Consider the following 120,658-nt stretch of genomic DNA (forward strand, 5'->3'; position numbering starts at 1 on the left):
GAGAGTTATTCTCTTTTGGAAGACTCAGAATCATAAAATGTCAATCAATACTCTCCAAATTTACCTGTATATTATATGCAATGCCAACAGGTCGCATTGTTGTTGTGTGTGTATGCCCAACCTGAGAGGCTTGTTTTAAAATATGAAAAAACAAAGACCAAGGATAGCCAATCAGAAATGAAGAAGGAAAAAAGAGGAAGATTTTGCACTACTAAATATCAAAGACTTTTGATAAAGCAATGATAACTAGTGTGGCACTTGACATTAAGATAGACAAAATTTCTGGTAGAAAAGAATAGAAAACTCAAAAATAGACCTATTCATAACTGGAAAGTTGGTATATGACAAAGTTAGAAAGGTGGGGCTAGTCAATGAACAAAGCCGAAGGAGGAAAGTCAGTTGTAAACGTCAAAAGCAAAAATAAATATTTTTAGAAGAAAGAGTAGATTAATATATATTGCGGGGTGAAACAGGGTAAATATTTACAAATTCAAAGTTAAGAACATCTACTTCTCAAAATAGAAAATCCAAAGAAAAAGCACAAATGGAAGAGTAAATTTACAACATGTGTTACTGACAAAGAATTTGTGTCTGAAATATATAAAGAATTTGGCAAATAATTCACTAAATCAATGGGCAAAAGACACTGAATGACTATTACATACATGAGACAAAGATAGCCTTGGTAGACTGGCCCCTAACTTGTTCATTTCTTCAAAACAGGATGGGATGGATTAGCCCAAAAGCCAGTAGCACCAAACTCAAATATTTACACATCCAAGAAGGTTTTTGTAGGCGTTGTTTTTTCCGAGGGAAGGGGTCTTGCAGTGTTACCCAGGCTGGCCCTGAACTCCTGGGTTCAAGCAAACCTCTTGCCACCACCTTTCAAGTACACACCCAAGTGTTTTAAACATCACCAAAACGGATTGTTAGCTACTTGGAGATGCTTGCCTGAAGCTTATGAAACTGTGCCCACCGTCTGCTAGCCACAGATAAGATAAACACTCCAGTTATAAAGTCCAGTGACTGGCTGCTGCCTTGGGAGCTTTCTGGCCCAGAGACTTTCCAAGGCTGTGAACAACAGCACAGCAAGCTCCCTCTCCTCTGGGGGTTTCCTTGCCCTTCTTCCCTCTTGAAGTTAGTTCCTCCCTTCCCTGCATCTTCATTTGTTGTGAAGGAACTCCCTTGCATACCAACCCGTCAATGCTGGCCCAGGGAAAGCCTGTGTGGCCTATCCACATCCTGGTCTTATTTTTTTTTTTTCCTTTTTCAGCCCTAAAATACCATAAGCCCCCTAAAATTTCTCAGCAGAGGAACTAAGATGGCCAAAATATATGTAAAAGAGATGCTCAACCTCAGAGATAGGCCAATAAAGCCAGGATGAGATGCCACTTAACTCTCATCTCAACGACAAAAATCAAGAAATCTGAGATGTTCGAGAAGATATAATTGTTGGTGGTGAGGTAGGATAGAAGAAATATTTGGGCAAAAAAAAGAGACAAGAGGAAGGGAAAGTGAAGCCAGATTTAAAATTAGGTAGTCAGTGTAGTTAGGTAAATCGGGTGTAATATCGAGTGAGATCTAAAATGGAGGCCATGTTGAAAATGAATTCCCGGAAAAGTTGAGCAACTCTCGGAATGTTAATGAAGTCCAGGAAACAGCCCCCAACAGATTTGAAGATAGCCCATCCCAAAGAAATGTTAATGAACAGCCCCAGCAGATTTGAAGATAGCCCATCCCAAAGAAATGTTAATGAACAGCAGACTTGAAGATGCTGACTTGGAAGTGCCCAGATTACTTCTTTGGCCCACCAGTGTCCCAACCCTTTGGGCCTTCCCACCTACATTCCATCACTGAAAACTATAAAAAGGGGAAACAACCGCACTTCCAGGGATTCCACCTCTTGAGTCCCCTTCTTCCTCAGAGAGAAGTCTTTTCTGCTGTCCGTTAATAAACTTCTAATTTTCCACTCTGACCTTGCCTCAGCGTGCTTCTCTGGTGTTATTCTTCAACATTGGGAAGGACTCATCACCAGTCAACAGCGGTAACAAAAGGAGACTATAACTTCAATCTCAAAGACTTGTACTGAAGTTTCTCTTACTGTCTAGCCACCCCCACTTCCAAGCTGGTTCTCTCTCTCTGGCCTGTCACTTTCAAATTTCTAGGAAATCCACAAATCTTCACTTACAATCTTAGGGTCACTAGAAATTCACCCACTTATGAAAATTGTCCATGTCCTGTTAATTAGCTCACCAATATATGTATTTTTAGAACAGATTGACCAAAGAAAGATACAAAGCCCATAATATAGGGTAATTTCCCAAAGTTGATCAGATAATGGATAAGAAGACAACCTAAGGATCCTGAGAATTGCCAAACTACTCTAAACCATCGCATGATCATCAGACTGATATCATCCCCATATACCTTCCTGTGCCCACCCCTCACCAAGTTTCCTTTTAAAGACGTGCTTGAGAACCCCAACAGCATATCTCACTCATAGACCACATTGTCCCTTGAATGCCTGCTCTGCATTCCTAAATAAATCTGTGCTTCTGACATATCCTGAAATTCCTTTCTGCAAAGTTGTCAAAGACCCTGATGTCCTGAGTTGGGTCTTCCTCTGTAGGACTTCCCTGAACCCCCTTCAGTGACAGTAGGAGTGTAAAGTGATACACTTTGGATAAAAATTTTGGCACTATCATATAAAATTAAATACTGGCATACGAAAGACCTATCCTTTCTACCCCTAGGTAAATATACCCAAGAGAAATTTTTGTGCAGGGGCACCAGAAGGTAATGCTCATAACAGCACTATTGGAAATAGCAAAAGACTGGAAATTGTGTGTTTGGCAACTGGAGAATGGATAAATAATGGTACACAGTTGATTATTATGTATACTTGCCTTTTGGATGGTTCATGAACAGTAGCAGCGGAAATGAACAAAACACAATTTTACTCATCAATGATTTTATATATGCATATATATGGGCATGTTTTACATATACACATACATTAGTAGGCATTCAAGGAAATATATATATATATATATACACACACATTCATATATGTATATGTAGATGGCCACAATACCTTCATTTTATTTTTTTGTGGTACTGAGGGTCGAACCGAGTGCTTCACATGCTAGGCAAGCGCTCTACCACTGAGCCTCAACCCCAGGCCCATGAATGAATGAATCTTCAATCTCAAATGAATGATGAATCTTAACCTTCTGTGAAAATAAAAGTCCCAGGACACTAGCTCAAAGTTTGAAAACACACACAAAACTAATGAAAATACATTTCTTAATAACACATGTGAAAAGAAACCAAAGCAATGCAATAGTTGTGTAAGTGCAAGTTCTGGACGGAGCTTACTGCCGCGGGGAAAGCAGCAGCAGGAGAGGAGCCACATCAGCCCCGGCACAGCTGAGGTCAAGTGTCCCGGGGGCACTGCACTCCCTGGAGGCCGGGGACAGCCGGCCTGGCGCACCTAGGCAGGCTCCACCACCGAGCTAGCATCCCCAGCCCTCACTGGGGACACTGCCGTTCCAGGGTGTCAAAGAAGGCGTGCATGGTGTCGTTTTAAACATCGGTTCTGTTGGGCCTAGGGCCCTCCAAGGGCTGCTGATGGGAGCGCACCAGGCGCTAATTCTGCGACGTCGAGTCCATCTTCGGACAGGGCTGATGGCGGCCCCGCCTGCAGTCCCCCGGCCGGCCACCGTGGGTGACGGAGGACCCCACGAGGCCGAGCGCAGGGGCGCGTCCCCTCCCCCGAGCGCCTCCTCCCCCCGCCGCGGACAGACCCTCAAGCCAGCCCAGACCCGGCCACCAACCCGAACTCTCCAGGGCACAAACAAAAGAGCCCGCGTCACGTGGGCGCCTCCCACGCCGGCGCGCCGGTGACGTCACGGCCCGCGCCCGGCCATTGATTCCCGGCTGAAGGTAGCGCGGGCGACGTGGTGGGGGAGGGCGGGGGGAGGGTCCGGCGGCGGCGGCGGCCACCCGGCGCGGGCTGCGTCCCGAGGAATTCCCGGACGCGGTAAGTGGCTGTCCCCTTCTCCGCCGTCACCTACCCGGGCCCGGCTTGCGTGGCCTCTGCAGCCTCGGGGGCTGTGGGAAGGGGAAACGCGGGGGATGTCGTGGGGGGCGCTGAAGGTGGCCGCAGGGGCAGCCAGGGGACGCCGCGGGGCCCCGCAGCCTTCCGGGAGCGGGCGCGGGGCCCGTGCCTCGGGTGCGTGTGTGTGCAGCCGTGTGCACGCGGGTGTGGGCGGCCGAGGCTGCGCACGGATGCTCTGCCGGCCGCGCCGGCCGGAGCCGAGCAGCTGGGTACCCGGGCCCCGGGTCCTCTGTCGCTGCCCCCGCCTCCGAGAAGGACTGGAGAGCGCGGCGCCTGGGACCGCTCCTGGGACGCGCCTTCCAGCGCCTTCTCCCCCAAACGCACTGGACCAGCAGCTCACCCCGGGGATAATACCCGCTGCCCGTGCGTGTCTCGCTCAGTGACGGCGTGGGAGGCCACCGCGGAGAGCCCACTGCGGGGTCACGGCCGCTGCGCACAGCCTCCGTCTGGCTCTGGTGCAGGAGGCCTAGTTGCGTCACCTCCCTTTCCTTCATCTGTTTGGCTTGATTCCTGGGCCCCACTAGAGGGTAAGCCTGCCCGAGGTGTTCCGAGGTGGTGTCAGCGTTTGGGGAACTTGCCTCCCCAAAGGGATACCTGTCATGGGATTTTGAGTGCCGTGGGCAGGCGAGGGCAGTGCAAGCGCGCAGTTAGCTCAGGCGCAGAGTCTAAGCTGCAGCGGGAGGACACACACAGAGGCCTACACCACCGGCTGGTGGCCGGTCGCTGGAGTGGGAGGCAGGGATGCTAGAGCAGGTCATTGGGGGCACAGAACACGGGAGCTTCAAAATGTCGCCAAGCGCTGAGTGATAATACCAACTTGTTTCTCTACCAAAGGGCTCATTTCTATTGCCTTAAAGATCCTGAAATATCTTGTTCATTATTTACCAAGAGAAAAGTGCTTGCTGTAGGGGAGGCAGAGAAATGGAGTGGAAAGGGGCATAAACTTAGCAGCAGTGTGACATTGAGTGAGTTATTTAACCTCTACTCCTACTTGGGCTTATCTACAAAATGCAGATAATTATACCTACCTTGCAGGGTTGTCAGAATTTGAAGTGTTTAGCTATTATTAGTAAGGGCCTAGTACCCAGGCACTTGAACTTGTCAATACTGAAGATTTTTTTATTGGTTCAGCTGCTTGACAGACAGGGGATCTTTTTGCTATTTTGGATGTTTGCTATTCTGCCAGATATGATAAAGCAGACTGGTGTGAGTGTGAGTGTGTGTGTGTTTGATGAGGGGGGATGGGGAGGAGTATCAAAACCCATAATCTCTCTACTGTAGATCATATAAAATGCTAGATCTGGAAAGAGAGTAAGATCTCACTTTATTAATTATAGCTTCTCTTTAATGTTTATTTCATACCTGTCACCATGTGAAAAACTTCACATATACTAATTTATGTAATCTCTCCAGCAACTTAATGCAAGAAGTAAATATCATCCCCATTTTACAGATGCACAAGGTGAGTCTTGGCCTAAGTCCTGTTAGTACTAGTTAATAGCAGAACTGGAACTTGAGCCAGGGCATCAGGCTCTGTGGTTTGGGTCTTATTCTTTCTAGTGTTCCAGCAATGTGAAGGTGGTATGTGGGGGAAGGGAAAGCCAGCATTGGCTGCAAAAATAGCATCTCATATTGTTCCAATGATACCTTATTTTTTTATTTTACATTTTACCCAGCATTGTCCAGATGTGAACCAAGATTTGGCCTTTTCACCAAGAGAAAAGGGAAGGCTCATGGGCATGGGCACACAGTGCTGAGATCGTGGGCACACAGTAGGTATTTGGTAAATGCTTGTGGAAAGAACAAATCTTGAGGCATTGTCATTCTTGCCAGAAGGAGGCCCTATGCTTAATGCCACCAAGTCTCCTTAAGCTAGCTATTTTTATATACAACACATTGTAACATAAGCATCTGATTCATGGATTTAAAGATCTGAAACTCTTTCAGACCAAGATTGGTGTTATTATCTGTGACTAACTGATTAGAGTTTTTAAGTATGCGAACAATGGAATCTGAGCTTTTGGGCTTTTGTAGTGATCTCTTGAGATATACCAATTTGTTTTGCTCTAACATCTGTTCAACGTGGACTTTAATGGGTACAGCTGCTTGAGTTAAGTTTTCTGGAGAGCACCAGATGATTGTTTGGCATCCAGAATAAAGAGTTCAAAATATTAAGTTTCTTTCAAATTTAAGTTTTTGAGAAAGTTCTGTGACTGATGTGGATTAATGTGGGAATAGTAAACCAATTTTATTCATTTGTTCATTTATTTATTTATTTACTTATTTTGCAGTACTGGGGATTGAACCCAGGGGCCTCATGCATGCCCGGCAAGCGCTCTACCACTGAGCTACTTCTTCAACCCAGTAAACTAGTTTTAAACAGATGGCATTCATGGTGTTTTTGTGTCATTTCTCTATTCTGTGTCATTGCTTTCTTTAAAGATGACTTAGGTCCAGATAGTGAACTATTAGGAACATTCGAGGTTTATATAACCCATCCACATAAACTGATCTACACACACATGCTGCAGTTCCTCTACCCAAGAAGCTCTGGTTCTGTTTCTCACAGATGCCCTGAGGCCACCTGTTTCACCATTTTTATCAGACTCGATGAGACCCTCTGACATCTCTCTTCCTTTCCCCTTTATACCATCCCCGACCGCACACAAAAAGTGTCACCCCCATACACATTAATCTAGTTGCAAATGGAAGAAATCCAAAATGAACCAACTTAAAAAAAAGTTTTTTCCCATTTTGGTTATTTAACTAGAAAGTCAAAGGTGAGCTTCAGGCATGACTAGATTCTGGGGCTAAAATGATATCATAAAGGCTCTCTTGGCCCTGTCTTTCTCTGTTCCTTTTGTTTTTGGTTTTTTTTTTTTTTTTTTTCTTTTTCTGTGTACTGAAAAACTTGATTCTTGGCAGTCTCAAATTTATGACCTTCTAGCTGTCTTCTAGCATCTCAGCTAATCACTACGACAAGGGTTAGGGCTAGGGATTTCACAATTGAGCAGGTCTCTGTCTCAGGCCCACACCTGGGATGGAGAAGTAAACTGTCCCTCCATCAACTCATGGGCTTCCCCACCCGCTGCTGCTGGGGATCAAACCCATGCCTTGAGCATGCTGGGCCATCCCCGCACACTGAGCTGCATGCCCAGCCCCGCCCTGACCACAGGATGGGCAAGTGCAGAGGACTAGGCAGGCAGAAATGCCAGACAACTACCGGAGGTGTGCATCTGTGCACAGGCACATGTGCTTGAATGTGTGCTCATATCTCACTTCTTCAAGGCCCTTCCAGAACCTTCCAACTGGAATGAATCCACTGGTCTTGCTTGTCCGTCACGCACTGTTCTCTGCGTGGCGCAGCACCCCCTGTGCTCTGCACTCCTGCCACGCCTCTGCATCTTCCTTTTGGGCTGCCGTTGCCCTCTGCTTCCTCTGGCTAGCTTTTGGACCAAGTCATGCTTCTTCCAGAAGCCTCCGGAACCCTTCATTGAGTTAGATACCCCCTCTCTCTGAGCATACCCTATAGTAGATTTTTATTTCTGTTTGGTAACAGTTTACCATTCTGTTTTCCACTAAGCAGAACCCCTTTTTTGTATTCCTTACCTCCTACTCTTAGCCAGCATTATTTTTCTTCAGAGCACACACAATCACTGGCTTTCTGTATTTATTTGTTTATTATTTTTCTCTCCTCTTTGGAACATCAGCTTCATGAGAACAACCAGGAAAGGAACATTGCCTTGTTTGATATCCCTAGTGCCTAGGATGGTGCCCAGCACATAGTAGGTGCTCAGTTAATGTTTAGTAAATGAATGAATGAAAATTTGCCCAGAGGAAGAAAATGCTAGCTTCATGTTACTAAGGATTCCAGTCAGCATGATAGATGGAGTCTCATTGTAAAGGTCTGACACTGAGTATTGCAGATCATCCCCAGAAGGCAGAACCTTGCTCTCCATGTGGGTTTGAACCTGCAGAGATCAGGCCCAAGGAGAAGCCCACTGGGAATTCCACCCTGTGTGGACATAGACCTGACTCACTCTCAAATGCTTCTGAGTCTCTGGTTTTTTTGTTTTTGTTTTGTTTTTGAGATGAGGTTTCCCTATGTTGTTTAGGCTGGCCTTGAACTTCTGGGCTCAAGTGATGAGCCTCCTTGTGCAGTGTCCCAAGTACCTGAGACTAAGTGCACATGCCACCACACCCAGCTCCTTTCTAAACTTTGATAGGTTGTTTATTAAGGATTTTTTTTTTCATATCCTAAAGCTTTTTTCTTGGGTATTTATTTTTGCAGTGATAGGGATTGAGCCCAGGGCACTGTACCATGGTACTACAATCCCCAGCCTTTTTTTTTTTTTTTTTTGGAGATAGGGTCTCTCTAAGTGCTAAGGCTGGCTCAAATTTGCCATCCTTCTGCCTCAGCCTCCCAGGTAGCTGGGATTACAGGCATGTCCCACTGCATCTGTCAGGAGTATTTATTTTTAAAACATTTCCTTGGGCACCTACAATGTGCCAGGCACTGTTCTAAGCTCTTTATAAATAGCAACTCATTCCTAGGCTGAGGTTTTGGGGTCAAGGGTTATGAACTTTAAGACTTGTTTTCTTTTTAAATATCAAGACACTCATGAAAGGACAAATGGAAGTAAAACATTCCCATTTTAAAATTATGAAAGAAGTAAGGTCTCTCCATCAGGTTCATCCTGTCCCCCAGAAATAGAGCCACCAGTAACAGCTGGGTGTCTGCAGCCCTTTCCTGAGGTCTTCACACTCATGGTAGTAAGTACAAGTTACTGCATCGTCAGCATGCACGCTGACCTGCACCTGGCCTTTGCCATTGCTGACGTCAGTGTGACATCAGTGGCACCCACTGCCATTGTCCAGAGCCTCCTTGCCCTGGGATGTGTGCAGAGCCTGTGGGGGACCAGTGGCTCTTCAAGGCAGTGGCGCTCAAGCATCTGACTTCAGCCCTCTCTTAGGGGGAGCCCAAATCCACACCCTCACTCCTCCACAGCATACCATCTGCCTGGGTTAGTGCTATGCCTTAACTTGGGGGAATCCCACCCAGTCCATGCCCACCTCCAACACCACACGACAAAGGGAAAATATCCCTGTCTTTCTTTTTAACAATAACAGAAAAGTAATTCTCATGCAGATACAGACTTAACCCCATGTCTCCAAGCTCCAGTTCCAGGCCAGCTGCAGTACTCATTAGAGTGCTTAGTCCTGATTGCTTCCTAAAAAGCAAATAACAGATTGAGTGTCCCTTATCCAAAACGTGTGGGACCAGAAGTGTTTCAGATATCAGATTTTGGAATAGATGCCTACACATCCTGGGGATGGGACCCAACACTAAACATGAAATTTCACTTACATTTCATATATGCCTGGCCTGTTTTAGCCAGCTTTTTCCCTGCTGTGACTAAAAGGCCCGACCAGTACATTCCATTCCTCAGGCTCAAGGTGAGGAAGGACATGATGGTGGAAGAGTGTGGTGGAGGGAAGCAGCTCACTGATCATCAGGAAGCAGAGAGATCTCCACTTGCCAAATACAAACATATGCCCCAAACCCATGCCCCCAGTGACCCACCTCCTCCAGCCACACCCCACCCACCACTAGTTACCTCTCAGTTAATCCCATTAGGGGTTATTTTGTTGATTACTTAAGGCTCTCACACCCAAATCATTTCCCCTGTGAACCCTCTTGCATTGGCTCACACTTGAGCTTTTGGGGGACACTTCATATCCAAACCACAACAGCCCAAATGTACTTTTATACAATTTTTAAAAATAATTTGTGCATGGAATAGCATTTCATGGTATGGAATTTTCCATTTATGGCATCGTATCAGAGCTGAAAGGTTTCATATTTTGGAGCATGTTGGGTTTCCGATTATCAGAGAAGGATGCTCAGCCTGTTCCCGTTCCCACTGCCGTCGGCGATGCCTGAGCACTGGATGTGTATCTCCCACCTGCCCTCTCTAAATCTGGCCATTTTAACTAAAAAAAGGAAAATCTAACTCAATTGAAAAGGGTATTTCATTGTAATTTGTAAGTGAACATTTTTTGCTTATCTTACTACTTTTATTTCTATTTTCAAAATTCTCAAATAATATTTTGTTTATTAATTTATTATGCTCAAGTGGTTTTAACATAAATTATACAAATGCTCCAAAAACATGAGTACTTGCTCATTGCAAAAGAAAAAAGTTAACTTGCTCCGAACATTTTCCCATTTTATCATTCTTCACCTAATTTTGGCTTTATTGTTAAACATGTAAAACCTATTTTTCATTCTTATGTAGATAAATTTTAATCCTTTTTGATTGCTCTCTTTGCTTGTAAGTTTCAAAGTTTCTTCTTCATTCTGTATTCTAGTTTTGACATGACTTTCAAAAGCTAATATTCAGTTTTATTTCAGATTTTAGGATACTTGATGAAAATGTGTGACACTTTAAATAAAAGCAGTTTTCATTAGATAAAGGTCTATGTTTTATTTTAAAGATGTTTACATTACTATGCTTACATATTTTCCCCTTTTAAAATAATTTATCAGACTAGCAAAGCTTGCTCCCACAAACCAATTCAAACGGAGGTGGTTCCCTACGTAGAATGATCTGACTTTCGACTTTCCAGTTTATAATGGCTCTGAAGCCATACACATTGAGTCCCAGGTCAGCCACACAGAGAGGAGGGGAGACCACAGCGCTCCGGTTACTGCTGTTAAGCTGTGATGTTCATGGGTTAGGTGTGTTAGCACTCTCTCTCCTTGTTCTATTTTCAACCTGCGATGGCTCATTGGGCTGTGGCCCCATCATAAGTCAGGGGGCACTCTTTCTTAAAATTTTGGTGTGCCTAGCATTTCCATAAATTGCCGCAGGAAATGATATTGATCTGGAGCTATCGGGCTTAAAGAGGCACTCAGCGTCAGCAAGCAGCTTCTCAGTAGGAGGTGCTGATGGATTCCCCTTCCTCACTTTGTCCTAAGACCTTTTTATTGGGATGTAGCTATGTGTGACCTATGTGTTCTTTTCATATATTTTAATTGCCACCCAGATGGAGAAATAAATCTTCCCATTGCCCTAGGAAGCTTCCCTGTGCCCCTTTCTTTTCTGGGGGTGCTCTACCACTGAGCTACCTCCACAGCCCTTTTCCTTTTAATTTGAAACAGTCTCATTAAGTTGCCCAGGCTGGCCTGGAACTTGTGATCCTCCTGCCTCAGCCTCCGGAGTCTCTGGGGTTACAGGCATGTGCCACCACACCCAGCCCCTGTACCCCTTTGTAGTCACTACTACTCCCAAAGACCACTTCTGTTCTGATGTCTAGGACCACAGATTCGTTTTGTCATTTAAATTTCATACGAGTGGAATTATGCAATATGTGCTTTTGTGCGTGGCTTCTTCCAGTGAGGTGCAACAAAGTTGTCTGGGTCCGGATCCACCGTGTGAATACACATCAAGGTGTTTACGGACAGTCGGGTTGTTCCAGTTAGGGGCTAATAAGAGTAAAACCCCATCAACATTTTTCCCCATTTTTCTATTGTGGTAATTAAACAAACAAACAACATAATGTAAAATTTACCGTCTTAAACCTTTTTTAAAGGTTCAGTAATATTAAGTATATTTACATTGTTTTGCAACACAAATCCAGAACACTTTGGTCTTGCAAACTGAGAACTCTGTTCTCATTGAACCTAACTCCTTTCCCCCTCCCTCAGCCCTTGGTTCCTGAGATTCCTGTACAGTCTTTTCGTAGACATTTCTTTCATTGTGGGGACTAAGTGCCCAGGACTACCGTCGCTGGGTTCAGCCTCGACAGTTTTCCCAGACGGTTGTGCCACTCTACATTCCCACCCACAGGATTCTAGCTGTTTCCCGGCTTAGGTATTGTGAACCTTTTATCTTAGCTGCTCTGGTAGCTGTGAAAAGGTATTCCACTGTGCTTTTGTCTCACATTTTAGTCATTTATTTATTATTTACATGGGTTCCCCATCACTAGACTGTGAGCTTTGTCAATATCGTCTTTTTGTTTTTAACCTTTTTTGTGTGGGGGCTGGGGATTGAACCCAGGCCCCCACACATACTAGTTAACCCCCCCCATTTTAAGGGTGATACACACTTTTTATTTTTTGTTTTGTATTTTATTAAAAGCAAAATTGAAGATTATAGAAAGCTATCAAAATGTAAATAAGACCACATCCTAAGTGTAATGGATGCAGGACAACTTTTCTTGATCTTTATGAGTTGTCTGAAGTCCCGCCTCTCAGACGTCACCATTAATATTTGGGTGTTTCATGCATTGCTGTGCTGGTTGACCCAGCAACTCAACAGTGTCCAGCCCTTCACTCCACCATCTTCAGATGTCACCTACTCACAGCAAGGGACCCTTGCCCCAGAAACCCTTCCCCAACAGACTTCTTTGGGTGGTTTGCTGGCCACAATTATCCCATGTATCACTGCCCACCTGAGGGAGTGGAATGCCAAGACCATCAAGGTCGCCTCCCTCTGGGTCTCAGAGAGAGCTGATCCTCTCAGAGGTAAGTGGACAAAGATCAGGGTTCCCAGAAAGGAAGGCTCCATGCTGGGGTGGGCAGCTGGTCAGCAGTGTTCGCCTCTTGGGCACATGAGTCTTCAAAGCTGCACCTGTGCTAGGTTTACGGTTTGGGGTTCTGTTTAGGAAATTAACCTCTCCCATTGTCAGTAAGTATCATCTTTGTCATGATCCACTGGAGCAGGTCTACAGCTTCAAGTGTTAAAGCTCGTTTCAGTTTTTTGCTATTTTAAACCATGCTGTTTGTTCATGTGAACATCGATGTTCATGCTAAGTTTCAAATTCTCTTCCTCGAGATTGATTTTATGACTTAATGACATTGTTTAATGAATAATGATGAAATAATTTATTACTTTCACATGATCATTATTAACTGAAGTTCTAAACGTACTAAACGCTTTCAGCACACATTAACCTATCACTTGGTGAAGAAGTTGAACCCATCAGGTAGCCTCACTACTGGCATAGGAAAGTGCCTGAGTCTTCTCCTGTCCTTGTTATTTTTTCCTCTTCTCCCCCCCCCCCCTTTCTTTCATTTGCTCAGTACGTGACATTCATTTGGGAAACAGTTCTTGAGCACCGTCTGTAGACAAGGCACTGTGGTGGCTCATGGAAGCACAAGACTTTCTACACAGGACAGACAGATGTGATTAATCAAATGATCTCAGGAACGTAGAACGACAACTACGTAAGATTACAAAGAAAGCTACCTAGGGTTCTGGGGACTGCGAACTTTAGATGCCCTCTGATATCAGAACAAGACCAGAAGAGAAAAGAGTCTGTGATTTGGCTTTTTCAAGACTGCAAGAGAGTTCTGTGCTATTGGGCAGTAGGACAGAAGGTGCTCTTGAAGTCTGTTGAGAGTGGGCTAGACCAGGGGTGGGGACCTGGTGCAGATCTTGTTTCACTCTGGGGCCTTTATCCTAGGAGGAATGGGCTTATAGAAAGGCTTATAGAACACAGGTGGCAGGGACCTAAATCAGATTTGAGAACTTTTCAAAGAGGCCAAGATGGATTCCAAGAATCCGATTAGATCATGAAGGTAGCCGTGGTCCCCACCAGCGCTGAGTCATCCCAGTGGTTAACTGCTGACTCATTTTCATGTCTCTGTTAGTTTGAATATTTTCCTGAATGTCTGACAAGCACTTGCGCTTTGTTTTAGTGGGGATAACATAGCTTCATGGCCAGGAGCACCCACTCTGGAGCCAAGATGCCTGGGTCTGAATGCCTGGCATTCACTGTATGCTCTTGGAACCTCTCCGACTGTGTTCCACTCAGCTTCCCCTTCCATAAACAGGCAGTGAGCGCTTCTCTCACAAGATGGTCGTGGGAATGAAAAGATAATCTCAGTGCTGCCACCTGAGAGCTGCCGTGCGTTCACTCTGCTCCAGGTGCGTGAGCATCACACACACGTGTACATATTAACTGTCTTGCGCACGTGTGGGGACGGTGACGTCTGTGTTTTCATTTGTGTATTGGTTTATATATTTTTAAACTTTTTACTGTGAACATTTTCAAACATCATGTTGTTTTTCTTAAATACAAAACTTATTTGCAGTGAACCGATATCAGTCTTCTCCTTTGTGATTCTGCTGTGAAACAGATCAAATAATACACACAGCCTTTTTAAAATTCATTTTTACTTAAGGGGTTTCTATATTTAATCTTTTATTACAATTGAAATTGGGTCTATTAATGTAAAGCAAGAATCTAGATTTTTGTTTTTTCTTTCAAATAGCCAACCAGTTGCCCCAGCTCCATCTATTGAATTATCCGTCTTCTCATTGCTACAGCTTTTTTTTAGCTGCAGCTGGACACGATATCTTTATTTTATATGTGGTGCTGAGGATCGATCCCAGTGCCTCACACGTACCAGGCAAGTGCTCTACCACTGAGCCACAGCCCCGGTCCCTCAGGGCTATGGCTTTTGAATCTTTATTATGCACTGGATTCTACACACAGTAGGGTTCGTTTGAGGAAATGTGGCACCCACTCCCTATCCCCCAGCCTCATAGAGTTTGTAGTAAATTGTTTTAAAATTTGGCAGGAATTAGCATTTATAGGGGTTAGTATATCTTTCTATTTAGGACATATACTCAAATTTTTATAACTTGCTGCATGCAAGCTCTACATATTTCTTAAAATTATTCCTAGATATTTCTTTTTATGTTTTGCTTGCTATTAAAAAATAGAATATTTCCCCTAAGTATAAGGAAATTGTTGTGTTTTGTATATTTTTCTTATATCTAGCCATATTCCTTGACAGGTGTTCATTTTAAGAGTTTGTCAGGGGCTGGGGATGTGGCTCAAGCGGTAGCGCGCTCGCCTGGCATGCATGCGGCCCAGGTTCGATCCTCAGCACCACATACAAACGAAGATGTTGTGTCCGCCAAATACTAAAAAAAATAAAATAAATATTAAAAAAAAAAAAAAAAAGAGTTTGTCAATTGAACCTCTTGGCTCAACTAGGGTTGTGATAGTATCATCTTCACATAATCCATTTTCTCTCCTCTTTAAAAAAAATTATTTTTAGGTGTACATGGACACAACACAATGCCTTTATTTTAATGTGGTGCTGAGGATCAAACCCGGATCCCGCCCGCGCTCCCCGCCCGTGCTAGGCGAGCGCTCTACTGCTGAGCCACAATCCCAGCCCCTTTCTTTCCTTTTTAATAGTTATTTTAGTTAGCTTTGTGTTGCCGTGACCAAAAGACCAGACAAGACCAACCTAGAAAAAGGAAATGTCTATTTTGGCTCATGGTTTCAGGGGCTCAGTTCACGGCCAGCTGACCCCATGGCTCTGGGCCTGCCGTGAACAGTATGGTGGAAGGCTGGCAGAGGGAAGCAGCTCAGGACTCGGCAACCAGGAAGTGGGAGAGAGGCTCACAGAGGACAAAGGCACACCCCAGTCCTCCCTCCAGCCACAAGCCACCTGCCTAGTTACCACCAGTGAATCCACACCAGGGGGTTGACCACTGACTGGATTGTGACTCTCATAATCTGATCATTCACCCCTGAACATTCTTGCGTTATCTCGCACATGAACTTTTGGGGAACACCTCACATCTGAACAAAAACTATAGTTTATCGCTTATTTCTTTTGGGGATGTAGAATATGCCATAATATTCATGTGTAAGGATGTGAATTTTTTTTCTAAGACCATTGAGCATAAGAACATGCTCTTGATTTAATAACAAATGGAGGGCACTATACTGAGAATGCATTTATAATGCAATTCATGTTCCAATATCAGAAATACTAAGGTATGAAGACAGTGGCTCTTAGAGTTAATAAGATAAAAATGGTAACTGTATTGGGCTGGGCTGTGGCTCTGTGGTAGAGCGCTTGCCGAGAAAGGGTGAGCCACTGGGTTCCATCCTCAGCACTACATAAAAGAACAGATAAATAAAAAGTAAAGGTTAAATTCCTAAAAAAAGGAATGGTAACTATAGCCCTCCTTTTTTTATTTTTCATTTTAATGGCAATATCTAACTATTCCAAAGTACAATGTTGACTCTTTGTTGTATTAAATAAGAATCCTTCCCCCCACCCACCCCTACAGCCACCCCATAAGCCTGGAACTTCCCAGACAAGGAGACTGATTCAGGTGGGCAGCGCCTAGTAAGAAAAGGTTCATCAGCTTGGGGTGCAGGGGTGGAAACTAACAGGGTCTCATTCATCTCTCTGAAGTCCTGCCTTCCTTGAGCTTTCTTTCTTTTTTTGTGTGTGTGTGATGGTTCTGGGGATTGAACCCAGGGCCCTGTGGATGCAAGAAAAGCACTCTGGCAACTGAGCTATACCCCCAGCCCCTTGAGCCTTCTTTGTTAAGCAGAAAATACAGACTCTGCCATCAAAGACGGAGTGCGCAGTGGGAGTTTTCCTGTCTAGCAAAGGCAAAGCCAGTCTAGTTTAAAATTTAGGCAGTGGGAGAGGAGTCTGGACGAGGTAGCTTTTTAGAACCTACTCACAGCCTCTATATCAAGTCTCCAAATACTGCTTGCTGGCTGGTGTTATCTGGATTGGGAACTTGGTCTTTAGCAGTGGGCAGGACAGAGGTTTGTGGAGGCTTCTGATAAGTGGGCTCTTGCTGTGTGTGCGTCAGGGCTGGGTGCCCGGGTAGTGCAGCCCAGGCAGCTGTCAGAATTTGTTGCTTTGTGGGTTAATTTATTAGTGCACTCACTCCATATTGGAACTTCAACCTGGAACTCCAGAGAGACAGGGCGTGGGCCGGGTCAATCAGAGTTGGAGTGTGCAGTGGGAAGGACAGTTTAGAACGAGATCCGTCACCTTCCTGTGGGAAGACTCTGGTTTGTGTGGGAGTGCCACAGCTATGGCCTGTCTTTCAAGGAAAACGTACATGTTTCGTTTTTCAATAATACTTTGGGTGGCCTACCATGTTCTGTGAAGCGCCAGGTGTAGTTCTGGCCTCACGGAACCTGAGGTTACAGAGACTGACACTAACCCAGAAACCAACAAAGAAATGTAAACCATAGGTGTGAACTTGCTGCAAAGGAGAGGTTCGGGGGCAGGGTCGGTGCTCCCCGACCTTCTGAAGGTGACAGCAGGAGGAACAGGCAAGAGCCGGCCAGCAGGGAGCCTGGCAGCCTGCAGGAAGGGAAGAGGAGGCTGGGGAGGCTGAGAAGCAGGGACTGAGGGCGAGAGGCGAGGACCGCAGGTCCAGGCAGACGAGGCCCCACCAGTCACGTCAAGGTTTCTGCCTGTCTGCCTTACCTTAGGAACGTTAGGAAGCCGTCACGTTGTTTTGCTGTTGGTGGTGATGGTGTAGATATTTGAAATGTATAAAGCACACGTATGCAACACCGAGTAAGTCACTGAAATATGACAATGAACCAAATACTCAGTGTGTTAGTTGGCTTCTCCTCACTGTGACCAAAATACCTGACATGAACAACCTGGAGGGGGAAGGTTTATTTTGGCTCACGGTTTAACAGCTTTCAGTCTGCGCTGGCTGCCTCCAATGCAGAAGCTTCTTCGCAGAAGGGCTTGGTGGAGGAGAGTGGCCCCGTCCATGGCAGCCTGAGAACAGAGAGGGGAAGGGACCCGGGTAGAGACCAACCCCTCCAGGATATGCCTGCAGTGACCCACTTTTTCCAAGTAGGTCCTACCGCCCAATAGTCCATTCAGCTGTCAATTTATTTATTTTTTGGTACCGAGGATTGAACCCAGAGGTTCAATGCAGCCTGTTTTATTTTTTATTTGGAGACAGGGTCTTGCTAGGTTGCTTAGGGCAATGCTGAGTTGCTTAGGTTGGCCTCAAATTTGCAGTCTTCCTGCCTTAGCCTCCCTAGTCCCTGGGCTTACAGATATGCTATCCATTTGATGATACCATTTGGTGGATTAGTCACTGATGAGGGCACAGCCCTCATGATACAGTCCTTGCCTAGAAGCCTCCTCTCTGAACCCTGCTGCACTGGCAATCATGCTTTCAATATGAGACTTTGGGGGACACCCCAGATCTAAGCTGTAGCACCCATGGATCCAATATGCTTTCTCAACCAGAGCCCTGTCTGCATGGCTAAAGCCTCCTTGGCCCCTTCCTGGATTCCGACTGCCTGTCTCTCCTCCCATTAAATGATAGTTTATAATTTTCTTAAATTTCATGACATGATCAGATTGCGTTTTTCACAAATCACTCTGGCTGTGTGGGGAAGACTGGACAGAGTGCATGAGGGAGGGGGTTACAATTGCATAAAACACAGTCACAGCCAGGAGCCATGGTGCACATCTGTAATCCCAGCGGCTGGAGAGGCTGAGGCAGGAGGACCGAGAGTTCAAAGCCAGCCTTAGCAACTTAGCGAGTCCCTAAGCAACTCAGTGACACCCTGTGTCTATAATACAGAAAAGGGCTGGGGGTGTGGCTCAGTGGTAGAGTGCCCCTGGGTTCGATTCCTAGTACAAAAAAAACAAACGAAACAAAACCCACACAATCATATCAGAAATTTGCCTACATTTTATATTATTTCCTTGGAATTTTTTTTTTATTTCATATGGGATTTATTTTCATCTTTATAAAAAAAATTTTCTTTTTCCTTTTTGACCCAGAGTCTTGCTAGGTTGCCCAGGCTGGTCTGGAACTCCTGGGCCCAAGTGATCCTCCAGCCTCAGCCTCCCAAGTATCTGGAACTACCGCACGGGGCATTCATTCCAAAATATAAGTTGGGGTGGGGATGTACTGGCCTAGTATGCATGAGGGCCTGGGTTCAGTCCCCAGTACCACAATAAATAAGTTAATTAATGAATGAATGGCACCTTCCTGGAAAAAAATAAAATCAGAAAACTGTAATTTTGTTGGACAGTAATGAGAAGGATATATTGTTTGGGGTTAATTAAAAGCAGGCACTGTGGCTTGTACTCTGCTGTCTGTGAGAGCTAGTCTGTTTCTGCCTTTCCATCTGATATCCCCAAATGCAGAACCCTGGCTGGTGGCCCAGCGAGGCCTAAGGCTGTCCCCAACTTAGCTCTGTGGTTTGTCCGACTGGCAAAAATCTGTGTTGGTTTCCTAAAGTTGCTGTAACAAATTACCCCAACTGGTAGCTTAACACAGCAAAAGTTTACTCTCTCTGGAGGGCAGAAGTCTGAAAGTAGTGTCACTGGACTGAAACTGAGGTATGGACAGGGCTGCTCTCCCTCCAGAGGTTCTGGGGTTGAAACTGCTTCTTGAGCCTCCAGCTCCTGGTGGCCACTGGCATGGCTTGACTTGAGACCACATCCCTACAATCTTTTAGGCCAGCATCTCCAATCTGACCCCTCAGGGCTTTCTCCTCTGTGTGTACAGATGGAAATTTTTGTGAACTTGTCAATACTGACTTGTCAAAGACAAATTAGAAACGGCAAAGTCTAGCTGGATGCAGCAGCACATGCCTGTAACCCCAGCAGCTTGGGAGGCTGAGGTAGGAGGCTCTCAAGTTCAAGGCCAACCTGGGCAATTTAGCAAGTCTCTGACTTAACATTATAAAGGGTTTAGGATGTAACTCAGTGGTATAGCTCCTGGGTTTAAACCCAAATACCAAAAGAAAAATAAAGAAAAAAACTAAATGGCAAAGCTTTACTAATTCCCTTTGGAAAGAAGATGGTAGACACTTCGAATAGGCCCTCTGTCAATTCCCAGAAAGTCACTCTGAGGAAAGTTCTACAAAAGCTGCTGGATCTCAGCCTCTAGCTCTTCCGGTTTCTCCTCAGTTGTAGCTCCAGGGCAGAAGAGAGAAAGCAAGGTACCTTTCTTCCAAATTCTATTGTAAAGACAGGATAAACACTGGTCAGTTAAGACCAAGGAGGAAAAAAAGTAATTGGTTGTTTTGTAAATTGGTCCTTCAGTTTACAACTCTACCAACTATGAATTGGCCATTTGAAAACTGGCTTTCTGCAGATTGGCTCTTAGGAAATCAACCTCAACCTGCTTCTCCTGAAAAAAACTGCAGCACTCTGGCCAGGCTGCCTTCAAGCCTGCACAAGTTGCTTTCTATGAGCTGTGGTGATTGAGACATTGTCCTTGCAACTGGGACTAAGCCCCTCCACTCATAGGCTGGGAAGAGGAGGAAGAAAAAGTGAGAGTAGACCTCAGTCTACTCTTTGGGTCCCAACTTGGTGGGATCTCAGAGCAGGCCAGGAGCTAAGCCAGTCTCAGGCAGGCTGCACTCAAAGACTGAGCTAGCAGAGGACAGGCAGCTTAAAGGTCTGGATTTAATGCATAAAATCACAGGCTGCATAGAGGTCACCTTGTGGGTAGTTATGAGTCTAAATGTACATTAAGTGGTTATACAGACATGTAGAACATTCTACAGAGGCCTGGTAGCCATGGGGTTTAGTCTTGTTTTGACATTATTACTGATTCTGCAGTTTTATTTATAACAGTATCTACTAACCGCAATGCCCAGCCCATGCAGATACTAGGTAAATGCCACTCCTTTTCTTTAATTTATTGGTTAACTTGGGGCCTGAGCACTTAACCGCTTTTGGAGACCTCTGTTTCTTTGGGGGCTAACTTTTTCTTAATTTCTTGGAGCTTCAAAAGCCAGTTCTGGTCACCAACATCAATAGTATATAATATAAATATAGCTGTGGAACACCTCTAGCCAGTTGGGCAGCTCACTATTCTGTCCCCTGAAACCCCTATAGGTTATCAAAGCAAGTGGATAACATGGGAGACCCCGTGAATTCTGAAAATTAATGTTGCCAGGGTAGAGTGGTAAACAGTGAAGGGAAACAGCTGGTGTGAGAGCCCCCACTTGGGATCCCAGTCCTGCCTTAGGAGGGCTGAGTGAGGCAGGAGGATCACAAGATCAAGGCCAGCCTGGAACATTTATCAAGAGAATTGGTCTCAAAATAAAAAATAAAAAGGGGATGGGGTGTAGCTCGGTGGTAGTGTGTCCCTGGGTCCAATCCCTGTACAAAAAAACAAGCAGCTGCAGCAGCCAGTAATTTGTGCCGACCAACTCTATGAACCGCTCTTAGACTTCTGTTTTTCTTCTACCTCTTAGAAAACTATTTATGTACATATCCTCTTTAAAAGTAATGCCCTAGGACTTAAAAATAACTCAGCACTCTATTACTTTCTCTGATAATATGTTACAAGTTGTCTAGGGAGCACAACCGGCAAGACTGTACGTACCTATTGTGGGAATCTGCAGACTTTTCACTCCTTGGAGATGAATGATCCAGCTGGATGCAGCCATGTGTGTACCAGAGCCTGGTTATAGGAGATGACAGGCTCAAAGCTGTTGTTGTAGATATGCGTCCCTGCAGGCAGTGAGGTTAAACAGAAAAGTCCACAACAAACCAGATTGATGATTACAAAACCAGACCATTATCTATCATTGAAACAGCAAGCAATGACGATGAAGTACCCTCCCCCTGATGGGGGAGGTCCAGCCTCCTGGAGGCCCACATGGAATTGCACCTGCAGGGCTGCTGAGTGAGGGGCATGCGGAGACATGTTGTTTATAGAGATATAACTCTTAATCATTCAGGCAATCATTGATAAGTAGTCCTAAGTGGTAGGTACTAGAGGCATTGCGTTTGGGGTTACTTCACAGCCCCTGGGGAGGTTCGACACCTTGGGAGACGACCAGTCACCTCTTGTCCCTGGTATCTTCATGCACAGGGAAAACCCTGGAAGGGTGGACACCAATGAGTTAGAAATGGAAGATTAAAGATGATTTTAATTATGTTTACTTGTCTGTATTCTCTGAAAATTTATGCAATAATCAGATATTACTTTGGGTTTTTAAATTTTTTTATTTTTTAAACTTTATTATTATTTTTTTAATATTTATTTTTTAATTTTCGGCGGATACAACATCTTTGTTGGTATGTGGTGCTGAGGATCGAACCCGGGCTACACGCATGCCAGGCGAGCGCGCTATATATATATATATTTAAAAAAACCCCAAGGGGCTGGGGATGTGGCTCAAGCGGTAGCGTGCTCGCCTGGCATTATTTATATATATATATATATATATATATATATATATATATATATATATATATATATATATATATATATATATATATATATATATTTTAGTTGTAGTTGGACACAATACCTTTATTTTATTTACTTATTTCTATGTGATGCTGAGGATGGAACCCAGGGCCCCGCCCGTGCTAGGGGAGTGCTCTACCGCTGAGCCCCAGCCTACTTTTGGTTAATTTTTAAAAGAGCTTCACCCAACTCCTCCAGCTCCATCTCTCTACAATAGAACAGCACAAAGATTTCAGTCACCACCTCCCAGCCCCGGGGGAATTAAAACAATTACTGAGGAGGAGGAGGAGATGAACAAGACTCTTGGCAGTTACCTGAGCTGCTAAGATTAAATGACAGCAGCAGTTCTTTCCAGGCACAAACTGACCGTCTTTAGAAAAGACATTTCTCCTTTCAGCTTCAGCGCTCTATACTATGTTAGACTAAAAGGGATGGGAAGCAGCCGAAGCGCTTCTGGATCATTCCTGAAGAAGGTTAAAGACTTTGAGATTATTTATCCAGAAGACAAGGAAGTGAGGTAAGACCTGACTCATGTTGCTTCAGTGGAGAAAAGAACATGGGGAAATGGGCTGGAGTCGCTGCAGGAAGATTTGTTCTTTCTTAACCTTTTTAAAATTGTGAAATACACTCATGTACACACCAAATGTGAATAAAATATAAATGTTTAACTTAATGAATTATTGGAAAGCAAACTTATCTAGCTACTACCCGTTCAAGAACTAGAACATCCCCAGCACCCAGAATATTCCTTCCCAGTCAAAACCCCCTATTTCCTCCTTAAAGGTAAACCATCCTGTCTTTATGCAGGGCGTATCATAGTTTAGTTTTGCCTGATTGGGGATTTTACATAAATGAAATCATATATAATGTATATATGGCTCCTCTCAATTTCATTTAGATAATTACCCACCTTGTTGTTTGCAGTTGTAGTATTTCTCTTGTGTTGCTATACAATATTCCATCATAGGCATATACCACCATTTATTTATCCATTTTACTTTGATGAACATTTGAGTTGTTTCCAGAAGTTTGGGGGCTATTACAAATAGTGCATCTACGGACTTCTTGTATGTGTGTCCTCCTGTAGGAGTGGAGTGGCTGAATTGTGGAGTGTGTATGTATGTTCACATCTTTCCTGGGTAAAAGCAAACTGGCTTCCTGCAGTTGACAAGCTGCTCTTTGTCCTTGCTCCTACCTGTTCTGATCCAGTGGTTAATGGTGCCTGTTGAGTGGATAGGAAGTAGCTCACTGCAGCTTTACCCAGCATTTCCCTGATGTAATGAGATTCAGGATCTTTTCATATAGTTATTGATATTTTTAATTTCATCCTGTGAAGTTACCCAATGTTCCTGCCCATTATTTTACCTGCCGAGTGCTCTCTCATTCATTTCAACTAACCAGCAATATAGGGGTGTATAAAACATGTTCTCTGCCCTCAGAAGACTATATTAACAAGTAATGCCTAACACTGGGATGATTGTTGAGGCATCCATCCTCTGGCTGCCACCCACCCCTGCCACTGACTGACAGCTGCAGGAAGGGGCTCTTATTTGTGCTTCACACACTGGCACACATTAGGTGCCTAGTAAAGTGATGTTAAATGACTGAAGGATTTTCAGAGGAACAAGGGATAAATGCTGAATAAGGGGCAAGCACAGAACCAGGAACCAAGAATTGAACCCGCTGCCTCACCCATCCCCCTCCTGGAGTGAGGGACCTCTCTCTCCTGCAATATTTGAAGCTGATTTTGAAAGACTACTTCAACAGAAGAAGTGCATTCTAGGTCAAGGAACAGAATGTGCAAAGACACAGAAGGAAGAAAGATCACTGCCTACAAGAGAATGAAATGTAGTGTGACTGACAGGTTGGATGAACGAGAGGACAGTGGCGACAGGGCATCAGCTGGAAGGGACATAAATCTCAAGCGGTGGGGAAAAAAATCAAACACAGAAAAGGGAATTTCTGGGGCTGGGAATATAGCTCAGCAGTTAAGCATCTCTGGGTTCAATTCCTGGTACCAATAAATAAATAAATAAAACAAAATTAAAAAAAAAAAAAGGATAAAGGCTCTTCTCCCCGAGTGGGGGGAAGGAGCTGCTGAGCCCTGGAGCGGATCTGTGGGTCTTCTCCTAGGGTTAGATGCAAGGGCAAGCAGTTAGGTAAGCTTGACCATGGAATCCGTAGGTGTTTTCCTCCTAGATAACAAGGTAGTGGTGTGAGCGAGTCGTGACCGAGTGTGAGCTTTCGGAACCAGACCCCGTCCAGCAGCTTACCCGTGGCCACAGTAAGCCCGGCTTCAACCCCTGCGCGTGGCCAGTGTCCGCCCCAGAGCTGACTCTGGGGTACTCACCCGGCCTGGGAAGCGGCGGGTCGCCGACGTGGGTCCCAGATCGTCCCTTTGCGGTTACCTTGATTTATCTTGCGAAGTCGCCTGGCTGGTGCCCGCTGATTTGCAGCTCGCGATGCGGAGGGGACATGGACAGACAGCCCACAGTGGGGCGTCAGTCGCTTGGAGGGACCCCCCCCAGAGACCCACGGAGTCCAGTTCAGGCCGCTTCCCCAGCGCCGCTTTTCCCGCCGGAGCCTCGCGTTCCTCCGAGGCCCCGGGAGGGTCAGGGGCGCGGCAGGTTCTCCGACTTCCTAAAGAAAGGCCACCTCCGGTCGGAGGCCGGGAAGGCACTCGAGGGGCAGTCGGTGCAAGGCCCGGCCGGTCGCTAGGCTGCCCGAGCCCTACCCCGCCCAGCCCTCGGAGGGGGCCGTCCTTCCGAAGAAACGAAAGTGAAGTTGACCCGGAGCCATCTTGCGCCCGGCACACTGGCGCGGGGTTCGCGTCCCGGGGGGCTTCGGGTGCAGGCGGGCGCGCAGGCGGGGCGATGCCCGAGGGGCGCCATGGATCCTTGGCAGGTAAGCCGTCCGCGGGGTGCGCTGCGACGGCGCCCGCCTTGTGCGGCGTGGCTGCGGGAGCCGGTTTCCGGGGCCGAGCCGGGCGCACGTCCCTTCCCGGTGCGGCTCCAGCGGCGCGCGGGGCAGGGATCCGGGAGAAGGGGCACCCCGAGCAGCAGCACCCCAGCCCCGGGCCGCTCTCGGCCAGGGCTCCGCCGCTGCCCCCAGCCGCACTCCAGCCCCACTCGAACGACTTTCCCGACTTTTAGCAGCCCTCCTCCCCACACCCCTTGCACCCCCAGAGGAGGCCTTAGCGAGACTAAAAGTAGCCCTTGAGGACCTGTCGGGGAAGTCTGTGGCCGCTTGTGCACCGCAGCTGAAAACTGGAAAAACTCCCACGTCCTGCAACAGGTTGATAGGAAGCCCGTAGGTCCCTGCTGTGGAGTGCGGTTCAGCAGTTTAGTAAGGAATCACACATTCCTGCAGCTCGGATGTCGTCACGATCTTAGTACACAGATGTGGCGCTTCTCTGCCCAGGTCCCTGGCATTCTGGAAAAACTACAGGAACAAAAAACAGATCCGTGCCGGGGGAAGAGGTTGACAGCAGAGCGTCTTGAGGAACTTAGGGGGGAGTAGAAGTGCTCTATGTCCGGCTATATTTTTATTTATTTATTTACTTATTTTTGTGAAACTGAGGCGTGAACCCAGGACCTCACACGTGGTAGACAAGCAACTGTTTCACTGAGCTGCATCCCCAGCCTTTTAAATTTTATTTTGAGTCAGGGTCTCTGTAAATTGCCCAGGCTGGTCTTGAACTTCCAGTCCTTTTGCTGTAACCCCTGGAATAGTTGGGACTACAGGTACGTGCCGCTGCTCCCAGCTTTGAAGTGTTCTGTGATAAGAGCACTCACCTAGCATGTGCAGGGCCCTGGGTTCAAGCCCCAGCACCAAAAAATAAATAAGGCCCTTCTTTAAAGGATTAGGGAGACCTGACTTGAAGAAGTATTTCTTCAGACATACCAGAGGGTGGCGCTGTGGAGCCATGTGGTAAAGGTGGGGGGCTTTAGTCTCTTGATTCTAAATATAAGAGGCTAAGTTAAAATGAAATCCAGGAGGCTGTGAATGTCAGATGACTTGTTATGCAGTTTGCTCAGTAAAGAGACATGAAGTGGGAGAGAAGTGGGGTGAGGGTTTAGGAAGGACCACCATGGGCAGGTTTCCTACCTGTCGCTCCCACACCATTGGTGGTTATCTGCATGGCTGTTCTAAAGTGGGACTTGGTTTTTAGGGTGCTGAAAGGGGTAAGAAGACAATGACCCTCCCTCCCCCTCTAACACAACTTCCCCAAAATAACTGTGAAAAAATTCACGTATCATTTCTCTTTTTTCTCTGAATTCATTCTAGCTTATGCACATGTACATTTATATACGTACATGTATACATATGAGTTTTTCCTTATTTATAAAAAAAGAGAAAAAATAATGTATATGTATTCTGAAACTTGCTTTTATGTTGTTGTTTTAGTCAATATATTCCTAAATTTTCTCTAGGTGAATACAAATAGATCTAAAACACACACACACACACACACACACACACACACACACACACTGGGGATTGAACCCAGGAGCAGTTTACTACTGAGCCCCGTCCTTTTTTTTTTTAACTACAGGGTGTCACTAAGTTGCTGAGGCTGGCCTCAAACTTGTAATCCTCGTGCCTCAGGCTCTTGAGTCACTGGAATTACAGGTGTGTGCCACCCCCCTGGCCATATTTTTTTTTTTTTAAGGTGGATTCAATATCTTTAGTTTGCATTTATGTGGTGCTGAGGATCGAACCCGGTGCCCTGTGCATGCTAGGACGAGCACTCTACCACTGAGCCACAACCCAAGCCCCCCCCGGCCATATTTTTAAACCCCGTGTGAATACTGTTCCACAGCATGAGTGTTTCATCATTTATTCAACCTTTTTTTTTTTTTTAGGTGGGTACTCAAAGATTTGCCAGATTTTGGTTGAGAGTAGCAGTTTGACTCTAGAAAACACCTGGTAGAAACTGACTTCAGAACAGTTTTCTTTTCTGAAAGGTACTCAAAGAGCTAATCAGAAAACCCCTAAAAATCCCCATAATCCAGCTCTGTGATTGGGGTGCTCACTGTGTCCACACAACATCTCTGCCCCTAGCAATATGGGGGGACAGAGATACAATAGAGGAGCGAGGGCTGGGGTTGCTGCTCAGTGGAAGAGCATTTGCGTAGCAGCGGGGGGCACTAGGTCCGATTCTCAGCACCGCATGTAAATGAAGAAAATAAAGGTCCCTTTACAAATAAGTAAATAAATAAATAGAACCTGTCTCAAATTTTTTAAAAAAGGACTAGGGATGTATATCAGTGGTAAAGCATCCCTGGACTCAGTGAATTCCCCCACCCCCAAAAAAGAGGAGTGAGGAAGGGGGTGCCATTGCTTGCCTGGGTGCCTTGTTCACGCATTCATGTGTGTTGCTTGGTGGTTTTAATTTTGTGCCAGGTGCTGGGGAGACAAAGGTGACCGTAGCCTAGTCCTTGTCCCCCAAGAGTTCCCTGTGGAGTCAGCCACAGCCCCCATGGGCACTGTGTGGGAGTGGAGGTGTGATTTCTGGGCGCCTGACCTTGTTAATGGCCTTTCAGATACACTGTATCTATGCCATGATCAAAAAATCTAAAGCTATGATGAAGCCAGTGGTCCAGCAGGTGCTGACTGGGTGGAGTTCCAGGAGGGGACTCTGGGCTGAGGGAGGTGGGAGTCAGGAGCCTCCTGAAGAAAGTGGCCTTTAGGAGATTTGTGAGGAAAGGGCCAGTCGTGGAGGGCAGAGGTGCCGCGCTGGTGTGGCGGGAGAGGAGCAGAAGGACTTGAGGCTTCTGTGTAGTCTGAGTAAGAGGCAGTGACGAGGGGCTGCAACCCGAATGGGACACAGTTCCTCCAGAGGTGGTGGGCCAGACAGGGCAAGGCAGCCGCCGGCTTAGAGGGGCCGTGAGGAAGGAGGGCAGACAGCCAGGTCCCTGGCCTTAGTGACCTGCGAGAAGGATGCCGTGAACAGTGACAACGGGAGAGGAGGGTGGCTTTGAGGGAAATGATAAATTTGGTCCAGAATATGTGGCATTTGAGGTAATGGAGGGTTACTTGAGTGCACAGGTATCTAGGTAGTTGGTGCGAAGTGGCAGCTGGCTAGACGCGAGTTGCTTCAGGGGGCTGGCTTGGGTTGGCGGAGTGGGTGACGTCAACCTAGTGGACAAAATATAAAGAAAACTCTTAGACAAGCCATGGGGACTGAGGGTATAGAAAGGGCAGGAGAAGGGGACAGAGATGATCTTTGATGCTGTGTCACCAGATCCTGGGAGGAGAGTTTTGTGAAGAAGAAGCTTTATCTGTGGTGAGCCCGTGCAGTTTATGGAACTGGGTGGCCAACAGTGGAGACCCAGCCACGGCTCAAGAGCAGGACGTGTATGCACCTGTTAGCACAGTCATTGTCCTTCAGTTCCACGGAAGCTTGGGTGAAGAGACAGCGCCCAGTGGGTGCTGGGTAGAGAGGCAAACTGACCATAGATCCAGGCAGAGTGAGGGAGCGTTCAGAGACGTGGGGAAGCTGCCCCCAGAAAGGAGCAGGAGTCGGCCAGTGCAGCCCACAGCTGACCCCTGTTTTGGGGAATGGAGATCCCGGTAAAGAAATCGTCCCTAAACGTTGACATGCTGTGAGTGGCTGCTTTGTGCTATAATGGCACAGCTCTCTGGCCCTTTCTAGAAAAAAGATGCCAGCCACTGGAGAAGAGTTTCAGGGTTTGAGGGGTCAGCCGTGGCCTGGGTTGGCATTAATGGTGATATCAGAGGGGCAGCTGGATAAGCCAGACATGTGGCTGAAAGAGGAGAGGGAGGTCACCTTCATAGAGATCAAGGAACCCTACAACCAGAATCATCGGCAAGAATGCCAACGTCCCCTACTTGTGGGGAGTAGAAAGCACAGCTGTTGAAGAAAGGGGTGCAGCTGCTCCTGGAGCCTTCAGGAGGACCGGAGGAGGGGACATAAACACGAGGTGCAGCCCCTCCCAAGCCTGCAGCCCTGGGCAAAGGAAGCAGAGTGCCTCCTGCCACCCCCAGCCCCATGAGCACCTCCTGCCTGCTGCACACTCAGTACGCGGCACCAGGGAGAGGAAGAGCCCCAGATGGAGGGCCCTGGTGGATGGGCCACAGCTGCTCCACTGCAGTGCACATATGGCGACAGGAGAATTTGGGGTCTCTTGTGCTCACACAGCAGAGCTCAGAAGGGGGGGCCATGGAAGCAACCCTTGGGAGGTAGCTGGCAGGGTAGGAGGCTGAGGGTAAGGAGGGGACCCTGCCCGGGTGCTTGGGAGAAGTGCCAGGGCTCCCTCCCAATCCCAGGCCTGGGCACTATGCTGAGGAGCAAGGACAGTGTGCCAGTCCTGTAAGGACACCTTCCAGCTTCCCTAAAACCACACTGTGAGCCTCGTGGGAGGCCAGTGACAAGCAGGGGGCCCGCTCAGGCCCTCTCCGTTTTACAACCAGGGCTGACACGTGGGGGAGCCTGGCTCAAGGAGGGGGAGCCCTGTCCATCCGCAGCCCCCTCACGCCCTTCCTTTTTCAGGGTTCTGGTTTTGGTTTTAAGACAAAATGCGATTTGTTTTCGGGTTCCGGAGGGTCTCTTGGCGTTGGTGGGAAGGTTCCTGTCAACTCTCCAAAAGGCTGTGGAAAGGGAGACTAGTTAGGTCTCTGGAGAGGCTGGGGCACTCGAACCCCGGCTGGGTGCCCCTGTGCTCCGCCTCCTGTCCCCTGTGTGCCATTGGTGGCCCCAGGCAGTACTTAAGAGGTGGCTAAGTCACCCCAGCGAGGTCGTAAGCCCATGACTGTCACCTTTTCAGCCTGTTGGAAACCGGAACGTCTTCCCGGGCAGGGTCAGGAGGGGACCCCGCGGCCTCGCTGCAGCCTGGTTCATCCCTCTGCTCCCTCTGTCCACAGGGGTGTTTCTTCAACGGACACCGCCCCCGCCCTGGCCACGGCTATGAGCACAGCAAGGCCAGACAGCAGCAGCCGTGGCAGGAATCGCGCACCGGTAGCTTCCGGCTCCAGCAAATAGAGTTTCTCAAGGGGCGGCTCTCAGAAGTGCCCCTGACTGGAACGCAGGCACCGTCCCTGCCACCACCAGTAGTCCCCCCAGGACTCTGGCCCAGGTTTCCGGGACCACCTGTTAGAGCCAGGCAGCCTGAGATCTGGGGGGTCTGCAGCGGCGTGCCTCTCAGAGGTCAGGGGCTGCAGGCAGTGCCCCAGCTTCCCCTGCCAGGTGGCAGGGGCCTGCCGTGGAGAGGTGCTGACCGGCTCTCCTCCCGCTTCCAGGGACTGAGCATCAGTCAGGGCCAGGAGGAAAGGGTCTTAGAGTTCCTAAAGGAGCTCGGGGAAGGGAAGGACACCACAGCGCAGGAGCTGGCCAGGAAGCTCAGGGTCCCCAAGAGAGAGGTCAATCAAGCTTTGTACTCCCTGGCAAAGAAGGGTCAGCTGCACAGGAAGCAGGGCACACCCCCTTTGTGGAGCGCTGCGGCCTCCGTTCCAGCCCGGAGCCAGCCCGGCACACTGGTACAGCCCGACCTTCAGAGCCAGGGAGCCCCAAGCCCAGAGCCCAACTCAGAATCTGAAGAAAGTCACCCCACATCTGACTCAGAAGATCCTCCTGAGCCTGTGGACATGGCTGAGATCAAGGAGAAGATCTGCGACTACCTGTTCAACGTGTCTAACTGCTCCGCCCTGAGTCTGGCTAAAAACATCGGCTTCACCAGAGCCCGAGATGTGAACGCAGTGCTGTGCGACATGGAAAAGCAGGGCGACGTCTACCGGCAAGGGGCCATCCCCACCTGGTACCTGACGGACAAGAAGCGAGAGAGGATGCAGATCAAGAGGAACACACAGAGTGCTCCCGCGGCCACCCAGGGTGCTGTCCCCGCCACCAGCAGGAACACGGCATTCCCCACCTATCACCTCCCCCCACCCAACGCCCCAAACAATACAATGACCACAGAAAAAGCGGAGAATGGGCAGGACCCGCTCATAAGGTTAGAGAGTAGACAGGAGCCCAGACCAGGGCCCATGAAACTGAGGCCCCCTGTTTATCACAATGGCCCCTCAAAAGCAGGGTATGTTGACTTTGAAAATGGCCAGTGGGCCACAGATGACATCCCGGATGACTTGAATAGCATCCACGCGGCACCGGGTGAGTTCCGAGCCATCATGGAGATGCCCTCCTTCTACAGCCACGGCTTGCCCCGGTGCTCGCCCTACAAGAAGCTGACCGAGTGCCAGCTGAAGAACCCCGTCAGCGGGCTGCTGGAGTACGCGCAGTTCGCCAGCCAGACCTGCGAGTTCCACCTCATCGAGCAGAGCGGGCCCCCCCACGAGCCCCGGTGAGCCCCTGCCGGACGCGCCTAGGGCCGGACCAACAAGCCTCGGCCGACTGTGAGCGGTGCCCTTCGGTGGCCCTGTCCCCCTCTTCCTTTTTGGCCTTTGGCTGAATCATCCTCCTTTGGCCCATTCTCTGGGCAGTGGGCCTGGAGCCACCAGAATCCTGGCCGAGCCAAGGGGGAGACGGACTCTTGGCTGAACTGAGGCTTCCTTAGAAATCTCGGCTTTCAGGCACCGGGTCTCGCCTGCCCCTGAGGCCCTAGGCCAGGACCTAACTCCCTCCCCACCTCCCCCTCGAGTTGGGTTCCTGGACCAGGTACAGGAACAGGACCGCCAAGGGTGGGCCACACCAGGATAAGGGCGTGTGCAGAGAGCCCAGGTGCACCCCCTCAACTGGGAGGCAGGCCCGCCCGCCCGCCCACCTGCCTGCTGAGGGTGGTAGTCTAACTTTAAACACCTCCTCTGCACAGAGAGGCGGGCTGGCACTGCTGAGAAGCACCTGAGGTTCCTTCAGACAGCTGGCGGGCCTTACACTCTTGGCCCCGTAGGCCAGGACAGACAGACAGGTGGGCCCAGAAAGGACCTGGAGCCATTGACTCAAGTCCGAGTGGCTGCAAGCCGCTGCTGGACAGAACCAGAGAGAATGGGAAACATGCCACCAACTTTTATAGTTACATGTCAGGTGCAGGGACACGTCCTGAGCAATGTCCTGTTAGGTGATTTTGTCACTGTACCAACCTAGAGTGTGCTTACACAAGCCTACGACAGCCACAGGTCACTGGGCAGTATTACCTTGTGGGTCCACTGTTGTGTTACGTGGTCCATCATCGGCCCAAACGTCCTTGTGGCGTGGGACAGCGTTTACACGGCTGCTTTCCAGACTGAGCATCCCCCTTTGGCCCTTGGTCCTCCTCTGACCGTCTTAATGGCCCCAAGTTGGCGTTACAGGGGAGCTCTTAGGAAGAGGGGTATGTCTGTCCAGAAGCTGGCAGGGCCATGACGGTTTTGTCTCTGTTTGCGACAGAGGCTGAGTGGCTGTCATCCTTTTCCCACCAGCCCCCTTCGCCAGAGTTGGGGGACAGCCAGGAGTTTTGTGGTTAAATAATTTTTTGACCTTCAGCTATAGGACATCGGTGCCGTGTTAAGTACTTCAGAAGACCTGGGAGATAAGAAATCTGACCTCCTTTTCTAGATGAAACCCAGACTGAGCGAAGAGCTAAGGAAAATATAGAAGCTTGACTACAAGAGGCCTAGGCTGGGTCTAGCAGCCCGTAACAAATGCTTTTGGTTTTCTTTATAACAAGGGAAATTCCTTCACCTCAGGCTCGGAGGAAGTTGAGAGGTCTAGCATGACTTAACACACGTTTTAAGAGTGAATTATCTTTGGGGGTAACTTAGGGACAAACATCCCTGGAGGCTGCCCCGTCCTCCTCTGCCCCCTTCCCCAGCCTGCCCCTCGTCCTCCCACATCCTCCCCTTCTCCCTCCACCCAGTGGGGGCCCCGATGAGCGGCAGTGTGTGGAGAGCAGGAGACTGATACGGACACACCTCTGCTCTCTTTCTTCTTTCTTTCCTTTTGCAGTGCTGGGGATCGAGCCCAGGCTCTAATGCCATTGAGCCACACCCCCCAGGCCTTCTCTATTTTTTAGGACCTTCCTGAGGAGGCCAGTCCACCTCGTTTGCTTTAGGATGAAGGCTTTTGGGTTGCTGTCGAGACTATAATGGTGATTTTAGCCCGTGGCTTATTGCACACAACTTATTATATTTAAGGCATGGGGGGGTCTCCTGTGAGCAAGGTTCCTATCACCCACTGTGGTGGCTGTGCATGCTTCACTGACCTATGGGGACAGAGTCACTGGCTGCTCTGTTCCCTAGAAGAACGGACAAGCTGCCAGGTGCACACCTATAATCCCAGTGGTTTGGGAAGCCGAGGCAGGCGGATTGAGAGTTCAAAGCCAGCCTCGGCAACTTAGTGAGGCCCTGACCAACTCAGCAAGACCTGTCTCTAAATAAAATGCAGAAAAGGGCTGAGGGTGTGGCTCAGTGGTTGAGTGTCCCCGATTCAGTCCCTGGTACCAAAAAAAAAGAAGGGACAGGCCAAGCCTCCAAACGGACAGAAATTCCTGGCCTACCCTCCAAGTCCGCTCCGTGGGGTGGGACACGCGGGAGGGAGGTGTCTTTGGGAAGAGCAGAGAGGTGGCCCGGCTTGGCTTCTCATGTCTGACTGCCTTCCGCCAAGGTTTAAGTTCCAGGTTGTCATCAGTGGCCGCGAGTTCCCCCCGGCGGAAGCTGGCAGCAAGAAGGTGGCCAAGCAGGATGCAGCTCTGAAAGCCATGACGATCCTACTGCGGGAGGCCAAAGCCAAGGACAGTGGGAAGCCAGAGGACTTGTCCTGCTGTTCCCCAGAAAAAGAGCCAGAGGAGGTAGGGACCTGCCCAAGGTGGGTCTCGTCTCTCAGGTCTCAAGGGGTAGCATCTTAACTGGCCCCTGGAAGCGATCCTGGTCTAAAAGCCCTGGTCTCTAGTCCCAAGACAGCTTCCCGCCTCCTCTGCCCACCTCCAACCCGCTTTCCTCTCCTTCCCAGCCCCCCTCCTGCCCCCTTGAGCCTAGCTGGAGGTGCAGAACGTCAAGCCTGGAAGAGGCTGAAGCAGTACGGTGCTCCGTCTCCACTTTGGGCAGATAGCTTACTCTCTCCTGCCATGCCCGGGAAGGCCACCCTTAACACTGACGGATCCGAGAGTCCCCGTCCGTCCCTTCTGCGGAGGCGGAGCAGCCGGCCTGGTCTCAGTTCCTCGTGCTTTATTCTGTCTTCTCGTCTCACTTTCTCCAGACAGCGGAGCCCCAGCCCACCGCCACCTCAACGTCGTCCCTGTTTTCTGGGAAGAGCCCCGTCACTACCTTGCTGGAGTGTATGCACAAACTGGGCAACTCCTGTGAATTCCGGCTCCTGTCCAAAGAAGGCCCTGCCCATGACCCCAAGTACGTCCGGGGAGGGACGGTGTCTCCAAGAGGCTTTCTCAGAGACAGGCTCGTCTTCCTCTTCAGAGACGGCAGCTTATTGTCTCTGAGCAGTTTCTTCTGCTGCATGTGGAAGGGCCTTCAGGACCTGGTTGCTGCTTGGAAAGCAGAGAAGCTGGAATCGGGAGTCCAGAGGGACCAAGGGCAAGGAGGGGTTGGTAGCGTGGGGGTCACTGTTGGTGGGACAGAAAGGTCCAGGGCCTTGGTGGGCCTGAGCAGCTCTCTGAGGGTCTGTGGACTCACATATCCGAGAGAAGGGCTCTGGAGGAGGGGAAAGTTTTGCATGTTGAAAGTGGGGAGCCAGGCTGAGAGACCCGGGCAGCAGGTGGGCGAGGGGCAGCGGCTATGCAAGGCAGAAGTGACTATAGAAGGTGATGTGCACAAGAAGTCGCATGTAGTAGAGAACGTTAGCAAGTTGGGCCGGTCTCTGCAATCACAACCTTCCTCCCTCTGGTCAGGTTCCAGTACTGTGTGGCGGTGGGAGCCCAAACCTTCCCTACCGTGAGTGCTCCCAGCAAGAAAGTGGCAAAGCAGATGGCCGCAGAGGAGGCCATGAAGGCCCTGCACGAGGAGGCCACCAACTCGGTTGATGACCAGGTGGGCGTTTCTCCTGCTGAAACACCGTGGGGCGATCTAGCAACGGAGCAGGTCAGGGTGGCCCACGTTTCTTTGAATGTTCATGGCTCCTTTTTGTTTGGCTGATTCTCCTTTAGTCTGGAGGTGCCAACTCAGAATCACTTGACAACCTGGACTCTGGGATGCCCAACAGGATCAGGAGGATCGGTGAGCTCGTCAGATACCTGAACACCAACCCCGTGGGCGGCTTGTTAGAGTACGCCCGCTCCCATGGCTTTGCTGCTGAGTTCAAGTTGGTGGACCAGTCTGGACCCCCTCATGAGCCCAAGTGAGTGTTCCAGACCCAGCTCCTGCTGGGTGTCATCAGGTAGGGGTGGTGTGTCGTCCAGGGAAAGAAAGGATGTGCGCCGCTGTGAAGGACAGGGAAGGCAGGTGATGAAACAAGCCAACCCTCTCTCCACAGCCTCTTGGATGAAGTTAGTCTTCCATCTTGAGGATACAGTGAGCATTTTATATATATATATATATATTTACTTTTAAATATATATTAAATATATATTATATAAATATATATTAAATATATATTAAATATATATTATATTTTAAATATATATATATATATTTACTTTTTTTATTTCTGAAAGAAAAAAAAAAATATATATATATATATATATAAAATCATTCAAACTGACCAAATAAGTCTATAGCGAAAAGTCTTATTTCTATCCCAGACTTCTCTCCTAAGATCCTCATACTATCAACTTGAATTTCCTTCTGGAAATTTCTATGCATAACTAGCACAGTTTCCTTTCTTTTTTTCTTTTTTTTTAAACAAGAATAAGCATAGAGCATGCTTTCTGTTCAACACCTTGTGCCAGTGTGTCTCAGATAGTGTCTCAGGTAAATACAGATCAGAATATACAGCTCTACCAAGGTCTCTTGCACAGCTGAATGATATTTCATTGACTAAATACTTGCAATTTTAAAATTACTTATTAAATAAGAGATATGACAGACCTTTTCTAAAATAGATACTGATGCACCACCACCTAGTTTAAGAAAATAAAATGTTGCTAGTACTTGGGAACACGCCACCCCAACTTGGCATAATTTGTTTAACCCACTTCCAGTGACATTTAGGTTGCTTTGGTCACACTATTAGAAACACTCCAGTTGAATTTCCTCATACTGTATGCTTTTGCTTTCATTAGCAAAACTGTCAGTAGTAATTTTTTTTAATATTTATTTTTTAGTTATAGGTGGACACAATATCTTTATTTTATTTTTATGTGGGGCTGAGGATTGAACCCGGTGCCTCATGCATGGTAGGCGAGCGCTCTACCTCTGAGCCACAACCCCAGTCCCTATCAGTAGTAAATTTTTAGGAGTGAAATTTTGGGGCCATAAGCAATATGTTTTTTTAAGGTTTAAAAATTTTTGTATAGGTAATAGACTACTCAAAAATTTTTTTAAAATTCAGAAAAATATAAGAAGTTCATTCTCAGTCTCCCTTGGGCCTAGCTGTCATCTCCTATCCACAACCCCCATCAACATTTAATGATTTTGCATTATAATATGTCTCTCTTGAGTGTGTTTGTGTAAATACAGGCAAGTGCATCTCCCCTGTTGGTTTCATATAAGCATTGATCTATAACTTGATCTTATACAACAATATAATAGCATTCTATAACCCTGTATTCTTTGAATAATGCTGCAAAGTGTATTGTTAGAGTGCACGTGATTTAGTTAACCAGCTCCTCTTGGAGAACACTTGGGTTGTTTCCAGAATTCTGCTGTTATGAACAATAGTATAGCCTGTTTATGAGCATTCGAAATTTTAATATGTAAATTTATGTAAACGAGTGATTTTCCTCCAATGAGATCACACCATCTTATGCTTTTACCAACAATATGTAAGAATGGCTCTTCCCCAGCTCCACCCAGGCTAATATGATATAATCAAAATTGTTATCTTTGGGGGGCTGGGGATGTGGCTCAGGGGCAGAGCACTTGCCTAGCACCTGTGAGGCACTGAGTTCGATCCTCAGCACCACACAAAAATAAACAAATAAACTAAGGCATGCTGTCTATCTACAACTATAAAAAACATTTTTTAAAAATCTCATCTTTGCCATTCTAAAATGGAAAAAAAAACAGTATTTTGCTGTATTGCAAAGATTAATCTGTTAGGATATTTATTATTACTATTTACCATATTAATGGATCACAGGAGAGAAACCACATAATTATCTCCAGAGATTCTGAAAAGGCATGTATAAAACTCAGCATCCATTCAGATTAACAAAACAAGCTGTCAGTAAAATTAAAATGATTGAATACCTCCTTACCATGATAAAAAATACATTTGAAGTCAAAAGCCAGCAGCTTATTTAACGATGAACCTAGAACTGTTCCCATTGAAGTCAGGAGGGAGACATAGTTGTCAGTGTCATCATTATGAGGCATTATTCTGGAATTCTAGCCAATGCCAGTCAAGAGAAAGAAATAGTGTACATGCCAGGCGTGTGGTGCACACCTGTAATCCCAGGGACTCAGGAGGCTGCACTGGGATCCTCCTGTCTCAGTCTCCTGAGTCTCGGGATACAGACGTGTGCCACCATACCCATGATTGATAGAACTCTTAAGCACGTACTGTTCATGTACTCAGTACAACTTTAAGGCCAGCCTCAGCAACTTAACAAGTCCTAAGCAACTTAGTGAGACCCTATCTCAAAATAGCAAAAACTAAAAGAGCTGCAGATATAGCTGGTGGTAAAGCACCCCTGGGTTCAATTCCAAGTACCAAAAACAAAGAAGAAAGAAAACCAAATATACAAAGAAGAAAGAGGTAGTTAGTTAATCATTATTTGCAGATGACTTGATTGTATACCTGGAATATTTACCTGAAAACCAAGGAAATGCATAGGCAGAGAATTGAGAAAAGTCGGAAATCGCAGTGAAATGCGTAAGAATCCAGAGCTTGCCTGTGGGCTGGGCTGTGGCTCAGTGGAGGAGCGCTCGCCTAGCACTGGGTTCCATCCTCAGCACCACATGAAAAATAAATATATAAACAAATAAAATGATTTTTAAAAAGAGCTTATCTGTATGCAGGAATAAGCAATTGGGAAATGCAGTGGAAGAAATTACCCTATTACAACAGCAACTAAAAAGATGAACTACCAGGCTGGGGTATAGCTCAGTTGGTAGAGTGCTTGCCTTGCACGCACAAGGCCCTGGGTTCAATCCCCAGCACCACAGGAAAAAAAAAAAAAAAGATAAACTACCTAGGCACAGTCCTAATAGGAACTATGTAGGAACAATGTTAAGTAAAACGGTAATCAAAGATATGAAGGAAGACTTGATTAAATGGGAGGAAGAATCTGTTATTAGACAGTAAAGGTTTTTGTGTTTTGGTTTTTTGTGGTCTGGGGATCAACTGAGAACCTCACATGTGCTAGGTATATATTCTACCACTGAGCTACACCCCAGGCCAAGTATTTTAAAGATAGCAGCTGTCCCCAGATTAATCTTCACACTTAATATGGTCCCAATAAAAATATCAACAGAATTTATTTTGGAAGTAGAAAACTTGATTCTGAATTTCATATGAAAAACAAATACATAAAAATAGCTAGGAAATTCAGAGAAAAAAGGACTGATCCTACCAGATTTTTTTTTTTAAGAATTTAACCTTTATTTTATTTATTTGTTTGTTTATTTATTTATTTATTTAATATTTATTTTTTTAGTTTTTGGCAGACACAACATCTTTGTTTGTATGTGGTGCTGAGGATCGAACCTGGGCTGCACGCATGCCAGGCGAGCGCACTACCGCTTGAGCCACATCCCCAGCCCCTACCAGATTTTTTTACCTGCTGCCAAGGGTTGAACCCAGTGCCTCACCCGCAACAGGCAAGCGCTCTACAACCCCAGCCCCTACCAGATTTTAAAACAGTGATGTGATGTACATAGCTAGAAAGGTGCTTCCGGGGATCAGACGGGAGCACCCAAAAGGTCGAAAACCATATGAATGGTATTTTTGTATGTTGTAAACATAAGGCTCCAAATGAGTGGGGAAATGGTGGTAGTGGGGCTGCCAGCTCTCCATCCTGAAAACAAAACCAGAGCTGTTTGTCTGCCCCCTTCCCGACTCCCAGACCCCTACAGATCCAAGGTTTAAATGTAAAATAAATGAAATCTGATCACTAGATAAAAGGAGGGATATTTCTAGAATCTTCAAGCAGCAAAGCCTTTCCAATCAAAGACACAAAACGTAAAGTCATCAGGTAAAAAGCCCAGAAATGTTAATAGTAAGAAAAAAATGGTGCGTAGTCAAAAGACCACCTGAGAAAAACACCACAGTGCCCAGCAGCCCGAGGCTAATTTCTTTGATACGTGAAGGGTTCTACAGAAATCCCAATGGAAAACCTTAGGAGAAAACTAAAGTATTGGGCTGGGGATGTGGCTCAAGCGGTAGCGCGCTCACCTGGCATGCGTGCGGCCCGGGTTCGATTCTCAGCACCACATACAAACAAAGATGTTGTGTCCGCCAAATACTAAAAAATAAATGTTGAAATTCTCTCTCTCTCTACCTCTCTCTCACTCTCTCTTTAAAAAAAAAAAAAAAAAAAAAAAAAAAAAAAAAAAACTAAAGTATGTGAGCTGTACATTCATAGAAAAGGAAATACAGTGAATTGCCAGGTGGTGGCACACCTGTAGCCTGTAATCCCAGCAGCTCAGGAGGCTGAGGCAGGAGGATCACAGGTTCAAAGCCAGCCTCAGCAACTTAGTGAGGCCTTAACCAACTCAGTGAGACCCTGTCTCAAAATAAAAATGGCCGGGAATACATCTCGGTGGTAAAGTGCCCCGGGTTCAGTCCCTGGTACCAAAAGAAAAAGGAAAAGAAGTACAATGAATTGTCAGTAAACAGAAAGGTACACGACCTCATTTTGTAAATTAAATTGACGCTTTGACAGCATACCTACAAAACAGCGGTGCAGTTAGCCTGTGCATTACAGCTGAGTGTGAGAACAGTGCCTCCAGCCCAGACACACAGTGCACGGCGTTTGTGCAGAGGTCTTCATGCAGCATTGTTCACAGCAGCAAGAGGCTGGACGTGGTCTCAAGCACCATCATTTGCACACTGGTTAAGTCAGCCGTGGTGCATCTCCACTAAAGAGTACTAAACAACCTTGTAAAGCACAGCGTGTCTGTGTGAGACCATCTCTGAAACCTGTGCGCAGAGGGGAAGGCACTGTGGATGGCAGGGGAGAGACATAGTGTGTGTGTGTGTGTGTGTGTGTGTGTGTGTACACGCGCAGAGTATTTTCTGGAAGGATTACGACAGTCTGGTAGCTGGTAATGCACTGCATCTGGGGAAGGAAGGACACATTTCATTGTATTCTCTGAGTGGTTGGAATTTTTACTGGTGTGGTATCTAACTTTTCAAATAAAAAAAAAGCCATTGGGCTGAGGTTGTAGCTCAATAGTAGAGAGAGCTCTCCCTTGCACACGTGAGGCCCTGGGTTGGATCCTCAGCACCACAGAAAAATAAGTAAATAAAGTAAAGGTATTGTGTCCACCTCCAATGAAAAATAAATATGTTAAAAACATCAAGGAGAAAAGCTCATGAAAATGGCACCTTGTTATACATTTTGTTTTTAGAGTAACAACATTCATTTATTAGTGTTTACATGTGATTTGCATTTACTTTTATGTGAAATACCTTTTCTGTCCTTATCCAGTTTTCTTTTGGATCATTACTCTTCATTAGCAAGTTAGAGCTTTTAACATAATAAGAAACCTTAACCCTTGACCAGCGTAACCCAACAGAGCCCTCAGGCTAGGAGGGCAGCAACGGCTCTCCACTGCCCCCTTGTGGCAGGATGCATTGCCCACTGTTGAACCTTCTGGAAGGGAAGATCAGCCTCCCTCCTGCTCTTTACTGCTTCATATCCTTCAGTCTGAATAAACCCCCAGAGCCTCCCACCCCACTTCTGGGGATTGAACCCAGGGGCACTCTACCACTGAGCCACACCCCCAGCACTGTTTATTTTTTTATTTTGAGACAAGGTCTCACTGAATTGCTGAGGCTGGCCTCAAACTTGTGATCTTCTGCCTCAGCCTCTTGAGTCACTAGAATTATAGTGTACAGCACCATGCCCAGCAGAACTCATTTCCTTTAAATTCATTCCTTTAATTTCTTTATGTAATAGGTTCAGTGTTTTTCCTTCTTTTTTTTTCCCCTCAACCACTGAGCCACATCCCTAGCCCTTTATTATTATTATTATTATTATTATTATTATTATTATTATTTTCTTATTTAGAGACAGGGTCTCACTGAGTTGCTCAGGGCCTCCCTAAGTTTCTGAGGCTGGCTTTGCACTTGTGATCCTCCTGCCTCAGCCTCCTGAGACACTGGGATTACATGCATGCACTACCGTGCCCTGCTTTTCCTCTTTATCTTCTATGAAATCCTTTCTGAAACTCCGTGGCTCATTCATTCAAAACACAAGGACTTATTATCAACTAAATTGAGAATGTGAAGAATTGCTGCCCCAAGTGTGCAGGATGTGTGACCGTAACACAGAGTTGGAATGTGCCGTATGGAGGGACATGCAGTGTGCCATGGGGACACAGGATATTGCTGCCAGCTCCTCCTGGGAAATCAAGGCAGGTGGCTTATAGGACAGGAAACGCTAATGTAGTAGCCACGTTTTCTCAGCGTCTCATGCAGTAATATACTTTGCTTCCTTCTCATATGAATTGAGCTGGGTCCTCCGTTTCCTTTCTCTCTTGATGACCTCAGCCAGCTGCTCGTATCTAAATGCCATAGAGCACTACACACACACCTCTAGCCCAGACCTTCTCACACCCCAGATTCCTCCATCCAGCTGTTCACGTGTCCCTTCGACTTGGATTGGCCTCCCCGACATGACATGTTCAAAGCACAGATCTTGATTTTTGCTTTCTTAACCTCCTTCCCTCCAGCCTTTCCCATCTTACTAAATATCAGGTGTTTCCCGTCTTAGTGAATATCAATCCAGCTGTTCAAGCCAAAAACCCAAGGATCACCTTTTCCTCTGTGCCCTTCACCTCCTTCAACCAAATTATCCTTTGACTTCTATCCCAAGTCTCCTGCTCTTCTTCCTACCTCTAGTGTAGCATTCTCTCACCTGGATCACATCTGGTCTCTCTGCGGTATTCACTCAACACATACCTACAGAGGTCCTTCTGCTAGAATAGGAGCCAGATGGTGACCAGCAGTCACCTAAGTAGAAGTATGAGATCTTGTGTCTCCTAGGGGTCACAGAGAGCTGGAGTTCAGAGGGCAGTGAGGATCTGTGGAGGTAGGACTAGATTTAGGGAGCGGGATGGCCCCCAAAGAAATGATCCCTGAGCTGAGACCCTAAGGGTAACCCAGAAGAAGGTTCTAGGCAAAGGCTACGGTACAGTTGGCTTTCCGTATCCACAGGTTCTGCACGCGTCTGTTCAACCAAGTGTGGAATGAAATGTTTTTAAATCTGCTGATTATGTAATTCGAGTCTGTCTCTGTACTAACCACAGCCAGACTTCCACTTCCTGCCGCCCTCCCTGCACCGGGCAGTGTAGCACCTGCTCCCACAGCGCTTACACTGTGTCAGCTGGGGTAGGTGACCTGGGAGGACACCCAGGGACTTGAGCAGCCTCAGATCTCGGTTCTGCAGAGGTCCTGGGGCAGTGCCCCGTGGACACTGGAGGTGGCTGTCCTCAGCCGTCCTGTGGTAGGAGGAGACAGGGGGGAGGCCCGTGTGGACGAGGACAGAGGCCCTCTGAGGCCCCTAGGGCTGGCCTTGAGGTCAGTGCCCTTACCACAGGAGCCCTGGAGGGCCACTGCAGGTCTCGAGGGTCACTTTTTCTGTCCCACACTTTGGCCTGCTTTCCCAGCTTTTGTCTACCAGATTTCCTGTCCCACTCTGAGAGGACCACTTGGGACCTTTGCCTCTGATTCCCACCAACACCCCGGTCCTCGCTCTGAACTGATACTCTTACATCCCACGTCAGGAAACCACGGTCGTCATGTAAGAGAGGCCGGTCTTAATCCCCTGACCTCCCTCCCTCCTCCGAACCTCACTCTACCCCTAGGCACAAGGGAAGCGCCTTCCGCCTCCCCTTGAGTCCTGCGTGCCCTCCCTCTTGTCTGTTCTGGGGCTTCCTGCTTCTCCCCTCGTCATCGGTGGTCCTTGCCATCAGCCTGGAAACACGGCCGACCTGTGGACACCTTCCCTTGACCTGGGTCTCCCTCCAGGAACACCCTGGGTCTCCGCTCCTTCACAGCCAAGCCTCTCAGGACAGTCACCCATGCTAAAAAGGCTGACCACCAGCCACATGAGGTTATTGAGCACTTAAATGTGCCAGCTTGATCAAGGGACTGAATTATTATATTTAATTTTGATTAATAGCCTCGTGTGGCTACCATAGTGGATAGCCAATTCCAAAGGATTCAAATTACATAATTAACAAACTCAGTCATTCTCATATGTGTGCGTGCGCATAATACATGTACATATATGTATATATACACGTGTGCATGTATGTATGCAGGTGTCACACATATAAAACTGTGTCTAAGAGTTCGTATTTTTAGAAGTAGTTGGACACAATACCTTTATTTTATTAATTTATTTTTATGTGGTGCTGAGGATCGAACCCAGTGCCTCACACATGCTAGGCAAGTGCTCTACCACCGATCCACAGCCCCAGCCCGAGTTCATATTCTTTTCAAAGGCAGAACAGTCATGAGATCCTCCTGGACCCCTGGCAGTTCGTTCCCTACTCCCCAACCTCTCTTCATGCCTCAGTCTCTCTCATTCTGAACTTGGCCCGCCGGCCAGGAGGGACCAGCTGCTTAGGACAACCAAAGAAGAGTGGGACTCTCCGTGTGCTTGGACATGGAGACCAGTTTCTTCTACAGCTGGAGCCGATGCATCCAGAACCGCAGCCTCTGTGCTGCCCAGTTCTGTTTCCAAGCGGTGGATTCAGATCTGGTTGAAAGCTGGGGTCTTGACACTTGTCTGCTGGGTTTCCCGGCTGCTCTGCTCTGTCATGCCCTCCCTCTGGGATTGCAGAAATCCCCAGGAAGGGTGGGGGCCACTGCCTGCTGGGCTCGTGCCTCCTCTATCATCGGAGCCCAGGGCCCAGCCCAGGTCCACGTCCCTGCCCCACTGTTCATCTTGGGCCCAGCAGAAATCCACAGATGACTCCCCAAGAAAGCTTGGCTCCCCAGCCTAATGCTGTGCTTGTGGATATGCTCTCTCCAGGCTGACCCTTGTGAGGTGGTCAGGAACGGAGGGGACACTGGGATTGGGTACTTTAAAATCAGACAGTGTTAAGTAAGTGATTCAAGTGGGGAGAGAGATCTTGGCTTCTCATTTCTGCTTAAGAAGAAAGTCTAAATTCCGTGTTAGTAGTTCTTTAAACCCTCTTATTACTCCCTAATCTTCCTTTCTAGTAAAGGCAGGCTGGCTGGAGTCTTTGCAGATAATAGTACAGTATCTAGTCGGAATTAGTCTTATGATTTTATCACATTCGGCTTTATAGCCACCTTCAATTTATGGCAAATGGCACCGGTGTTCCCTTTGAGCACTGTGAAATTTCCTTTTTAAGTGTGTCGAGCACAATGGCACACGTAATCCCATCCACTCAGGAGGCTGAGGCGAAAGGATCACAAGTTCAAAGCCAGCCTGGGCAGCTTAGCTGAAAGTAAAAAGTTGAAGAGTCTAGGATATAGCTCAGTGGTGGAGTGGCCCTGGGTTCGATCCCCAGTACCACCAGCACCCCCCCCCAACAACAACAAAAAAAAAAGTATGTGTATTTTTTTTTAATATTTATTTTTTAGGTGCAGATCGACACAACACAATGCCTTTATTTTTTAATGTGGTGCTGAGGCTCGAACCCAGGTCCCGCCCGTGCTAGGCGAGTGCTGTATCGCTGAGCCACAGTCGCAGCCCCTAAAAGTTAACATCTTTATATATATATAAACAATGTGTGTGCATTTTTAAAGAATCAGTGTAGAGAAAACACCCATGGTCCTCCACGGGACATCTGGAGCTAGCAAAAGTCATGTTGCGATTCATGAATGACCAAACTCCGGGAAATGCTGCCTTAGTAACATCTGTCAGAATGGACGGGTCCGGATGTCTGCTAGGCGGGCCACGCTGAAAGCCAGCCCAGCCCTTTCTGCAACGGCGTCCAAGTCTTGGTTTGTCTGTGTCCCGCTTCTCGCTTCTCGTCCCAAAGGTTCATTTACCAAGCGAAAGTCGGGGGCCGGTGGTTTCCAGCCGTCTGCGCGCACAGCAAGAAGCAAGGCAAGCAGGAAGCAGCCGATGCGGCCCTCCGCGTCCTGATTGGGGAGAGCGAGAAGGCAGAGCGCATGGGTTTCACAGAGGTAACCCCAGTGACAGGGGCCAGTCTCAGAAGAACTATGCTCCTCCTCTCCAGGTCCCCAGAAGCGCAGCCAAAGACAGTTAAGACGTCTACTTTTGGTGCTATCTTTTTGTTTTGGGGGTGGAGCTGGCTTGTCACTAGCTGTCATGTGAATTGTCCCTTGGCTATGCTACTAGCCTCAATAGAGCATATAACTGGGACACTAGATGTGAAAGGGGAAAGAAAGGTGGTGCACGAGTCCATTAGCACGTGACCCCCTGCCCACTGTGAAGCATGGTGGACGCGGGCGTGGCTGCATGACCCTCACAGCCCCCTGTCCCCACAGCTTCCTCTCACTGGCAGTACCTTCCACGACCAGATAGCGATGCTGAGCCACCGGTGCTTCAACACCCTCACAAACAGTTTCCAGCCCTCCCTGCTCGGCCGCAAAATCCTAGCCGCCATCATTATGAAGAAAGACCCTGAGGACATGGGTGTCGTGGTCAGCTTGGGGACAGGTGAGAGAGGGTCTCCCCAGCCACCAGCCTCTCAGTGACTGGAAGCAGGTCTTCCTCACCCTCCCCTGAGTCCATGTGAGCAAGTCCAAGCCCGGGGACCAGGCCGCGCGTCCCCTTGTCCTGACATGGATCTTAAAAAGCTCTGGATTTTGGCCAGGTGCCAGGGTGCCTTTAATGCCACCCACTCAGGAGGCTGCGGCAGGGTGATGGAGAATTCAGAGCCAGCTCAGCAACTGAGCAAGACCTAAGCAACAGCAAGACCCTGCCTCTCAAAAAATACTGCCGAGGGCTGGGCATGTGGCTCAGGGGCTAAGTGCCCACGGGTTCAATCCCCAGTACACCCCCTCAAAAAAAAGCTTTGCATTTTGGAACACTTCAGATTTCCACATTAGGGATGCTCAACTAGCAGACTCCATGCAAATATTCCAAAATCTGAACAACTCCAGACTCTGAAACACTGTGGTCCTGAGCACTTGGGTAAAGGACACTCACCTGCGTGTCATTTAGCTGCAGTCAGCTCAGGGTGGGGGTGGACTCCTTCTCCCTAGGTAAGAGGATGACTGTCCAGGCTGTTCTCCCCGAGCCTGAAGACAGACTGCCCCACCCACTTCACCCTCCTTCTCCTTTGACTTTTCCCTTTTTCTCCCAATCCTTCAGGGAATCGCTGTGTCAAAGGAGACTCCCTCAGCCTCAAGGGAGAGACCGTCAACGACTGTCATGCGGAGATCATCTCCCGAAGAGGCTTCATCAGGTGAGCGAGCACCTGCCGGGGCTGCCCCCGCCCACCTGGGCACAGTGGCTCCGGCACAGGCCTTCCTGACACCCCGGCAGACGGCAGGTCCCTGAGCCAGCAGTGGTGGCCTTCGGGTTTATCCTGTGATCTGAGCCCTCGTAGAGCCAGTCCCCTCTGTGACCCTCTGCCTCCCACCCCCAGCCTGGTCCTAAGACCTTTTTTCTGCCAACTCTGCTGTCTTCTGTTTCTCAAAACAAAGTGACCCTGGGTCCTCGGGCCTTGGGGATGAGGCGGCCTCCATCTCCATTTGAGGACCCATCAGCACCTCGTGTCGCCGCGGCTTCTCCTCTGGTTCACCTTTTCTCTAATTTGTGAAGGGAGCGGGGAAGAGGCAGCTGCCTCCCGAAGCCTTGAGCCAGTTCCTTCTGCCTGGAGTCCCTGCAGCCGCCACAGCAAGGGGCCTTTGGCGGAAATGAAACGGACCGAAAGGCTCACTGTGCTTTATGAAATGCTGAGGTCTCTCTGGGAAGCTTCCCCACCTGAGAAGCTAGAAGAGCTGCACCAGGAAACTTGTCCCCACTTGGGGCTCAGATAGGGGTCAGCTCCAAGCACCATCTGCTCTCGCCAGAATCCAGCCTGCCGTCCTAACTGCACGTCTTTTACAGGTTCCTTTACAGTGAGTTAATGAAATACAACCCCCAGACTGCGAAGGACAGTATATTTGAGCTTGCCAGGGGAGGAGAGAAGCTCCAGATAAAAAAGACTGTTTCGTTCCACCTGTACATCAGGTCTGTACCCTGCCGGGCTCCCAGGATGGGCTTCCACCTGCTCTGCCGGCCCCTAAATCTGACCCCACGCAACAGGCCACACGCTCCACTGAGGTACCATGAGGTACATTCCCCAGTGGAGGATGACTGTCCTAGACACAGCTGCCCCCTCCAGCATCCCCTGGTGGGCTCCAGGAAACATCCCAGCTCCAGCCGCAGCAGACTAGGGACCCCGAGAAGTTGGAGTTCCCTCCTGCGCAGGTGAGTGACGGACACCCCTGTGTTGCAGCACTGCCCCGTGTGGAGACGGCGCCCTCTTCGACAAGTCCTGCAGTGACCGCGCCCTGGAAAGCACAGATTCCCGCCACTACCCTGTCTTTGAGAATCCCAAACAAGGCAAGCTGCGCACCAAGGTGGAGAATGGTGAGTGCCACACAGGCTCTGCGAGACCCCCGTGTGCGCCACTCGTCACGGGGGAGGACTGTAGGGAGGGGAAGTTCCATTCTGAATCTGTTAGCTCAGGTGATGAGAGCCTGGGGGGGAAGAAAGGACAGAGCGTGTCCTCCTGGGGTCTCCACGGCCGGCACAGGCAGAGTGCGGGGGGGAGGGCGGCGGAAGTGAAAAGTCAGGCCCTCCGTCTGGTGGCCTCGGACCTGGCCTCCTGCCCCCTCGCGCCTTCCTGCCTGTCCCCCAGCATCTCCTTCTCCTCCGGTCACCCCTGCTCCCTTCATGCTTCAGCAGTCGTCTGCGTCACTGTCAAGCCCAAGTCAGGTCACGTCAGTTCCCTGCTGGCCACCCTGAAGTCTGGACAGCACCACGTGGCCCAGCAGTCCTCCTGGGCTATCCCCAGGAGAAGTGAAAGCCCAGGTCCACACAGAGCTAGTTCGGGCGCCTTCACAGCAGCCGGGCAGGGGACACGGCCAGCGCCCTCCCCTCCATGACAGAAAAGTAAAACCGCCACATCCATGCGAGGGACTGTCCTTGGCCATGACATGAAGTAAGCATTGACCCAGCTACAGTGAGGTCACCCTGAAAACGTCATGCTAAGCGCAAAAAGCCCCAAAAGATCACGTGGTGTGACTCCATTTCTATGAAATATCCAGAATAAATGAGTTCTACAGACAGGAAGTGCCTGAGAGGCTGCCCGGATGAGGGACGGAGGGAGGTGGGAGTGAGAGCCAGCCGAGGTCGGGTTGGGGTTGATCGTGCCGATGTATAATCCCATGGTGCATAACCTCAGAAACGCCAAAAACCACTGAACAGCTTGCTTTCAATGGCCAGTTGTAGTATACGACTTGTATCTCAGTAAAGCTGGTATTTTTTAAAAAAACGCAAGCACCATGTAGGGTCTCCCACTGCCCTTGATACGAAGGCAACCTGAGCCAGGCGCAGTGGCCCAGGCCTGCAATCCCAGCAGCTCCGGAGGCTGAGGCAGGAGGATCACGAGTTCAAAGCCAGCCTTAGCGAGGCCCAGAGCAACTCAGCAAGACCCTGTCTGTACTGAAAGCCCACCTCCCGGCCTCAGCCTGCCCAGTCTTCTCTTTGGTGATTCTCTGGTGCCCCCGAAACACCGAAACCCTCGCTGCCTCAGGCCGTGGCTTCTGCCGCTCGCTCCCTGTCTGAATGGGTCAGGACTCTTCTCCCTCCAGCTGCTCCCTGCCTCCTCCACCCAGGAGCTCGCGGTGCCGTCCCCCCGGCTCTCCCACAGGCCTTCCCCACGCTGTCAGCATCTGGAGTTCCCACCTGCTCACTGGTGCATCTGCTTAGTGCTCTCCTTTCCCTTTCTGTCCCTCACCCCTGAACACCGCGGGACAGCACGGACCTCACTGAGGTCTGCTCCCCAGTGTTTCCCAGCTCCCAGCACAGTGACCGCCGTGTCCTCCAGGACTGTGAGCCACATGGAGAATGAAGGGCCGAGCTGCCGGTGGCCCAGCCTCAGGAGCTCAAGTCCCGCGCTAGGGGTGGTTTGGTGGCCTCTGTGGATCTGACCCGAGTCTCTCACACAGGGGAAGGCACCATCCCTGTGGAGTCCAGTGACATTGTGCCTACGTGGGATGGCATCCGGCTTGGGGAGAGACTCCGCACCATGTCCTGTAGTGACAAAATCCTACGCTGGAACGTGCTGGGCCTGCAAGGGGCACTGCTGACCCACTTCCTACACCCTGTGTATCTCAAATCTGTCACACTGGGTAAGGGACCTGCCTTGGGAGTTGGAACCCACCTGTCCTTCTCCACCCCAGTCCCAGAAAACTTCATGCTTCAGTCAACCCACTTTCCACAGTGAGCTCGGCCCCGTCGTCAGCAGGGGGTGCCGGCCTGCACAGGCCGGAGGGTGGCCAGGCGGCCGAGGAGGGGGGCCAGGCCAGTCTCCAAGACGGGTCGGAGAAACGCGGCAGATGGCAGCAGCAGCATCTGGTTTTCCTTGTTCTCCTCAGTCCTTGGCCTTACCCGAAACATTCCGTTTTGTGCTTCAATATTTGATGATCCTGTGTGTCCTGTGCTGCCACAGTTAGAGGCCCTGCCTGTCAGGGGCTCTCTGTCCTGACAATTCTGCCTTATACCTTCCAGCCCCCGGGGGCCTCAGCTTCTCCATAGCTTTGGTGAACACAGATGTATGGGTTTTTGTTTCTGTTTTTACTTTCTTTTTTATACCCAGGGTACCTTTTCAGCCAAGGACATCTGACCCGGGCTATCTGCTGTCGTGTGACAAGAGACGGGAGTGCGTTTGAGGCTGGATTACGATACCCCTTTGTTGTCAACCACCCGAAGGTCTGTGCCCCTGTCCTGTTCCCCTTTTCAAGCATTCCCATCAGCAGAGCAGAAATATGGTCAAGGGAGCCATGGTTGGTGTCCTCTGGAGGCCAAGGGCTTTCCTCCTCTAGCCTGACACGATCTGAATCGAGGTGGAGAGTACTTCTAGAGTGTGCTCCGGTGTAACCAAGCCATGTTAAATCAAGGGGGAGACGGTGGCCCACCTCCCTCTTCCCCATGATTCGGGAGTCCCTGCTCCCAGAACTTAGCCCTGAATGGTGTCCACCTCTCTCTCTTCACTCCTGGGACTCCCAGGTGGGCCGAGTCAGTGTGTATGACTCCAAGAGGCAATCCGGGAAGACTAAGGAGACGAGCGTCAACTGGTGTTTGGCTGACGGCTTCGACCTGGAGATCCTGGATGGTACCAGGGGCACCGTGGACGGGTAAGGAAGGGGGAGGGTGCAGGGCAAGCAGGATCCTCTCCAGAGCTAGGGCCACGTCCCACCACGGGTGTCCCCAGTGGCTCCCACTCCCCTGTCCCAGGTGAATAACCAGTGCCTTTGTTTCCCCAGGCCACGAAATGAATTGTCGCGGGTATCGAAAAAGAACATTTTTCTTCTGTTTAAGAAGCTCTGCTCCTTCCGGTACCGCAGGGACTTACTGAAACTCTCCTACGGTGAGGCCAAGAAAGCCGCCCGCGACTATGAGATAAACAAGAACTACTTCAAAAAGAGCCTCAAGGACATGGGTTACGGAAACTGGATAAGCAAACCCCAGGAGGAGAAGAACTTCTATCTCTGCCCCGTACCCAACGACTGAGGCTGGGGGTTGGCGGGGAGGGGGGGGTCCTGGCATTCCTCATCACATTGGCCGAGGGTGGGGGGGGGTTAACCCCCACCTTTTTTTTTTAATGGAACCATAATTAGAGATACTGAGAACTTTGGGTTCCCTTTATCCTGCTTTCTTTGGGGTTTCTAGGCAGAATCTGGCCAGGCCCCTTCTCTTACTTCAAGTGAGAGGCAGAGACCTACAGGCAGAGAAAGGGGTTGACCTTTCCACCCAGAGCATAAGCAGTCACCCAGCCCCTGTGGCCCATCTCCTCCTGAGCTTTGTTTTCCCGTTTCCTTTTTGTGGGTGTGTTTCTACACTGACCTCTCGTGGACTTGATCAGGTTCCAGTCAGTTCTCTGTGAACCGTGTCAGGGACCAAGGATCTCGTTTATGGATCCCACAGGCCCCTCTATTTCCCACCCCCGGCTTCTGAGATTCTTACCTGTGATCACTGAGTCTCTCCTCCCACCCTGGAGGGTAAAGAGGTGGACTTCAGGAATTAGGTGGAATATTTACAAGGGCAGGAACTGAAGACTACGGCGGATTAACTACCAGTGCCAATGGAAGTGGGACTGGAATCTGCGAACCCTGCTCAGCAGTGGGAACCTGCACTGTGTCCAGGAAAAAGCCGCTGCTGGCGAAGCGCATCCCTTCCCGGGGCAGCAGGAAGTTGAGAACCAGCAGACGGGCTAGGAAGTTACCCACGCCGTAGGCGGTCCCCCCTGCAGAGTGACACAGACCACTACCAGGGGCACAGACAGACGTTCCTTGGGCTATTGCCAAGCTCCCATCTGCCCATAAGCCCATAGACCCCAGTAAACTAGTGTGAAAAACTTCAGGACAATTCTTAGAGGGTAAATCGTCTGCTCAGATAGTTAGGACTTAGCAAGAATAGGGCAGAAATCATGTTGGGACAAATCGTTGTTCTGTGCAGTTCAATATTTCTCAGCACTGATCCAAGGGAAGTTGACTAAACCCAGTAGAATTAGGGCTCTTTTAAAGAATGCCAGAGACGTTGGTTCTCAACCGCAGTCGCACAGATTTAAAATGCAGATGGCCTTTTCCATCCATCCCAGGGCCTCATCGTGTCAGATGGCTCTGGGACTGGCAGATGATTTCCCACACTCCTGCCTCCCACCCGCAAACTGCTTCCCCACCTGGTCTGGCCCACCTCTTCAGTAGTGGATATGTCTGTGTTTGCACTTTGATCTCTCTGGCTACTTTCTGTACCTGTGACCAAAAACTGAATGAAATAATAATGCAGGTTTTAAAAAAGACACTAAGGATGTCTTTGTGGGACACTGAAGCATCCCAAGGGAACTGGTGGGGAAATGGGGCCTGTCTCTGGGGGAGAAGGGGCCGGGGCTTTGTGAGTATTGCCAAGCTTGGGGTATTAGCTGAAGGCATGTGACTTCAGTGCTGACCTGCGGAGTGACAGTGCTCACTGTGTGGGGGCAGGGTGATCTTGTGGCTCCGGGACAGGTCCTCCCGGCTGGAGGATGACTACCTACCAGTTCCTCAGGATGTCTGGCAGCTTTGGTCTGCCTTGGGCATTAGAATCTCTGGCAGAGATCTGACTCAGCGGTCCCCCACCCCATCACTGGGAGCACAGGGGCTCTCAAGAGATCAGAGCCCCACTCGCCCCCAGGATCTTATCTAGCAAACTTGTCATATCCAGTTTCTGCTGTAAGAAGAAAGCGAGAAGCACCCCTGCCCTCCACACCCTGCTGGAATTGAGCCGTGTCAGGCCCCGCCCCGCCGTGTCCCAGGCCCCGCCCCTCTGTGTCCCAGGCCCCGCCCCTCAGAGTCACACAGGAGGGGTGGGGGGCAGAGCATCCCCCCTGTGTTCACTTCTCTCCAATCTTTGTTTTAACAAGCAAGACCCCTCCCTCCTTTCTTTAATGGTTTTTTGTAGTTGATTTGTCTGAACTGTGGCTGTTGTGCATTATCTTTGAATAATCACTTGTAAAAATTGTTGATGCTTGAAGCTATTTCCTTTACTCAAGTTGAAAGGACTCTGTTGGCTTTGGGGTCTTGACAGTGACTCCAAGAGCAGAGTGGGGAAGAGCCCGGGCATAGCCTTGGTGCCGGGGAGGCTGCAGTCCAGTTTCATGATTCTGCTTTTTGTGTATACCTTCAAGTGACTCACAGTATACATTCCTCTGAAATAAAAACAGTGAACAGTCTGAATCCTTAGAGAGCTTCATGTCTTGGTCTCTTGGGGGCGGGGAGGTGGGAACAGAGGGACCTGAGTCCTGGGATTTCTGGTAACAGCACCAGTTGCATCAGACAGAACCTGGGGAGAGGGCTGTCCCTCAGTCCCTCAGCCTGAGGAAAGAAGCCTCCACTGGGTGGGGTAGGGTACATCAGGCACCTCCAAAGTACTTCCCCGGCTCCACACCACGAGAGCCCACCACTAACTGTACTGTCCTCAGGGAGGTGGCCATGCGGGACTTCCAGGCCTAGGAGGAAACATCCCTTGAGAGGGTATGTGACAGATTCACAGTTCCAGCTCTCCCTGAGGGTGTTCCCTCCCCCACACTCCCCCCTCCCAGCTGCCGCGACTTTGGAGGGGAGTTGCAGCTGGGGAGCTGAGCAGGCTTAGCTGCAGTCTTAGGAGACCTTCGCCTTTCTCAGCAGACCAGGCATCCCAGATCTCTCCATCTTGAATTTCAAGGACATTCACCTCTTTCCACATTGTAACTTACTCCTGAATTTCTAGAAGACCCATCCTTGACTTTTTTTTTTTTTTTCTTTTTTGGTACCAGAAATTGAACCCAGGGACACTTAACTACTGAGCCACATCCCACCCTTTTCATGTTTTATTTTGAAACAGGGTCTTGCTAAGCTGCTTAAGCCCTCACTAAGTTGCTGAGGATGGCTTTGAACTCAAGTTCCTGCCTCAGCCTCCCAAGCCGCTGCATCCTTGACTTTTTAACAATGACATCATGTCAGAGGACATAAAGCACCTAACAGGGAGCTTAGTTAGGTCGCAACAAAACCTCATTCCTCATCCTCGATACGGCTGGGTCTGAGGCCAGGGAGCCTTCAGCGTGTTGGGACACAACACATAAAGACAAGGACTCCTCATAATGTCACTAACAGTTGCTGAAATTTATTGCTAGAACGGAACAACTTTTCTTTAAAGAGAGTGCAGGATAATGCCTCCAATGGTATAGATGCCTCTGTCCTTGGGCAGCTCCTGGTTCCACTAGAAGGGAGACCCATGTCTTTTAGAAAGTGGACACGTTCCCTGGGCATAGTGGCACACGCCTGTAATATCAGCAACTGAGGAGACTGAGGCAGGAGGTTCACAAGTTTGAGGCCAGCCTCAGCAACTTAGTGAAAACTTGTTTCAAAAAATTAAAAAAGGCTGGAGATGCAGCCCCGTGTGAGAGCATTCCTGGGTTCAACCCCCAAGACCGTTTCCTGGGCTGGGGGTATAACTCCATGGTAGGGCAGGTGCTTAAGGTGTGAGCCTGAGTTCAAAGCCAATGTTACAGAGGAAATCGGAAAATTTCCTTAAAGCCTGAGGCCAGGGCCCTCTCAGCCTCAGCACCGTGGGCGAGGAGGCAGGACTGCTTTGTGCGAAAACAGCTGCAGAGTTGTTCAGCTCTCCCTCACTGTGACCCACACAGCATTTCATCCAGGTGCCTCCAAAAGACTAGTCCTCAAAAAAGGTCCCCGCCAAGGGCCACTTCTGGGCTCTGGCCACTTCCAGCTCGACCGTTGTGCCCTTTCCAGTTGATAAGTGGGCTTGTAAAGCAGCAGACTGTTCCCGTCCCCTGTTCTTGGACTGCGTCACATCTCTGACCCCCGAGTTCCATTTCTCCAGCACCCTCCCCTTCCCACGTTCGCCAGCCAGGGCCTTGAGGATGCCCAGCCACCCCACACAGCCCCAAACAGAACAGGAGGACAAGGTGTCCTTGGAAACTACTTTCTTTACGAGAATCTTGAGTTCCTAGTGAGTCCAGCCAGGGGCGGGCCAGACCAGTGCAGATACTCCAGGCGCGCAGACAGAGGAGGTCAAGGGCGGCGTGGGGAGGCGGGCAGCGCGGTGGGGGTGAGTGAGGTGTCCTACAGATTTCTAGAGCTAAAGTCCCTCAGGAACAATGTGACTATCGCACCCACCTTTTAGACCTGTTGGGATAACTATTAAAAGGTGACTGTCCTGTCTGGGCAGGGTGAGTGGACGGGAGGCTGGCCAGTGCTCTTTGTGCTGTGAAGAATGCTACAATCCACTGCTGCCTAGAAGCAGAGGGTGACAACAGGAACCAAGTCACTCTGGCATGGGGAGTGATTCAGAGAAGGCTCTGGATGCCCCCCACCTTCCTCTTCCTCAAGGGCCATAGCACATGCCTGGACGTTGGGGCACTCTTGGGTTGAGGGGCCAGCACTACCCATCAGCTGTCACTTGGTCTCTTCTGCCAACTGGGGCCCTCCCCACAGGACTATTTTGAGGAATAAAGACAGTGCATCTAAAGGGACTGGCCCAGAACAGACCCTTGGTAAGCGGTAGCTAACCCTGGGATTTGGAGAGGCGGAAACAGGGGTCTAAGCTCCAGTCATCCTATTTCCTTGGAGGGAATGGCCCTGCCCTTCCTCCGCAGACGCCCTCCTGCGGAACATGCCATCTGGGGAGATGCCTGCATCTTGTTTGCTTTTAACTTTCAATAACCTGGCACCAGCTGTTGGAGGATTGCACACCTCGCTGCCAGGCAAGGCAGAAAGCAAGGCAGAAAGCCTGTGCACACCTTCTTCCCAAAGATGGCCACCAAGTCACTGTGACCAGGTCACCTCTGATGGGTGATCCCATCTCCTCTCTCATTGCCTCCTCCCAAGTCCTTGTCCCAGGTCCCCATGCAGTTTGTCTACCCCCTCCTCAGCTCCAGGGCCTGCTCATCCTTGCCTAGCGCTGAGCCTTGTACCCAGGTGCAGCCCCACCATGGAAAGGAGACAGGGGCTCCCTGGCACCACCAAGGGAAGAGGGTGTGGGACCCGAGGAAGAGGAACTGTGGTTCCCCAAATTTGCCAATGTCCTTGAGGGCTCCCACGGTACCGACATGTGGCATTTCCTTGCCCGGGCAGTGGGGCCCTCCTTCACCACCTCTGCCCTCCCCTCCTCCCTTACTGCAATGGTCCCCAAAGGGGCTACCCCCAAAGTGGACAAAGTCCCATACACTGACCTCCTTCCTCCCCTCTTCAGCCCCTGCCCGCTGCCATCCTGCTGTACACATGCAGAACAGCAAGTTCAGAGAGCGGTGCCTACATGAGACCAGACAGCAAATGACCTCTGGGCCTCAGTTTCCCAGTGTGACAAATGGGACACGGAGAGGAGTCAGACTACTCACTGACACCCCCTCGAGCACAGTTTGGTCACTAACCTGGACAACAGCCGCTCAGAAGCATTAAAGGGTGGGGCTGCGTTTCAGTCATAGACTGCTCACCTGGAATGCGTGAGGAGGCCTGCGTTGGATCTGCAGAGCCCACATGGGCAAAGGGGCTTGCTGGGGATGGCTCAATGAGTACGTACCAGAGCGGAGCCTAGAACTCTGCTTCCGGAATCCCTGTCCAGCACTCTTTGTGCAGTGTCCCCTCCCACCCACACATCAGCAAGCCTCCCATGTCCCCTGTGCCTGGAGAAGCAGCAGATCCCACTGGGCTCAGAGCACTGAATGACCAGGTCGGGCCCCATCCCTGGGGAGCAATGGCAGACTGACGTCTCTATGACCGGCCATCTGCTGGCCCAGCGCCAAACACAGACTGGGACCACAGATCCAAGCCCCACACGGTGGGGGCAGGGACAGGAGGTCCCTCGATAGATCCGCTTCCTGGGCTAATGGGTCAGGTGGCCTCCAGCAGGAGGACCCTGGGAGCCGTGCCAGAATGCAGCCTGCAGGGACCCCAGGACGGGCAGCAGAAGTCCTGCTTCCTGTGACCTCCTGCACTTCTGTGGCAACCTACTGGGGTTAGTGAAGAGGGCAGGGAAGGAGTCTCCGCAGGCACAGTGCTGGCCCGGCCGTCCTGCCCAGGTGGCTTCCCCCGGCAGCTGTCCCAGCAGCTCAGGTCCGGCGGGCTAAGGTCCTCACACGCCTCTCTTCACGCAGTTCAAAGTGAGGGCCACAGGGCAGCCCAGTCGGATGGGCCGCGGTCTGGTTCCGTTTGTCCATCTAGGACATGGCCTCCTTTGGGATCCGTGACTGTAAAAGGTGCTTCCAGCTCCCAGAGCTCATGAACTTGCACTTCTCACACAGCTCAATCGCTTGGGCCTCAGACTCCAAGCACCCAAAGATCCAGAACTCGGAGCTCCCCTGAGAACCTGGCTCTGCCCATTTCCCCCTGCGCCTGAGCAGGAGAGGGAAGGCCAGGAGGTGCGGGGTCCTCCACTGGGCAGAAGCGGGGCTGGGGATGGGCTCTGGAGCCCTAGGGGCGCTGGCTGTGGACTGAGCTGGAGGCCTCCCCGGGCTAAGCCCTCGGTGCAGGAACCTCAGATGCCAGGAGGCCTACCCAGCCGGGCTGCTGCCCACTGACACAGGGGTGGACATCAGGTCACACCAGGCTCCACTCTCTGCTCTACTCCTCCCTTCTGAGATCCTGTGCCACTGCCCCTCCTGCCATATGGCCCCTCTCCCAGGACTTGGGTGACTCTGTCCCCTCTTGGCCCTTCCCTCTCTCCCTCCTCGGGGGGGGGGGAGGGCTCTGGCCTCTCGGTCCTCCATGTGCCCCCGTCCTCCACACTGACGTCACTGTCAGGGGTGGTGAGAGGAGAAGCCCAAATGCAGCCGCTCCCATTCTGCAGGCCCAGATGTGGAGACGGAGTGTCGGGGCTCCACGTGAGGTGAGAGGGCGGCTCTGGGGGACAGCACCCCTCTTCCTGGAAGCCCACTCATCCACCTCCAACCACGGCTACCGGACACCAGGGTCAAGGGCTGGAGGAGGAGGGGGCTGCGCACCGCTCACTTGGAGCTGGGAGCCGAGGGGTCCGCGTGGAGCAGGGTGGTGCTGGTGTAGTTCTGGAAGAGAGGCTGCAGGAACATCCCGATGGTGCCAAAGACACAGACGAAGACGAAGATCCAGAGGAACAGACGGTCGATCACCATGGCCACGTACTTCCAGTCCTCACTCACCTGGATGGGGGGGAGGAGAGCCAGGTGTCAGTCACAGGACGCGGGATGGGTGGGATTGCTGCGGGCCAGGCTAAGTGGGCAACGACCAAACAGACTCCATTTTACCGGAGACTCCAGGTCATGCAAGAACTGCTTCTCCCGTGGGACAGCCCGCCTCCGTGCCCACCAGCAGTTGCTTGGACAGCATGTTTGGCAACACAAATGGCAATTCTTACACAAGTAAAGTAGCTCTCTTTGGTTCCCATTTTTCTTGGACCAATGCACCCTGTCAGAGAACGATCGTCTAGACGTTAGTGACCGTTCTTTAACTTGTATTCAACCAGGGACGTTTTGACCCACTTCCCCTTCTGCTTATGGTTTTAGATCTCATGTTTGTTTATGGTCTTGGATCCTACAACAGCCACTTAGGAGTAACGCACTGACATGCTTTCCTTATGGTATGGAGGCTGCACTCAAACCCCCAGAGGGGGTCGGAGGGTGCAGACTTGCAGCCTGCCCCCGGCCCACCAGCTGGGGAAGAAAGACGGTTCCGTCTCCCGCTTTAGGATAGACTCAGGGATTTACTGCAATCTCACCCTAACAGATTGGGGTGGAGGTCCCACCACCCCTACACCCACTGCACTCCTGTCCTCCTGAGACCCCAGAGTGGCCTTTCTAAATAAAGCATGGCTCTGGTCTTAACTGACTAAAAGCCTCCAGTGGCCCCACTGTCCTCGGGCCCCACCCCCAGGTCTAGAATCAAGATCTACCCACGATAAGTAGAAGCCTATCTTCTATTCTTCTTCCACCCCATAGTCCAAGTTTACCAAACCCCAACACGTTCTCTCAAGTCTCCATGCCCTTCATTTTCCTTTGTGTCTGGAAAATCCTGACCCTTACCCAAAGGACTTAAAATCAGCGTGCTACAGTGACACAGCCACATCAATGTTTATAGCAGCTCAATTCACAATAGCTAAGCTACGAAGCAACCTAGATGCCCTGAAACAGATGAATGGATAAAGAAAAGTTGGTACATATACACCATGAAATATTACTCAGCCATAAAGAAGAATGAAATTATAGCATTTGCTGGGAAGCCGATGAACTGGAGGCTATCATGCCAAGTGAAATAAGGCAATCCCCAAAACCAAAGGCCAAATGTTCTCTCTGATATGTGGATGCTGACTCACGATGGGTGGGGAAGAGGGAGGAGGGGTAGTGGGGGGGAAAGGGGGCATGGGAATGGGAAAGACAGTAGAATGAATCAGACATAACTTTCCTATGTTCATGTATGAGTACATATGTAACTCTACATCGTGTACAACCACAAATATGGGAAGTTAAAATCCATGTATGTATGATATGTCAAAATATGTTCTACTGTCAGGTGTAACTAAAAAGAACAAATTAAAAATAAAAAAAATAAAGAAAAATAAAATCCTGACCTTTCTCTCCTGGTGAACTCCTATACATCCTTCAAAGCCCAAATGAAATATCACCTTCCCTATGAGGCTCCCCTGAGCCCTGGATCACAGTGAAACACTGTCCGCGGTGGGTTCCCTGGGCACTACGTTACCATCTCCATCCCCACATTTCCACCGTACTCACTGAATTGTTTTGACTTGTAGGTGTGTCGTCCCACTCAGCTACAAGGTCCTAAGTCACAGGAACCCTGCCTGATTCCACTTTGTAACCCCAGTTTCTGAAACAGAATCCAGTCAGCGGGTGCTGAATGGGTGCGCGGAGGGCTGCCTCTCCGGCTGCGCTCCTTTATGGCTGCATGGGGAGCACAGTCCACAGCACCACCTGAAGCACAGAGGCCCCAGAAGGCACCACCAGGTCTGAGATGTAAACCTGTAAGTGAAAAAGAATGCTCTCTGGGGCTTGAGAGTCAGCCTCAGGGCCTGCAGGTGGGGCCAGCCTCTCTCTGGGGCCAGCCTCTCTCTGGGGCCAGCCTCTCTCTGGGGCCAGCCTCTCTCTGGGCCAGCCTCTCTCTGGGGCTGCTCCTGGTGGCCTGAGTCAGGGCCTCTGCACATGTTTCTCTGGGGCCCAGCAGCTAAATTATCACTCATTCGCATCACAATCGTGCCTCCTACATACCTGGTGCCATGCTGGGCACCGGGGGTACAACTGGGCACGACGGATGCTTACTGCAGCGAGAGTCTACGATGGGAGCGGGGACAAAAATAAGTCAGAATAGGAAATTTCACACTTTGTGGGATATGAAGGACTGAGGTAGGGAAATGGAGGAGGATCTAATTCAGAACGTGGCCTGGGATAGTCTCTTTGAGGAGGTGACATTTAAGTTAAGATGTGCTGAGCAAGAGAGAGCCAGCTGTTTCGGGGATACATGGATGAAAAACAGTCAAACCCCAGCAGAGGGAACGCCACCCGGCCTGTGCACTTTGAAAATGTCTATGCCGTGAGAGACCAGCTGGGGGACAATTCCAGATTGAAGGAAACTAAAGCAACAACCAAACACAATCTGAGACCTTGGATTGGGGTGGGGGTGGAAGGTGATCCTATGAAGGACGTGCAGGGACAACTGGAAAAATCTGAATGGGTACTTCATATTAGATAAAGGTGTTGGTGGTAAATTTCCTGAATTTAATCACTGAACCTGGGGTTTTTTGCTGCTGCTATTGTTTGGTTTTTTGTTTGTTATTTGTTTGTGGTGCTAGGATGGAACCCAGGGTCCCACACATGGTGAGCACTGATCTGCCACTGAGCTGCACCCCCAGTTCTGAGCCTGGGTTATGTGAGAGAGTGTCCTTGTTCTTAGGAGGAACACACTGAAGTATCTGGGATAAAGGGTCACGGTGTCTGAAACTTATTTTCAAATAATAGGGCAAAAACTAACAGCAGCAATAACTTTTTTGGGATTTGGGCTATGCTGTTTCGCAGTCCTGGAGATGGAACCCAGGGGTGCTCTACACTGAGCTACACCTCCTGCCCTTCTTATTTTTCATGTCGAGACAGGGTCTCACTGAGCTGCCCAGACTGGCCTCAGTCTCCGAGTCACTGGGATGATGAGGATTTACCACTGCGTCTAACAGTGATGATTTTTAGAGGGGAAAAAAGAAAGGCATTCCAGGGAGAGACCTATATATGCAAAGGTTCTAAGGGCAGCCAGAGAAGCCAACCAGCTGAGGAGAAGGAGGAGAAGACACAAGCCGAGGAGAGTCTTGTCTGTCTGGCCACAGGAGCACGGGCGCTGAATCAGGGGGACTATTAGGAGATTCTTCTCTGGTCCAGGCAAGAATTGAGGTGGCCTACAGCCAGGATGGTGGGAAAAGGATGAAGTTGAGGATTATTTTGGAGATGGTGCTCGCAGTACAGGACTTCCGATGACTTGGATGGTGGCGGAGGTAAGAAAGACAGGAGTGAGAGATATCTCCAGTGCGGGGTCTACCACTGGATCAACCTCGATGCCGTTGATAAAAGATGTTGATGCTGGGAGAAAGCTGGTGGTGGGACCATGCGCTCTGTCTTGATGTGTTGAGTTGGGGATGCCTGTGAGTCGTCCAAGTAGATCACCGCACCCTAGCACCCAGCTCAGTAAATGCACACGGCAGTGGACTGCGGCAGGAGGGCGGAGGACATGACACAGCAGCTGCTCAGCCCTGCACCCCAGCTTCTCCCACTTGGCCCCAGCTGTTCTCAGTCTCCCACCCCATCTTCTCCAGTCTCAGGCCCCTCTTAGTCTTAGGCTCCCTAACCCAAGCTTTAGCTCCAGCCCAATTTCCTGCCATCCAAGGAAATATGAAATACCTATGAAACCCCCAACCCACCCACACCAACAGTGGCACCATCTCATCCCCCACAGGAATGGTAGAGTCGCCCAGGAAGCCTGGCCAGTTATCATGGCAACAGCTGAGCCTTGGCCTGGAACCAACCAGCTACCTGGAGAACGACTACAGGGTGGGCCAGATGCTGCCCAAAGGGCTGCGGGATGTCACCCACCAGCTTCCCCCAGCGCCTGGCTCAGTCCCAAGCAACGCCTTTCGGGGAGCGGCTGCAGAAAAAGCCAAAGCCAAAGGCACAGAAGGAGTGTGTGTTGTAGGGGGTGAGGGAGGCTGCGAGCCCCCCTTTCCAGCCACCCCTATCTCCAAAACTATTTCACAAGACTGTTCCCAGGAACCCAGAAGAATAGAAAAGAGAGATTGACTTGGGACTCCTCTCTGTGAGGAGCAGGTCCATGGAACCTCCTAACCCTGCCCCCACCTGACACCGCCCACGTACACATCCCTACTGTCCTCAATTTGGCTCCCCAAGGGGTGCATGAAGGACTCATCTCCATTTGTGCAAGAGCTGCAGATTAGCAATTGGAGGTGGTAATGTGAGCTGCCGGGAAGGACTCGCTGACAGCCATAGGCCAGCTGCCAACCCAGAAGGGCCTCCTTTCCATTCCAGGCTGCCCTCTGGACACTAAAGATGCTCCAGCTGAGGCATTTCCCCCTGGAGGCTAGTCCTCAGGCAGAGGCAAGGTCATCTGAGCCGACCTGTGATTCAGGCCCTGCAGCCTCGGTAAGCAACCCAGAAGGGCCCAGGGCAGCGCCTGGCCCCCAGCACAGGCCTGGTGCACCCTTCTTTTACCCTGTGCTCAGCTTTCCGTGTCTGAGGGGCACCCTGCTTTCTGGGTACCCCAACCCCTGATCCCCGTGCCCCATCCCATCCCTGGGGAGTCCCATCTCACGACCCCTCAGCGTCTTGGCGCTGCACTCACGCTCTGGTCGTTGTCCTCACTCCGCATGTGGTCGGCAATGAAGCGAACGCCGTCTACCGCTTCCCGGAGGCCACAGCCACAGGGTCCCGCAGAACGGCCCGAGCCGGCCACGGGCGCAGGCTCCGACCCGAAAGCCCCGGCCAAGCCTTGCACCGAGGCGCGGTTGACGAAGCAGGTGCAGGAGTCGGCCCCGGGGGCTTCGCGGAAGAAGAGGGCCCCGGCGCCCTCGCGCTCTCGCTGGCGACGCCGCATGCGGAGGCGCTGGCGGGCACAATGGTGGCGCGGCTGCTGCATGAAGAGCAAAGTGGGCAGCTTCTCCAGAAAGACGACCTTGACCCAGGGCGCCATGGTGTGCGTGGTGGGAGAGCGGTGGTGCACGTTGAGCACACATACGCTGGTGACGATGGAGAAGGTGACAAGCACCATGGTGAACATGAGGTACTTGCCCACGAGCGGCACGTCCAGGGAGGTGGGCGGCACGATCTTGGAGATGAGCAGCAGGAAGACGGTGAGCGCCAGCAGCACAGAGATGCACAGGGTCATCTTCTCGCCGCAGTCCGAGGGCAGGTAGAAGACCAGGATGGCCAGCGAGGTGATGAGCACGCACGGGATGATGAGGTTGATGGTGTAGAAGAGCGGCTTGCGGCGGATGATGAAGTCGTAGGTGATGTCCACATACGTGGAGTCGTCGGGGTTCTCGTTGCGCCGGCCCGGGAGGGCCACAATGTCCCACTCCCCGCTGGGTGTGAAGTCGTCCAGGCTGGCCACATCGCTCTTGAGCACCAGGTCGATCTCCGTACGGTCGTAGGTCCAGGAGCGGAACTTCATGGTGCAGTTTTGCTGGTCGAATGGGAAGTGCTTCACTTCAATCTTGCAGGCGCTCTTGTAGATGGCAGGTGGCAGCCAGAAAATGCTACCGTCGTAGGAGACCACCGCGTTGGAATAGAAGGACACCTCGTACATGCCATCCGCACTGCCAAGGGGTGGGCACAGTCAGTCCTGGCCTAAGCATTTCCCTGTCCCCACCCAACGACCCCCTGAGTGGGAGGAGAGGAGAGCCAGAGGAAGGTAGGAGGAGGGGCATCCAAGTCTGAGAGTAACCCTCGAGGAGGAGTCCGGAGAAGTAGAGCCAGGGTTGAGCAAGAAGGGGATGCTGGTGGTATGACAGGTAGAGAGGTGGGAGGGGCATATCCATTACTTGTCACATATTGTGCAGGTTGGTTGTTTCTCATGAGGGTGGAGATGTTGGGGAAGGTGGAGAGACCAGAGTGAGCATCCCTAAGCAGTAAAGAAGGATAGGGGGAGGTAGGAGTGGAGTACGGTCCCATCAGTTGAGGGAAGTCATTTTGTACCTTAGAGGTTGGAGGGATTGCTGCAGGAGACAGGATAGAACCTGAGAACCTGGAGGAGAAACTGGGACCTTAAGGTTCTCTTCCCAGGCTTCCAGAAAAACGTATTCTTGAATCAGTTTAGGCACTGGGAGCTTCAATTTTTTAAATCCCCGCCAAAGCCCCTAACACTGGCAGTCCTGATTGACTGAGAAGGGGCTCGTCATGGTCCAAATCCCTGTGGCTGTCCACCCCGGACCTCACTTCCTGGGTCTGTCTCCTTGGCTACTGCCTGTCTACATATCTAGCAATGAAAAGTCCCTTTTCTCACAGCATAAGCTTACTTCTCTTATTTTTACAAGCCTTCCTCCTTCACTGAGCACTCCCATGGTCCCCCTCAACCTTCCTTCCCTCCAGAGTCACCTACTTGTTGTACAGGACCACATCTGGGAGCCAGATGTGTTTGGAAGGGAGTCGAACTTTCTTCATATTGTCGAACTCCTCAGGCTTCCAGGTGAGGCGGTAGTCCTCCCACTCCTAGGAAAGGGAGAGAGGGAGGGAGGCAGCACCCACCCCTGCCTCAGGGAGGGACCCAAGGTCAAGGCAGGAGACAAGAGGGATCCCATATGGCCTGAAGGAGCTTTTAAAAGTCAGCTCCCTCCACTGTGACTTCTCTGCCCAACAAGTGTAGCTCATATGACACCTTCTCATTTCATTTGCACAACTAAGCCAACTTAGTACAATCTACTTTTTACCAATGAGAAAGTGAATCTTGGAGTCTAATTAAAATCACAGAGCTGGTGAGTGGCCAAACTGAGATTCCAATTCAATTATTTAAGACTCTGAAATCTGTACCTTTCAAAGAAGGAGGATGGGGTGGGAAGACCACTAACCTGGGTCAACCAGACATTGGTGGTCATGATCTGCTCCCGCTCATGCTGCAAGGAAATATAGTTGCTGATGAGAAACCCCCTGCCCCCAGCCTCACACCAACTGTAGTCCTACCGCCACGACCCATGGTCCCTCCCACATTGGACACCAGAGGAGTAAACACTAACACTAACACATTCTAGCTGGGTTGACTTCAGTAGATGGGCAGAGAGTTTGGGACCACCACTCACCACACTGATGAGCTGGGCCAGTGATACCATCAGCTGTACTGTCACCAGTTCAGAGCCATTGGTGGCTGGACGGATAAGCTTGTTATAGCGGGAAGGATCCAGGAGATGTTCCACCAGTCGCTCCTCTGTGTCTGTACCCCATACCCCTGGACAAGGCGGGGGCAGGAAGTGAGTTAACATATCCTTATCTTACTCTTGGAAATGCAGGCACAGAGTTGGTGTTGCTCTGATTTTTCATTTCATTTTAATTAATTAATTTGAAAGATGGGGTCTAACTATGTGGGACACTATGTGTCGATATGTGGGACAATCTAGTAGGCCCAACCAGAAGGCTATAGCTTCCTACTGCCCCATTCCTAAGGATACTGAAAAATGTTTAGGTTACTCTGTGAGGCGCAGATCAAGACCCTCATAGAGAAGCCCCTCACTGAGACCACTGACCAAAGAGTCCAAACGGAGATGTCCATACTAAGAACCCACTCCTCAAGGACTAGTGGAAACCTGCTCTTCCCTCAAAGTCTCAGAGGTGGTTTCAAAACACTTGAGGTTTCTGCTTCCATGGCTTTCCCAAGAAACACCTACAGTTCAGGGGCCGTTTAGAGGGTAGTGAAAGGGGAACGATTATGTGTTCTTCCACACACCCTGCATTGTTGATCAGTGTGGGCAAATATCATAAGTGTCTGCACATGGGACCGTGGTCACGATACCATCCCGCTCCCTTGCAGGCACTGGGTTGGCATGGGACTGTAGGATGACCTACACTGTGCATCAGGATGTACATTGAATCCTAAGCCCCATAATACAGAAGTCCACCCCGTGAGTTGGCAGCAGGGTAGCAAGCTCATTCCACTGCACATTCCCTTTGTACTTTCCCTTCCACACTCTCTATCCCCCTCTTTAGCTCTGCGAAAGCCCACTGCTCCCCAGCCCCTCAGAGAACTCCTCCATCTTTAGCCTGGCAGCTTCCTCCTTTCCAACTTCCAGTCTCATCCCACAAGAGAAGTCCCTTCCAGGACTGACCCTGGGGAGTGACCCAAATCAGGAGCCCAATGGGGGGGGGGACACATTGGGAAGTGATGGGAAGCCAAGGGAGAGGTCCTAGACCAGGCGGAATGTCACACAAAGTCAAATGACATCTCAGCCACTGTCAGTCAGCCCCTCTTCCACCAGAAAGCTGGGAAGAGACCCTTGCACCTGCCTCCCTGCCCCCGCCCCCACTGGCCAGGTGTCCATCTCTTCCTCGATCTCTTATTCCTTCCGTGGATACTCCTTTCCGTTCGGTCTTTCAAGTGCTCCCGCAGCACCAGGGGGCTCTCCCCTAAGGGTCAGCAGGCTCCGCACCTCCAGGGGCCCCCTCCCGCCTTCCAGGCCCCCAAGCGGGAGACCTGCGACGTCTGGGTCGTTGGCTGGGGTCTGCCGTCTTACCTGAGCACAGCCCGAGGAGGCCGAGGCTCCAGAGCAGCGCCGCGGGGCTGCAGCGCCGGGCCATGCCGCGGGCATACCTCGCCGCCTCGCCGGCAGCAGCTGGAGCGCGCGGCCGGCGGCAGGGCCCCGGGAGGGGCGCTGTCCGCGGTGCTGAAGCCGCGTCCGCGCCGCCCGCCGCTGGGCCCCGGCGGGGCGCGCCGTCTCCAGAGCTGCCGCGCCGGCTCCCGGAGGACGAGGGCCGCTCCCGCTGGCCCGGCCCGGCCCGGCCCCGAGCCCTTCCTGCCGCTCTTCCCGGGAACACAATTGGCACCGCGAGGGGAGGAGCCTCCGCCCCGGAGGCGGAAGCGCCAGATCCCAGGGAAAAGGGGGTTCCTGGGTGGGCGGTGCGGACGGCCCGGCCTGGGCGGGGTGTGCGGGAGCTGGGAGAGGGTCCCACCGGGCGGTGCAGGAGCCTGAAGCCCCGGAGTCGGGTCAGGACCTGCAGAGGCTTGAGGGGCCTGGAGGCGGAGGGAAGGAGTGAGGCAAGTAGGTCAGGGCCCTCTTAGCGCTGCTGGAGAGGGAGCAGGGGAGCAGAGGACGGGGCGGAGACCGAGGGGTTCTGGGCTCCTGCCCTCCTTTCCTCCTACCGAAACCAACGGTCCTGCTCCCCAGGAAGGCTGAGGCTGCAGCAGAGAAAATGCATTTTAGGCCATTAGAGAAAGAGACGGGGAGAGGTGAATTCGCTGTCTTAAGAAAGCAAATAGCTTTGGCCTCGGGAATAGAGTCCCCTCCCCTGTCCCTTTCTTTACCTCCATAAACTTCCTAAAAGGCCAGGATCCTGCCCTTTCCACGGGGGGCCTAAGAGGAGAGGTCTGAGTTTCATCTGAAAAGAAGGTACCCTCGCAGGTCTTGAAGAATAAAAGGATCAGCAGCCCTTAGGAATGGTCCTTTTTCGCCCCCTGTTCGTTTCCACTCCAGGCTTTGTCTTTGTGGCTGGGGAGATCAGGGGACAATTTTACAAAGAAAGAAGGAAGGAAGCTAACACAAAGGAGAGCAAAGATGAGAGAGGTGTCAAAACTCAATGACATCTTTTATCTTGAAAGCCCTGAACTTTTAGCTGCTGAGCCAATAAAGGCCCCCTTTTTTTTCTAAGCCGGTTTGTTGTCACTTTTAACCAAAAGGTTCCTGACTAAAGCCGACTTATCCAGCAAGGCTCTGTCTGTCTCATCCACGTTCCCCAATCTCACCTTGGCCACTCCACACTCTGGCTCTGGGCAGTGTCTTTAAGATCTTTGAACATTTGATCCTTCCCATCCCCCACACCTCAGGGACTTTTAAACTGTAGTTTGGCTCTTTTATCACCCATTTTCACCTAATTACCTTCTACTTAAATTTGAGTATTTGGCAGGAATTTCAGTTCCTCAAGCGAGTTGTGCCTGACCAACATCCCTATTAGGCACTCTGTTACATGTTCCCAGAGCACGTCCAGTGAAAGCTGATGTCTGCCTGCCTGCCTCTCCAATCACATTATCAACCAGGACAGTGTCTGGCATGTTGTGAATCTTTAACAGGTAAGTAAAAGTACTAGTACAGATAAAAACAACTTTTTTTTTTTTTTTTTTTTTTTTTTTTTGCAGTGCTGGGGACTACAAACTGACATTTTTTAATGTTTAGGAGAGAATCCCTCTCTAAAAGCTCATATAGAAGGAACTTATTTAACATGTTCCCAGTTTTTAAAATTGAGGGGATGAAGCAGGACACGTTCCAAGGGCTGGAGAGGATGTGGGATGACTGCGGGTCCCACGATGCACTTTGAAATGAGTATAAATCTGTACCACTATTTCCAGGGCATGTACATGTGGAACTAACTACATAATAATCTCTTAAGAAAGAAATCTGGCCAGGCCAGTGGCACATTCCTGTAATCCCAGCATCTTGGGAGGCTGAAGAAAGAGAATCACAAATTTGAGGCCAGCCTCAGCAATTTAGTAAGGTCCTCAGCAACTTAGTGAGATCCTATTTCAAGATTAAAAAAAAAAAAAATTCCGTCAAGCAATTGATCAATCTTGAGCCAAGGAAAAAATTGGAGAACAAAAGCCTTGAGGAAAAGGAAGGGAATGTGTGCAGTCACTCCACTTAGGGAAAGGATCAAGGTGAAAAAAGATGAGCTACCTTCAGCTATTTAAATGAACATTTCTTGAGTATCTACTGTTTACCAGGAATTGTGTAGGTATTGAGGATGCAGTGATTAAAAATAAAAGACTCAGTTTCAGCTACTAAAGAGATCATAATTTGGCAGGAAATTACTTCACAATAAAGTGGCTGTTCTAAGACAGGTATAAATGAGGTCCGACAGAAGCACAGAAGAGGGAGAGATTAATGGTGCCAAAGGAGCATGGAAGGAACAGAGATGAAAACTGAGTTTTGAAAGATGTGAAAGTCCATAAAGCAAAGGATGCTTAAAGGCATTCCAAACCCCTGAAAGGGAGGAAGAGCTGTGGTGGACGGAGGAAGGCTGTCAAAGTCTTCTCTTAAGAAAATCTCTGTCTAGAGTGGCTGCTTGTGTCTGGGATGGCAGATGGAGAGGATCACTTGCTTACTTGAAGCCTTTGGCTGCACCCTGGTGCTCCTTTCAGGCCAGGACAAGCAGCCTGTTCATCTCAATCTTATGTGTCCTTATCAGATTTCCCAGCTTTTACTTGGAGTTTACTTCCAGCCAGGCAAGGAGTGAATCCTCTGAGCAAAACCACCCAGTGACCAAGGAGAGCCGGGACGCACTCCTTTTCATCTCTCCCCCACGTACTCTTTCCATATCCATCAGGAAGAAAGGCAGCCTGGGAGAGAGCACAGGTCCAGAGCCACACAGGGTGATGGATAAATATAAAAATATCAATTCTGAGGCAAATTTTGGTAGAAGACACTCCCTTTGCCTCTACTAAGGACTTTTTTTTTTTTGGTACTGCGGAATGAACCCAGCGGAGTTTTACCACTGAGCCATATCCCTAACCCTTTTAATTTTTTATTTTGAGGCTGATCTCAAATCTGAATCTCTGAATCTCTGATCCTCCTGCCTCAGCCTCCCGAGTAGGTGGGATTACAGGCTTGCAAAGCTACCATGCCTGGCTAGGAACATTTTATTTTGAAAGACATTAAAATTAATGTTTTCTCCTTTAAGATGTTTTAAATTTTATTACCAGTGTTCATGAAGACCAACTGGAAGACACAAGTTAACAAATCAAAGTGATGGACTTGTAATTTTTCCCAGGGGAGAAAATCGCTGTTAGCACATTTATATGTCTATATCTATTCATACAAAAAGTACAGACATTATAGATGTATAGCTAAATGTTTGCAACAAAAACACAACCATACATCTACTGGTATATTTTTTGAAAAGGAATAAACATTACCAGTATCCAGAAGCCCCCATTATACCCCTGTCAGTCATTTCCCCCTCCTTTTCAAAAGTATCATCGTGGGGGAAGGGAGGAATGGGGAGTGACTACTTAAAAGTTACAACAGTGGGTTGGATTCTGAGCACTGCATATTAAATAGATAAAATAAAGGTCCACAGACAACTAAAAAAATTTTTTTAAAAAGTTACAGAACCAGGGGCTGGGGATGTGGCTCAAGCGGTAGCGCGCTCGCCTGGCATGCGTGCGGCCCAGGTTCGGTCCTCAGCACCACATACAAACAAAGATGTTGTGTCCGCCAAGAACTAAAAAATAAATATTAAAAAATTTTCTCTCTTTGAAAAAGTTACAGAACCAGATCATGGTAATGGTTACACAATATTGTCAATGTGCTGAATACCAATGAATTACCACGTAAAAATGCTAAATTTTATGTGTATTTTAATTTTTCAAATGACTAAAAGTGTTTTTTTAATTAACCACCATTCTGACTTCTATTAGCATATGTCAGCTTTGCCTGCTGAACTTTATACAAATTGAATCATAATCTTTTGAGTCTGCTTTTTTAGCATTGCTAGTAAGAATTATGGGCATTTTTTAGAGTAGTTGTAGCTCATTCATCTTCATTATGATGGAATATTGTATATTGTGTCTTATCCATTCCACCATTAATAGATATTTGGATTGTTTCCTATTTGGTACCATTAAAAATAATACTGCTATGAATATTCTTGTTCATGTTTTTGGTGTGTGAACATATTCAATCCTGACGGGTTTATAACTAAATCAAACATTTTTGTTATGTTTTTTAAAGGTGTGTACTGTGACACAGCTTTGTAACCTTCCCTTTTCATTTACTCTTTGTCAAACATCTCTCATACCAAGTTGTATTCTTTGGAAACTTTGTTGTTGTTGTTGTTTTGAGATAGGGTTTTGCTATGTTGCCTGGGTGATCCCTGTTATTGTATATTTTAGTTGATCATGTCTGGCTCCATTTCATCCATTACCATGTGCTCTTGAGTACAGGAACAAGAAATATGACAAAAAAAAAAATGACTAGCTGGAGCTGTCATGTAAGGAGCTCCTCCTGTGAGCCACATACCATGCCAGGTGCTCCCCAAAGGTCTGAATGTCACGTGTGACTGCATCCCCAGTACATATCTAGTTCCTAGGAAAAAGCAAGTGCTCAGGACGTATTTGTTGAGCCAATGACAAAACCCTAGGCTTCAAGAAGTGAGTCCAAGAAGGCTGCTCACCCTTCTTCACACAAGCACACCTGCTCACTCTCATAACACATGACCTTTTGGAGAAAAAGAAAATCCCTACAATCCATTTCCCACAGAGCGGCCAGAGTTGATCTTTTAAAATTGTAAATCAGATCATGCTGCTCTCTGCATAGAGTCCTCCAGTGGTTTCCCACTGAACTTTGAATAAAACCCAAATAACTTACTGTGGTCTCCATAATCCAGCCCTGCCTTCCTCCCTGCTTCACCTCCTTCCTTCTCTCTCTACTTTCACTAGACTCAAACTGGGTGGATTTAAAAACACTTGTTGAGTTCTTATTATGTGCACCATTCTGTATGCTTTACATGTTTTCGTGTAATCCTCCCAACAGCCTCGGGAGGTAGGCGTTACCATGACCTCCACTTCACAGGTGTGGAAACTGAGGCTGAGTAACCTGCCCAATGTCTCGCCATTAAGAATGGTAAAGGGGGACTCAAAGGCCATCTTCTCAGCCAGTGTACCATTGGCACCCTACTTCTAGACACAGCTGCCTTGCTCACTCGGCCTTTGTTCTCTCTCTGCTTGGAATGGTCCTCCCATCCCCTCCCAGTCTCACTTCTTTTCTCTCAGATCTCAGCTCAAACTCCACCTCCCTAGGGAGACCTTCCCCATCTGCTGAACTTATAAAGTGACCCCAGTCATTCTCTCCCCATGACCCTACTTTGATTCCTCACATCTATTTGCACAGTCTGATAGTCCATAATCCTTGCACTAGAACAGAAGTACCAGAAGAGCAGGGATCTTGTCCATCTTGTCTAGTGCTATATAACAATACCTAGACTCATGTCTGGCACATGGAAAAAGCCCATAAATGTTTACTGAATGATGAGCACCTCTTGGCTTTTCAGTAGTACTGGTGATCTTAGCAATAGTAGGATTTAGCATCTGCTGTGCAATGAACTAAGTTCCCATCACTGTGTTAATCATTTTACACATCTGATTTCATCTAAACTGGCACAATGGTCAGGCAGAGTATTGTGCTCATCTTATAGATAAGGAAGTTGAAGTTTTCAGAAATTAAATAACTTGCCCAAGGTCACAGTTTGCAAAGCAGAAAAGCTCAAACCCAAGTCCAGTTGGTCTGTTCCCTAATCTCTCTTCCCACCCTGCTGTTCAGAGGGCCGCAGCAGTCTCTGAAATTAACATTTATGGCTCCACCCTCTCTTCTGAACTCAGAACCCACACCCTACTACAACCCAAGGGGATGGTTCACATCACTCCCTCCCTTTATACACTTAGTATGTCCATAAACCAACTCCTACTCTCCCACAAAATTCAGCTCTCCTTTAAGAGGTCTCACTGAGAGTGCTATTGCTACTAGTTGCCTAGGTTTCCAGATTTTCTCAAAACTCTAGTGATCTTTTGATCTTCTTTGATCTTAAAATAAGCCCAAATTAGCCAGGCACAGTGGCACAGACCTGTAATCCCAGCAGCTCAGGAGGCTGAGGTAGGAGAATCACAAGTTCAGGGCCAGCTTGGGCAACTCAGAAAGACAATGTCTCAAGATAAAGAATAAAAAGGGCTGGGGATTTAGCTCAGTATTCAAACCCCAGTAGCTGGGGCGGGGGTGAGCTCAAATTCTTAAACATAGCTCTGAATACCTGCCAAGGTCTAGCCCTTGCCTGCTTAACCTGCAGCACTGTCTTATTCTAGGTGTTGAATTTCTTTCTGCTCCTTCATTTCATCATGGTCCTACCTCAAAACCTTGCATATTCCATTCTTTCTGTCTGGAACACTGTCGGCCCTTTCTCTTCCTGCTGGTAATTCTACTTGCCCTTTAGAATTTAGCACCGAACACATCCCCAGCCACATTGTTCTCCTTTGAGGCACCTGCCACACCTCAGCTAAGTGATTGAGTATGTAACAATGCATGAAATGTCTGACTTTCTAACAGCTGAACACAAGAGAATGTGGGGACTGGGTCCGTCTCATTCAATGCTGCATCTCCAGTGCCTCTCACATAGTAGGTGCTCAGTAAATACTTATTCACCTTCTCCAGCATTTAGCAAGACAATTGGCTTTATCACATCTATTTCCCTGAACAGAATACAAGCTCCACGAGGGCTGGAGATTTTGTTTTAGTCAACTGCTGTTTCCCTAGCACCCACATATTTATTAAATGAGCCCATCCATCATTTCCTTTCCATTTCCGTACTCTACATTTCAGCTAGACACCGTGCTGATGTTGGGTCATTTCAGATGACTCCACATGAGGTTTCTAGGTGCCAGAGGGCTCTCCCAGCCAGAGAGCTGAGATGCTGAACAGACCCACAAGAGACAGCAAACCTCATCCCAGTGACCGTGTTTTGTTTCCTTACCAAGGGACTTGGAGGTCTGCGCAACATTGTGGTATTCTCATGTTTCTTTTCTAATTAAACCCCTTAGAATACAGGACCTTCTAAATGGCTACATGAGTGGGTTTCTTGGGGAAGGGTTAGCACCAAGTGACACGTGAAAAGCTCTTGTGGAAAGCAAGAGTGAGGCAGAAGGGCAGGGACTCTGGAGACAGAGCTAAGAATTCTGCTTCCTGGCTGTATACCCTGGGCAGCTCTTTCTCCCTCACTGGTACAACACGAATAAAAATGTTTGCCTTACAAAATATAGTAGGGAGGTTTAGAAATATTTACAAAATACCCTGGTTCAGGGAGTGCTCAATAAATGGGAAATTTTATCACAGATTCTTATGCTACCTGCTGGTACCCAGACATGAAAGTGATATGCAGTTAAATGTTTAGGATTCCCAAACAAGATAAACACTCCACCCCCAGGAAGGCCAGGAACACACAATTCCTAAATATCCAAAGCTGAACTTGGCCGATGAAGGTTTTCTGCAAACGCTATTAAATGAGTAATAGACCAGTACAGATCACCAAGTGACACCATTAGCTTCTAAAAAGAGCATTTTAGCCCAAAATGAAAAAGAAAGGTGGTGATACGCTCAGTGGCTCAAGCGCTGAGTTGGCCCAGCAGCATTCACCAGGCCCTACCACAAGCTGACACCTGCCCTTGGCAGAACTACCATCTCTTCATTTCTGGAACCTCAGCCAGCTTTGTCCTTTGTGACAGTGCCACCTAGCGAGAGTTTGGAGGCACTGCCACTTAATCCCGGCAGCTGCCAGGACTACGGACTGCGACAAGGTGTGAGCTATTTAGGCTGAGGGCTGGGGATGGGTCTGCCTCAGTCTGCCTCTTTCCGTTCTACTTACAGGCTAAGGGTTTGGACCAGCCATGCACTCCTTCAATAATTCTGTGGAGGAAGTCCATGCAGTCCCTCTCCCAACCTCGTCCACACTTAGGGATCTGAAAAGCGCCAAAGGTCAGCTGCTGCCTACCCCTCAAACACAACCCACCAGGAGCCTATCGCTTCCCACTTCAGGGCTCCTCGCCCTGAATCCTTGACAGTAAGAAGCCAAAGCAGCGTCAATCCTCTTCGGAGTTTCTGTGTGGACGGGGAAGCAAGCTCAGCAGGGCCGTGGTTAACCCAAGGTCACCCAACGAGTCACGGGCAGGGGCCGGACGGGAATCCGAGCCCCCTGCGCGCCGTCCCCAGCTCCTTCCCGACCCCACGCCCCCAGTGAGTGTGCACACAGCACGCCCGCCCCCGGGGCCAGAAGTTAGGGAGGCCGGCGGAGGGCCAGCGCGGGGCAGCCCAGCGCCGGGAGGCGGAGTCCGCGCTCCTTTCTTCTCGGCCCACGGAGCGCCCCGCAGGCTCGCCGCCGCTCGGGGGCGGGGAAACAGGACCCCGAGCAGGAAACAGGGTCCCGCGCGGGGAGCCCCTGGGAGCACGCGGCGCCGGGTCACGTGAGAAGGGAGCGCGGCGCAGGGCCGTCGCGCGCATGCACGCACGACGTACGTAAACACGCACCGAAGCGCTCAAAGAGGCGAGCCCGCAGCGCAGGGTCACATGTGGAGGGTGACAGGAGAGAACAAGGGGGCGGGAAAGACGGAGAGATCACGTGCGGAGGGCCAGAGCGGGGAGGTCACGTGAGGGGGCGGAGGCGGGGCCGCCGAGGAAGAGGAGGAGGAGGGGCGCGCGGCTTCCGGCGGCCGGGGGGGCCAGCGAGCGGAGGGGGGGGGGCCCTGTCCCGGAGGTGGCGGCGGCGCCATCTTGGCGAAGGGGGGATCAGGAAGTGCGGACCGCGGCGGCGGCGGCGGCGGAGCCCGGAGCGGAGGCCGGAGGCTCCCGGCCCGCCGGCCCCGGAGCGGAGCGGAGCGGAGCGGAGGATGCAGCAGCCGCAGCCGCAGGGGCAGCAGCAGCCGGGGCCGGGGCAGCAGCTGGGGGGCCAGGGGGCGGCGCCGGGGGCCGGGGGCGGCCCAGGGGGGGGCCCGGGGCCGGGGCCCTGCCTGAGGCGGGAGCTGAAGCTGCTAGAGTCCATCTTCCACCGCGGCCACGAGCGCTTCCGCATTGCCAGCGCCTGCCTGGACGAGCTGAGCTGCGAGTTCCTGCTGGCTGGGGCCGGAGGGGCCGGGGCCGGGGCGGGGGCCGCGCCCGGACCGCATCTGCCCCCACGGGGGTCGGTGCCCGGGGATCCCGTCCGCATCCACTGCAACATCACGGTGAGGACCCTCTCGCGTGCGCCTCTCGGGGGCCCCTGGTCAGGACTCAGGATCACTCCACACAGCTTTTTGCTCTCGAAGGACCTGGGAGGCCGAAGCCCCTTCTCGAGTCTCTGTCCTCTCTAGTTTACACTTGTTTCTGCAGCTTGAGGTTCTTCTAGGCACTCAGACCTCTACTAATGATTCCTGATAGCAAGGGACACCTCGACATATGGCGCCTGGACTCCCCCTTCCACGAACCCACCCACATCCCAAGGTTCAAGATTTGGGCTCTTTTTGGCTACTCCTCTACAACTTTACCTTTCACCTGGGAATGCCCCTTCCCCCCTCCCCATTCTAATTACTAGGTTCCAGGCCTCTGCACTGACCCCAGCTGGAAAGACCTCGCTTGGAACTCTGCACATGTCAGTGATGACCCCTCTCAGTAGTTCCTTTGACTCAGATGTTTGCCACCTGTGGGATCCCTGTCCAGTCATCCCTCTTGCAGACCCTCTTTGCTTTCTGAATTTCACCAAGTGATAGTTTGCAGTACATTGATTCCTCTTCCTTTACTCCTTTGAATACCCTTTTATTTTGGTGTAACCTCTAACACTCCCCTTTTGCCTCAGCTGGTAGCAGATCTTCCACTCTCCCTGTTCCCTGTGGATATGTCCATTTGCCTTAGGTCGGTTCCTTTCTTGGTAGTGACAGTATTGTGATGTGCATAAGGTACCCCATTTATTCTGAGCACACTGTTCTGTTCTCCCCAGTGGGCATTGTTTCATTCTAAGTATACTAGGCTGGGAGACGCCTTGCATGTGTCCTGCCTTATTCTGCCCTCAAACATTCCTTGAGGAGGTTAGCTTTCTGATAACTTGTAATGTGTGGTCCCACCTGGGGTAGCACTTCCACTGGTTGGAATTCCCTGTTGTGGTCTTCCCCCTGCTGAAGCAGTAGCTGGGGAGCTGGTGGACAGTGCTGTATCCAGGCAGGCAGTCTGAATAGGAGTAGCCTGGGGAAAGACAGACTTGCGAATTCTGTGGTGCTTGGGCGCCTGAATCCAGTTGACACGGTGTTTTCTTTCCTTTTTCTCAGTCAAACCAGGTCAAGGTTTGGTGAGGTAAGCCTCAGCTTGGGTTGGATGGTGCCCCACCAAAACTCATGTGTCCTATTTCTCTCTTTTCCCATCCTCCCCCCAAAAGTTAGCATTGAAAGACCAGAAGTGGCTTAGTCAGGTGAAGACTTGAGTGTCTTTGGTGTATATTTTCCCCTCCAGCACTGAGGGCTAGAGCTGTGGCAGAGCTAAGCTCCCAGGAGTGGGTAAGGTTTCCTGGGCAGGCGGAAGCCTCCAGGTTTAATTTTGTTGTGAAGTTAAGATTCTGGCTCCTTAAGGGTAGGTTTGGCCCCATCTACCTACCCTTTTACTCGCTAGAGGCCATCTCCTATCTTTGTCCTTGGTTGGGAGTTAATTTAGGGGTTCCTCAGCTAGACTCCCTGTGGCCCCATAAAGGAGACTTGGCCTGAACTAGCCCTTTTGGTTTGGGTAGAGGGGAGTCTGGTCAGGCGTTTGGCAACGTGGCTCAGGAATGCTGGGAATGTCAGCAGCGTAGGCCTCTTTCTCCCATCCTGCCATGTGGAGTCCCACAGCCCACGCCTGGACAGAGAAGGTGGCAGGTTCCCAAGGGAGAGGTGGGGAGAACTGGTCTTTGAGGAGTTCTCTTGGGAATGGGGTGGGGAGATTCTTGCCGATATTCTTTCAGCTTCTGAATATATAGTTTTATTTTTGTCCCTCCCTCCCTAGTGAGCTGTAGTCTTTGCATTTTTCACAGCAGTGTGATTGTGATGAGGTTGATCTTTCCTCCCTTTGCTGGAGTTTGGAAAGCAGAAGGATTTGGGAGGACTCTGACTTGGGTGTGGGAGAACTCCAAGTCTGGAACTTGGAGGGGCAGGACAGAAGATCAGGAGTCCCTCACTGTTAGCAGTGTGGCTGTCCTGCTTTCTCTGGTTTTTGCTGTGGCGGAAAGAAAAAGTTCCAGGTTGCTTCTTTGAAAAGTCTTCTGAGGGACTGTTTTCTCCCAGTCTTGGCTTTGTTGGGAAGCTGCTTGGTTAGATACTGATCTGCTGAGTGGCTTTTATTACTGTGTAGGGCTTGAGGTGGGCAAGCAAAGGGACCAGAAATCTTGGGGGTCAGAGTGCAGGCAAAGTCTGGCACCTCCCAGAGTTGCCCATTGTGACTGCTCTTCCTACTCTTTCCCCTTAGGAGTCATACCCTGCTGTGCCCCCCATCTGGTCGGTGGAATCTGATGACCCTAACTTGGCTGCTGTCTTGGAGAGGCTGGTGGACATAAAGAAAGGGAATACTCTGGTGAGGGGGCCAGGGGGTAGGAGCACACATGTGTCTGTGAGGCCTGTGTCATAAAGTCCCGGGCGAAAGGGCGCTGTATATGAAAAGTGGCCGAACATGGTGGGGCAGACTTCCTAGGGGAGTTGTCTGAAGCCAGAGGTGAATCCCAGTAGAGGCCATCCTCTGCAGGATTGGTGGACCAGGAACCATTCCCACAGCCTGTGGTCCATCGGGTTTAGAGAACTAGGTGCCGGTTTGGGATGTGAGCTACAAGTTTATCAGTGCAGCTGTCCATATTAGAGTGGGAAAGAAGTGTTTGATATCTCTGTGGTCCCCAACCCAGCTCTTGCAGCATCTGAAGAGGATCATCTCCGACCTGTGTAAACTCTACAACCTCCCTCAGCATCCTGATGTGGAGATGCTGGATCAGCCCTTGCCAGCAGAGCAGGTGAGCAGCTAAAGGGCTTTAGGCTGTTGTACAGAGTTGTGCCACAGAGAGCACTCAACAAGTACGCGGTAACTGAGACAGATCTGCAGTAGCCTCTCCCCACCCCCACCCACCCCCAAATACACACACATGTGACTTTCAGCCTCTTTTTTCTCTAGATGGGAGTCTAGCTGAGTGGAACACTAGTAGCTTCATCTCTCCTATCGAACCCCCCTCTCCGGCATCTGTTGCCATCCCGGAGGTTGAGAAGGAGTGGAACTTTTACCATTATCTTAGAAGTAGCAGTTGGTGGCCACTGGGGACCCAGGCCCTTTCTTTCGAGCCAAGAATACAGTATCAGTCTAGAAAAGATCAAGTAAAAGAGGGGTTCTTAGGAAAATTAAGTGGGGTTTGCAAGGTGGGTGACAAGAAGAGCCATTTTTCTTTTTTTATTCCTTGGCATATGGTAGGAAGAAAATGATGGGCTGATAGGGAAGTCATCCCGGCTCTTGCTTCCACTGACTCTGGCTGTTGGAGAAACGGGGCGAGTGTATAGCTTCCAGACCAGGAGGCTTAGGGGAGTAGGTCAGAGGCTGCACTCCACAGTCACTGGGGCTCTGATCTCATCTCCCTCCCCTCCCCACTGCAGTGCACACAGGAAGAAGTATCTTCAGAAGATGAAGACGAGGAGATGCCTGAGGTAGGCTTGCAACCTGAGGTGGTGTTGGCAGGAAGCTGTTGCCGTCAGCGGCACTCATCACCCACCATAAACAGAGCTCCAGTCTAGAACTAGGGAGAGAGAAACAATGTACTGATCAGGAGGAATGACCAGTGTAGTAGAGGAAACAGGCACCATATCCCCCCTCTGAAGGCAATCAGGTGCAAATAAATACTCAAGTTAATTTCAGATGGCGTTGGAGGCTGACAGACTGAGTTTGCATCCTGGCTATCCTAACTAGGGAGGTACACCTAATCTCACCAAGCTAGATGGGATTATAATACATGCTGCATATGGTTGTCTTAAGATTAAGTAAAATATTGTATATAAAGTATTTTGTGAGTACTAAGTAACTTACGTAATATATTCTTTAAAAACGTAGATGCTTTTGCAGAATACAGAGTAACGATTAAGAATTTGAGTTTCAGATCTAGATAGAACTTGATCTAATGTTTAGCTCTGCCAAGAGTTCTATGACTTTGGGCATGAGAATTAATATCTTACTAGACTTAAGCTTCCTCATTTGTAAAATGGAGACAGCGATTGAATAACGTTTAATAATGGTTGTGAGGATGAAATGATCTGGTGTGTAATAAACATTAAGTAGATGTTAGCTGGTACTGTAATAATCAGGAGGTTAGTATGTTCTGCCAGGTAAGACACTGATCACTTTGTTTCAGAGCATTGGATTAATGTCCCAAGTTCTATAAGTCTGTAAAGGTCTTAAGACTGACAGACAGCTGGTGACACATGAAATTTACTCTTCCCAGACGGTGGACAGCCCTGTGTACCACACCCTGAACACCTGACTGAAAGGCTAACTCCTGGCGTCCTCCCCCTGTGAATAGTGAACTACTTGTTCACTTAGAATAGGTTGAATAAAGAGCTAATTCTGTTCTTAACTTCGGCTGCCTTCCTCTCTGGACCCCCTTTCTCATTTCCATCTTGTTAGTAGGTGCCTCTGCAAACCTGACTCAAGCCCTACATTTGTAGGGAGAGGAGGAGATGAAATCCCAGATTCTCCTCTGGACCTGAGGCCCTGAGGATCCTGGGTACATCAGTTCACCTGATGAAACATGAGCTTTCAGTGACAGTGTCGGGCCAAAGTCATTCTGATAGGAATTGGGAAAGAGAAGGGGGGTTTTAGGGGCAGGTCAAGCAGGGTTGTCCTGGGGAGCAAAAGGCCAAGTCTTCGTAGGTCCTTACCTTAGCTCTGTGGCTGTAGAACTGGAGAAGAGAAGTGCCTGTCCTTCACAGGGTGGAGGGATAGGGTTGGGAAGTGTTCTGGAAGCGAGGGGGGGTGTTGAGTGGTGGGACTGCTAGATGACTGCTTCTCCTGGAGCTCCAGGCCAGGTGGGACTAGGAAGGTGACGGTCCTCATTCACAGCCTTCTCCCTTTCCCCTCTGTTCCCCTCCCTCCCGCTCTGCCCAGGACACGGAAGACCTAGATCACTATGAAATGAAAGAGGAAGAGCCAGCTGAGGGCAAGAAATCCGAAGACGATGGCATCGGAAAAGAAAACCTGGCCATCCTAGAGAAGATCAAAAAGAACCAGAGGCAAGATTACTTAAATGTACGTGCCTCGTAGGGAGTGGCGGGGCACGAGGGAGGTGGGCACTACCTGGGGAGTGGTAGGCCGCAGCTCACAGCATAGGGAGCTGCTCGCATCTAATCGTCCTCCAGACCCTGGGCAAGCAGTGGAGGTGTAACGTGTGTTTCCAGACTGGGACCAGAGAATGTTCTGTTGTTTCTCCCTCACAGGGTGCAGTGTCTGGCTCGGTGCAGGCCACTGACCGGCTGATGAAGGAGCTCAGGGATATATACCGATCACAGAGTTTCAAAGGCGGTGAGTTAGCTCCAGAGAGGGGCTTGCACGGGAGTTTCTCCTCGGGGTGGATATGGGATATGATATGATATGGTGCAGAAAGCCCCAGGGTTCGGGGTACATGAGTATTGACAAACTTGCGGTCAGGAACGGAGCACCTTAAAGCCAGTGGCTTGGCTTGGGTGTGCATTCATCTAGAGCAGACCTGGACCTTTGATCTTTTTCCCTCGGTTTGTGAGAGGGAGCAGTCTGAGGGACCCCTCCCCGTCTGTACTGTCCTACTGACACTTCCCTTCCCCTTTTCTAGGAAACTATGCAGTTGAACTCGTGAATGACAGTCTATACGATTGGAATGTCAAACTCCTCAAGTGAGTGGGGACTGGGGAGTCGGGAGCGGGGTGGGTGGAACACCTGGTGATGTCTGGGCAGTCTCACTAGCATGTTGGTTGCAGGGTCCCCAGAAGTGGGTGTGGGCAGTGGTATGTGTATCTGGGGCCGGCCGGGGCGCAGGGGAGGAGGGGGTTGGTGGGGAGCCCTTGTGAGGCTCTGCACTGGGACAAGGGTTTGAGCCCAGACTTGTTTCACAGAGTTGACCAGGACAGCGCTTTGCACAATGATCTCCAAATCCTCAAAGAGAAGGAAGGAGCTGATTTCATCCTACTTAATTTCTCCTTTAAGGTAAGCCTTCCCCCAGCTCTCCCTCCCTGGCCTGAGTTCCCTGTCTGCCTAAGTCTTGTGAGGATGCTGGTCTCCTTCCCTGAACGCTGCCTCTGTCTTTCTCAGGATAACTTTCCCTTTGACCCACCGTTCGTCAGGGTTGTGTCTCCAGTCCTCTCTGGAGGGTGAGTGGCTGGGTCAGGGAGAGGGTGAAGCAGGGACTGGAAGCTCTTGCCAGGCCTGACTGACCGACCTTTCTCATGCAGGTATGTTCTGGGCGGAGGTGCCATCTGCATGGAACTTCTCACCAAGCAGGTGAGGCCCTTTCACTGTTGGCCCAAGAGCCTGGGTGGGGCCCGACAGCTGAGCTTCCTCCCCATCCCAGCCTGGGCACAGGCGTCTGTGGCCCTGTTACCCTGCCACGTAGTGGCTGTCCTGGGAGGGAAGGGCACGGGCACTTCCATAGAGAGGCACTGCCGCCTGGAGAAGAAGTGGAAGGTGTCTCCAGGAGCCCTGTCCTGACTCGCTCGCTTTGTCCCTGCTGTCCCCAGGGCTGGAGCAGTGCCTACTCCATAGAGTCAGTGATCATGCAGATCAGTGCCACACTGGTGAAGGGGAAAGCGCGAGTGCAGTTTGGAGCCAACAAAGTAAGGGGCCTGGCCTGGCGGGCTGGCTGGAGCCGAGTGCATCGAGGCCAAGGCTGAGGGCAAAGGGGACACAGTCCCTGGGCTGCGATGTTGGAGGAGAGGGCCTGGGGTGGCCACAGTGGGAACAGAGCAGGGCCTTAGCTGAGGGGTGTCCTCAGGGTTTGGGGGTTCAGGTCAGGAAAGGGAAGGCTGTGGGATTGTGTCCCCAAGGGACCTCTCAGACAGAGGTCCTTAGCGTGCTACCAGGGTACCGCGCTGGCAGCCGGGCTTCCTGGGTCTCTGGGTGGCCGCCTGTGGAAGGGGAGGGGCAGTGAGCCACAGCTGGCGTGGCCTGACGGGTGGCTTCTCCCCCCAGTCTCAGTACAGTCTGACGAGAGCACAGCAGTCCTACAAGTCCTTGGTGCAGATCCACGAAAAGAACGGTGAGGCCGGAGCCGGGCCCGGGGCTCTGGTGCTGGGCAACCCCAGGTTCTCACTCGGCCCGTGGCAAGGTCCCTCTGGGTTTCCGAGCCTTTCACCCACTCACCCACACCTGCCGGCTCTCCAGAGAAGGCCTGGAGGTGGTGTCGTGGGCAGTCTTGGTGCTGCCCTCTTCCTGACCACCCTTTGAAAGACTCTTCACCACCTCGGGTTGGGCTCTTCACTCTCCCTGTCCTTACAACCTCCAGGTAGGCAGCCTCCGCTTCCCTGTACCTCTCTTCTCGCACCTGGCAGCCTCCCTAGGACCTTCTTGCCTGGAGACGCTGCAGATGTCCACGGTGACTGGGACAGGGAGGGCGCTCTGGGCCTGGACCTCGCTGACCTGGTGTGTTTCTTTGCAGGCTGGTACACACCCCCAAAGGAAGACGGCTAACCCTGGAGCGTCGCCCCTCCTCCTCCCCCAGGCACCACTGGACCAATACCTTTGAATGCTGTATCTGGATCTCACGCTGCCTCTGTGGTTCCCTCCCTCATTTTTCCTGGACGTGATAGCTCTGCCTATTGCAGGACAATGATGGCTATTCTAAACGCTAAGGAAAAAAAACAAAAAAACAAACAGAACTGTTTCAAGTACTCAAGACTGACTACAGACCAACAACCACCTTGCTGGAACCCTTGCTAGCAGGCATTCTTATAAAGAAACTCTCGAGCCTCCTTATATTGCTGGAAACTCAGCTGTGCTCCAGACTAGAGCCTCCTTACCTATGCTATGGATTTTTAATTTATTTTCTCTTATTTCATGTACACTGCTTTTTTTGGTTACAGTGTATGATGGATGTGTATGAAAAAAAAATGTATCTTTGGGAAAACAATTACAGTTTGTTAATTTGAAGATGCTGGTCTTGACTCATCTTTATTTTTATTCCCACATCCCACCCCACCCCCATCCCCTGACTGCTTGGGAGGTGGGGGAGGGGTGCCAGGTCCACTGTGCTTTGGTAGCCATGAGGCTGTGCTCCGCTAACCCAAGAAATCTGGAGCTAAGCACCACCTGGCCCACCCCTAGGTTTCCCAAAGGCCCCTGCTGACTTACAGTGTAGCAGGCTGGTATGATGAACTTGATTCTTAGGACTGCGTTTCACTTCTAGTTTCAGAGACTTTTCAAATTTCTAAGAAACAGAAAATGTGGAGGCTCAAGAGGCTGCTTCATAGAAATCCTTTTATGAGAACTGAGTGGGGCTGGGGCGCAGGCTCCTGCGTGTGTACGTGGTCTTTTCTAATCACAGCCATCCGCTGTCTAGCTACAACTCTGCAGTGTGCTTTGGCTCCTCTCCCTCCCAGAAAGTGGCTTCTGACTGGCCCTGGATTGTGATCAGTGGTAAGCTCTGCTCACCTTCCTCCTGTCTCCTGCTTCATTTGGGGGTGTAGAAGAGAAATGGCTCTTGAAGTAAGTTTGGCTGACTTGGAGAATTGTGGACCCCTTCAAGTCATTCTTGTAAGATGCTGGTCCTACTAGAAATGGTTAGCTCTGAGGTGGGTTGTTGCATGACCTGTGTCCTTACCCCAGGCGTGAGGAACTGCTGGGCCAGGAGGAAAGTGGGAGGAGTCTGTGGGGCTGGAGCAGGTGGTGCTGTGTTGTATGTACTGCTGTTGTAAAAGTTTGGACATGACTTTGCATATGGCGGGTGCTGCCTGTGTCTCCCTGTCAGGAAGCTTGCTTTGGGGCAGAGGCAGCTTTTGGGGGCTGACTGTGCCCACAGAGTGGGTAAAGATTGAAAACAGAGGCCAGAAACAGCTAAGACAGACCCAAGTCTTAGGAAACCCAGATCTGGGACGGCTGCCTGGGAACCTGTAGGAGGCCCGAGGAGCCCTGTGATGCTTTAAGACACAGCAATTTTAACTTGGCCATTCTCCCCTCCCCCACCCCATCCCGAGGGATTCTAATGTCTTGCTGCTTTAGGTGGATGGAGAGTTCACCAATCCCATTCAATGCTGCTCCAACTCTGCCCACACCCACCTGATTAGGGGTGCTAATACATGCTGAGGTTGAGATAAAGAGGGGACCTAAGGGGAAAATTCATTCCATAGAGCTGAAATCTGGTTTTCAAGGCCTCCGTGGCTTTCTTCTGAATTTATTACCAGCCCTGGCTGGAATGTAGATTGTGTTTTTAGTAATGTGTACTGTGAGCTGTCCTCTGTATAATGTATTTTGTAATGTATTTTTCTCATCTACCAAAGGATGAAACAAATAAAATTATTTAAATAGTTTGGCTCTAATAAACTTATTTAAAGACATAATGGGTTCATGTTCACTTGACATCAAGTAGATGTGCCCAGCTACTGTGGATCGTGAGACACCAGCCTTATGAGAATCTTCCATTTTTCTTGGCAAACCTAATATTCCTTTTATGACCTTAAAAAGGCCATATCATAGAAAAAAGGACTTTCTTCTCTCTAGTAGGAAGGCAGGAGAAACAAAACACTCTTCTTGAACGTACACGCGTATGTCCTGAACAGGGTTTGTATGGCCCAGAGCCCGCGGACTCGGTTTCTCAATCTCACTGCGGCAGTGTTAGAGGGCAGGGAGGGGTGGGGTGGTGTAAACAGAAAGAAGTGTCCATCGCCCCAAAAGCGTGAAACATGTCAGTGTTTACTTGCCAAGATGGTAGCTCACTAGCTCAATATTTTTTTATCTGATTCTATATGGAACATCTGGAAAACGAGGCCTTGGGCCCTTTCATCCTCCAGAATCTGTTAGGGCAGCTCCTATCATGAAAGGAAGAGACAGGAAAAGACACACAGGCTTCCTCAGGTTTCCAACCTAATGGGAGCTCCCTGTGTTCCATTAAAACGTTCACGCCAACTTGGGGAACTGAAGACGTGACCAAGGAATTTCTACTCGTTTTGAGAGGTGAGCTGGAAGTAAAGGCAAAATGGGAATCTAGTCAATGCTGGGCACACACAGGCCTTGTCCACTGAGGGACGTGAGGGCAGGCAGACGGGAGAGGGATCGTGCTGGATGTACCCCGGTACTTACATTCTTCAAACTTAAGGATGTGTGATTGGAATAGAATTGGACCCTCAGCCAGCCACCCAATCTCTTGGGTTACTCCGGTGTGTTTCATCTAATGGGATGCCAGGCCCAGGAAGTGGCCATGCCAGGACCCCAAGGGTGGGAGTAGATATGAGGCAACTCCCACTGAATTCTAAGCACCAGTGACCCCTCTGAGGAGTCAGTGAACCCCTTGACATGCACTTAAAATGCAAAACACAACAAGCCGGGCACAGTGGCACACACCTGTGATCCCAGTGGTGCAGGAGGATCACCAGCTCAAAGCCAGCCTCAGCAACTGAGCACAGCCCTAAGCAACTCAGTGAGACCCTTTATAAAAATGAGACACCAGATGGCTAAGGATGTGGCTCGGTGGTTAGGAGCCCCTGGGTCCCATCCTCATCCCCCACGCCTCAAAAAAACACAAAAAATGAAAACTTAGTGGCTCCTGGTAGCCCAAAGGAGGGAGGCAAGGAGCTGGGGTCACAGGGAAAGCCCTCGGCCGCAGACCAGCTCCCCAACAAGTCTGCTAGTTCCTGCTAATCCCCTGCCTCCGGAAAAGAAGAGATGGTCAAAACCGAAAAGTTAGGAAAGGGGGAGGCCTTATTTTTGTTGTTAAAATAATTACAGGGATCTGGGATTTTACATCCTCTAATGGGAAATTCTACTGGGGATAGAAAATTGTGTTCACTTGACTCTTGGGAATTTCAGTTAGAGAGACGAGGTTAAGATGCAGACGGGGAGCCGAGGACAAAGGCACACGCCTGTAATCCCAGGGATTCCAGAGGCTGAGGCAGGAGTACCACAAGTTTGAGGACAGCCTCAACAACTTAAGCAACTCAGTGAGACTCTGTCCCTAAAAAAAAAAAATGCTTTTTATAGGGAATAAAAAAAATTTTTTTTTTTTTAAAGTTGGGGATGTGGCTCAGTGGTTAAGTGCTCCTGGGTTCGATCCCTGGTATCAAAAACAAAACAAAACAATGACCACACACACACACACATACACAAAGTCCGGGCAGGGCAGGGCAGGGCAGGGCAGGGCAGGCAGGCAGCCTGTCAAACCCCACTTCCCTGGCGTTTCCTTGAGTCGGCTCCTGCCGTCCTGTTCTGCCCTCAGACCCTGGGTGGCTGGCAGACATTAAATGTTCTCCCACCAAGTCCACCTGGGTTCTGTCCACAGCGACGCTGTCTCCCTGCTCTGAGATGGAAGGAGGTCCTTCCACCCTCCTGAGCCTTGCTTTCTCATTCAAAGGGAGGGAAATCACCCACTTTTCTGAGTCACTTTTGGGCTTTCTCAAAGTCCACCCAAATGGTAAGCATCCCCTGCCAGGGGCCACGGAGGGGCGCACTCAGGCCCCCCTGGTAGACTGGGCTGCTTTCTGGGACAGGGGGCTCATCTTCTTGGGGGCTGCCTTCCAATAGCCCCAGTTGGGAGCTCCTGACCCCTGGCTGCTCCTCCCCAGGCGAGCAGCGGCCTCTTCCTGCAGTGACCTGAGGCGCCCTCAGGGGGCGCTCCCTCACCACTGGGCCCTGCACTTTTCTTGGAAAAGCATCTCCCAAACTGTGTGTGTGTGTGTGTGTGTGTGTGTGTGTAAGGGGCCTCTCAGTCTGCCTCTTCAGGTCTTCACTTCCACTTCTCCTGAACCCCCAAAGCATCCTTCCACCTAACCCCCATCTTGAGAAGGGGCAGGGCAAAGAAGGAACCTCCCCATTCCCAGGCCCCAAGAGATGTCTGGATTTAAAGGAACAGTACACCACAAGGGCCCGAGTTCGGTGCTCTGACCTTTATCACTATTCTAGTTTTCTTTTATTGCAGAACCCTTTTCCAACAAAATATTAAACAAAGCTCAAAGCACATGAAACTGACGGTAGCTGAGAGGCTCTGGCATTAGCAGGAAAGGGAATCCTGCCCCCCCACCCCAGAGAACCCAGCCTCAGGGCAGCAGTTGACGTCCCTCTTGGGATCCTGGGGTTCCAGAACCTGGTTGTGAAAACAATGCTCAAGCCATGGCTTTACTCAGGGCAGATGCAGAAAATGGCTTAGACTGAAAGCATGAGACTGGAGGGAACCAACCAGGCCACTCTCTGCGGAGGTCCCAGAGGCCGCAAGACAGGAATCTCCTGTCTCTGATGTCTGCAGGGTGAGAGACGTCTCACCTTTCTCCAGAATGAAGGGCTAGGTCAGAGGTCATCCAGGCTCCACCGGACTGCACAGGGACGGTGGCCGACTGGGCCAAAATCAATGCACATGACCACAGCCCAGGAGCCCACCTGGTCCCGTCCTCAGCACCCGGCCAGTAGGAGGGAGAGAGGGGGTGGTGTACCCAGTGCCGGGCACAGGAGCCCTCGCTGAGTGCACTTCGAGCCTGAGGTGACTGAAGAATCTCTAGATGACCCAGTGTAGACTGTCCACAATGCAGGCTGCACTTCCAGTCCCCAGGCTGCTCCTCCCTGTGTTGACGTCACATGTCCCTCCAACCTCCATCCTGCCACTTGAGCTCTTGTCACAGGTGGTCCGTACACCTGCTGCCTCCCGACACAAAACCAAACCGCGAGTCCTCGGCACGTCAGAGTACAGATTACTCTGGCCTGAAAAATGGTGTCACTGTACAAACAAAGCACACAGCGCAGGCACGATGACCTCATGGCCTCTAGGACGGGGGTCCCCACCGGCTTTCACCGTCACACTGGAAATCACTGTTGATCAGGGCGGCACGCAGCCTTCCACCACGGTCGGGTTCAGGGGTCCTGAAAACCTCATCCCACACCAAACGGCATCCAGGCTCCACCCTCTGGGGACCCAAATGATGTCTGTCACTGCCATTTGCCCGATGGCCCTCCTATAGCTTGCTCACCTCCTTTCCCCGGGACCTGAAGGGAAGGCTGCCCTCGGTCTCAAGGGACAAGCCGTGTCCCGGCTAGAAGTGAAGATCAAGCCCTAGAAGGAGGAGCACGCCCCTGGCCTCAGGTAGCCCAAGATGGACCCAGAAAATACTCCTGTCGTTTCTCAGCCTCTGGGTCCTCATTTGGAAGCAAGTGCCCTAGAGGAAGAGAAAAGGGTCAGCAGGGGATAAGGCCGGGAGGAGGGTGACCCTGAGTGGGCCGGGAGTGGAGGAGGTGGCCGTCATGGCAGGCAGTCTCGAAGCCTGGGGAGGAGGAGAGGAAGCACCCTGAGGTCAGGCAGCGGGGTTCTGGGGATTTATGTCTCAGGTTAGTTTGGAGACAGAGCAGCCCCAGCCCCTGCGCTGACCTGGACCTTAGGTGGCTTTTGAGAAGGGCACCTGCCACTCGGTCCTCGAAGGGCGCCAGGCCAAGACGAGGAAAGGATGCTCGGAAACAGGGGGGGGGGGGGTGCCAGGTCTGCTGCCAGGCCCCTCCGCAGCTCTCCCCAGACAAGGGCCAGAGGGCAGCCAGGGCTGCCCAACTGGAGGGACCCTGCCACCACCTCTCAGAGACAGGAAGGGGGAGAGAAAGGCAGAAACAGAAAGGCCTAGAGGCCAGCGGCTGCCACAGCCCTGAGCAAGAAAATCCTGGATTTCTTCTCTCTCTGCTGGGAAACCCCCCGACCCCCTGGTTCAACCCAACCTGCCGTCCCCCCTTTTCCCTCAGCCAGGGACACCCACACCACACACCCACGTAGGCCCACTGAGCCTACCTTCTCCCTCTCCCTTTCTCTCTCTCTGTCTCTCCCTCTCCCTCTCCCTCTCTCTCTCCCTCTCCCCCTCTGTCTCCTTCGCTCTCTCTCTCTACTTCTCCCTCTCCCTCTCTCTTTCTCTCTGTCTCTCCCTCTCCCTCTCCCTCTCTCTCTCTCTCCCTCTCTCTCTCTCTCTCACCAAGTGCACATTCCTCTCCCTCCTCTCCTGCCATCCTCCCCACTCAGCCTCCCGGGGGAACTTGCAGCCGAGGTCGTCCCTCCTGTCTTAGCCTCCCTAACGCCAAGCCCCCACTTGCCCTCCTGGCCAGCCTGCCTGCCCCTGGGCACCCTGGGTCTGCTCCTGCTGCAGCTCTGGCCCCCGGCATCCTGCCTTGCCAAGGACATCCCCTTCGCAGGCCGCCCTCGCTCTCGTCCATTCTCGTCTCTCTCCCCGGGTCCTTTTTCACCTGGAAACAAACGTGCTCTGTTATCTGTGCTTCAAAAGCCCCTAACTGGACGCCCCATCTCTCTCCACTACTGCCCATGTCACAGGACCCAGGGGTCACTTCTGCCATCTGGATTTAGTGGCAGTATTCCATCTAGCCCGGTAAGCCATCTTTTTGTCCCCATTACCAAAGTACCTGACACAACATGGAGAAGGACGGGTTCTTTGTGGTCTCGGTTACAGAGGTTTTAGTCCCTGGCGGGCAGCTCCCAGGCTCTGGACCTGAAGCAAGGCAGACCATCACGGTGGAAGGGAGTGGGAGGAAAGCGGATAGCTCTCCTCGGCTGGAAAGCAGAAAGAGGGGAAGGGGACAGAGATGAGATAGACCCTCCAGGCGCACCTCCAGGGACCGACTTCCTCCAACTAGTCCTACCTCCCAACAGTCATCAAACGATGAAGGCACCAAAGGATCGACCCACTGACGAGGTCAGAGCCCTGTGAGCCCTGTAAACCGCCTCTGGACTTGCAGCACTGGGGACAGGGCCTTAAGTACATGTGCCTTTGGGGGACATCCATCTCTTCCTCTCTCCCTCCCTCCCTCCCTCCTTCTCTTCCCCTCTCCCTCCCTCCCTCCCCACCATGAGGTAAGCGGCTCAGCTCCATCAACCCTCTCAGCCATGATGCTCTGTCTCGGTACAGGACTCTAGCAAGTCAATCATGGCCTGAAATCTCTGAAACCATGAGCCAAAATAAATTTTTCCTCCTCTAAGTTGACTTTCTCAGGCATTTTGTTACAAAAGACTGGCACTTCCCAAGACGTGGTCTCTTCCCCGTATCCCTTCTCAGTTCCTATCCCAGTTCCATGCCTGTGGGTACCAAGGACTCACCATGGACCCTCAAAGTTGGAGCTCCAACCTCATCAATCCCCGAATCCCTCCTGTTCCCATGTGGAGACGGCCACTGCCCAGGAGAAGCAGCGCATGCGCGTGGCATGTCCCAAACTGACCCACCCCAAGCTGCCGGGTCCTGGTGTCTGCTCCCTCCTGAGTCCTTCAGGACACGTCCATCCCCTCCCACCTCTTCACAGCAAGTCACCAGCAGCCCAGCCAGCTCCTCCCCAGGGCCACCAGGAGTCACACACTCTCCGTCCCTGCCCACTACCCTGTGGACTAGCCACCGCCCTCTTTATCAGGATGATAGCCACAGGCTCCAAACCTGGCCCCCGCTGCCCTCTGCTCGCCCCCCCAATACAGTTGGCAGCAAACACAGTCTTTTACAAGCAAAATTCAGAGCACAACGCACCCCTCAGTTCATTTCTTAGCATCTGTCTATTATACTTAGAAACGGACCTCGGCCTCCAGCGTGGCTCTCCACTCTGCCCCATCCTCCTCCCCACTGGCCTCCCCTCTGCACGCTCTCGCCCTCCCCTGGGCTCACACCTGGGCATTCACTCCCTCCGCCTGGAATGCTTGGCTCCACATGGCTGGCTCTGACTTTTCCCTACCGAGGGGCCCTCGCTAAGAACTATCTCAAGAAGGGCCCCCTTAGTCCCCATGATACCATCTTATTTTGATTCTGACAACATCTGATATTTTCTTTTTTTCTTGTGTGTCTCTTCCCCAAATACACACATCAGAACCAGAGCCGCATTTGTCTTCTGATGATCACCTCGACGGCTGGCAGCACCAGTCTAAGAAAGGCCTGGTACAGACGAAGCTCTCAGTAAACATACGCTGAGTGGCCCAAGGAAAGACACAGAGCAAATCCTTAACTCTCTGGGCTTTGTCTCCCCTTCTGTGTCATGATGGCACCTGCCTTGAAGTAAGGATTTTGTTGGGCAAGTGTCTGTTTGGGACAGAGCATAGTAGATGCTTAAGAAACAGAAGCAGTATGGAGAGTGGTTCAAAACGTGGGTTCCAGAGTCTTGCATGGCCTCCAGTCCTGGTTCTACAACTGACTGGCTACTTAACTTTGGGTGAGCTGCCTGATGGGCCCGTCTGCAGAGGAGAAGGGCAATGGAACCTGCTGCAGGGATTAAACAAGTTCACGCAGTGAAACAATGAAAAAGAGTCTCAGATGGAAGATAGCTACTGTTGCCAGCCAGTGAGCCCCAAAGCAAATCTCCCTGCTCCCCTGCATCCTACCTTCCTGCTAACCTGCCACCAGCCTCAGCCACGTGCTAAAAATCCTCCTCCTCTGGCCAAGCACATAAGGCGCCCTTTTATTTAGAATCTCCTAAGACAGTTCTACATCCTGACCCCCCAAAACCAATGATCAGCAGCGGCTTCAAGCTAAAAATAATTAGTAGTACAGAAACACTCAAAACCATTTTTGGTCTAATTATTACTCCCTAATGATTTAAGGGATAAATATAACAAGCCCATTCTGACAGTTTGTGAAAATAAGTTTCAGAGGGAAATCGACATAATCATCATCCCACACCGCAGCGGGCACATCACACCGCCCAAAAACAAGCCTCGAATTTCAGGCCCTGTTGGTAACACAGAGGAGGCCACATGGAGCACCAGAGATCAAGGCGGATCTCAATAGCTGCCAAACCAGCCGATTTTAATTAAGTTCTATTGTCACTACAAGCACAGTCACCCTCATGCCCAGATCAATCAACAGCTGCTAATTACCCCCGTTCCTTTGTTCTGGGACATTTCCACCAGCTGATCCAGTGCTCTAGGATCTGTGCCTGCCCCAGAATCACCTGCAGACAGAACACAAGGACGTGTGAAGGTCAGTGGCCAGAGGCCTTGGGGAGGACCCATCTAGTCCCCCTGCACCCAGCGGGAGAAGTTCTGCCTCACCAATGCCCACCAACAGTGGCAGCCTCCTAGCGGGAAGCCTGGAGTCTGCTCACTGCCGACACCCTGACCCTGCCCACCCTGACCCCTGCCCACCCTGACCCCTGCCCACCCTGACCTGCAGAAACGTCATCGGGGAGCAGTGTCCTGAGCATTTAGCGGTGACAGTTGGACCCTCATCTGCTCCCTCTCATGCTTCTGCCATCCAGGTCAGACCCCTGTACTTCCCCTGTGGGTCAGGAGGCCCACGTTCACTGGCCCCACAAATGCTAACAGACACTGGTGGCCCTCGGCTCACGTTCCGATGGGGGCCGCAGACACTAAGCAGCGGGGCATTAATGACATTGGGTGGCAACACAAGACAAGGAGAAAGATGCAGAGTGCCCAAGGTGAGTGCTGCCTCAGGGACAGTCCTGAGGAGGTGACAGTTGAACAGAGCCCACAGGAAGTGAGAGAGCAAGCCCAGAAGGCACCTGGGAGAAGAGGCCCCCGGCCGAGGGCAGCAGGTCCAGGGCCCTGCGCTGAGGGTGTGCTGAGCATGCTTGGGACGGCCCTGGAGAAGGTGTGAGGGACATTATCTTCTATACCCGGACCACCTGGGACAGTGCTTCCTGCTTCCTGTCTGCTTCTAGAAGTTTCCTTTAACACTTTAACCTAGCCACGCATGGTGGCCCACGCCTGTAATCTCAACAGCTTGGGAGGCTGAGGCAGGAGGATCACAAGTTTGAAGTCAACCTGGACAATTTAGTGAGACACTGTTTCAAAATAAAAATTAAAAGGCCTGGGAGCTGGGCACAGGGGCGCACCGCCGTCGATCCCAGTAGCTCAGGAGGCTGAGGCAGGAGGATCACAAGTTCAAAGCCAGCTTCAGCAACGTAGTGAAGCCCTAAGCAATTTAGCAAGAACCTGTCTCTAAATAAAATATTTTTTTGAAATGGGGAGGTAGTCTGGGGATGTGGGTCAGTAGTTAAGAGCCCCTGAATTTAATCCCCGTTACCCCCTGCCAAAAAAAAAAAAATCTTACTATAAAATATATCAAATCCCTCCCCATAAAACAATGATAAACCTTGACAAAATTGTCAAAAACAATCATTTCAGGGCTCTGGAAATTGATCAAAGGCATACAACAAGTTGAGGGGCCCTATTAAAAACAAAACTACTCGTGCTTGGGTAATAGCATTGTGAGTGTCTGTGTCCCCCAAAACTCAGGTTGAGACTCAGCTACAGTGCAAGGGGGCTCAGAGGGGGGACTATTAACAAATGGGGTCAGTTCCTTATGCAAGGGCTTGAGGGGGTCTGTTAGTCCTTTTGCCATGTGGGAGGCACTTGAATGGGACAGGCCCTCACCAGAAACCCAGTCTGCTGGCTCGTGTCCTTGACTGTCCCAGACTCCACAACTGCAGAGATGAGCTCCTTCTACTCACAAACCACCCAGTCTAAGGCCTTTTGTTATAGCCACGCAGCTGGACAGTGTGGCTGAGTGATCTAGTAGGGTGGGCAAGGCCCTCAAAGTCAGTAGAGAGGGGTGGCCGATGGGACTGGAAACAGATGGGGCAAAACTGCAGGTGTCACTAGTAGCCACCCACCCCATCATGAGCAACGGGAGAGGTCACAGCCCAAGGATCCAGGGATGTCATGCATCCTCACCTGCAACATGCCTGTTTCTAGCTCTTGCCGATCTTTCTACCAAGTGGTCTCCTTTTCTCGTTGATTTTCAGGAGGTTTTTTTTTTGTCTTTGTTTCCTTTTTAAAAAAATATCCTAGATCATAAGCCAGGCACTGGCAAACTTCTAGAAGGGGCCAGGAATCGACTTCATTCTGCCGTTACAGTCCGAAAGCAGCCACTGGCAGTGTGTGACCGAGGTAAGGCTGTGCCAAAAAGCCTCAAGGGTACTGAAATTTGAATGTCATGATTATCATGTGCCATGAAAGAGTCTTCTCTTCTCCTCCTCCCCCTCCTCCCCCTCCTCCTCCTCCTCCTCCCCCTCCCCTTCTTCCTCTCCTTCCCCTTCTTTTCCAGAACTGGGGATTCAGCCCAGGGCACTCTGTCACAGAGCTACATGCCCAGGCCTTTCCATATCTTATTTTGAGATAGAGACTCACTAAGTTGCTCAGGCTCACCTCAGCCTTGTGATCTTCCTGCCTCAGCCTCCTGAGCAGCTGAGATTATAGATGTGCACCATGCCACCTGGCTATAATTATTTTGCTTTTTTCCTGGTGATCAAATCCAGGGCTTCGTGCATGTTAAGCCAACACTCTTACCACTGAGCTACATTCCCAGTCTTTGCTACTCTTTTAACCATTTTGTAAAAATCGTTCTGAGAACTTCTACTCTGGGAAGATGGAATAGACGTGATTTTTTTCTATTCATTCTGATAAATACAACTAAAAACACTGGATGTTGCATGTAAATCATAAGACTCTGAGAGGCAGAGGAGGCAGACCTGCTAGAGACCTTGGGACCAAAGTACAACGTCGTGATGAGCTCTCTGCAGTTTCCTATAAACCCCAGACTCAGAACTGGCAACCGAGAAACACCAACAGGCAAAGACGACGACAACAAGCCTCTGCTTTCTCTATCCAAAGGACCAGAAAGACACAGCCTAGCAGGACAGAAAACTTCGCGATGGACAATAGCACAGACTTGTGATCCTAACAACTGGGGAGGCTGAGGCAGAAGGATTGCAAGTTGGAAGCCAGCCCGGGCCAATTAGGGCCATCTCAAAATAAAAAGGGGTGGGGATGTAGTGGGCGAGCACCCCTGAGTTCAATCCCCAGGATCCCCTCCACCACACACACACAGTGACCTCCATCTCCACATAGACTGGCACAAACAGGGTGGGGAGCCTCGACTTCTGCCCTCCTAGTCTAGACGAGTCACTCCAACATCCCATCCTCAATTCTGGTGTCACATAAGGCCAAGAAGCCAGCCCGGCATCTCATCCCCTCAGTACTGTCCCACCACCATCCTGCCTGGGGAGGGAAGACCCCTGGGAAGCCAGCACGTCCACCCAGCCTAGCAGGAATGAGAACCCGGCCCCTCCCCACTGGGAGTCCAGTGAAGAGTCACGACTTTCCCCAGGGACAGCAAGACACCAACCAGGGTGTGATGGAGGCCAGAGCCAGAGTAGCAAGGAGCCCCCGCTCCTTGGGAGACTAAGCAGGGGCCGGACTTGGGTCTTCCCCTGGCAGCTATGTGACGGTGCCTCTGTCCTCTCCCAGGGCAGTGTCGAGAAAGCCAGTGGGAACAGAATCTCCTAAGAGAAAGTCCAGACCCCCACTGACACTCCCATCACACCCAGAACAGGGAAGGCTCCACTGAATGGAAAGCGACAGTCGATCCCTGCCAAGGCCAAGATGACACAGACGTCAGATGAACTGACAAGTATCTCAGGGCTGCCGTGAGAACACGCTTCAGTGAGCAAGCACTGCACCCTCAAACGGAAAATGGGGACACTTGGCAGAGACACAGAGTCTCAGAAAAAAAAAAGATTCTTTTAAAAATGGATATTTTCAAATTGAAACACACGAGAGCCAAAAGGAAAAGCTCAGTTGATAAATTTGACCACAGAGTGGAGAGGGCAGAGGAAAGAACCGTCACCACTGCAAAGTGGAACAAGAGAAGCCACAACCTGAGTGGCTCAGCGTCCAGAGGCCATTCATGATCAAATTTCTAAAAACCAAGGACCAAGGGGGGGGGCGGGGGACCCTTGAACGCAGCCAGAGGCCAACAACTCCTTACCTAGAAGAGGAAACAACTTGAATGACGGTGGGGTCTCATGATAAACCCGGGCAGGCTGGGCGGAAACGGAGCAGAATGTCTCCAGTGTTGAAAGAGCCCTGTAAATGGAGTGAAAATCTCCCCTAGGAATCAAGGGGAAATTAAGACATTCTGTGATGAAGGAAAACAAGAACCTGTCACCAGCAGAACAACCCAGAAGAATGGCCAAAGGAAGTTCTCTAACCAGGAAATGACACAGGAGGAGCCTCCGAAAGCACCAGCTAAGGGGAAACATGGGCAGAGACAATGAGCTTTCCTTCTCCTCTTGAGCTCTCTAAATCACGTTTCACAGTTGATGCAAAAATCATTTCTGATGTGACTCTAAACATACACAAGGAAATATTTAATATCAATTACGATTAAAAACAGGGAAAGGTAACGGGACAAAAAGGGACGAGAGGTCTCCATGACTCAAATTGTAAAATCAACAAGATTCAGCACGTATAATGTGACATTTACAGCAACCACTTAAGAGGTGTACGAAGACATGCTTCAAACCATTACAGATAAATAAAAACGGAATTATGAAGAATGTTCCTGCGGGTCTGAGAAAAACAGAAGACATAAAATAACATGTCTGTATCTTAACTGTATCCACATCAATATTTTAGCAGTGATACTATTTTACAAAATGTTACCACGCGGGGAACTGAGTGTCCCTGGCATCTCTGCCCGGTTCCCTACCGACCGCAGGTGAGTCTATAACTATCTCAAAATACAGCCTTCTTAGATTGCAGCAGTATGAAAATGGGTGGTGGGCTGGATGGAACCCCTGTCCAAAGTTAGTTGCCCCTTTTCCTGATCTTTTGTTAGTTCTATTATTGCAAATATCTTCTCCCGGTTTTTGAAAATATTTGAATTTATTTTCCTTTATATAAACATTCAAAGACATGGTCGTTTTAATTCAATCTTCTTTTCTTTCTCAGCTAACACTTTTTGCCTTAGCAAACCTTATGCTCCTCTGAAATCACCAACATTCTTCTGTCTTTTTTCTAATATTTATTTTTTAGTTGCATTTGGACTCAATACCTTTATTTTTTTTAATTTTTATGTGATGCTGAAAATCAAACCCAGGGCCTCGCACGTGCTAGCCGAGTGCTCTATCGCTGAGCCACAACCACAGCCCCATTCTTCAGTCTTTTCTAAAAGTTTTTTTTTTTTTTTGGGGGGGGGGGCTTGTTTGTTTTGGTACTGGGGATTGAACTCAGGGGCACTTGACCACTGAGCCACATCCCCAGGCCTATTTTGTATTTTATTTAGAGACAGGGTCTCACTGCTTAGTGCCTCACTAGCACTAAGGGCCTAGCGAAGCACTAAGCAACTCAGTGAGACCCTGCTGAGACTGGCTTTGAACTTGAGATCCTCCTGTCTCAGCCTCCTGAGCTACTGGGATTACAGGTAAGCGCTACTGCACCTGGCTTGTTTTTTCTAAAAGTTTTGAAGATTTGCCTTTCACATTTAAGTCTACAATCCATTTAGAATTCATTTTTGCACATGAGCTAAGGTAGAGATAGAATTTTCTGTTTTTCTATATGAATAAGCAATTGTCCCAGTTCAATTTATTGAAGTGTCCATCCTTCCTCAACTCTTTCTTAAAAATAAATGGTTTTTGCATGTGCACGAGCTTCTTTTTTGAGGTCTCGATTGTATTTTATTGTTCAAACTGTCTATCCCTAGGCCAGTGCTACAATGTTTTCTACTAATGCAACACCTCTCACTTTCCTTTTTTAGCTTTTATTCTTTATAAATCTTGGATAATGGTAGAATTTGGGGTGAACATACTTTATATAGAGAGTTATGAAAAATTGTGTTGTGAATGGATGATTATGATTGTAATGCATTCCACTATTGTCATGTATGTAAGAAATAAAAATAAAAAATAAATAAATAATTTAAAAATTTTTTAAAAATAAATAAATCTTGGGACCAGCCTGCACCCTGTGCCTGTCAAGACCTGTGGGAATTCTAATTGGAACTGTTCCACAGTTACGAGGTCAATTTTGAGAGAAATGACTCTCTTCTTATTACATCTTCCTATCCATGAACATGGCACTTTTCCTGTTCATTTTAGGTGTTCTTTAAAGAATTTCAATAAGGTTCTGCCAGGCATGATGGCTGTGCCTGAAATCCCAGCTACTCAGGAGGCTGATGGGGGAGGATCACAAGTCCAAGGCTAGACTGGGCAACTTAGGGAGGCCCTGTCTGAAAATAGAAAATAAAAAGAGCTGGGGATGTGACTCTGTGGCAGAGTGTTCCTGGGTTCAATCCTTGGTAGCACAACAAACAAACAAAAAGACAAAGTTACAATAAGGTTCAATTACTTTATACAAACTAAGCTTTTTATTTGTTGGGCTTATTACTAGTTATTTTATTTTTATATACATATTTTTAGTTATAGGTGGACATAATACCTTTATTTATTGTTATGTGTTGCTGAGGATTGAACTCGGTGCCTCACAAATGCAAAGCGAGCGTTCTGCCACTGAGCCACAACTGCTCTTGTAAATGGTATATTTTAAAGTTACTTTTGTTGTTGTTTGTTCACAGAAAACAGGAATGCCATTTATTCTGGTATACTTGCTTTTTATACATCCAGCTACCTTCACTGTTATAGATATTTCCAATAATTTATAGATTATTTCATTTTTTTTTCTATGTAAAGAAACATTGTGCTGGGTGCCGTGGTGCACGCCTGAAACCCCAGCAGCTCAGGAGGCTGAGGCAGGAGGATCCCAAGTTCAAAGCCAGCCTAGCGAGGCCCTGAGCAACTCAGTGAGACCCTGTCTCTAAATAAAATTCAAAATAGAGCTGGGGATGTGGCTCAGTGGTCGAGTGTCCCTGAGTTCAATCCTGGTATGCCCCCCTAAAAAAATAAAATATGTGCCTTTACTTTTCTTGTCTCACTGGACAAGCTAGAACCTCCAATACATATTGAGAAGTGGGCATCCTTGTTTTCCTCCTGTATTTAAAAACAGTACTTCTAATAATAATGTTTCTCCATTAAGATATTATTTTCTGCAGGTTTCTCATAGATTGTCCTTTGTCATAATAATAATAACCTTATGCCCCTAGCTACTAAGGATGTTTCATGTTAAAGCATAAATTTGTGTTGGATTTTTATCAAAAGTTTTTGCTGCGTCTGTTTAAGATGATCCTGTGGCTTTTACCCTCTAATCTGTTGGTGAAAGTCATTTGTAGTTTTTCTAATATTAAGTCACTGTGTTTTTTGGGAAAAAAAAAGTCCAACTTGTCATGACCTATCACCCACGTTCTGCATCGCTGGCTCCGCCCTGCAGTGTGTGGCGCAGGGACGTTGCTGTGCATTCCGGAGGGTGGCAGCGGGGTCCTGAGCCTTCCTTGTCAGGTTTGGCACCAAGGTTGCCCTGGCCTCAGGAGTATCCTTGTTTTTCCACACCTCAGCCAGGGGAAGCAGGAGCCAGGAAAGGGGAAGATTGGCAGGGCAGCGAGGAACACAAGAGAAGGAGAGTCAGGAATTTGTGGAAAAGAGAACCAGAGAGGGAGGGCCACAGAGAAGTCCCAGAAATCTAGGAGTCCATCCCAGGTCCTCGGCCGGATCTTCAGCTGCCCACCTGAAGGGACAGCGGCTGCTGGAGACCCCAGGTCAGAGCCCGCGTTCTGCGCGGAGCCCAGGTCCACTAACGTGAAGGTGCAAAGAAAGGTGGGCGAGGGCGTCTCCAGGGGGCGCTCGGGAGCGCTGCAGGAGGGTCGCCTGTCCATCACAGGAGAAGGGCCAATTCACAGGCACAGGCAGAGTCACTCCAGACTCGGGACTTGGCTGGGCAACGTGGGGGACTGTCCTGGGCCTCTGGGGACTGGAGGAAAGGAGTTGACTTTGGGTTTCTTTCACACACCTGCCTCCAAGAGTCCAAAGCATTTTTACTGCCTTGAAAGGAAGCTGGGGTCCCGGCTCCTGGGAGGATAGTGAGTTCAAGGGCAGCCTGGCAACTACAGGGCCCTGTCTCAGAATGAAACCTAAAAAGGGCGGTAGAGTACTCCCGGGTTCGATCCCCAGGACTGGAGGAGGAGGAGGGAGAGGAGGAGGAGGAGGAGGGAGAGGAGGAGGAGGAGGGAGAGGAGGAGGAGAGAGAGGAGGAGGAGGGAGAGGAGGAGGGAGAGGAGGAGGAGGGAGAGGAGGAGGAGGAGGAGGGAGAGGGGGAGGAGGAGGAGGGAGAGGAGGAGGAGGGAGAGGAGGAGGAGGAGGAGGGAGAGGAGGAGGGAGAGGAGGAGGAGGAGGGAGAGGAGGAGGAGGAAGAGGAGGGAGAGGAGGAGGAGGAGGAGGGAGAGGAGGAGGGAGAGGAGGAGGAGGAGGGAGAGGAGGAGGAGGAAGAGGAGGGAGAGGAGGAGGAGGAGAGGAGGAGGAGGGAGAGGAGGAGGGAGAGGAGGAAGGAGAGGAGGAGGGAGAGGAGGAGGGAGAGGAGGAGGAGGGAGAGGAGGAGGGAGAGGAGGAGGAGGAGGGAGAGGAGGAGGAGGGAGAGGAGGAGGGAGAGGAGGAGGAGGAGGGAGAGGAGGAGGAGGGAGAGGAGGAGGAGGAGGGAGAGGAGGAGGAGGAGGGAGAGGAGGAGGAGGGAGAGGAGGAGGAGGAGGGAGAAGAGGAGGAGGGGGGGGAGGAGGAGGAGGAGGAGGAGGGAGAGGAGGAGGAGGGAGAGGAGGAGGAGGGAGAGGAGGAGGAGGAGGAGGGGGAGGAGGAGGGGGAGGAGGGGGAGGGGGAGGAGGGGGGGGGGGAGGAGGGAGAGGGGGAGGCGGAGGAGGGAGAGGAGGAGGGAGAGGAGGAGGAGGAGGGAGAGGAGGAGGAGGGGGAGGAGGAGGAGGAGGAGGAGGAGGAGGAGGAGGAGGAGGAGGGGGGGGAGGAGGAGGAGGAGGAGGAGGGAGAGGAGGAGGAGGGAGAGGAGGAGGGGGAGGAGGAGGAGGGAGAGGAGGAGGGAGAGGAGGAGGAGGGAGAGGAGGAGGGAGGGGAGGAGGAGGAGGGAGAGGAGGAGGAGGGAGAGGAGGAGGAGAGGAGGAGGAGGGGGAGGAGGAGGGGGAGGAGGAGGAGGGGGAGGGGGAGGAGGAGGAGGGGGAGGAGGAGGAGGGAGAGGAGGAGGAGGAGGGAGAGGAGGAGGAGGGAGAGGAGGAGGAGGAGAGGAGGAGGAGGAGGAGGGAGAGGAGGAGGGAGAGGAGGAGGAGGGAGAGGAGGAGGAGGAGGAGGGAGAGGAGGAGGAGGAGGGAGAAGAGGAGGGAGAGGAGGAGGAGGGACAGGAGGAGGAGGGAGAGGAGGAGGAGGAGGAGGGAGAGGAGGAGGGAGAGGAGGAGGAGGGAGAGGAGGGAGAGGAGGAGGAGGGAGAGGAGGAGGAGGAGGGAGAGGAGGAGGAGGGAGAGGAGGAGGAGGGAGGGGAGGAGGAGGAGGGAGAGGAGGAGGAGGAGGAAGGAGAGGAGGAGGAGATAAGAGTAGCTTAGTTTTCAGAGGCAATCAAGTCTGAGGGTGGCAGAATCACTTACTTCAAGTCAGAACACAGAGAAGGACATAAGCCAAACTAAACCCAGGGCTCAGAACTTGTAAACCAGGGCTGCATCGACAAGATGGCCTTGGTGCCCAGCCAGAGCATTAAATATGGAAAGGGGGTTTCCCGGCTGTCACTACGCCAGATCCCAGTAGGTGTGGATCTGGGAGTGGCTGGGCTAGTCTGCAACTTCAGGACATCAGCAAAATGGACAGAGAGGAAAGGAGTTGCTTCCCAAAGAAAACAGAGGAAGAACAGTCGTTACCATTGGCAGCCATTCTGGACTCTGCGGACACAGAGAGCGATGTGGTTCTTTAGAATTTCCTCCTTCGCCAGCAGGGTTTAAAAGAGAAAGAGACCAGGTGACATAACCTACAACCAGTGCCTGATGTCTCAGATCCTGAGCCAGCTAATCTGCACTCAATCTAACGCATACTTAATGAGGACCTTGACAGATTCTCATCTTCATGTTCATGTGCGGCATGTGCCAGGTTTTGTGCTAAGTGCTTAAAGATAGCAACAGACCAAGATCCAAGTCCTGCCTTCAGGGACGCTCAGCAGCTAAGCAGGGATGCAGAGAGGGTGACCAATGAACAGACGGTTTCGTTGCCGGCCATTTCATTTAAGTTCATTGAGGAAGTACAGACAATTATGGGAGCACGGAGGATGGATACTGACCCCGGATTTGGAGAGAAAGAGGTAGTCAGGGTGGGCCCCCAGGAGGAAGTGACTTCCACACCTCTGCAAGGCTTCCCTTCCCGTGCTCTCTGCAATCGCCTGGCCTCCACTGCCCAGGGATGTGGTCTCCTCCTCCTCCTCCTCCTCCTCCATGCCCAGGGATATGGTCACCTCCTCTTCCTCCTCCACTGCCTAGGGATATGGTCTCCTCCTCCTCCTCCTCCTCCTCCTCCCCCATTGCCCAGGGATATGGTCACCTTCCCAGTCTCTGGACATTGTCCACCCTCACTCCTTCCCAACCTGCTCTGCTCTCTTGGGTCCCTCTGTACACACACACACACACACACACACACACACACACACACAACTGCCCTTTTGAGTTACGCCCTATTTTTTCTTTTTTCTGCCAAACTTGTAGAAAGAACTGTCTCCACCTAATGCCTCAATTTCCTCCCCGCCTACTCCCTCCCCTGATGGCTGCAGTTTGGCTTCTGTTCCCACCCGACCCAAAGAGCTTTCCTGAAGGTCACAGGCAGGTCCCCAGTGCCCCTACCTGTACCCACCTCCGCTCCCTCCCTCCCTAGCTCCCCAGCAGCACACTATGGTGGTAAAGTTTCACCACCATCATGAAAACTCATCTTCCCTGGAAAACTCTCTTTTTGGAAAATTGTATATTTATACCCTTTTCAATTTAAAAGCAGCTTTTACTAATCCAAAGTTACTTTGTTGGTGGAGAAAAATAGAAATGCATTATGTATAACTCCTTTTTTCCTCCAGCCCCATGCTTCTATTACATTTAAATTCAAATTTTCTAATTTGCTGTACTTTTAAATATTTAATGTTCATTACACATGAATCTTCAAGATGCTGAGCAACAGACAATTTGTGAGAACAAGCAATGTGTGCTTAGCATTTTCAGTTTATGAAGTGCTTTCATATACCTTCTTCTATTCGGTCTTTATAACCATGCCGTGAAGCACATATTATTACTGTCCCCATCACACAGAGACATAAAAATAAGGACCAGAGAGGTTGAGTGACTTCTCCAAGATTATAACCGATTTGCAGTTAGGATTTGCACTCAGGGCTGCTAACTTCAAACTTCAAGTCCTACATTGTTCCCATTACATCATGCAAAACCACAGTTTCTTCTCTTGAGGATCTACCTTTTTTTTTTTTTTTTTGATACCAGGAGATTGAACTCAGGGGCACTTAACAACTGAGCCACATCCCCAGAACTTTTTATTTATTTATTCTATTTTGAGACAGGGTCTCACTATATTTCTTAGTGCCTCACTAAATTGCTGAGGCTGGCTATGAACTCAAGATCCTCCTGCCTCAGCCTCCCAAGCCACTGGGATTACAGCTGAGTGCCACTGCACCTGGCCTTTAACCATTATTAAAATAAAAAACTATTTAATACTTTTGTGTCTTAGCAGGTGTCAGGAAACCACATCCTTGGGTCATGCAGTCCACCACCTTTAAAAAAAAATACTGTTTTATGGAAACGCAGCAGACACATGCATTCCCTTATTGTGTTCGGCTCCTCTCCTTCCACGCTGGCAGAGCTGAGTATTTATGACAGTGAAGTCTTCAAAGTCTAAAATAAAAATAAAATAAACCCGACCCACCACAGAAAGTACACTGACCCTTGTCGTATAGCAATTGTTCTTAATTCCGAGTGCAGGCAAGACAGAGCTGGGGAGTTAACGTTTCTCTTGTTTTTGAACAACACAATGCTGAACTCACCCTGGATGAAGAGAATCCGAATCTCTGGGGGTGGGAGTAAGGCACTCATACTTTCTAAAAGCTTCTAAGATTATTTTATGTATTTGTTTATTATAGTTTTTTTTTCTTTGCTGTGCTAAGGATTGAACCCAGGGGTGCTCTACCACTGAGCTGCATCCCAAGCCCTTTTTTTTTATTTTTATTTTGAGACAGGGTCTTGATAGGTTGCTGAGGCTGGCCTTCACTGTAATCCTCCAGCCTGAGCCTTCAGGCTGTTGGGGTGACAGGGGTGTGCCACCATGCCTGGCTTCCTCCGATGATTTTAATATACAAACAAGGTCAAGAACTGTTCTGTGGCATTCAGCAGGAAGCCCTAGCTTTCAGAAAACGTGCTTGAGAGCAACAGGAAAGAAGAACCCCTCTCCCTCCCCCAACACACACAAATACCAAAAGACTCCAGCCAACGTCTTCTCACCCATGGACTTCAATCCATGTGAGGGTGACCCACCAGCAGACAGCGCTACGACTGACAGTTATCACAGGGGGCCAGGAGACCTGGAGGTATGCCCCAGTTGTGACATTTCTTCCTGATGCTCCTTCATAGTTTCACTTATTTACTGAAAAAAAAATTTTTAATCAATTATTGATTTGACAGGCTGCTTGGTACATTTAAGCTAAAATTGCCTTGTGCTCCACAGAGACTCTTTTATATCTCATTTTAATAATAAAAATAATTTATTAGGATTTTTAAATTACAAAAACATTAAATGTTTATTGGGAGAATATCTAAAAAATGCACATAAGCAAAACAGAAGTATCATCCATCCTCCCACCACCACAACACAAGCACAGACATCCACTGTAAAGGTCATGGGCCCAGCCAGGGGCTCAGAGGCTGAGGCAGGAGGATGGAAAGTTCAAAGCCAGCCTCAGGAACTTAGCGAGGCCCTAAGCAACTCAGTGAGACCCTGTCTCTAAGTAAAATATTAAAAGGGCTGAGGATGTGGCTTAGTGGTTAAGTGCCCTGGGTTCAATCTGAGGTACAAAAAATAAATAAATAAATAAATAAAAAGATTATAGTCTCATGCTCTTGATTCTTATTTCAAAACCTATTTCACAGCTGCACATGGTGGTGCACACCTGTAATCCCAGCAACTCAGGAGGCTGAGGCAGGAGGATCGAAAGTTCAAGGTCAGGGCAACTTAGATCCTGTTGCAAAATTTTAAAAAGTAAAAATGGCTGGGGACGAAGCTCAGTGGTAGAGCACTCCCGAGTTCAATTCTGAGTACTGCAAAATAAATAAACAAACACAAAACCTATTTCACTTAACAGCACATCCCTTTCAGTCACCCATCGCCAACTGCACTGTTTGAGAGATCTAAAGCCTGCTATTAATCAGCCTATGAACCACGGATTTTGTACTAGACAGGCAGGAGGTCACAGTGGTCACTCATTTCAGGTCCATCAGAATCAAATGACCGAGTGCTGGGGAGAACAGAGGGACGCTGTGGGTTTGGAGGGAGTGCAAGTCACTCCCCTTCCTGGTGACACTAGTGGCTGTGTCCCTGAGGTCCCACACCCAGGCACGGGCCCTGGAGACCCTCGAACACTGTACACAGAGATGTGTGAACAAGCAACTCCACAGAACTGTTCGAGGTGGCGAAATGGGGAAATATTCATTTGAATCGTGTGAAATTGATGTTTCTGCAGATAAAGAACAGTCCAGTACCAGTCATTTCCCCTGGGCTGACCTGAGCACCGGAGTGTGACCGAGGGGGAACCCACGGTGGTGATGTCACAACAGCCAACATGGCCACCTGGAGCTGTCGGCCAACCTGACTGTGTTTCCAGAATTCCGTGGGGTGCCCAGTGAGCCACCGGCAGGCACACCCCGCCCCACCTCAGCTCTCACTCCCCGCGCGCACCAGCCCATCGAGACCCACAGCACTCGGGCCTCCTCGCCCGCCCGAGCCCAGCCTCCCCCATTCTCCCGTTTCCTGCTGACCCTCTGGCCCGCCCACCCGCTTCCCCAGGGCCGGAACCCTGCACCCGGCCACTCTGCCATCCTCCTGCCCACCCAACTCTATCCCTCTCTTCTCTCCACACCCCCCCATGCACAATGTCCCTGATGCCCTCTGACCCAGCTGACATACCAGGGTGTGCCACTCGATCGTGTGGCACTCCCCACATTGCCACTACCATTCCTCAGCAGCAGAGCCCCGACTCCCCCAGACAAAACTGCACACAACTTCACACACTCTTGCCACTCAGCTGGTCACCTTGATTTTTATTTTCTGAGAAAAGAGAAGCAACTACCCAACACGGTGGTTCATGCCTTTAATCCCGGTTGACCGGGGAGGCTGAGGCAAGAGGATCGCAAGTTCAAGGCCAGCCTCAGCAACTTAGCAAGACCCTGCCTGCTCCGGGCTGAGAATGTTTTAGGGACAGCCAAAAGGAGACACAGAGTATTCTGAACCACTATGGCCCAGACCACAGTCTAGTTCTAGAACTGCAGAGAAAGCCAATTAAAATGGGCAAAATTCATAGGTAAAAGAGTGAACAAAAACACCCCCCTTCCTGGCTTACCTTCTTGGGGAAGAAAGTAATTAGTAAGAGGAATGACCAATGCGCCTGGTAAGTTTAACAGTGATGCGCTGAAGACACATGAATCAGGAGGAACAGGAAGACTGGGGATGCCCTCTACAGACTGCCAGGGAGGGCCCTCTGAGAAGGCAGCCCCTGGCAGCTGAGCATGGTAAGCAGAAGGCACAGCAGGGGCAAAGGCCCTGTGGCAGGCCGGAGGCCCAACAGGGAGGTCAGTGGAGCTGCAGAGGACCCAGCAGGGAAGGCAGAGGACATTCCGGCCCAGGGAAGCAGCTCCGACTCTTCCTAAGTGAGAAGAGAAGCCAGCAGAGGCTCGAGTAGAGGGCAAGTTCTGCTCTGCCTTCACAGGCTCACTGGACTGCTGTGCTCAGCTAGACCGAAGGGGACAGGCTTCTCCTTTCTTTCTTTTTTTTTAATAATCATTTTTCAGTTGTAGTTGGACCCAACACCCCTATTTTATCCATTTTTTTGTGGTGCTGGGGATTGAACCCAGAGATATTTACCACTAAGCTACATCCCCAGGCCTTTCTCTTTTGAGGCAAGATATTGCTAAATTGCTGAGGCTGGCCTCAAACTTGCAATCCTCCTGCCTCATCCTCCCACATTGCTGGGATCACAGGTGTGTGCCAATGCTCCCAACTCAAACCTCCGTCGCCTCTGATGACCTGTCAGCTCCAATCATGGAACCAGCCATTTCTCTAGAAAGCCTGGTTCCCCTGGGGGAAGAACACAACCAGGGAGCTAGGGTGTCTGTTGCCCCCGGGTTTTCCGAGCCCCAAAGTTTTCCATGGAGAGAGCGAGAAGATATATATCTCTAATAAGGAGAACGAGCATGTTCTCCTGGGGATTTCGATTCACATATGAGTTTTACACAGTTTTTACTTAACTTTGATTTTGTTTTTTAATCTTTTCTCTAAGCTGAAAATCTTGATTCCTAACGTTACTTGTTTAATCCCACATTGACCATGTAGTAAGTTCAAATACCAGTATCAGTATTATTACCAGCAACACAACTATTTAATGAGCAGTAAGGTTTCTTTGCAGGTGTTTAGTGTGGGATATCCTAATGAGGATACATAGTCAAAATCGTACATTCTAAGGTCAATTGGAGTTATTCTTTCCTCTGATACATAATTGATTATGTAACCAACTTGTTTTCAATTTTTAGAATACTTTTTTAGAAATTTATTGTTGTTGTAGATGGACACAATACCTTTATTTTATTTGTTATTTTATGTGATACCTGGGATCAAACCCAAGGCCTCACACATGTAGGCAAGTGCTCCACCACTGAGCCACAACCCCGGCCCCTTTTTAAAAATACACAGTTTTATGTATGTATGATGTGTCAAAATTCAGTCTACTGTCATGTATAACTATTTAGAACAAATTTAAACATTAAAAAATACTCAATTTTATTTTTTTAATTATGAAAATGCTTATGCAAGCCAGGTGCAGTGACACATGTCTATGATCCCAGCCATTTGGGAAGCTGAGGCAGGAGGATCATTAAGTTCAAGATCAGCCTGGGGTTCAGCGCCTGTGGGTTCAACCCACACACAAGGAAAAAAAGAAAGAAAAAGAAAAAAGAAAATGATGCTGGGGTTGTAGCTCAGAGGTAGAGCACTTGCCTAGCATGTGTGAGGCGCTGGGTTCCATCCTCAGCACCACATAGAAATAAACAAATAAAGTTACATAATAAAGAAAATGCATATCCCTAAGGTCAAAATAATCACATAAGATAAACTGAGAAGTCACGTGTCCATCTTCCCTCCATCCTTCCTTCCTCCCCTCCTCCCCACCTGACACCAACCCTGTCTTATCCTACCACCATTTATGTTTGCAAATTTAAAGAGAGTTTTCCACTCTCCGCCTCCCACCTTGACAACTGTTTGACTCTGGATGTATTTCTAAGGTAAAGTCATAACGACCTGCTGACAGATGGGACATGAAATGCAAGAAAAATGTGAGGCATAAGAAGACTCTCAGGTTTTGGACCTGAGGAAAACAGAGGCCATTTGTGGAGAGGGGAGACGGGCAGGGGCGGCTGGGGACGGCAGAGTAAGCTGGAAATGCCTTCATTGTCTAAGTAGAGACAGGTACATCATCTCCCTTGTGGACGATGATGGAAAGTCATGGCTTTCTGCTGTCACATACCAATGCAATTAATGACCCTTTTTTTTGCGGGGGGGGGGGTGGGGGTTCTGGGGATGGAACCCAGGGCATTGTACCCGCTCAGCACGGCCTGCTGCAGAGCTATACTCTTAGCCTCTTCCAGTTACGGTTTCTTCTTGCCTTACTGCAACTGACCAAGGCCACCAGGACAAATATGGACCAAAATAGCAGCAGTCCTTGTCTTTAGCTTCGTCCTGATCTCAAAGAGAAAGCTATCAAATTTGCATCACAATAAAATCAATAAAACTAAAAAAAAAAGTTGCATCACAAAGAATGATGTTTCCTGACTTTAAAAAGTCCTCAATCCACCTGGAATCCTCTTTGTGCCTACTATGAGATAAAGAAAGGTCCAGCTTCATTTTCCCTGTATGGGCAACCAAATGTCGGAATGAGTTGATAAAATAGTCCCTTCTTTGCTGATTTTCAACTCCACCTGTTTTTTAAGCACACACACACACACCCAGGAATTCACAGGCGTTCTGCTCTACTTCTGGGTTTCCGTTTTGGCTATCTAGGCCACCGACACTGAGGTCATCTCTACTGGAGTGGAGTCTCCCTCTTTCCATCTCCCATACTGTTCTTCATAAAGGAATGGCTCTCCGTGCAACTTTCTGGTGCATGCAAATTTTGGAATCAGCTTGTCCAGTTCTTTGGAAAACGCCGGGGTATTTGGATCAAAATGTTACTAAACCCATAGATCATTCTAAAGACCACAAAACTGAGTCTTCTCGTCTCCATGTTACTCCTCTGTCTATACAAGCCTTCCTTAATGTCTTTCATAAAGTCTTATGATTCTCTGTGTACATGTCGTATACAACTGTCATCATATTTATGCCTAGCCCCCTGGTATTCCTGGTCCCTCTTGTATACAAATGCAGTGGACTTTAGGATATTGATCTTTATTCAACTACCCTGCTAATTCTCAGTAATCCTAACAGCACACCTAAGATTCTCTCAGACTTTCCACTGGGGCAATTCTCTGCAAATAGTGACAGTTTTGTGTTTTCCTTTCCAACTTTTACACCTTTTATTCCTCTTCCTTTTCTTCCTTGATCTGGCTAAGACCTCTCAAGAAAGATCTGAAACAGAGGAAGAGGAGACCTAAGTATTTGCATCTTGTTGTTCTTGACTTAAAAATGCTTTTGTTTCCAAACTTCTAATGTCTTCTGTATGTTTCCTGTAGCTATTATCCTATTATCTATCAGATTCGGGAAGTTTCCTTCCATTCACACTTTAAATGGGTTTTCTTTCACAATTGGATTTTTAATTTTATAAAGGATTAATTCTGAGCTTGAAGATTCCCAGATCACTCAGGAAATATGAATGGAAGCCCCCAAACACCCAAAGCCGTGCCTGTTGTTACAGGTTCCTGGGGAGACTACCGGCCCTGCCAGCCAGGGCAGAGGGACAGGAGGGTTAGTTAACACCGCCTTGGGCTAGTGGGTGGTTTTCATGGTCCACTTTTCACCCAGGGTCCGACCCTTCAAGAATCCTGCTTTTCCAGTGGTCTTCGTTACTACTGGCCTCCTCACACAAACCCAGGGTCTTATCTCTTGTCCCCAAATGACTGTTAAAATCCAAATCCTTTGGTTTTTGAGGCAGGCCAAGACCCCAGGATGGTGGCCAGATGCTTCCTAATCTAAGTCACCCGTGTATTTTGAGCTGTTTAATTTTCCTTGCTTTCTTAGTTATGCATTTAAGATTGGTGCTCCTTATATTTATGCTCTATTTCCAAATATTTTCCTGTGAGAGGGTTTTTAGATCTGTCATAATTATGGAAACCAAAGATACTCAAAGGTTTTTTTATTCAATGGCCTCATGAAGATTACTTGGAAAACTCCGCAGAACAGTTTCAGAAAATTGTTGAGGGTGGCAAGCAAACTAGTGGTTCAAGAGTAAATGGGTTGGGGCTGGGGCTCAGGGGTCAAGCACCCTGGTGTAGATCCCCAGTACCAAAAATAGGAGGGGGAGTGACTGATTTCAAATAGGCAAATGCAGTATTGTTATAAGAATAGATGAACATATCAACAGAAGAGAATGAGAATCCAAAATAAAATTTTATATTTATGATAGGTCGATTTTTTTTTTTTGTACCAGGGATTCAGCCCAAGTGTGCCTAACCGCTGAGCCACTGAGTCACATCCCCAACCTTTTTTAATATTTTATTTAGAGACAGGGCCTCACTAAGTTGCAGAGCCTGGCTTTGGACTCACGATCCTCCTGCCTCGGCTTCCCAAGCCACTGGGATTACAGGTGAGGGCCACCACGCCCAGTCTGATCAGTTGATTTTTGATAAAGATGTCAAGATAATTCCGTGGGGAAAGCCAGTCTTTTCAACAAATGATGCTGGGACAATTGAATATCTGCATGCAAAAGAATGGACTTGGATCCCTTACCCTATGCACAAAAATTAATTCACAAAGGAATATACAGCCAGGCCTGGTGGGACATGCCGGGGATCACAGTGACTCGAGAGGCTGAGGCAGCAGAGTCCCAAGTTCAAATTCAGCCTTAGCAACTTAGCCAGACCCTGTCTCAAAAAATAAAAAACTAACTCAGTGGTAGAGTGCCCCTGGGTTCAAGTTCCAGTACACACACACACACACACACACACACACACACACATATATATATAGAGAGGGCGGGGGGAGATAAAACTAAATAAACGAGTTAAAATCAACCAGGCACAGTGGTGCAATCCCAACTACTTGGGAGGTTGAGGCAGGAGAATCACAAATTCAACCTGGGCAACTTAGTGAGACCCTGTCTCAAAATAAAAAAGTAATTTTTAAAAAGACTGGGGATGTAGATCAGTGGTAGAGTGCTGGCCTAGTGTCCTCAAGGGCCTGGGCTCTATACCCAGTACCACACACACAAAAAGAGCTAAAACCCTAAAACTCTTAGAAGAAACCATAAGAATCCATTTCGACAATCCGTTGCCCTAGATTAGGCTATGAATTCTTAAATATGATACCTACGGTACAAGCAACCAAAGAAAAAAATAGAAAATTGATTTTATCCAAAGTCAAACCTTTTGTGTGTCAAAAGACAGTATAAAGAAAGCAAAAAGACAAGTGGGTGGGAGAAAATAGTTGCAAATCATACATCTGACAAGGGTCTTGTATTCAGAATCTATTTAAAAAAAAAAAACTCTTATGACTTATTTAGTTAGTTTCTGGGTCACTGTGACCAAAATATACAACAAGAACAACTTAGAGGAGGTGAAGTTTACTTGGGGCTTGTGGTTTCAGAGGTCTCCGTTGCCCAAGCTGAGGTGGACCATCCTGGGGAAGGGCCTGGGGAAGGCGGCAGCTCAGCTCCTGGGGGGTCAGGAGGGAGGGGAGGGCAGGGGAGGGAGGGAGGAAGAGGGAGGGAGAGGCAGGAGGTACAGGGAGGAGGCAGCCATCCAGGGCACGGTGACCCCCCTGCTCTAGGAGGCCCATCTCCCTTCAGTTATGACCCAGTCCCTTCAAACTAGGACTGGACTGTCTAGATCAGGGTTCTCACAACCCAATCATCTCACCTCTCAGTATTCCTGCATACCAGTAACTTTCGGGGAACACCTCATATCTAAACCATAATAATAAACAGACGAACCAATTAAAAACTGGCAAAGTATTTGAATAGACATTTGTCCAAAGAAGGTATGCAAATGAGCAATAAACACATAATAAGATGCTCATTAATTATTAAAGAAATGAAAATCAAACCACAGGAGATAAACTTTATGTCCATCAGATAGCCATAATAATAATAAGAATAAAAGACTAGGACAGATTTTGATGAGGAAATGAAGAAATTGGAGTCCTCATACATTGAAGCCGTGAATGTAAAATGGGTACAGCTATTTTGGAAAACAGTTTGGCAGTTCCTCAAAAAAATTAAATACAGAATTATCACATAACCCAGTCATTCTGCTCCTGGGTATATACTCAAGAGAACTAGAACATATGTTTAGATAAAAACTTATGCAGTAATGTTCATAGAAGCAGTATTCATAATAGCCAAAAGTGGAAACAACCTAAATGTCTACCCCCTGATTAATGAATAAACAAAATGTGGTAGATCCATACAATGAAATATTATTCAGCCATAAAAAAATGCAGTACTGAGACACTCTATTACATAAATGAACCCTTAGACATCACGCTAAGTGAAAGAAAGCACAAAATTCTATTATACGAAATGTTCAGAATAGCCCAATTCTATGTATTTTGACAGCCTTGGAAGGGGCCACTGGGAAGGAGAATCCCTCCATGGCATGCCCCCAGTGACCCATCTCCTCCAGCCATGCCCCACCTGCTTATAATCACCACCCATTCAAACCAGATATGGAAACAACTGGGTCACAGCTCTCGAAATCCAATCATTTCACCTCTGATATTCCTGCATTAACACGGCAGTTCGGGGGGATAAGTAATATCCAAACCATTAGGCAGCATGGCCAAGCAAGCCCAGGTGCTGGGCTCTGAAACAGGGCATGCTGGAGATGGGGAGAGGAGGCAGACCTCTCCACAGAGAAATGCTAGGCACCTTGCCCCCTCCAGAAAACGGCAGAAGCCATGCCCAGAAGTCCCTCTGCCCACCTCACTGGCAAGTAATGGGTGGTGCCAGCCTGCCAATCCAGGGGAAGGGAACCAGCCCCAACCCACCCTCCTATCAGGTACCACCACTCCCCCTTTGATTGAATGTGATTTAATTTACTGGGTCAAAGTTAATTCTTCAATGCTCTGTATTCCAATGGCGTTTTCTTCTGTCTTCACTGAATGAAACACCACAGGTCCATCTGTTACTATGGCCAGTGGTTTTCATGTCTTATGGGGTATGTGGTTTGGTGCAAGACAAGAACATGGGACTTGAGGACAACTGGACTGGGTTCAACTCTTAGCTGACCACCCACCTGGTCTTTGTACTTGGCTAGGGAATCTGACATGGGATCCTAAGCTGCGTCATCTTCAGGAGGAGACACTACTCACCATGCAGTAATAATAATAACTTAATCAAGTCACGCTGGTGAAGCACTTAGCCTATTTCCCAAAGCAGGTCTGATAGGTAGAAGTAATTAAGTGGTGTAATTAAAAGGTGCAACTTGGGCAGAGAAGACGCGCAGATCAGGAAATGCTTTAATGATGTCTGGTCTGCAGCAGGGGATTGCTGTGGTTTGGATAGGGTTTGTCTAAAGGCTTACAAGCTAGAAGCTTGGTCCCCAATGTACTGAGAGGTGGTGGGACCCTTAAGAGGTGGGCCTGGTGGGAGTGACTGGGTCAGAAGGAATTAACGCCCTCCTCACAGCAGTGAGTAGATGGGGCAGAGCTGGTTACCATGACGGCAAGTTGATACAAAGCAGGGCCACTCCATGTGTTGGCCTTGTTGCTGTCGTAAGTGCTTCCACTGTGTGATGCCATCCTCCATGTGACACAGCCCTCTCCAGGTGTGATCATCCTCACTTGGACTTTTCAGCCTCCAAAACCATGAGTCAAAACAAACCTCTTTTCCTTATGAAGTACTCGGTCTCAGTATTTTATTACAACAACACAAACAGACTACGCCAGGGACCCACTAAGTTTCCTTTCTCTCATTCTTCTTTTGAGACTGAGCTCTGTGAGTGCAAAGATTAAATTATTTGCCTTTGTGCAAGATGAACATTGGGTGCAATACTTTGCACCCAGTGGATACTCAAAAACCAAAGGCCTGGGTATACTCCAGTGGATTACACCTTCACGTTCCTTCCATGTACTCTCTGTACCTCCAAGATTCTTACTATATATCTATAGTCATTTTAGGCTTATTGGTAAAATTCCTAGGGTCAAAAATATAATGCCTGACTTTCCACTCCCTAAGCCCCACCATCACAGCCTGGGGACTGAGCTGGTTCATTTCACACACGACACAGTAGCATTTGGGCTGAGACCAGACCACTCCCTGTACCAACTTGAACCCTAACATGGTCCCTTCCCAAAAAGAAGATGCCTCCCGACAGGCCCACAATCCAAAGTCATCGGTGGCTGATCAGCCATCCAAGGTGTGAGAGTAAGTAGGGGGCCAATGGTCCAGGGTGAGGTTTTAGTGTTAAAACTGCGAAAACCCAGGGCAAACTGTGACACATGTCACCCTGCCACCAACTACAGCTATGACTTGCACCTTCAAAGCTCTTACTAACTAGCAGGTTGGTAAAGCATATGGGAAGACCAAGGGAGAGAGCAGCAGCTGTTGGCTGAGCATGAGGAATGCCTCAGAGACGTCCTGTGGAAGACGGCCTGCATCTGCCTCGTCTCTGTCTTCCTGAATTCTGAGACCAGAAACAGCATTAAAAGGGCTGGGGATATAGCTCAGTGGCAGAGTGCTTGTCTAGCGGCCCTAGGTTCAATCCCCATTACCCCCACCCCCGAAAGGCAGGGAGGGGGTTAGAGGATGCAGAGGAGTTGAAACATGTGATTAGTGACTCACTTCCCTTCAACGTTCAAACATTCACATAGAAACCTGCGCAATGCAGACGCCTGTGATCCCGGGGGCTCCGGAGGCTGAGGCAGGAAGATCTCAAATTCCAGACTGGCCTTAACAATTTAGCAAGACCCAATTTCAAAATGTGTGAAAAGGTCTGGGGATTTATCTCAGCGCTCCTTGATTCAATCTGGAAGGACAGAAGGGAGGGAGGGAGGAAGAGGGGGGAGAGAAAGAAGGAAAATGTCCACATAGACCCACTATCCCTCCTAGGAATGCAACCATCACCACACCAAGACTTGTGTACTCCTGTGTTCAGTACAGCCCTGCTCACAACAGCCAAGTACAGAAACAACCTGGGGTGTCCACTAGTGGATGATGGATGGAGAAAATGTGCCGCATGTACCCACACCCACACCCACACCCACACACACACCCCTCAGGAGCAGGGAATGATCACACTGCACTCAATCCCTCCACAGATGCTCCTCCATGTCCAGAGCAGGAGCTCACACTCCAGGGGGAGCGAGTCGTGTGCCTGGGGGGACCCAGAGCTTTCAGTGAGGACTAGACACTGCAGGACGCCGGGGCTGTGCGCTCCAGGTACCACTGAACTGAGGGGTGGGAGGGAAAGGGGGAGCACAGGAGGGAGGCTGAAAGAAGTCCAGGCAGGGGACCAGCATGTGCAAGGGCAGGGACAGACTAAAGAGTGGCTGGGAAATGGCATGGAGTCGGGTTAGCTGCACAGAGTAAGGGGCGAGACAGGAGCCGGAAGAGGAGAGCAAGGCGGAGAGGGAGAGGGGGAGAGCAGAGCCAGGCGCCAGGCGGCCACAGCCGGATCCACCGCTGGGAGGCCTAGGTGACAGGTTTTAACCAGAGTGGACACGACGACACATCTGGGTGTTAGCAAGAGCCCTCTGGGGGGGCTGGGGTCATGGCTCAGGGCTAGAGCACTCGCCTCGCACACGTGAGGCACCGGGTTCGATCCCCAGCACCACATAAAAGTAAATAAAATAAAAGTATGGTGTCCATCTATAACTGGTGAGGTCTGCACAGCAGTGAAAGGGACACAGATGTGGGTGACCCCAGGAAGGGCAGAAGACAGGGGACCCGAGTTTCACCTTCAACAGACACTGGGCACACCGGGCATCATGGAGACAGTAAGGCCCCAGCACTCCACGCTTCCTGGACAGCTTCAGGGCCACTACTGTAACCAGGCCTGTCAAACAGGTGTCCTCCCAGACTGTGACAAAAGGGCACACAGCTGGGCATGAAAGCGGGGCACCCCACTCCCCTTCCTGACCAAGGGCTTCCCTTCCCCCCTCCCAGAATCAGGTTCCAAGCCAGGAAGTCCTCCTAGAGCCTTTTAAATCACTAACGGCACACTCAGGGGTAGGAGCGACAGGCAGAAGGTGTGGGGTGACTCTTCAGCTCTGCACACTCAGGGGTAGGAGCGACAGGCAGAAGGTGTGGGGTGACTCTTCAGCTCTGCACACTCAGGGGTAGGAGCGACAGGCAGAAGGTATGGGTGACTCCAGCTCTGGACACTGTGCAGTGGGAACAGGAGGACGACAGGGCGGGCGCTGGGGGAGGCTTTCTCATCAGCAAAGGGAAGGGACTCACAGGCTGCCCCTGCCTTCCCACGGGGACTCCTGCAATCCAAGCAGCCCGGTTAGAGGCGGCCAGGTTACCCCTGAAAGGCTCTGCGGCAGGTAGGGAATCCTGGCCCCAGAGAGTCTGTGTACTAATCTCTGGGACCTGTGAACCTGTTAGGGTTCACGGGCAGGGGGCATTCAGGTGGCCAATCAGCTGACCTTACAACAGGGATGTTCTGCACAGATCCCACGTAACAGAGTTCCTCAATGTGCAGAGGCAGAAGAGTCAGACAAGGAGAACAGAAGCAAGGCTGAAGTGATGTGGCCTGAGGACTCCGCCATGGCCGCTGGCTCTGAAGGTGAAGGGAGGCCCCAGCCAAAGACCTGGTCAGCAACTCGAAACCCCACACCTGCGGAGTGGCTGGTCTACGCAGCAGGCTGTGGGGCTTGGCGGACGCAGCTCCAACACCAGCATGAAGGCCCCGTCACTTTTTATCTGTAAGATAGGGATCAAAACACCTAGATCCCAGATCACGAGGGCAAAATAAGATGAGGCTCCCAGAGCCCCGCCATACAGTGAGAGCACCCTAAACGGCTGTCACCCCGATGATTTTTTGTGGCTTTCAGCGGCATCTCCCTGACCCCACGCAGGGCTAAGCAAGTACTCTACGCTTATTCCCTACTTTATAAACGAGAAACCCGAAGCTCAAGGTCATCAAATGATTTGCTCAAATTTATAGAAGATACAGAGGCGACCCCAAAGCCTTTGATCTCTTCCTCCAAATGAGGAGACTCAAAGTCATTCTAAAGCTGTATTTTTCCTTTACTGCAAACGAAATATAAATTAAAACATTACATTTCAGAATAAAACAGAAATGCCTTTCCTCTAAATTGTTCCCAGCTGTGGGATAAAATGGCTGTAGCTGCAAATAAATCTAAATAAAACTAAAAGTGGTTAAGATAATTAAAAGACTTAGATAATGGATGAATAAAACCCAAGGGGTTTATGGGCAGAATGTGGGCTGTAAGGTGTTAGTCCTGATTTCCTGGCAATCCCTGGAAAAGTCTATGGCTTCCTGAACAGGGCGGCCACCAAGACCATCCAAACAAAGGCCCAACAGTAATCTGTAAAATGCTTTTGCTGGCCTGCTGTGGCAAAGCAGCTAACGCACATGTTGATTTAATCCTCATGGAGTAGCACGTCCCCATTTTACACACGAAGTCCTAGAGGCTCAAAGACAATAACCTGGTCACTTCTCCAAGACCACTTAGTATCTATGTTCACAAATGGAGAAGAAGCCTGTTTTGTTTTGAATATTATTTTTACTTGCAGATGGACACAATAACTTTATTTTATTTATTTTTTTATGTGGTGCTGAGGATCCAACCCAGGGCCTCACACATGCTAGGCAAGTGCTCTCCCACTGAGCTCCAGCCCCAGCCCCTTGTTGGGTTTGTACTCCAAACCACGTGACTACAAAGTCCTGAGCTTCCTTCCACTCTATAGCTTGGTCTGGAGAAATAGCTTATTTGTGTTTTTAAAGAGATGTAAGAGTATCTTACATGTTCAATAACAGATCGATAACAAAGAAGAAAAAAACACTTTAAAAAGTTGGGCAAAGAATCTGATACATAGCTCCAAAAACATACAAATGGCCCATACACACATGAAAAGATGCTCTACACCTTTAACCACTAGGGAAATGCAAATCAAAACCATAATGTTACCACCTCATACCCGGTAGGATGGTCATAAGCCAAAACAATATCAACAACAACAACAAGACTAAAACAGTCTCCAGGATTTGAAGAAACAGGAACCGTGGTATTGCTTTAGAAAAGTTCGGCAGTTTCTCAAGTTAAAACAGTGAGTTAGTTACCAAGTGACCCAGCATCTACACTCCTGGGTGACTACTCAAATTACATATATCCACACAAAGATTTGTTCATAGCAGCACTGTTTATAATAGCTAAAAAGTGGAGTGACCCAAATGTCCATTAACTGATGAATACATAAATAAAATGTGGTATATCTATTCAATGGAATGTTACTGGGCTATATAAAAGGAACCAAGCCCTGATACATACTACCACGTGGATGAATCCAAAAAAGGATTCTTGGGAGGGAAAGCCAGACACAAAAGACCATATATTACCTGGTCACAATTATGTGAAGCTTCCAGAATGGACAAATCCCAAGAGCCAGAAAGTAGTGAGTAGCTGCTCAGGGCTGGGGAGAGGGAAAGGTGAATGACCCTTCATCGCTGATGGAAGTGTTCTGAAGTTAGATTTGTTGATAATTGTAAACACACTAAATATGTTTTAAATTTTAAGAATATACTTGAAACTCCTGAATTTTATGATGTGTAAATCATATCTCAATAAAGCTTAAAAAAAAAAAAAAGCCAAGATGTATTTTCAAGGTGAGCTGGCATTTCTTTCCCCTTCCCACGTCACCAGACACCACCCAAACACTACCAGAAGGTGGCCTGCACCATTTCATTTCCAAGGCTGGTATGTGAAGGTTTAGAACTCCGCAGGAGTCCCTGCCGCACATTCAGTTTTTTAAATGAAAAGGGACCCGTTAAATTGCTGAGGCTGACTTTGAATTCGCGATCCTCCTGCCTCAGCCTCCTGAGCCGCTGGCATTACAGGAGCGCGCCACTGCGCCCGGGTAGTTTAAATTTTTTTAAGCGAAGAAAGACTTTAAACTGCTTCGAAGCGGGGTGGCAAGAGCGTCTTTTAACGTAAAAGGCCCCACAGTTGTGCACAAAGTGCTCCCATCTGCACAGATTCAGACTCGCTTCCACCCCATCCTAAAACCCCCGAAGGTCACAACAGCGCGCTCTTCCATCTAGTGGTGGAAATGGGGTGCAGTTTCCCGACTGCCTCCTAGTATCCTGCTCCACCACCCCTCGCTGCGCAGCCTGGGCCTGGAACCAGCAAGCCAGACCTTGCTCCGCAGCCAGGTGCGTGCGCTAAGCCTCGGCCGTACCCCGGCCATACCCGGGCCTTCTCCTGGGAACCCCGCGCAACAGGGCTGAGGCGGCATGGCCTGCCGCGGACAGTCCTAGGTGTTGGTGGCTGCGCAGGGCGGGGAGACCTGGTCCCCCACCGCGGGAGGCTGCTCTCCTCCGCGGATTAGTGTTAACTCGGCGGGGGTCGAGCAGCGCTGTCCC

At 49.7% G+C, this 120,658-nt stretch overlaps 3 protein-coding genes, 1 long non-coding RNA gene and 1 other non-coding gene across 8 annotated transcripts; 3 read left to right on the top strand and 2 right to left on the bottom strand.

The window, feature by feature from the left end:
* Positions 1-3,968: 3,968 nt before the first annotated feature.
* On the top strand, positions 3,969-53,278 carry Adar (adenosine deaminase RNA specific). Of its 3 annotated transcripts, none has more exons than XM_046421956.2 (15): positions 3,969-4,042; positions 30,055-31,487; positions 33,725-33,908; positions 34,316-34,464; positions 34,962-35,100; positions 35,217-35,407; positions 45,358-45,583; positions 45,830-46,001; positions 46,659-46,752; positions 47,400-47,522; positions 47,791-47,924; positions 49,508-49,690; positions 50,158-50,270; positions 50,568-50,695; positions 50,825-53,278. In XM_046421956.2, exons 2-15 carry the CDS (start codon positions 30,775-30,777, stop codon positions 51,069-51,071), a joined length of 2,796 nt encoding a protein of 931 aa, XP_046277912.1. In that variant the 5' UTR covers positions 3,969-4,042; positions 30,055-30,774; the 3' UTR covers positions 51,072-53,278. The 3 variants fall into 3 exon arrangements, with proteins under 3 accessions (XP_046277912.1, XP_046277910.1, XP_046277911.1); XM_046421954.2 differs by lacking the exon at positions 3,969-4,042 and adding an exon at positions 24,929-25,071; XM_046421955.2 differs by lacking the exon at positions 3,969-4,042 and adding an exon at positions 24,929-25,071 and having other exon boundaries at positions 45,358-45,505.
* Positions 14,288-24,954, bottom strand: LOC124077509 (uncharacterized). Of its 2 annotated transcripts, XR_009224653.1 has the most exons (3): positions 24,518-24,954; positions 21,295-21,422; positions 14,288-17,702 (listed from the first exon to the last, which is right to left on the bottom strand). It is a non-coding gene; the product is annotated as an uncharacterized LOC124077509 (long non-coding RNA). The 2 variants fall into 2 exon arrangements; XR_009224652.1 differs by lacking the exon at positions 24,518-24,954 and having other exon boundaries at positions 21,295-22,085.
* On the top strand, positions 38,265-38,337 carry Trnaa-ugc (transfer RNA alanine (anticodon UGC)). Its single transcript has one exon. It is a non-coding gene; the product is annotated as a tRNA-Ala (tRNA).
* Positions 53,279-55,008: 1,730 nt separating the features above from the next.
* On the bottom strand, positions 55,009-66,886 carry Chrnb2 (cholinergic receptor nicotinic beta 2 subunit). Its single transcript, XM_046421811.2, has 6 exons — positions 66,789-66,886; positions 65,364-65,509; positions 65,136-65,180; positions 64,670-64,779; positions 62,915-63,887; positions 55,009-58,209 (listed from the first exon to the last, which is right to left on the bottom strand). The coding sequence occupies exons 1-6, from the start codon at positions 66,850-66,852 to the stop codon at positions 58,039-58,041; spliced, it is 1,509 nt and encodes a 502-aa protein (XP_046277767.2). The 5' UTR covers positions 66,853-66,886; the 3' UTR covers positions 55,009-58,038.
* Positions 66,887-75,572: 8,686 nt separating this feature from the next.
* Positions 75,573-83,930, top strand: Ube2q1 (ubiquitin conjugating enzyme E2 Q1). The gene is made up of 13 exons (XM_046421893.2): positions 75,573-76,021; positions 78,261-78,365; positions 78,688-78,792; positions 79,421-79,471; positions 80,922-81,062; positions 81,251-81,335; positions 81,622-81,682; positions 81,902-81,992; positions 82,098-82,156; positions 82,238-82,286; positions 82,523-82,618; positions 82,974-83,040; positions 83,440-83,930. Exons 1-13 carry the CDS (start codon positions 75,689-75,691, stop codon positions 83,469-83,471), a joined length of 1,275 nt encoding a protein of 424 aa, XP_046277849.1. The 5' UTR covers positions 75,573-75,688; the 3' UTR covers positions 83,472-83,930.
* Positions 83,931-120,658: the final 36,728 nt, after the last annotated feature.

This window comes from Marmota monax, unplaced genomic scaffold (genome assembly GCF_021218885.2).
Source record: "Marmota monax isolate L192 unplaced genomic scaffold, Marmota_monax_Labrador192_F-V1.1 WCK01_AAM20220418_F8-fsc00108, whole genome shotgun sequence".
In the NCBI taxonomy this organism is placed as follows: Eukaryota; Metazoa; Chordata; class Mammalia; order Rodentia; family Sciuridae; genus Marmota; species Marmota monax.

Coding starts and splice junctions, on each gene's coding strand:
- Adar (XM_046421954.2), top strand. Junction 33,909..34,315: donor CAGAAAAAGAGCCAGAGGAG/GTAGGGACCTGC, acceptor CACTTTCTCCAG/ACAGCGGAGCCCCAGCCCAC. Junction 50,271..50,567: donor TTGTTGTCAACCACCCGAAG/GTCTGTGCCCCT, acceptor TGGGACTCCCAG/GTGGGCCGAGTCAGTGTGTA.
- Chrnb2 (XM_046421811.2), bottom strand. CDS start 66,852: ATGGCCCGGCGCTGCAGCCCCGCGGCGCTGCTCTGGAGCCTCGGCCTC. Junction 65,181..65,363: donor TGGCCCAGCTCATCAGTGTG/GTGAGTGGTGGT, acceptor ATTTCCTTGCAG/CATGAGCGGGAGCAGATCAT. Junction 58,210..62,914: donor GTGAGGACAACGACCAGAGC/GTGAGTGCAGCG, acceptor CCCCCCATCCAG/GTGAGTGAGGACTGGAAGTA.
- Ube2q1 (XM_046421893.2), top strand. CDS start 75,689: ATGCAGCAGCCGCAGCCGCAGGGGCAGCAGCAGCCGGGGCCGGGGCAG. Junction 81,683..81,901: donor TGGAATGTCAAACTCCTCAA/GTGAGTGGGGAC, acceptor CTTGTTTCACAG/AGTTGACCAGGACAGCGCTT. Junction 83,041..83,439: donor GCAGATCCACGAAAAGAACG/GTGAGGCCGGAG, acceptor GTTTCTTTGCAG/GCTGGTACACACCCCCAAAG.